The 136,498-nt window shown below is 39.6% G+C and overlaps 1 long non-coding RNA gene across 1 annotated transcript; it reads right to left on the minus strand.

The window, feature by feature from the left end:
- Positions 1-4,452: 4,452 nt before the first annotated feature.
- LOC134807829 (uncharacterized) lies at positions 4,453-57,441 on the minus strand. The gene is made up of 3 exons (XR_010149182.1): positions 56,275-57,441; positions 24,962-27,761; positions 4,453-6,683 (listed from the first exon to the last, which is right to left on the minus strand). It is a non-coding gene; the product is annotated as an uncharacterized LOC134807829 (long non-coding RNA).
- Between the last annotated feature and the right edge of the window lie 79,057 nt (positions 57,442-136,498).

The following is a 136,498-nucleotide window of genomic DNA, read 5'->3' on the forward strand; positions in this document are numbered from 1 at the left end:
TCATCAGCCCAGGCTCACACATTTTCACATGTCCCATAAACAACAGAAAAGGGCCTACAAATGAGTGCCTGGGGCCCCACCATCTAAGTAACTGTCAAAGGCATGGTTTCCAGGGAACCCTGAATCTGAATTTGGGGATGTGCCCAGAAGTGGATATTTAAATAAAGCACCCGGACTTTTTCTCCCAGGCCCATAATGGTGTCATCAAATTGAACACATGGTCAGGTGCGGTGGCTCATGCCTGTAATCCCAGCACTTTGGGAGGCCGAGGCAGGCAGATCACCTGAGCTTGGGAGTTCGAGATCTGCCTGACCAAAATGGAGAAACTCCGTCTCTACTAAAAATAAAAATAATAATAATAAAAAAATTAGCCAGGCATGGCAGCACATGCTTGTAATCCCAGTTACTTGGGAGGCTGAGGCAGGAGAATTGCTTGAACCTGGGAGGCGGAGGTTGTGGTAAGCCAAGATTGCGCCATTGCACTCCAGTCTGGGCAACAAGAGTGAAACTCCGTCCAAAAAAAAAAAAAAATTGAACGCATAAGACCAATGGAGCAACTATTTTCCATACATCAAATATTCTATGTAGCCTGCCCACAGGGGTCTATGAGTCAAGTCTCATCGAGTACACCCTGTTAGAGAAAGCCTGGCACAGTAGGAATTTGTGAGTGGCATTTTATTTCTTAGTGGTCAATAATAAACTCTTCTTTTTGAGAGCTTGAGAATAAAGAAGGTTCCTACTCAGACCTAGGGTTTAAGAGCATTTGAGAACTGAGCATAGTAAAATAGGATATTCCAACAAGAAGAATCTTATCTTCAGAATAGGCAAGGGAAAGAGAAGCCACTGGAAGCATTACACATTAATTGTCAGGGTCCATGTAGCTTCGAGATGTTACACTACCTGCAAGCTAACAAGTTAACTTGCCACCATTTCATGGCTGCTTTCTTGAGTCAGAGAAAAAAGCCGTTTTTTACTCAAAACAAAATCAGTAGCCAGAGCATCATCATGGTCACCGAGCCCCAATTACCTCAGGGCCAGCACAGGTGAATCTGGATGAATGCACACAAAGTGAGATGCATCAGAAGAGAAAAATACTAACCCTGGGAATGCGTCACTTTACAGCAGTGTGCAAGAAAGCCTGCTCTCTTTCTTGGAGGAGACATTACCTCATCCTTCAAGGATGCTTGCTGCAAATAAATTTTGAGAAATGGCCTAGATAAAGAGTGGTCAGGGCCTTGTAATCTTGGCATACTCTGCAAGATGTAGAGGAGTGCAAGAAACCCGTAAAAGAGTGTCTCCTAACACTAAGCCCTACCCCACCAGGGCTGGCCTCCAGCTGTGTAACTCAGCATCCCAATTCATTCTCTCTCCTTTCAGTTTTTCTCGGAAAACTAAGGGAGACCCTTAAGACTCATTAGTGTGATGCCATTCTGAAGGTGCCTATATGTAATCAATCCCCTTAATAAATACCTAATGACTGTTTTATTATTACCAAGGGTCAACACACACCCCTGCCCCTACCCCCACACAAACACAGAGGGAGAGAATTAAATGATTGAGAAAGAAATGATTGAGCTCCTTTTCAGAGCTGTCCCTGGCTTTATAATGCTGAAATCAAAATATTCCAGCCCTGGGAAATTCTCGAGGAGTTCACAATTTGCCACATAAATCAGAGTAATACGGTAAATTGTGATATGCACAGTGACACATGTGGAGTTCGATTAAGTCTTTTGTTCTCCCTGGGGAAAGGAAGAAAGGTTTCTTTACATGATATAGCCATATGAAATTATCTGGTTTTTTTTTTTTAATATTGCACATCTTAAAGTCATATCTGGGGTTGTTTTGCGAAAAGTGAACTGATGAATAATTTAGAATAGTATCTTAGCACCTCTCCCTGCATATAAAAAATGTAATCTGACTTAATTGTATGTTGCCATGATAACATTAAGAAAGTCCCCAAGGGGTAACTGGGACATGCCCAGCTTAATGAAAAGTCAAAGGACATTACTTGAATTTCTATGAACTCCGTTTTCATGCTTGCACTGCATGTTTTTCAGAATGTGGCAGTGGCCTCCCTCTCCTGAGAGCGTGGAGTGCACAGCAGTGTCTGTGGTGACTCGCCTTTGCTTAAAGAGCTAATTAACTGCTTATCATGATTTTCTCATTTGGAAATCAAGAGGCTTATGGAAATGCTTTGGAACCACAAGTTAGGATTCATGCAACTTCATTACTCATTGAAGTTGGAACTCTTTTAGTCGTTTTTTTGGGTTTTATTTCTTTTTTTTTGGTCTTTTTTTTTTCTTTCCTGATGCATCTGTAACACTCCAAGCCATCCCAGGGTTGAAACTGTGTGCCTACAGAACAATAAAGCGAGTGCCTGGAGGGAGAAAACATCCAGCAGAAGCCAGAACTACCAAGGCAAAAGATGTCTGTATTCACATGAAGACAAACTCCACTCAGGGCTGGCCAGAGCATCAAAGGATTAGGTCACCTTATATTTATAGGCAGAGAACTAGAAACTGTACAAGTCAGTCAGAGTCAACAAAAACTAGGCAAGAATTGGGGACTAGGAAGGGTCAGATGGTTCACAACATCAGGGTTCAACGAACGAAGACAGGAGCAAGAGAGATGGTCAGAGAGAACTTAAGCAATGGAAAACTCATGGTCACTGATGGTCCCAAAACAGCCCCAAGGTTCTCCCCAAGGAGAACAAAAGACTTAAGATATGCGGGCATTTTGTAACCCTCCCTCCTTTCTCAGTGGCTAAGCCTGTGTTTTACACAATAATTGTCATTTGTTGAATACCTGTAAAACTTAAAGGCTATTCAACACACCTTTGATGCCTCCCCCTCCCCTCCCCTCCCCTCCGACTCCACACACGTTCCAGCCTTGCCTCCTGGGTCCTGCCTACAGCCCTTTGTTCACTCTGTTCCCTCCTCCGGGAATCCTTCCCCTTTCCCTGCTCTCTCCTCCTCTCTGCCCATCTAGATATCTGTTCTTCAAGGCGCAGCTTAATTGCTAGCTCCCCTAAGAAGACTTTCTCAATTTCTGACTGCCTTTTTCTTCATCAGAATTCCTTATTTCCTCATCTCTGCTCTCATGACACTTAGTTTTTATTTGTATTGTAAGATTTATTGCACTTTCTGCTCTGTTTGGGGTATGTGTGTATGGTTTCTCTGTAGCCCACTAGGGTGAGATTATTCCTTGAGGACAAGATCCATGTCTTTTTTTTTTTTTTTTCCTGTTTCTATATGACTGAGAACAGTGTTTTAAACTTAGCACATGCCTCATAAATTTATGCTAAATATCAGGCTGAATTTAAGGTAAACACTGACCATCTTGGAATGGAAGCATCCCTCTGAATTTCCCAGAAACCTACAATGTTGGAATCCACAGGGAAAGTTGTGCTCCGCAGCCTGAAAGCTCACTGGGGTTGCCGAAAGAGTTAAGGACAGCAGCAGAACCCCTTTGTGTTGGTCACACTGCGAGGAATGTGTTACAGGCAAGAAAGGAGGAAGGTAAGAGAAACTCAGGTACCAGCCTCCAAGGCCCGCCCTGTCTCTGGCTGCAGCTCATCGTCTGGCATTTGGCAGTGGGTACAGACCAGACCATTATTGTGATATGCAGTAACACATCTGGCCCAAAGTAAATGCTCATTTTGCTTCTTAAATGTCATAATGTTTGTTTTCACTTGAGCTGCCTCTTCTTGAATCGTGGCACTTAAATCTCCAAACCTTTCCAGGTGGTGGTCACAATAAGTCCCTGCTTAGAGTCTCCACAAATGACAGATGTGTTCACAAGTAGGTAGTTAAGACAAAATAAACAAATGGTATCATGCTACCCAACTGCTCAAAAGACCCATAGCTTCCCCCAAATCCAGGTGGCCCTTGAGATATAAGTCTGCCTGGTTCACGGACCTTCTTTTTTTTTTTTTTTTTTTTTTTTTTTTTTTTTTTTTTTGAGGCGGAGTCTCGCTCTGTCACCCAGGGTGGAGTACAGTGGCGCGATCTCGGCTTACTGCAAGCTCCGCCTCCCGGGTTCATGCCATTCTCCTGCCTCAGCCTCCTGAGTAGCTGGGACTACAGGCGCCCGCCACCGCGCCGGGCTTTTTTTTTTTTTTTTTTTTTGTATTTTCAGTAGAGACGGGATTTCATCGTGTTAGCCAGGATGGTCTCGATCTCCTGACTTCGTGATCTGCCCGCATCGGCCTCCCAAAGTGCTGGGATTACAGGTGTGAGCCACCACGCCCAGCCAAGAGTACTATTTTTATAAAGTAAAGAAGGTCCAGCAGGGCGCGGTGGATCACGCCTGTAATCCCAGCACTTTGGGAGGCCGAGGCGGGTGGATCACGAAGTTAGGAGATCGAGACCATCCTGGCTAACACGGTGAAACCCCGTCTCTACTGAAAATACAAAAAAAAAAAAAAAATTTTTTTTTTTTGAGAGAGATGCTGAGGCCAGACCTTTCACCAGCAAATGTTAGGAAAGAAGACAGGGCTCAGGGGTTAGAGTGTATTTGAAGGTCATGGCCCTGGATGGACCAGACAGGCAGACAAGCATCTTCCTTGGGTCTGCATGTATTCTGTAGCACAGAGGAATGGAGAGTTGGTTCCCTGAAGCCAGCCTGTCACATTAGGAGCCAACGGCTGTCCATGACACCCGGTGATAGAAACAGTCTTAAGCGAAAGGCACAGCAGGTAAGTGTAAGGTGACTCATGTTGTTGTTAGCTCTCCACCAGAGTTAGAACATCCCCAGCAGCCAGGAACCAGCATTGTGTCCAGTGACAAGGTGCTTCTTCATTACAGGGTTAGTGACCTCAAGGAAAGATCCAAATGATGGCCCAGCCCTTGAACACCATTGTTTTTCCAATAACTCAGAAGCATTTGGACCATGACAAGCCTTTTGAGAAGCCCATGCCCATGATGGGTCCATCTTCCTTGGACAACTACAGCCAGCAGGAAGCCTCACAGTGCACTATCCACTGTGGCCATCTACACCACCTCCCTGGCTATTTTAGAGCTATCCAGCTCCAGATAAAGGAAAACTCTAATATCGCTCTGATTCATGATCTTCCATCTATCTCACAACTAATGGGCTAATGCTTTTCAATAATTCCCAACTATTTAGAAGATGCCCACTTCTAAATAGGTTTCCTCAAATACTAGTGGACCTCCTCCCAGTTGTGGTCTGCTTGCACAAGTGACCGGTCTAGGACAACATATCTCTCCACCCATCCCCTCTGTCATCTGTGGAACCAGCAGTGAAAAAACACTGGGGAGAGCCCTGACCCTGTGGGAATTCCAGGTCGAGGACCTGGTTTTATCCGCTCTCGCTGATGAGTTAAATTCTTTGGTTCCTTCTTTAATCCATTTCTACTCAACTCTGACTAATTTTATCACAAGATTTTCTCTGAGACTTTATAAAGCAAAATGTTTTCTTAAACCTACATGTTGAAAGGTATTCTCAATGGTGCCAATTCAAAGGTGTTTGGCAGAACATTTTTAAAAAATATATCCGTCTACCTTTTTTATCATTTCACAGGTTTTCTCTTGGCTTCTGAACTTTCTTTACTATTAATATAGGTCCCATTATTAAGTCAAAAACTACAATGTGCCTCCTTTCCTGGATAAGAGGAGTAGAAAAGAGAGAGGAGCAAATATCAAAACTGACAAATTGAAATTTCAAAAAAATTTGAGTTCATGGTAAGATCAAAGTAGGCCCCTTTATACTCACATAAGAAACTGAGGAATTAGATACCTTTGGATAGGCAAATACTATCTTTGTGAGTTTGCGACAGGCAATGACAAATAATAAATAGCCTTCTCTGGTGGCAGATACAAAGTCTTCATTTCTACCTAGCATCCAAATTTGAACATAAATGTGAGTACTGAATATTAGAGACACCAAAGCTAAATGCTTTGAGTGACAAGTCATAATAATAATAATAAAATCAAATAACATTACTATGTGTTTACTTATATAATCATTACAACAATGTTATAAAATGGATCTGATTTAACTCATTTTCCAGATGAGGAAACAGTCCATAAGGATTAAGTAGGTTTTGCAAATTTACACAGCAGTACAGTGGCCCAAAGTTCTGATGTCCAGAGCCTTCCTTCCATTCCAGGACACCATCTTATCTCTTCTTCAGTGCCTCCTTGACCAACAATCAAATCTTCCATCTAAATAGTCCTTGGCAATAGCTCAGCCTCTCAAAAGGCCAAGTGTAGACTGCTGTTTGGAAGAGGAGAGTGCTTTTGATCCCAAGTGTACATGTCCATTCATGGGTCTTTATGTTTGAAAAGTTCTGACAACATCACTAGTCTGACTCTAATTTGATTGGTTTTCTAAGTAATGGTAGAATCAAGGTCTGCTCCCCAGGAACTGTTTAGCCATGGAGTCAAAAATCCCTTGTTTCAGTTACTTTTAGGATAGCTCTGAACGCAGCAGCCAACACATAACCTCTAAGACAGATGTTAGAAGAGTTCAACGGTCTGCGCTCACCAAGCTAATGAAGGTGGAGTTCAGTTTGAAGCTTGTATGGAAAGTGATGGAGTGTTAAGTCAAGGGCACTGCTTTGTAGTGACACAGATCCACGTGTAAATCTGGGTGCCCTCCCTGATGAGTTGCATGAAGTCAATCGTGGCTCTTCCCCTCCTATGTACCTCAGTTTCCCTTATCTGTAAAATAATGAAAATAATATATTTCTTTTAGAGTGAACCTGAGGATTAAATAAGATAACATGTGTAATATAGTGGGCACATACAAGGCTTCAATAAATATTGATACATGTTACTTCTTTTTTTTTTTTTTTTTTTTTTTTTGAGACAGAGTCTTGCTCTGTCTCCAGGCTGGAGTGCAGTGGCACGATCTCAGCTCACCGCAACCTCCACCTCCTGGGTTCAAGCGATTCTCCTGCCTCAGCCTCCCAGGTAGCTGGGATTACAGGCACCTGCCACCACGCCCGACTAATTTTTGGTATTTTTAGTAGAGATGGGGTTTCACCATGTTGGCCAGGCTGGTCTCAAACTCCTGACCTCGTGATCCGCCTGCCTCAGCCTCCCAAAGCGCTGGGATTACAGGCGTGAGCTACTGTGCCTGGCCGATATCTGTTACTTCTATCCATCTTCCAAAATAAATTTAAAGACAACAACTGACTTCTAACCAAATTAATATAATAATTATAGTATTAAAGTTCAGTTCAAAATAACTTGTATTTTATTCATATTACACTAAAGCAAAATGACAATCCATAACAATTTTTAAATTCCCTGTTTTGTTTTATTGTTTAAAATATTTATCAGATGTCATTCAAATATGGTAGGGGCTGCTACAAGAGGCTCCATGAGTCCCTTTCAGGTCTGCAGGTAGAAGACAACCTGGAAGACTTGTCCAAAGGAGTCTCTTGTCTACCCCAACCCTGGTTCTAGATTTGTGTCAGAGTAGTGAAATTAATTACAGAGTGATAATTAATTATCTGTAATGGAATGAAATGGAATAGAATAAAAAATATCCTAGTACATCCTACATAGTGAGGTGATTGTTTTATGAAATGTTTCATTTTTATAGACATGCATGTACATCTATATATGTATATGTGTACTAGATGTCACTATCAAATATATTTCTTACTTAGAGTCTCAATCTAACACGTTTGAATGCCACCTCTTTGAATGGTACTCCCAAGGCCCCAGTTTCAGGTCTTTCTCAATGGCTAGAAGGTTCTAGAAATTTGAGGATGGCCTGGGTGACGTGTCATGGTAGCACCTTGTGAAGTTGAGTCTGGGGCATGAGAATTGGGCTCAGCTTGCTACTCGTGATGTTCTACTCTGTCATCTTAAACTTTGTCCACAGAGTTGGTCCATGCAGAGACAAAGATCAATGGCTACGGGATGGATACATGAAGTTGTCAGAGCAGAGGTGGCATAATTCTATTTGCAAACAGCTGCAGTGTAGGCACAGCCTCTGTTATGTGTTAAGCACTTGTGCTCATTCCATTTTCAGGAGACTCTGCCATTAACTCAATAAAACACATTGTCCCTCCACGGATCTCCAGCTGAGACAGGGCTGAGGGTTGGGGAAAAGAAGAGACAGGGAGAAAGTTTTCTTTGGTATAAATACTAACTTATCCAGTCTCTTGGGATTATTTACTTCCCTTAAATAATGGTCTATTATCTTTCTTTTATATCTTCTTCTTGTACCATAAAGGAGAACAGTTGAACTGTGATTTTATACTCAGAGACTTGATACCGCAGTATCTTCTAACAGTTCTTGTTTTTTTTAATTCCTACTTGTCCTCTTCCACCACTTCTCATTTCAGATATCTATGGCTAAACCATGATATATGTGATTTACCTTTAAATTTAGTTCCAGAAGTAATATATATGCCTACTTTTTAAATATAATTGGATTGATGTTGGTTACAGTTGTAAGGAGAAAATTTCAAAGAGACACCATCAGATCAGATAGAGAATGTGTTAATATAATCAGAGCTTCTAAGAAAAAGCAATTTTGACAGATTAGGAATTGTATCTTTGTGTGGCTACTGCCCAAGTTGTCAAACCCTCTTCCCATGGTGACAGCAGCCTCCCTCAAACTTCAGGAATGCCGTCTTCTCATCACATTGTGAAAAGCCAGCCTGGAGCTATATTTGGACCTTTCTGTCAAAGAAGACTAAGAAAGAGGAAGTAAAGCTCCTACTTGAAGTTTGCAGCAACTGTTCATGGTGATGTTACTGCAGAGGCTCCATTTTACAGATACAGAAGCTGAGGTATAAAGAGAAAAAAATTACTTAACTTATCCTTCTGAGAAAGGGGTCTCTGTTCATCATGCGAATACTGGCAATGTTGCTGTGTCTCAAATTTGTCTCTATTTCAAAAATCCACCAGTGACTAAAAAGGTCTTAATATTAGCTTGAAATGCGAAATTACTAGTAAGTAAAATCCATCAGAGAGGACTGGGAGCCCATCTCCATAGCTGTGGAAGATGTGGGAAGGCAGATATAGCCTTTCCCAATCTCTGCACAGCCATGGGGGATGCTGGTAAGAAACTAGCCACCAGCCTAGGGAAAAAGAGCAAAGCAGCAGCACTGAGTGAACAAAGCAGATATTTAGTGCTTATAGATAATATCCAACTCCAGCATCAGCGAGAGCTTGGCCGGGGAGGGCATCTCCTAGGAAACCATCAGATAACACTGGGAGAGACAGGCTTTAACATAAAAAGAGCTGCAGGGGAAACAATACACGTTAGCTAGAAATGAACTGTGTTTCATAATGCAGCAGTCATTTCCTGTACAACAAACAGGCCTGCACTGCTCAGTTGGTTGCATCTGTGCTCAGAGCAGGGAATCCTATGCTCCCAGCACTCTGGAGGTCAGCACCCCCATCTACCAGGCGAGGCGGGAGAAGCCAGCCTGGCCAGGCCAGACAGAGAGCAGACAACTCACCTTTCCAGTCAGCCCTGGGCACTGGAGGCAACAACAGTGATCATAACATGCAGAAAAAGCATGATACTGGGACGGAGGGACCAGGCTCTAGACCTGCAGGGTGACATGCATGGCAGCATATGTAGTCAACAGAGCCCCAAAGCCCTCCAACCTTCCCTTTCTCCACTGCCCATGACCTCATCTTTCCCCTGTCTCTCCTCCTCCAAACACACAGGAGCACACACACACACACACACATACATACACACATGCACACATGTACACACATGCATCATACATATGCACATATACATAACAAACACATACACACACATACAGTCATGCCTCACTTAACTACAAGGATATGTTCCAAGAAATGCATCATTATGTAATTTCATGGCTATGCAAGCATCACAGAGTATACTTACACAAAGTCACATGGTGTAGCCTACTATACACCGAGGCTGTATGGTGTAGTCTATTGGTCCTATGCAGCAAACCAGTACAGCATGTGACCACTGCATACCATAGGCAGTTGTAACACAATGGTAAGTATTGGTGCATCTAAACATACCTACATAGAAAATGCACAGTACAAATGTGGTATTATAATCTTATGGGACAACCATCATATAGATGATTTCTGATTGACCAAAACAGTATTATGCAGCATATGACAGTACATACACACACACACACTCACACTCACAAACACACACGCACACACTCACTCACACTCACATGCCTTTCAGAGGCCTGCTCCACTTTAAAAAACTACTTCCAGAATTCATTGGGAGGTTATCTCAAAAAAAAGTAAACTCCTTTAAAGATATTCCTTCCTTCATTCGTTCATCTGCCTGTTTGGTCAAGGGAAGCATGTGTGGATGTGCCTATCATCTCCTAGGCACATTTCTGGAATGAAGCCTAGGGCAGCTGAACATCTCTTGCCAAGCACCAAGTCCCAGGTCAATGCCAGCAGAGCCAGAGGTAGGACCTGGGAACGTTAACCTCTCACTGATAACTGCTTAAACTCTTGGTTGCCTAGCAACAGATGGTAATAGCACAATCACAAATAAATATACTGCAGAATAATCTCAATGTTGTCATTTAGCTGGGTTTTTAATGGGAAAAAAAAAGCTTCCTTGGAGAATTGGAGAATTCAAAGGTTGTTTCCATGTTGCTGTTGTTTCCTTGCTGGACGTGGTGCTCCTATCTGGTTAGGGACATGTTTCCATCCAAATGCTTCTCCCTCCCAAAGGTGCCCTTTTGAGAAAGCGCATGTAGGCCTGCCCTGGTAATCGAAGACATCAGCCATCATAGCTCTGACCAGCTCACAGGGGCTTCGATCCAACATTTCGGCTCTGTCCTGGTGACCAAAACTTTCTGAAACTCATCTGAGCTCCCTTCAAGATGGAATGGTTTCCGAAGTCAAGAAAGTATGGAACCAAAATTGCCAGGGAATTAAAAGACAAATCATTGTCATGTCCATTAAAAGGAATATAAGAAGTGTGACTTTTTTTGAAGGAAGAGGTTAGAACCATAGACTCGCATTCTGGTAGGAGGATTTCAGGGTATTCATATTCATTTATTACAGGAGTGGAAAGTGCACGGGTTTAAGATCAGACAGATCTAGCCGAATCCTAGACTCGTCACTTAAAGTCTACAAATCAAGCCTCAGCTTAATCCATAATTCAAAAAAAGAAAATCATCCTGAAAGCTATCCCACCAAACTGTTGTAAGGATTAAATGAGCTAAGTAAGAGAACATGCCAATTCCAGTCAGGACGCATAGTACGTGTTTAATAAGCACCCCGTCTACCGCCTTGCTTTCTACTGGACAGAAATGGCAATGCCCTTGGTCCTCTTCCAGTTACAGTAGCTTTAGTTGCTCAAACAGGCTCCTGCTGCATTAAAAGAGAGCTCTAATTCAACCTCCTCACAAATGCAAACTGACTGTTCCGTTAGGACACATTAGTAATGCTCCCTGGTACTAACAGTGAAAGAGTCACACTCTACATTTTACAAACTCTTTAAAATACTCTCCTCTCTCAATCTGTCACAGCTACTTCTAACTAGAAATCCCTCCCCTCTCTCACCTCTCTCTCCTGGCCCCCGCTTGTCCACTGTCTCTTTTATTCCACTTCCACCTTCAGCCCTCACCCTGGACACACTGACCTCCCCTTCCCCTCTTCCTGCTATATTTAGAGGCGAGCTGTCTCCCTGGTGTGAGAGGTCCGGGGGCTGTGGCAGCAGGGTACAGAGCTGATCTGGAGTTGGCTGTCGGCAGTGAGGGAAGGACAAATGTCAGGGAGACCTGCTCCCTGGCCGCCCTCCCTCCAGCCCCAGCATCACTCCTCAGCAGCTTCTCTTGACAGGCAGGGTAAAAGGAGGAGGGTATGGGGGCCTTTGAAGTCTGGCTGCCTGTCACCAGAGCTCAAAGAGACCAAGGGCTTGTCAGAGCACAAGTCACTGGGGCTCTTTCCCTTTCCTAATTAATTCAGTTGAGTCTGGAAGGAAAGGAATTGTGATATGCCCAGAACTGAGTGGAAAGCACAGCTTACCAGTGCAATGCTGCAGCGTCTTAAATCTTTTCCAAGTGCCAGACCCCCAGCCTTGGCAGGAGAAATTTATTCACCCCTCCCAGAGCAGCATCCCCTGGGCAGCTGACCCTGAGGTGGCCATCTAAAGATCCGTTCCTGTCCAGGCATGGTGGCTCACGCCTGTAATCCTAGCACTTTGAGAGGCCAAGGCAGGTGGATCACCTGAGCTCAGGAGTTTCAGACCAGCTTGGTCAACATGGTGAAACCCCACCTCTACTAAAAATACGAAAATTAGTTAGGCATGGTGGCACATGCGTATAATCCCAGCTACTTGGGAGGCTGAGGCAGGAGAATCGCTTGAACCCTAGAGGCCAAGGTTGCAGTGAGCCGAGATTGCACCACTGCACTCTGGCCTGGGTGATAAAGCGCGACTCCATCCCAAAAAATAAAAAAATAAAATATAATAAAAAAAATCCATTCTCCTCTCTTGATCCTTGGTCCATGTGCTGGCCAATGTCAGAAATCCTGTCCCCAGAGCTTTCTCCCTTCCTCTGGGCTGTACTTCTCCCCATCCTTCAAGTCTGCCTTAAAGCACCAGTCTTTAAAACGGAATGGGTGAATTTCATGCCTTTTCTGAGAACATGTTTGGAAAAGCACAAATCCTCTGAAGATGAAAAGAGGTGTTGGAAGAATTGCCAGAAGAAAGAGGAGACCCCAAAGGCAAATGTCCTTAACTCACCATTTAGCCCATTCTCCACCTTAGATCACTGTTCTGATTCTGAAGTTGTAATGTAACTAACCTTATTAAGTCCCTGCTGTGCAACTTGCATAGCTGCACTCACCTGTGCTCTGTCCTATAATCTCTCTCCAAGGAGGGGCCAGCAAGAACAACCCACACTCTCTCGTCACCCAGGCCCACATACTTCGAGTCTTCTTAAAGAATACATAGAAAGGCAGAAAGCAGAAGGAGGCATCAGGAATAGCTTCATTTGCAGTTCTGGAATGGCATCAGGTCAGCACTCAGAAATGGAGGGGAGAGGCTGGAAATGAGAGTGCTCAGGGTTAAAACCAGTGTTGGCTGAAGACACTCTGAAGATGATCACCGAAAGAACTTGTTAAAGTCAAGCACTTGTAGGGAGAACCTGACCTTCCTTTTCCAAAAGACACTTCTTGGATTAGGGTGGCAGCATGTACCCTAGGGTGGCAGTGTAGACAGCATAGGATTAGAATTCAGAAGTCCTGAGTTCTGGTGTCAGCCCACTCTCCAATCAATGAGATGGTTCTAAGTCACTTCATCTCGCTGAGTCTTCTTTCTTAGATCTGTAAAAATAGAGGGCAATAGGCACCTGATCTACCTCACAGGAGTGGTGTGAAGCTCAAGGTCACTGGTGGATGGGGAAGAGTTTTGTAACCTGTGATTTAGGAGCTGTGGTCATACAGTTGGTGTCAGTGGCAACACTGACAACACAAAGATGCATAGAAGTATGTGGAAGGAGAAGTGATCCCTTTAAGTCATAGGTTGCAAGGTAACGTGAGGTTGAGGAGCCAGGTGTGGGTTTGGCGGCTGTAGCTTCATGCTTCATGAGAAATACCAGTACATGGGGCCTGTTGGTCACATTCCTGCCACTACCCCATGTCATTAACATTCTTATAATCAAACCAGCAGCACAAGGGTGGGGACAATTTGTTCATTCAGTGTGGTGTGTCCAGGTCTTTTAAAGAAATACAATATATGCAGGAGATTGTAAATGTCTATGAAATTCTGGGGCAGACAGGTGTTCTATCATTATATAGTACAACAACACATTTCAACATTTTATGACTCTGAATCTGAGCCTCCTTTCTCATTCAATGGCTACCTTTCACTAGTTTGACCTTAGATGAAGTGTGCAAGGGTGTCATTCTAAGAAAATCAAACACACAGTCATAAAATGGTTGAGTTCAATGTTTGTCCAGGGTCCTCCCCACCAGGACCAGATTTCCTGATAACTCTATAACTGTCCAGGAACAGTGGCTGTGTATAGACCTAAAACAATACAGCCTGATCAGATATTTTATAATATGTCCAAGTTCGAAGAAATGGGAGCATTCTGCTTGTGCCCGTCTGTTATAAATTACAAGCAACTGCTGCAGCCAAGGCATTCTCTTCAGCCAAAGAGTTTCGGCTAGCAGAGGACCACACACTTGAACAGAATCCTTAACTGCAGCTGAAGCTCAGGAGCCTGTGACTGGTCTGGCCTCTGTTAACCTCTAAGCTGCAGGCCTCATGTCGAGGAAGAAAGCCAGGCTCTGGGAACTGGAAGTGAGTGAAGAAGTGAACAAATAACTTGGTAATTTCACCTGACAGTGTAGCTTCCTGTGTCTTCCCATTGCATATTTTATTCACAACCTGATATTGTGTATATGTGAAAGCTCCAGTCACTGAAGAACATATAAGTCATCAAAAAGGAAAATCATTCATTAGTTCAACAAATAGTAATTGAACATCCAGGATATTTCAGAAGCTGTGGCAAGAACTGGGTTTCTAAACATAGAGGGGTGTCTAATTCTTCCCTTATGAGTTACCCACAGACGTATACATAGAATGCATTAACCAGGTCTGATAGCAGAAGAATAAGGAGAAGAGTGTGTAGAGGTGACCCTTAGCAGAGGACACTGGCAGGCTGACTCGACTGTGTCACCCTCCGAGGGGCTGCCCGGCCAGCTCTTTCGGCTTGGAGTTGTCCCTCTTTCTGCAGAGTTGGGGGATGATAAGACTCTGCCCAGCTCTCCTAAGGAAGCCACTGTAAGGACTGCAGAGATGGGCACCTACCAGGACTTGTGAGAGCACAGTCTGACTTTATGTCCTCGTGTAGAGCAATGGAAATGAATATTTAAAGGTATGCAGCCATAAAACCGTGGGATATGAGAAAAACATCAGCCTTTGAGACCCGGCTGCTCCATGCTGCTTCGTAATATGCACGTTTATAGCTCCCCAACTGCCTCCTGCTCATTCACAGAAATGCCACACCTGAAAATTGGCATCATGCCCTTCACCCTCAAAGTTTAAAAGTCACGGAGAGCAGTTCTCCTAATTGTAGAGCTAAGTGGAGCGGAGCAAAGGCACAGCTGCTGCCCCCTGGGCCTGCGCGGGCCCCGAGGAGCCAGCCACGCCCCATCTGCCTGTGGCTCAGCACGTGTGAACGTGGGTGCCCAGGGCAGTGAGACAGGATGAGAAGCAGACTTTGGGGTGCGGCGATGGACCTGTCAAAAGGAAACTGGACTTCATGTTTTATTCTTTTGTCAAGTACTTTCCTCATTACAGTACAGTAGTTAAGAAAATATTTCAACTAAAGCTGTAGCTCAGTGTTTTCTTCCAGATTTATATATTAAAATACTAATCTTTGGGGGTGGTTTCATACAGACCCATACTTGCACAGATCTACACACAGACACAGGCACACACGCTCACACATGCGTGCACACTTCTTCTAAATACATGCCACATTTACTTTCATTGACACATCCAGTAAAACTCCAGTTGGTCCTAACTCTTCCCATGCTGTCTGGATCATCAGAACACTAGCATTTCAATGGACAAAGCTCTGAGATGGAGAGCCTCTGTCTCCCGCAGCCTTTCCAGGCCATAGTTGGATCAGGAAAATCAGTGATGCCCACTACTCTGGCTCACATTCTGTGCAGCAGTGGCCCCAGGACTCCCTCTGGGCACTGGCCCCAGGGAGCTCCATCAGGAAGATACCCAGCAGAGTGAAGGTTTGGAGCAGTCTGACCAAATAATAAATCTTTCAGAGGCACAGCCTACAGCTGAGAACTTGACTGCCAGGAAATATCATTTTTCCCCCTGGAGCAGTCAAGCTGAGAACACAGCTCCCGGCTGCTGAAGCAGGTGGACCATTCTCTAACACCAGAGTCCTTCTGGAACACAGGATTCAGAGAGGGAAATGTGGGCCCTGTTGTCTCCAGGTGGGAGAATCAAGGAGGCCCAAAGGCAGGGATTAAAGGGCACAGAGGAGAAGGCTGAGGCTGCCAACCAGAAACCCCTGCTCAAGGAGACCATGACCACCCATGGCTGCTAATTGCAAGCTGCCTGGCAGAAAACAGGAAATCCCTCTGAAGTAGGTGCTGTGCCCTGTGTTCAATTCAGCCGAGATAGGGCATGCCAGATACTCAGACCCATGCTCAGCTCCCTGGAGACAGTTTCTGTCCTCCAGAAAACTACAGTCCAGTGGACCAGGCACCCTGATGACAGGATAAAGAATATGAAGAGAGAGACATGAAATTTCAAGATGCATGACCTGGGCGGAAACTTGACTTCATCTTCAAAATTCCAACTCTAACTTAGATGCATATTGCTCTTGACTCTGGGGAGTTTTCAGAATAGGATTATTTCAGCAGAATAAGGGTGAGTGCTTCTCCTTGCTCCTGAGATTCCTATTGTTTCTCATAAGGACGCCACAGCCCACAGCTGACTCCAGGGACAGCAGTCCAAGACCAAAGTTCATGCAGGAGCTACGCCAGTTCTGGGCAGAGCCAGCATCCCCCTTAAAGGCTGCGAACTTCCTGTCATGAAAGACTCTGCTGTAATAGTCATCATTGCCATCATCGTCATCATCATCATCATCATCATCATCATCATCATCATCCAGCAATAGCCAGAGGAAGATTATTAAGGACAGACACTCGGTCTTTTTCTCCTCCACACCCTTGACAGAGCCTGACCCAAAGTAATGTTCAACAGGTGTCTATGAGTGAATACATAGAGTGCTTAATGAGAGATATGTAGGGAAATGCAAGTATTCCTAATTTTCCTGTCTTCCAGGATCACCATAGTCTTCTCTATGCAGATAAAAATAATTGAGGACCTCTTCTGTGGCTGTAGAAAGACCATGACTCCCAGAAGGTTCCCCTCTGTTAGGACTACAGATTCCCCTTTGTTAGGACTGCTGTGAGCCCAGGAAAGGCATGTGCTCAGGTCCCCCAGGGGCAGCTCTTCCCTGCTGGTTTCAGAGCAGTGCTTGGAGCCCTTCCCTGCCGACCTCTCGTTTGTAAGGTCCCTCCTGTGCCCCATGCTTCTGCTTAGCTTCTCCCAACATGTGGGCACCCTCTCACCTTTTAGTCCCTACATAAGCCTGGCACTTAGCTGTGAAATGTAGAACTTCATGCCCTCTGAGGATAAACCAAGAGGAGACAACGCTGAGAAGGAAGGCCTCCAAGGTGAATATGGGAACACACTGCTTCCAGTGCCAGTCAGCAATGCAATCCCACGGTGGGGAGCAGATCCCTTCAGGCAGCAGCGCCCCTGACTCCTACACTCAGGAATACACCCTCATGCCCCAACAAGCTGCTGGGCACTCCCAGAGGGCAGTTCTCCGGAGTTCTCTCCTCCCTTTCTCCACAGGTCCAGAGTCTCATATCCTGTCATCCACAACTCTAGGGAGCCCAAACAAAAATGGTTAAGCTCAAAGTAACCCTCCCAGAGCTTTTGCTCTGGCCACAGGGAGGGCAGACAGCCCCTCCATCGTCAGGAAGGGCAGTTTGAGGTCCTCTTTCATCACCCTGTTCTTCTCTCCTGCTTTTGTGTGACCAAAGGGCTTACTAATGCCCCTTCAAAGATAGGTTCTACAGCCACCCCAAGATCACTGAACACCTGCGTGTGTTTGTGACATTTTTTGGCTGCATATTTGTCTGGGATCTGCCACACGTGGAAGGGGAGAAAAACCTGGCAGGGTCTTTGCACCCCAAGCATCGCAGTGCCCAGGCTCAGTGACCTTTCTTTGCCACCCACCACCCTTTAGTGTCTGCCCTGCTCTGTGCAGAGGCTCAAGGAGGAGAACTGTCAGAGCAGACGCAGCCAGGAGCAGGGAGGCAGCGGCAAATATCTTCCTGTCACTGACATCTTAATAATCACCAAGTTTTCAAAGAAACTTCCAACCACAAGGAAACTTCCAGACAAAAATGACTTCCAGTGAAATGCATTTACCTCACAGTTCTTCTCCACATGTACTTTATGACAGCATCGTGAGTCTCCTACCTGGAGTTGAAATATTGTCAGCTTGTACGAGTAAAGCAGGATGGAAGTGAGTTTGTATTGAGAAAAAAAAAAAATGTCAGTCAGGCTCCTAATTGCCTCTGAGCCTGCTAAGGAGGTGCAGGGCCCCCAGCCTGCACCCATGCTACCCTTAGCAGCCGCCGACTCTCAGAATGGCCAAGTCAGAGGCCACTTCGTGGCCAGAGGGCACAGTCTGCACACTGCACACATGGCAGTGGGGTGCTCACCAGCAACCCTGACCTCATGACCTCGGTCCTCCTTACTGTGCAGCTCCCTTAGGGAGCAGGAGGACCTGCAGAGGATCCCTGTCTGCCCCCTTTAGGAAAAGGTCTGAAGTCATTTACATGTGAGTGAGAAGAGTGACGGTTCCTGTGTCCTCTCTCCTTGGGATACGCTTCCCCAGCCTGGACTCTGTTGGCAGCAGCAAGAAGATGGCAGATGGATTTGAGAGGGGAGACCTGTTCCTTTCCTCCTTTGAACCTCTTCTGTTTTTCTGTTTTTCTTTTTCTTTTTCTTTTTCTTTTTTTTTTTTGAGACGGAGTCTCACTCTGTTGTCCAGGCTGGGGTGCAATGATGCGACATCGGCTCATGGCAGCCTCCGCCTCCCGGACTCAAGCGATTCAAGTGATTCTTCTGCCTCAGCCTCCCAAGTAGCTGGGATTACAGGCATGTGCCACCATGCCCAGCTAATTTTCGTATTTTTAGTAGAAACAGGGTTTCACCAGGTTGGTCAGGCTGGTCTCAAACTCCTGAGCTCAAGTGATCCACCCGCCTGGGCCTCCCAAATGGCTGGGATTACAGGTGTGAGCCACCGTGCCCAGCCTGAACCTCTTCTTAACCATAGTCTTCCTCTCCCAGGTGTCCTGGTCAACTCTTCGTCCTTTCCATAACAAATGCTGCTCATCTTTCAAAGCTCTTCTCCCATCCTCTTTCAGCCACAAACTCATCCCTAACTCTCCCAAGCAATAGAAACGTCTCCCTTGCCTGGCCTGACTCCTGTTGCTCAGACAGAACTGGCCCAGCTGATGGGCCTGGGAAGGCCTCTGGCTAGAGAGGACCCATCACGTCCCTCCTCACCCACCTGGCCCTACAGCACTGGCACTGTACTTTCTCCCTCCACCTCATAGTGCAACCATGCACGGGGCTTCTCACACATGAGGCAGAGCACATAATTCAAACCTGTGCAGTACAGAAAGATGGAGGAATGGTGTTCCTTTGTTTGTCTTAGAGAAACGTCCCCATATGGAGAAAACGCCCCCCAACCAAGGCCCACACCCAGAGCCTTGCTCATTGCTGCTGGTGGAGGCTGGTGGCTCGTCAGTGCTGACTACAATAGCTCCATCTCCTGACCTGCTCTTGTTCTTAAAGTTCATGGCTTTTCTGGTAGCCACAGGGGACAGGACCATGGTATTTGTCAAGAAAATTACACTTGTACCGAGGGACTGAAAAACAAAGGTGAGCAAAATGTGCCATGATGGGGTACTAGAGGCCCCACAAGGGCAGTTGTCAACAGCTTCTATCTCCCACCCCCAGTGAAGCACTCCACAGGAACTTGGAGGATGGTGAGGGCATCACGGTGGGGAGAGGACTTGGATGGCGGAGGAGGAGCTGAGGATATAGAGGCTTTAGCTAGGTTGGGGACTTGGGGAGTAGTGAAAGATAGGAGGCTACTGGGAAAAAGCCCAGGGCATTGAAAATTGAGAAACTTGGGTTCTAGTCACAGTGTGGGTCTGACACATCATAAGGCCTCAGGCAAGTCAATTCGCCCCTCAGAGCCTCTGCTTCCTTTTCTCACTGTTGAATGAGATACTGGCCAAACACACAGGAGTTTTAATGCTTTACAAGAAAAGAAAACATTGTCCAGACCCAGGGATGGGTATAGGGAGTGCTTATCATGCGTGTGAAGACCATGAGCCAGACCCAGAAAGTGTCACAGAGGGAGAAGGGTCAGGGCTGACCATGCCTTAGGAGTTGAGAGTTGAAGTGGGTTCAGGCAGGGAAATTGCAGAATTGAAAGTGAAGGAAGCTGTCCTCTGAACTAGGTACATGGGGCTGGATTTGCAGAGACATCAGGCTCAGAAATGCACACTCAGGCTTCCTAGCATGGAAATCATAAGTTCATCTGGAGGACTAGAGTGGTCAATGAGCCAGGAAGTGACTATGGAAAAGCAAAGAGGACCCCCAAAGTTGCTGTGCAATCCCAAAGCTGGGGCCATTTGTGTGTATCTCTTCCCAACTCAGTGTTCAGTGACTTCATAGGAAAAAGTCACTGAAAATCAGCTGTGGGGGTACGGCAGTATTTACATAACGGAAAACTGCAAACTAATTGGGGATGGTTCTTCACGAGCTGGTTATTAGACATTTTTACCACTCCCAAAGGACATCTCATTTTAAAGGGGGAGAGAAAAAGCCAGCCAAAGAAAACAGAAAGCAGACTCAAAGCTGGAGGTGCAGAAGCTGGAGGGAAGAATGCCCTGAATGCAAGGCAGGAGACATGGCCCAGAGGAAAAGGTCTCGTTGGTGTGGACTGGGTCCAGATGAGCCATCTGCACTCTCTCACTAGTGCACTCTGTGACTTCAGACACACGCGTTGGGACAGCTGGCTAGCACCAAGCCAGAGGGGAAGATGACCTCGGTGGGTGTGTCTATGCTGCACCACCTGATCAGGCTCCGACCATGACCTTGGCCTCACTGTGATAGTGACAACACGGACTTTCTCCTGACTTTTTGTCTAATTTCTTGGTTCTTCTGGAAAATGAAAGCATGACCAAAAAGCTATTTTCACAACATCTAAATTCTACTCTGACAAAATTTAATGATACATGGTAGAAAAACTTCATGTTTCCTGGCACACAGACATGCTAGCAATGAGAAGGAGTTAACGTACTGGCCAGATTGTACTTAGACCCTCCTCAGACACTGGCCACCCCAGACTTATGACTGTCATAGTGCTGGGAGCAGTCTTGACTTCTCCCAGAGCTCAGGGCTCATTCTCTGCAGAACTCTGTCAGGCAGCAGTTACATTATGTATCTGCTCAACGCTCAGGCAAGAAACCATTATGTTCACGGATCATTATTGACATCCTGACATTTGTCACCTCCTTTCATAGCAGTTAAATCTTGCTTTATCTGTAAATGTCACTATGTCATTTATTCATGAAAGGGGTCACATTCCTGAAATAGCATGCTTCAGTTTAAAAGGGGAGCTTGGCTTTATTCGCAGTGGGTAATCCTCAAACAAACTTTACTGCTGATAAATGCTTTTTTATTGGACTTTCTTGGCCTTAAATGACATCCTCAAATGTAGAATGCAGTTCTGGGTTTGTGGAAATAAAATCTGAATGTTGAACAAGAGAGAAAATTGTTGAGATTAGAATAAGTGGAGCTTTTCTGTGGCCACATGTAGTAAGTTGGATGTAAACAGATTTGAATTTATTGAGAGTAAGCCACAATTTTAATATGATTGTTACACTTCTGGAAACATGCCGATGGCCTTTTTGAATCATTTATGCCACAGAAACCTCAATGAAATCAGGGGCCTTTTAACCTTCCTGAGTTTATCTCTTAGCTGGGGACGTTAGAGAGGAGAAATCAGCGAACTTGATGTGCTTAGTTCTCCAACCTTCAGATTCCAAGGACGCTGGGGAGATGATTAACTCATCTCAGAACATAAGTTTACAGGAAATAGTATTTCTTTTCTTCACAAAGTTTGTTCAAAGTTCACTTTAAGTAGGGTAATTACATAATTTATTATCCAAACGTACACCTTTCTAAAAAGAAAGGAGGTTAAAAAATAAATAATAAACAGCTATTGGTTGATCTATTAATACATCAACCATGAACCCAGACAAAACAGGCATATATCCACCCTAACTGTAAGGCTTTATCAACTGTGTTGTATCATTGTTTTGCTTTACAGGTTTATATTCACCAGCTGATAATTAAATATTATCCCAAAAAGGCTTTTCTCTCTGTGTACAGGGTCCCACAGCTATCTGACTTTGACTCATTTTTCTAACCCAGTGATTCTCAAAGTGTGGCTGGCCCATGGACTGAAATGGCCTGAAGAGGGTGTTAAAAAAATGTAATCACCTAGTCTCTAGTCAGATCTACCAAATCAGAATCTCCAAAGAGGTGGCTCAGGCACCTGCATTTTAACCTACCTCCCAAGTTCTTCTTCCACTCCCTGAAATTTGAAAGCCAACTGCTCTGATCCAAAGCTCTGGCTTGCTCTAGCTACCTCTGTGTTCTGGTCACACTGCAGTAATAAGAAGTGGGTGGGTAAATTCTGCTCTTTTTGCCTAGAAAAGTAACTTGCAGATGGGGCGTGAGCTGAAAATACATTCTCTGTTGTGCACAAATACGGAGGCCGTGACACTTCCCGCATGATGCCATCAAACCTCATCCTCCTCCCCCGCACAGAGTCGTGCATGTAACCATTTCACACCCACGAGGTGCAGGCTGCATGCATAAATACAGTCTCAGAGTAGCAGGAAGATAAGAAAACAGTAAGACGACGTTGGCTTCATTGCAAAACGTGATCGAATGCAATTAAAACTACTCACTCTTAGGATAGAAAAGGGCCTGGGAGGAAGATTTCTCCAGGCACTAATGAAATCTTTTTTGAGTGTCATATGGCTGCAGTGACAAAGATCACAGACCACAGCCAAACCTAAGCTCCTGCTTCCACTTGTAATCACAGGCCAGGGTCATGGTCATATGGCCAGCACTGACTCACATAACATCCTCATTAGTTCACCGGCATCATCACAGCCCTGGTAACTTCATACCACCGATGGCCACTGAAAGGGACCAGGAGGGTGGGAAGCTAAATCAAGGCAGCAGGGGCAACAGATAATCAGGGCACATTTTAGTTGTGGGGTGCTTTCATGTACATTTCTCATTATCACCTCCCTCAATTGAGTTGGGATTTCCTGTGCACCCCATGTGCTAGGCACTATGACAGGCCCTGATGTCATGCGTTGCATCAGGCACAGGCTGCACGGGCCAAATGGGTAACGGCCAGGAGAGTGTCACTCACACACTGTCGGCAGAGTCTGAGGAGCATAGAGGTGTGCCTCCTGGGAGACCAGGGACTGACTCCCTGATGGAGGGACCTCAGGACCAGTGCTCACCGAGCAGAACCGGAAGGAGGCACTCACGGAGGAAAGGTGAAGGAGCAGAGCAAGAACTGGTTACATGGGATGCGTGGCCTCCCCCCTCGAGAAAATTCCAGTCCAGCAGAAAAGACACACCAGGCACACGGAGACAAGCCACCTGCAGCCGTTGTTCAGCAAGGCCTTGTGTGGGGACTAGTTTTTGAGAGACAAGGGCAACGAGGCTCAGAGAAATGAAGTCACTGGTTCAAAGTCACAGAGCAAGTTAGTGTCACAGCCAGGATTAGAATGTGGGTCTCGTAGTTCCTTGTTCAGTGTTCTTTCCTCTACACCACAAAGTGGGAAGTGTTCACAGGCTAGTTAAACTCATCCCAGGTAATACTCTGCTCTGACTAAACATCATCACAGCCTTGGCAACTTCATACTGCTGATGGCCACTGAGAGGGACCAGAAGGGTGGCCAGCCAAATCAAGGCAGCAGGGGTGGCAGATAATCAGGGCTCTCCTATGCACGCTTACACAAGCCATTCTTCCCTCGTGGGACACTCTCCTCTCTTCCTTACACTTTGTTTATTGATCTTATCTTTTAAGAACATTCCAGCCCACAAATCCCATGGGGTACCCTAGAGATGGCTGGCTGTTCTGAGCTGTCTTGCACTGAAACAAGGGGAGGAGGTAGCCTTTATCCCTCCCACCCCCATTGAGTCCTTGAATGTAGGTTGTCCTCAGGGAGGGGGCCTGATCTTGGACAAGATAAGACCAAATATTGGAGAGAACTGAGGACGGTCAGCCAACAATGTGTCCAGCAGATGGGAAAATGAGTGCCTCAGTGCTGAAAGGGAGATCTGGGCAACACGTCACAGCATCCACTACTCCAGCTTTGCTGCTCCACACAAAGCTCCCCTAACAACCTCAGCCCCACCCTGCTCAGCCCCAATCCTTCCCTCCTCTGACCTCTAGGGTCCGGTCTGTGTCATTCACTCTGCTCTTATAGTCTTTCTTCATTTCTCTATTCTCCCTTCAACAAGGATTAACATACAGAACCTGCACATTAGGCCTTCAAAATGAAGAAATAAATATGGTATAGTTTCCAGTCTTTAGTGTATAATAGCCCTGCTTGACCAGGCCATTTGTACAAACCAGAATCTCTCCTCCTCCACTGAAGCAGGAGTCTCACCCTTCTTCTTCTGCTCTGTCGCTCCAAGTCTAGGTGGGGCTGAGCCAAGGACCACACATGACCCCAACCCCAGGGATAGTCTTCACCTCTGATGCTCACTGCCTCTGCAAGGAGCACCTGGCTCCTGGCCCTGCACAGATCACCTACCTGGGCAGCATTTGCTGAAGCACCTTGGACCCTCACATCAGCTGAGAATCCTTCACCACCACTAAGCATGGGGCTCAGCCTTCCTGCTGGGCTCCAGCCTAGGCTCATAGCCACTGTAGATCAATAGTGAGAGTCCAGGGAGGAAGTCATCATATGCCCAGGAGATGCTGATTGAGAGCCAACTGTGAGTCCACCTTAAGAATGGTAAAATCACCATCCTGGCTAAAACAGTGAAACCCTGTCTCTACTGAAAATACAAAAAATTAGCTGGGCATGGTGGCAGGCACCTGTAGTCCCAGCTACTCAGGAGGCCGAGGCAGGAGAATGGCATGAACCCGGGAGGCGGAGCTTGCAGTGAGCCGAGATCGCGCCACTGCACTCCAGCCTGGGCGACAGAGCGAGACTCCGTCTCGAAAAACAACAACAACAAAAAGAATGGTAAAATCTCAGGGCCTCTCCATTTGACCTTCAGTACCTCAACAACCAAGCAAGACCCCTGACCTCACCTTCAAATATCTTGATTCTTAAGCTTCCATTCCCATTTAAGTGGACGAATTCACCCTCAGTTCTTCCCATCTGCTCAGAGACTGACATTCACTGAGCTTTAAGGTAAGGAGAGAAAGTTTCAGTTAAAATTTCAAGCCCATTTTTAAAAAGCATAGGTCCAATTCTTCCCACTCACCAGATTCTGCCAACTCACCTGCTTTCAGCAGCCTTGATAGCCCTCCCTGAGCTGGGTGCTAGGAAGAGCCAGGACACAGTTCCTGGTCTGGGGGAGTCTAGTCTAGCTGGGAGGCAGAACGGATGTCACAGGGCCATGATGGGGCAAAACTAGCCCAGTCAGACTACCTGGCACCCATTCTTCTCAGATCCAGGCCTCTTCAGAGTTACGAGATTTATTTGAACAAATGTCCTTGTCTCACTGAATCTCAGTTTCCTAATAAATGGAGAAAATATTGACCTGTCAGGTTCACTGTAAAACTGAATGAGTGTGAATGTCAAGCACTTCATGCAGGGCCTAGCACACAGTAGGCCTGCACCTTCATAACTCTCCTTCTTCCATAAAAGTGGAATGTAACTGTGGTCGTCTGCTCCCACTCAGGAGGAGGATTTTCAAACTGGCACATCCTCTGCCTTGCTCTGTGCCTGTGAGAGAGTAGATTAACCTCCAAATGCCTCAGGTTCCTCATCTTTGGACAGTAATTGCTGTCCCTGTGGCTACCCAGCTCCAGTTATCATTGAAAGCAAAGCACAAGGTACGTTTCAGTGTGTCTGGGAGCTGGCTGGGAGACAGTTTCCAGAGAGGTGCAGGGTGGGGTTCTATTATGACCACTGGGATTGAAAAGACAGCTCTATTTTCCACTCTGTCTTTCTATTAAATTGAACTCCAGCCCTGGAAATTAATATCCCCACTGCATTTGAGTGAGGTGAGGTGGCTCTATTTTTACAAGCACAGCAGCATCAAGCCCTAGTCTGGGATGCACATGTGACCTTTTGCTGGGCTCTGCATCAGGGAATCATAATTCAGGGCCAGCCTCAGCTATGCAAACCTCCACAGGCCTTTTATGACATGAGTGCTATTGAATATTCTATAAAATCTCCTTGGAAAACTGGCCCACATTTCTTTATAATCTCCCCAGACTGTTTCTGAAGTCTTTCTATAGACATTTTTACTCTAAAAATCCATAGTGTTTCTTAATAAGAATCCAGGCCTCTCGTAAGGGATTGTGGAAAGGATAAGGCTGGATCGGTCTGCAGGAGAGGTTGAGGTGGAGCCACGGCAGTCACTCTGCTCCTGTTAAGCCCTTGGATGAGGCTTCAGAGCTGAGGAACCTGTCAGCAGGATGCAATCGCTTCCAGTGGATGGAGATGAAGGAAGGGATTTAGAAGTGGAGCCATATTCACCCCCACACTCCACTGGATTCCAAGCTCTCCTAACCTGGAGTAGGAGAAGGACAGGGAATAGGACCAAACACCTGTGTGCCTTCTGAGATGCTCCCGGCTGTCTCTTTCTCTCTTTCTGTGGGCTGGAGCCCACTTGTGCCAAGCTTTCCCCCACTTTTCCACTCGCATGAAGCACAGTATCATGAGCATGGGATCTGGCTTACTGAGCATCCACCAGGGGCTATGATTTCCTCTGGATATAACCTTGACCAGTGAGAAATGGAACTGGAAAGTAATTGGACAGATAAATATCCTCTTTTCTTCCCAATGTGGATTACTTCAAAGCGTGTTTTTTCCTCACCAACCTTCCCATGCAGCCCAGTGCGCCAAGCGGCTGTGCCTGTTGAGGAACTAATGTGTCACTGCAAGGTTCATATAAACCTCTGGCTAGCAGAGGGGCAGGTGGCATTGCATTGCTTCCATCTTTCCTTGATTCACTTGCCTCTTCCTGCCATCACCCTCACCACCTTGAGCTTGTACCTCCAAAGTAGGGTGTTATTGCTTTAATTCTTGCCACAAACACTACCTTTCAAAAGGACCTGGGCTACCATACATGTGGCTTTGCCAAGAGTGAAGATCAACTAAGTCGGCAGAGGGCTCTATCAGAGGCAGATGGGTCCTTTGGTGATCCTGGGGGACAGAACTTCTCTATGACTAATCTCCATGCCACACCACCCCCTTTTGCCTGGCACAGGCTTAGCATATGGTAGAGATTCCATAAGAAGCTGAAATATGTTGCATTAAACTGAGCATGTTAGAACCAGAAATAAACCTGAGCCCTTTCCCCAAAAAGGTTTTCTAATCAGGAGAATGAGCTATGAGCTTCTGCTAGCACTGCCCTTTGGAGTAACTGCATTTTCAAGAACCCTGTAAAGGATCATGCACCGTATACTCACCCTTCAATCTTTTACAACTTTTGAAACTCTTTCACAGGCTATAGTTTATCAGATTCTCATAGAAAGTCTCCAAAACAAACAACGTAGATAGCATTTTACTTAAATTGACATTTAACACCCAGGGAAACCAAGACTTGCAGAGGTGACATGATTTTCCCAAGCTCATACAAAGTCCAGGCCCTTTACTGCGGTGTTATCATACTAAAACAGGTAGAGGTCCCAGGCACCAGTTCACGTGCTCTTACATACTAATTGCACAGACAAGAGAGACCATTCATACTGCCTGGCATATGCCTTTTGTCCAAAGACCATAGTTGTATTCATGTCCTCAAATGAACAAAGGGAACACGGTGATCCCTCTGGAACACGGTGAGCACAAGCCTCTCTTTGTTCTTCTCTGCATTGCTAAGTCCATCTCAGTCCTCAAAGAGCAGCCAGGCTTCCCAGCATGGTCTCTGGTCCTGGTCTTCCAAGGAGCAGCATTGGCAAGGGAGATAGATCACAGGAAAAGAAACACATTAGAACTTCCATTCCCCAAAACGGGCACTTTGGACTCCAGCAAGCACTGGGTGATGCCACTGTTTCTGTCCCACTGACCTTCCGTTGCAAGTGTGGGGTACACATGCAGAAGGAGGCATTGGTCTCCCTCAAACCCCATGCTAACCCCTCCCCTTCTTCTCCAAGGTCCGACAGCACTCACAGTTTCAGCACACAGCTTGGTGTTGATCATATAACTCCTAAAATTGTTTTTCCTAGTTCTTATTCCACAAGCATTAACCTCTTACTAGTTGCCAGATATTAAGGATATAATAAATAAGGCATCATGCTTGCCTTCAAAGAGATCACAGTCTAGAGGGAAGACAGACACCTAAGTAGACAATTATAAGACCGTGGGAGGACAATAGAGGCAAGAACATCTACTCAGAAGAGAGTAAGTAACTCTCCCTGGAGTTGGGAGAGACTTCACAGAGGAGGTGGCGTCTGAGTTGGAACCAGTGGATGAACAGGAGTTTGCCGCAGTTGACAGAGTGTCAGAGGACAGAGCTTGTACCAGTGCACATTAGGAAGAACCAGAACCATGGAGGCAGCCAGAAACTCAGACACTAGAATAAGGTGTGAGGGGAACAGTAGGGGACAGGCTGAGGCCAACTCATGAAGGGTGTTAAATGCCAAATTGAGGAGAAAGTCTTTCCATGTCCTCAGAAACAGGGCTGGTGTCCTTTACAGTTCTATCCCTCCCAGACCTAGCCCAAGGCTGATAACCTAGGAGTGGTCCTCTCCCCACCACACACACTTGGAGCTGAACCACTTGAACCCCTCAAAGAAGAACTAAGTGCCTCGGAAGACTCTGGATGGAAAATCCAGCTTCATCTCCAAGGCTCCTTCCTGGTAGGAACTGTCCCTGTGAAAATGAGACCTGGAGGCAGGATGGAAAAGCTCCCTCTTGTCCTGCTGCTGCGGCTTCCCAGGATCATATAAGCCCAAGTTGCCTGTCATCAGCCACCAAAGCCATTTTTTATTCCAAATAAAGAAAAGGACCAGCTGTCTGTCTGCCTTAACTTCCTGCCTGACCCAGGAGAAAGGAAAGAAAAAGACAGACAGACAATTAAAGACAGAGCTTTATGAGCAAATATAGAGAGATACAAAATGGAATTGGGCCATGAGACATGGAAACAAACAGCAAGAAATAGAGTGAGACAAAAAGACACAGGGCCAGCCCAGAGAAAGAAGCAAAATACTTTTTAAAAAGAAAGCTGAAGAGTTCAAATAAAACTGGGGGAGTTATAACCATTTAAAGTGATGAATAAATTCGGGACTGAAAGAAACAAGATGAGAAGATTATCCTCTTCCAACAGTTTGGCCACCAAACAGAAAAAGAAAAGAAACAAGGAAATTCCCTGAGTAATGCCATGCTGGCCAATGCTGGAGACTCTCTCCATCCAGCATTTTCCTGAGGCCAGAAGCAATGTTGGGCTCTGGAGCCAACTGTTTGCCAAATGCTAAGTCCTGAAATATCACCTCCACCTCCTGCATTCAAAAGTTCCTCCCCCAGGAAGGCAACTAGGGCTGGATTCTCCTTTTACTGGGGATACAGAGGAAAAGCACTAGTGTTTTACAGTGGCTCTAATTACCTTGGAAGTACTCAGAAGAAGGTGCACACTTGCATTTTTTTTTTTTTTTTTTACTGTCTTTCATAAATCTCAGTCCGGCTCACTAGCATGACTGGTTCCAACTTCTTCAGCACAAGCTCTTCTCAATTTTCCTTCTTCGGAAGCCTGTGCTCTTTACTGGCCTCCTGTCAGGGGCTCCTGCCTGCACATTCTCTGCCTGAGCCTGCTTGCTGCACGGCTCAGTGCCAAGCTCTCTGTCACCTCCCTGTCTGCATCAGGGGCCCCCTCATTTCAGTGGCTCCTGGGATGCTCCAGTGGCAAAACCCCAGGAGATACTCAACTCCTGCTGTTCTTCCCGGAAGGAACTTTAACAGATACAATGATCAGAAAAAAGCAAAACAGACACAGGAAGGCAGAAAAGGCAGATGAAACTTCTATAACTTATATCACCAAACATGTTGCCTCCTCTATGTGGTAGACACATTTACATGCATTGTCTTTTGTTGATTCAGTGCAATTCTAAAATAATCTGCTCCACTTGGAGCACAGACGCAAACCCAGAGACGTTAAAAGGGCCTCTGAATCTAAAAACAGCTGTCAAAGAGCCCATAGGTTGTACTCTAAAGAAGAAGTATCCAGCACTTTGGGAGGCCGAGGCGGGTGGATCACGAGGTCAGGAGATCGAGACCATCCTGGCTAACACGGTGAAACCCCGTCTCTACTAAAAATACAAAAAATTAGCTAGGCGTGGTGGCGGGCGCCTGCAGTCCCAGCTACTCGGGAGGCTGAGGCAGGAGAATGGTGTGAACCCGGGAGGCGGAGCTTGCAGTGAGCCGAGATCGTGCCACTGCACTCCAGACTGGGCGACAGAGCGAGACTCCATCTCAAAAAAAAAAAGAAGAGGTAGTACCACCTTCATGTCCTTCCCTGTGACCTAAAATCAAGTTTAAAAATAAAGATGCCTAGGATGTTTTTCCTGATCCCAGGGCTAGTTAGTAATTTTAAGTCCACAGACAATGGGTATCACTAAAAGGAGCAGCATTGAGAAGGAGGAGCCAACAGGAATAGTTTAGGATAAGAGTTAACTGGCACCGTTTCATGCTGGAAGGTGTCACTATATTATAGCCCTACAAGAAAATAGGTTCTCCTAAAGATTGAGAGAATTTAGAGCTATGGAGGCACCACGTGGAGTAACAGCTTCATTTTACAGATGGGAAAACTGAGGCCCAGGGATGAGACACCCTAGGTAAATGGTGTCCTGGCTGCTGTTTTAGGAAGCAGGGAGGAAGCAATCCATCTTTTCAAAAGAGTTCCAGAAAGTATGTGCAAGTCTAACAAAGGAAATATACACTTTTGCAGGCCAGCTCCTTCCCCAAGGACACAAGATAGGCAGTGTGTCCAGGCACCAGGGAGAGGGGGACAGAAATCCAGTTGCACAGAAATTGTACAAAAGGCAGGCAGCTGCGCTTAGTGCAGGAAGCTAGCACAGCCAGTAACAGCAGGTCTGTCTGCCTGAGATCTGGACTCCTATCTCTGGAGACCTAAAGAACTAAAAATCACGTATGGCCAGAGGCAGGGAAATCACCCAGCAAGCCTTGGGCACGCTACTGGATTTGGGCAGCTCCTCTGTTGAATTTTAATGAAGTAATTAAGAGCTAGATGATGGAGATGGGGCTCTGAAGAGCAACACTCACAGACCTAACCTCTTTGATATGTTCCTTCATCAGGAAGCAACTCTATCACTAGATGGCTTCATTAATATTCAGGCCTGCTCTCTAGCTCTTAAAGTGATCTATGCCAAAGTTTGTTAGTCTTTTAAATTACCTGCCGAGGACCCCCCCCACCACCCCTGAAAAAAAGGAAGAACGAATGCATTCTAAAGAAAGGACAATGTCACCGAGGGTGCTAGAAGAGATAAACCCTGCTCGTATTTCCTTTTCAGAAAGTAGTCTGGATAACCAAGAAGAAATAATTATGGGACACCCTCAGTGCAGACTGACGAGGAGAGATGGACTGGGACAGAAAAGATCCAGAGAATGGCAGCCCAAGAGAGCGAGCAGCCTGTTTTCACCAGGGATACCTGTCTTTTAGAGTTGGCCTCATGGCAGATACCTTGACCACTGGACAGCCCAGAGGTTAACTCCTCAATCCAGAATAAAGATAAAGAAGCCTAATGCTTGGGCTCCAAATGGCCCAGAGAACTTTGTTCAGAGAACACTAAACTTCTGCCCAAGAGGTAGGTATACCTTTGTCCCCCATGGTCAGGGAACAGAGAAGGGCTGACTCTCCTTTTTGCTCACCTGGTATATTCTCCCTGTTCCCTTTGCTTCCTTGTTCGTCAAGGCCCATATGAAACCTCCTCTCCTGCAGGGAAACTTCCTGTATAATCATGGAGGCTTAGAGGTGGGACCTCAGATTTCAGCCTACCCTATCTTCTCTCCCGCTCCTGTATTATCACTTTAAATAATTCCCAATTAAGAAGATTCAGCTTCTCCATGACTATTACCAAGGACAGGAAGATTACTCTTTCACAAGTTCAGTGTCAGTCATTTCTTGCTGTAAACATGTACTAAAAAGAATTCTGTTTCCCAACTACTTGAATGCATTAAAAATAGCTTTGTGGTGTGCCTATAAGGGAGTAGCATGGGGGAACCTTATGGTGAGAGTCTAGTTCTGTATCTTGACTGTGGTGGTTACATGAAGTCATTCATGGACCCTCCCCCCTTCCCGACACACACACACACACACACACACACACACACACACACACACACAAGTTCATGCAAACCTGGTGAAACCTAAAAAAGCACTGGGGATTATATCAATGCTAATTATCTGGTATGGATACGGAATCACAGTTATGCCAAGTGTCAAGAATGGAGGAGGCTGGGTGAAGAATGCAGGGGACATTCCCATGCATGTCTTTGCAATTTCCTGCAAATCTATGGTTATTTTAAAATAAGAAGTTAAAACAAAATAGCAGACATCTTTTGAAAGCATGTGTGTGCCATGCACTGTTTAAATACTTTTTAGGTATTAACTCACTTAAACCTGAAAACCACCATAGAAAGTAGGTACTACTATTTTCCCCATTCTACAGATGGAGACACTTACGCACAGAGAGATGAAGTCACTTTCCCAAGATCACACAGCTAGTGGGTGGTGGAGCCAGGATTAGAACCCAAGCTGTCTGATGCCAGAGCATCCCTGCTTGGCTGGCACTTTGCCTCATGACACTACAGATCTGGCAGGAGGAAGATGAAGTAAACTTCATCACTTATTTAATACACCATATTCATCACTATAATCAATCTGTTAACAACTCATATCTCTACAGAATTCTGTCACTCAGAGGGGTTTCACACACTCCATCTCACTGGAGCCTCACAACAATCCTGTGAGACAAATTTTTATTTTCTGTAATTCCCAGATGAGAACACTGAGGTTCCAGCCCTCGGACACCAAGTCTTAGGCCCCTGCCACCTGACATTCCCAGTCTTCTGCTGCTTTCTTGCAGCTATCAGAAAGTAACCCAGCTATTCCAAAATGACAAGCCTTCATTAATTTTAGTCAGCCTTCCCCTGGAAACAGTAACCTGAAATGCCCACTCCCTTGAGGAGGTGGCTAAAGGAAGAGGATGGAGTGATGCGCATTTAGGCATCAGGACTGGCTGGCTTAATGAGGCAGCAGAAAGCAGGCTCTGGAGTCCCACCCCCTGGAGAAGTCCCAGGGTATCCTCTTACTTTCCAACAGTGCAGTGTCAGGGCAAACAGGCACTCTTACAAGCATGTGCCCCGAGGCCCCCAGTAATTCTAAATAGAATCAGCTTGTACAATTCATTGCCTACCTCTCTGCCTCATCCAAATCACAGAGGAAAAGAAGTGACAGAAGCAAATGAGCAAGCTTTGCACTAATACAGGAGGATTTAGGGAACCTCTACAGGGGGAGTGGGGTGGAAGGGTAGGGGAGCACACAGAACTTTCTACCAGAAAATAGTGACAGTCTAACATAGTGTTTGATACTCTATCATCAGTGAGTCATTTATTTGCCAAGAGAAGATTTTTTCAACTCTGGGAATCTCCTTTAAAAACACAACTGTCTCTGAGAAGGTTTATTTCTCACATTCTTATGGAATAAGGTAAATAAAGATCAGCTGACAGCCAGCCTTTGCTGGGATGAAACATCACAGTGGGGTCTGCTGTCTTCTGAGGGAAGTCGGGAAGGGAGTACAGAAAAAGGAAGGAGGCAGACATTTAATGGCATGATCAAGAGTTGTTTCTAGACAGGAAATTGCTATGATCTGAATATTTGTATTCTCCACCTCCAAAATTCCTATGAGGAAACCTAATCCCAAGTGTGATGGAATTAGAAGGTGGGGCCTTTGAGAGGCGATTAGGTCCTGAGGTTGGTGTCCTCATGTATGGGATAAGTAACCCTTAGAAGAGATAAAAGAGAGTTTATTTTCTCCCTGTTTCTCTCTGCTCTCCACCATGTAAGGGAAGAGCCAGAGAAAAGTCCTCTGCAAACCGGGAAGAGGGCCCTCACCAGAACCTGACCATACTAGTGCCCTGATCTCAAACTTTCCAATCTCCGAACTGTGAGAAATACATTTCTGTTGTTTAAGCCACCTAGTCCATGTTATTCTGTTTTTCTGTTAGAGCAGTCTGGACAAATTGAGCCAGAAAATGATATATTTCTAGGCATATTCTGTAGCAACCCTCAGAGAGCAAAAGCTACAACGATGTTCATGGGTTCGGGACATTTCTAAAAGTTCTCCTGGCATTGGCCTTCCCCTGGAAGGACTAGGCCTGCCCTTTTCACAGACTCTTCTCTGATTTGCATCTTGGATGCTCCTACAGAAAGCCCTAATTTGGGAAATCAAGCCTCTTCAGCCTGGCTATGTTTCACTTCATTTCAATAAGATTTAACATACATTTATCATTTACATACTCAGAGTAGGGCACCAGGTTGGGTGTTGGGAGCACAAAAGGGGATAAGCCATGCCCAGCCGGGGCTCTCTATAGTCTCCTCTTGGGGAAAAGGTAATCTCAGCCATCCTGGTCCAGAAAAGTCTGGGTCCCTCTCCAAGGGACTTACATCGGCCAGCCTGGAGCCATCAGATTCTCCTGCTGATCCCTTCTCTAGTAGAGAGTCCGTGTGTCAGTGCATTCATCAGCTATTGCTTCAAAATAATGAGGCATGGCAAACAATCCCCAGATCTCATTGGGCTTACAACAATAAACATTCATTTTTCTCCCTCACGGATCTGCAGATAGGCTAGGATTTAGCTGATCTCAACTGGGCTCAGCAAGGCTTGGATCTGAACTAAGAATTGAGTTCAGGTGTGCTCCATATGTCTCCTCATTCCATGGACCAGAAATCAGCCAAGGCATGTTTTTCTTATGGCAGATGCAGAAATGCAAGAGGCCAAGCCAAATAACCAAAGCATATTGAAAGCCTCTGCTTATATCATGTATCCTAACATCCATGGTTAAAGCCATGACCGCCATCAACAGGATATATATTCCTGTTCCAGTGGGAGGTATTCCAAAGTCACATGAAAAGCCCATGAATATATCATTCTACTACAGGAAAGGAGAAATGAGTTAAGATCAATAATCCATCTACCAGTCGGTAATAACTAACTTACTGTTTGAGACAAGTTCCTAAAACCTCAGATGCCCTTGACAGAGCAGAGCCTCTGAGGCCCAAGACATGAGACAGAATCATTAGCCAATCAGTTCCACTTCCCTTCCATTGTGGCCTAGCACAACAATGGCCCATTGTAACCAGGAAGCAGCTGTGGACACAAAGGGAAACATCCTTCATTGTGTCTTCCTGGCTTTGTTCCAGGCCCCAGTAGAATACAAACCAGAAGCTCAGGCAGCCTTTGCGCTGGACTAAGGTGAATCATCTTTGTAGCAACTCTGGCCACCAGAGACGGTAGGATAATAACGTCAAATATCACGGGGCCAGACCTTCCTATGGGCTCTCCTCCACTATCCTTAGAGGCTGTGGTTTCTCAGCCCCAAGGAGCAGCCAGAGTCATCTAATCCTCATGATCAAAGCCTTACATTAATATCTGCCATTTTCTGAAGGGCTTGCCGTGTGCCAGGCACCATGCAAAATATTGTATTTTGATCTACTCCTCTGAAGACCCTGTGAAGGGTCACCCCACTTTGCAGATGAAGTTCAAAGAAGTAAGATCATTTTCTTATGGCTACAGAGCATGAGGCCTTCCAGAGGCAAAGGTATAAAGATGAATGGGACAGAGGTCACGTGGCTGAACACCAGCTCTTCTTTTAAACAACATCCAAGTTGTTAATCCCAATTCTGGGGTCTCAGTTTCACCATTTGTAAGTTGTTGCCATATAAGCTGACAGAGGGTTCAGTGAAAATTGAGGAAGAGAGCTTTGTGCAGAGCTAAGATTTTGGTGCCCCTGGTGAAGCACACACAGGAGCTCTTGACCTATGACTTCAGCTGTTACCTTTATCTCCGATGGCCCATCTTTAGAATATCTCTGAGCTACAGCAAAGCTCAGTGGCAAAAAGTCAAAGGAGGAAAGTCTGTGTCATAAAAAGAGAAATTCTCTCTTGGGTCTGACCGTGAGCTCCTTTCTCCTTAGTGGTGTAGTATGGCTTCCCTGGACCCCTTGCCAACAGGCTGCTCCATAGTAGTCCAGGAGAGAGGGGACGGTCACCCTCTGCTGACAGCACACAGTTACTTGGGTCCACACAACTATGCAGTAGGAGTTGCTCAGTTGTACTGCCATCAAGCAGGGGGAGGGGGCACACACTGCCACTTTCCTCGGCTACACCAGGGTTTCCTGGCCAGCTTGTCCTTACTCCTCAAAGCTTGGGGAGCCGACTCCTCTAGGAATAGGGGGCTTAGAAGACAGGTGATTTTGAGTGATGAGGTCAGATGGAGCCTGAACTCTCTCTCTTCTCCAGTCCTATCAGATTACTCAGAAGGGACTCCACATCCATCATACACAGAGTCTCAGTGTTCCTCAGATAGGGAACCCCCAGGGCTAGCTGGAGCAATAAAGTGGTCCTGAGGCCACTTTCTCTGCCCTCTGGTGCTGAGCCTGCTGGCACCGCTTTTTAAGCCAATGTTGAGGAATGGGGCTGGTTGCTGATGGAAGGAGAAATGACAGGTTTCCTGAAAAGAACCCAAGAGCTCCTCAGTGGGCAAAGGAGAACAAAAGGTGAGCCAGAGCCCAGGTCAGGTCAAGCCTGTGTCCAGAGGAGGGCTCCCTCTTCCCAGCTCTTTCCACACCCTGCGTGCCATTTAGAATGAAAGGCATGGACAAGGGGAAAGAAGGGAGCTATGGTCCCCGCATGAAGGCCTCCTTGGCAAAAGGCTTCAATCACAGTTGTCCAGCACCCATGGAACTGGGGAAGCAATGGGGGGCAGCCGAGGCTGCTATTTAGCTCCTCCGTCCATGTACTTTCTACGATAAAGTGTGATTAAGGCCAGGGAGAGCCCCAGAAGTTCCCTTCTTTAGAAAATCATCATCAGAGGCCTATTTGACTTTGGAAAACAAAACAAAAGAGAAAAAAACGCTTGACCCAAACTTTCTCAAACAGTGAGCCATTCTTTCTGTGAGCACACTGGCTAGAATTCTTAATAAGTTTGAATAGGAAAAGTGCCTTGTCATTCTTTTCCATGCTTTCTGTCTCTTCAGCCCCAGGAAGCCCCCCAGCTGATGAAGAGCCTGCCTGGAGCTCACACAGCATCTCCTGCCCTCCACAGTGTAGTTCATGCCACACTGTATTGGTATCATCCTTCCCTCCACCTTCTCAAAGAAAGAAAATTTTCAGCTTTTGTACATTCTGGCTAATAGGAAGGACATTTTCAAAGTCCATTAAAAAATAAAGTTCCATTTTACCTAGAAGCCTTCTCTGATCCTCCTGTGTCCTCATTCTACACACTGGAATGCCACAGAGATTTCCTCTTCTTTGAGTGTTGGGGCTCAAAGCTCATGTGTCTTAGGAGATATGAAGGCCAGCACTGGGCTTAAGTTCAGTCCTCCTAGGTAGAAGGTTCAGCAACTCAAATGCAGGGGCCATAGGGGACAAGTCTCCATGCCCTAAGCTCTCATGCCTCCAACAGAGCAGGCTGAAGGTATATGTTGAGTCAGCCTTTACTCACTGATGCATGGCTGGGGGCAGAACTGTGCCTAGGTGGCACGCCACCTCCCTAAGTCACCATAAGTTTGAGCACCAAGGTCAGGATCACTAGCACTGCCTCCTGTCCTGTCTCCTTCTCTGAATCAGAGCAACCCACATTCTCTAGAAAATGCTCCAGTCCTGTCTTTCCCATCTCTTTGCAGATGGCTCCAGAGGAAAGCTGTAAGTGGCCACTATGCAGGGAGGGCAGAAAGGAGGAAGAGTGTTCAAGGCAGAGTCAAACCCTGGTCTACAGGGAAGGAAACTGCAGGCCTGGGAAAACAGTGAGCTCAGTACAGACTATAAGACACAGCAGCTCCCACTCTATCATCGCCCACCTCCACACCTTCTCAGCCATCCGCACCTCCCAGACCACATTGTACTTCATATCTGGAGTGGCTGAGCCCATTGCAATCTCTCTGGAAGGCATTAAGGCCTAGAGGGAACTGGAGGGACTGAGGAGCAAGAAGTTCCTCGTAGGAGTCTCTAACTAACATGTTCAAGAACTTAATGCCAGAAACTCAGAAAAGTCCAGACTCTTGCACACACAAGGCTTCCTCCTGTTGGACTGTATCCATCAGCAGGTGTTCTCCATCATCTAGGTGAAACAGATGGAGCAGCTTGAGCCATAGTGAGCCTCCACAAAGTGCCCACTTAGTATGGGAGGCAAGACTCACACAGAAGTAAGCTAAGGATCCATCATGCTGTGGATGGATAGATTGCACAGGTGACACAGACATTCAGAGCAGCAGGAATTCACATGAAGAAGAGAGATCACTTGTGATTGTAGACCCCTAAAGGTGGTAAGGTTTTAACAGGCTCCCAAATGAGAAACACATCAATTTAAATGGGGAAAAAGGTCAGATAAATTTTCAATGTTAAAGGTCATGTAAATGTGGGCCTGATGATAAGATATGCAAACTGTACATTTTAAGCAATGGCGGAATGGGCCATTCAATGCCACTGTATGAAATGATTCTTTCTTCTTAGGCTCCATATTAGTTTAAAATAAAATAAAACCATTTCCCGCTTGATTACAGTTAGAATCAGAGAAGGATTTTCAGTCTGACCCTCAGTAGTGTTTAAAACAGTGGAAAAGAACAGATAAGGCATTGAATAAAATAAATGTTTCCAGTCTCAATCCAGTTACTGCTGAATGCAGCAGCGGATTGGAAAGGTAGGTCGCCTCTGGCATTCTCAGCCATAAGAAATTTAACGATGGATGAAAATGGATAAAATCAAGATGCTGTGATAGAATGGGAGGCTTCAATATCTCAGAAAATTAGGATCCTTGTAACCAATTTTACAATGGCTGGATTATAGCTAAATAGGATTTTAAGTCTATTGTAAATGAAAGGAAATCTAACTTAACTGGGCCACATCATTTTCACTGAAATGTGATAAATGCTAATTTCCTTTCCGGGCAACAGTGACTTGGCTTGTGATAGCTGTTTGCGAGGTGCTCAAGTCTGACCAATCCCAAATTGGCCTTTTCCAGGCCTAAGGCTGAGCCTTGAAATCCACGTTTTTAGGATGGGGAGGGCATTAAGGGAATCAGTCAAAATTTCCCCTATTTTGCTCCAGGGCCTCACCACTGGGTGCCCAAGGACATTCAACTACTTTTTAGAACCACCTCTCTCTACCCACTTTAGCGTGACCAGAGCAGCAAGATAGTCTCCCAAGCACCCGATTTTAAGATCTCTCCCTCTATACTTCTTTATTGTGACTGTTTCTGTTCCAAGCAAAGTATAAACAACCAAAGGCAAAGTTTTCATATACACAAAAGCCAAGAGACACAAAAGGATAGGCCAGCATGACAGACAGTGAGCAGTGAGCATGGTTGGTGCACAAGACACCAGATGGAAAACAATGTATTTCTATATCTTACTGAAAAGCCCCCAAGCTTTCCAATTCTGGGGTAATTCTTTTCTTTAATATGCAAATAAAATAATTGGCATCCCTCTTTCATTTCCCTATGATACCACTTCCTTGGGAAAGCAAACATGTTGTGATTGCTGCTAGTCTCCAAGGCAACTGTTGACACAAGATTGTAGTAATTAACCAGCCTTCCTGAACACTTGAGGATACAGATGTCCCAGTGCCTGCTGCGAGGACCTGCCTTTTGATTCTCTCTTTTGTATGCCAAGCTCTCCCCATGCTTGGTGGCACTCACCATATCTAGCCCAATGGAAAATCCCTCTGGATGTGACAGAGATTGCCTCGTATGTGGACCAGAGTGTTGCCCCGTATTCTCTCTCTGCATTTCCATGGGGAACTATGAGTCATCTTCCCCTTGGTGAATTTTTCAGTGGGAAAGAAGGTAGAAGGACAGTTTCAAATCCTCTTCACTGCTTTTATTCCTGCCTCTATCCTATCTGGGAAGGGTATCTTTCAGCATAGTGAAAGATGAAAATTATGCTTAGTGTGGCATTTAGTATAATAAGCGAAATTTTACAGACTTGAAAGAGCTCTAAGCCTGGATGGCGTGGCTCTATTCCTGCCCTTCCAAGAAGCAGGTAGTATATTGTTTCCTTGTCCCAGAGCCCGCTAAAAGCCAGGATGCTTGCACCATAGACAATGGGTGTAAAAAGAATGAAAGGAAGAACTCCTGGAAGTCCATTCAGGGATAGCCCTCTGTGAACCAAAAGGCAATTTTGATGAGAAAAATAAATGCATTTTTATGCAATCCTATGGAATCTCTGATATATATATCAGTCCAAGGCATGCATGGGAATTACCACCTGTCAACTGGAATCTAACAGCCTTCCTGAAGGGGAGTTAGATGTGTCACTCCCATACCCTCACATTTAGAGAAACCTTATGTCTCCACTCCTGGATTTTCTTAATCCCTCACCTTCCTCCAGCTCACTCTCCAGCTCCCAGTCTCAACCATGCAGCCCTCACCCCCTGCTCTCCTGATGCACTCCCACTTGCTCATTCATTTGGCTTCACCCCACTGGCCTCTGTGCTGTTCCTCAAAGAGCCAAGCAAGCTCCTCCCTGTCAAAGGGCCTGTCCAGTCACTTGCTTTTTCCACCCAGAATGCCCTTTTCCCAGGTTGCTTCACATCCTGCTTCTTTTTGTTAACGTTTCCGCCTAATTGTCACCTTCTCAGATAGGCCTTCCTTATTTAAAAAATCATCTCACCCTATTCTTTTATCTTGATTTTGTTTTCTTTATAGCACCTTGACCTGGGAAAACCGAAGTACTATGTGTGTGCACATAAATATATTGTGTAAGCGTATGTTAACTGTCCACAGAACCCAATCAGCATGAAAGCTGCAGGACAGCAGGGTCTTTGTCTGCTTTGCTCACTCCTATTTCCTCCAAATCTAGGGAAGTGTTTGGCATATTATAGGGTATTCAATAAGTAAATGACACAAACATTTTATATGATTTTAATGTAGGAGTTCATCTTTTTTTCCACCAAATAGGTAAGCCAGTGTCCCCATTATTGACTACAAAATACTTCATCACTTACCTATTAATTGTGTGGTGCTGTCTTTATCATAGACCAAGTTCCCATATTTACAAGCATTGGTTTATGAGTCTTCTATTCTGTTTCTCTTTCTCTTTGCTCCACTTTTTGAAGCTGACTTATTTATAAACCTAACATAAGTTTTTGGAAGTCTGTCAAAATCGTCAAAGAATCTAAATTGAATACTGATTGAGGACTCATGGATTAATTTGGGGAGATTTGACTTATATCTAATGTCAAGTCATTCCCATCCCTGAACATGACTCTCTCCATTTATCCAGATTTTTTACGTCCCTTAATATTGTTTTAAATATATTCTCTAAAGGACTTCTGCAATTCTTCATTAGGTTAATTTCTGGGTGTTTTGTATATTTATGCCCATTATCAGTATCTTATTTTCTAGTGTTATTTTCCAGTTGACTATTGCAGAGGAAGGTTATTGATTTCTGTAAATTGTTCTCATATCTAGGAACACCGTGGATCTGTCTTATTAGTTCTAATTGTTCATCTGATAATTTCAAAGGGTTTTCTACATAACATATTATACCATGTACATACGTTGGCAGTTTACTTTCTTCCCTTTTGATTTTTAGTCATATTTATATTTCCAGTGTTAATTGTAAGCTGCCTTTTCAAAATCCAGTATCTTAAGAATTACTGTGGGCCTTTCTGTGGGTTACAACTGGTGTGTGCAGTTTTCAAAAGCTCCCAGTGTGATTCTGATGCATTGTCTCACCCCTACCCCACATGAAGAGCTATGGCTCTATCTAGCAGTAGTGTGGGCTCCACACTGGAAGACAAAGAAATGGTGTAAGGCACAGACTTTGCCCTTGAATCACTTACCGTCTCAGTGGGGAAACAAAACTTGTACTGGACACCACCAGAATATTAAGTACTAAATTTTCTGGAAAATTTTACACATGAAAGAACATTAAAACAAACACTGTAGGAGACAATAAGAAACGAAGAATAGCTTGGTCGTGTGTAAAGGATTCACTGTGACTATTAGACTTGATTTTTAAAAGGAAAATAAATAACATGGAATTCTGTCTTGCTTCTTTGGGAAGAAGGTTTGAGCTGGCGATCCCCTCCACTGCCCATCAGTTTGTTTTGTAGTTAAGTATCCACTAGGGAAAAAATGAACCACATTAACAGAGGAAGTTAAAATGGTGGAGGGGCTTCTAATTAAAGTCATTTACTTAAAATTAAATGGCTCTGACACAATTGTCCAACCTGAAGTACACGACTCAATCTGTTGCACATGAGTTTGCACATGTATGTGCATATGTGTGTGTATTTAACTTTTAAAATGATGTTATAATGAACCACCATATTTGCGCTCCACAGGCTGGCCATGGGAACACTGTCCCATGCAGAAGTTTTTAATAAGCTAGTGGTTCTTTTCCAGTGCTTTAGGAAATTTTTATAGAAACATGCACTAAGTCTGGAAGTAGAGACTTAAAAAAAAAACTGGCCGGGTGCGGTGACTCACGCCTATAATCCCAGCACTTTGGGAGGCCGAGTCGGGCTGATCACAAGGTCATGAGATCAAGACCATCCTGGCTAACACGGTGAAACCTCGTTTCTACTAAAAATACAAAAAATTAACTGGGCATGGTGGCATGCGCCTGTAGGCCCAGCTAGTTGGGAGGCTGAGGCAGGGGAACTGCCTGAACCCCGGGAGGCAGAGGTTGCAGTGAGCCGAGATCGCGCCACTGCACTCCAGCCTGGGTGACAGAGCGTGACTCCATCTCAAAACAAACAAACAAATAAAAAACAGCTCACCCAAATCCCCACAGCAAATATATGAGATTCTAGGATTCACATATTTGTTTTAGACTCATTGCTGGTTCCATGTTTCTCTCTTTTTTTTTTTTTCTCCTTTCAACAGTATATCCCCTGGCTTAAAACCATATTGGAGCAAGGCAGGGGAAAATATTCATTTCTAGCATCTACTACGTGGTTTTCAAATGTGTGCGCCCCTGACTGCCAGCATCAGCATCACCAGAGAACTTGTTAAAATTAAAAAGCTTAAGCTCAACCTCAGACATACTGAATCAGAAACTCTGGGGACACAGCCCAATAATCTATATTTTAATTAGCCTCCCATTGATTCTGATACTGGCTGAAGTGTGAGAACCACTCTCCTAATAGGTGACAAGCATGCCAGTCCTGCAAGAATCATAAGGCCAGTCCCGAAAATGAGAGTGGGGAGGGCTTAAAGGATGGACTGAGGTTGGGTTAAATGTTTTGGTCATCTTTTAACATTTTGGAAAATTTTCAATTCATCATGTGACTTTCAACAATTATACTGCAAACAACTCCTCAGAGAGCCATCCAGCCATGTTGAAATGTCAACTTTTATTTGAGGCTGTTGGTGTGAATTGGGTTTATTTTCATTGAGAATACTTTAACCCACATTTCTCGAATTGCAGAAGGGCACCCAAGTGCCCCATGGTTAATAGATAGAAACCTGATAATCTGGATCAGCAGTTTTCAAACTTATCAGACCTAACTGTCGTTTACAATCGTAAAACGAAATTCAGTATAACTTTCCTATGCACAATTTTAAAATAGTAAAATATCCTAATGATAATATAAAAGAAAACAGAAATAATGTAATTTATAATAAAATAACATGTATTTTAGTAAGTTAATGCCTACTCAAGAACACATAAAGCAGTTAGATGGCTTCCCCTGAAAGAAACCTCTACAAATACAGGCATACTGCATTTATTATCAGTAGCACTGCTCTCGGTGATGGAATGTTCCAAAATGGTGAACAACATTTGCTAAAATTTCAAACAAAACAGAACAGAATTTTCTCTCAATTTACATAATGCTCACATTCCTGGAAAATTCAGTGTCTAGTAAAATAGTGCAAAATAAACTTTGTGTTTATATGTAGACTGGAGTTTGTTTCTAGGCTCAAATAATTATGGATATGTTTTACATCTACCTGAATATGTGAAGGATTATTTGAAAATCAGGTGAGCCATGGGATTATTCAATGTGCAGGACCGTATCACATACTGCAGGGTATCTAGCATATCTGATTCATGTCCAGCAAATGTCAGTGACCCCCTTCCAATCATTGTGATAACCAAAGTGGCCCCCCTAAATTTCCAAAACACCCTTAAGAAGTAGAAATGTAACCACTGATCTTGACAAAAATCTATCTAAATATTCATTCATTACTTACTCAACAAATTGCACAATTAATTTATTTTCAGCATGGTGCTTCCTAAGTGATGGGACCACAGAGCTTACATTCTATTAGGAGATGATACAGTTTGGATGTCCCCACCAAATCTCATGTTGAAATGTGTTCCCCAATGTTGGAGATGGGGCCCGGTGGAAGGTGTTTGGGTTGTGGGGGCAGATCCCTCATGAATGTCTTGGTGCTGTCCTCACCAGAGTGAGTGAGTTCTCATGAGATCTGGTTGTTGCAAAGTGCAGCACCTGCCCCTCTCCACTCTCTCTTGCACCTGCCCTGGCCATATGACGTGCCTGCTCTCACTTTGCCTACAGCCATCAGTAAAAGCTTCCTGAGGCCTCCCTAGAAGCAGATGCTACTGCTATGCTTCCTGTACAGCCTGCAGAATCACGACCCAATTAAACCTCTTTTCTTATAAATTACTCAGTCTTGGGTGTCTCTTTATAGCAAAGCAAGAATGGCCTAATACGGGGGACATGGAACATATGAAATAATCAAGTGACCACAAGGTAGTACATAAATAATGCTAGACATAAAAGAAGTATGAAAAGCTATAGGAGCTCATAGGATGAGAACATCACTCCTGTAGGGACTCAGTGAAGGTGCACTTTGATAGGGCATTGAAGGATAAGCAGGATATAAACAGAGACAATGAAGGGCATTCCAGGAAGAGGCTATGGTTGAGAGAAAATATGCTTGAGCCATGGTTGGGAAAGATACAATAAGAATCTCAGCTTTATTGAGCAACAACCCTGTTGTTTCTGATTTTCTATTAAAAGTCCCTGAAGACCCTACAGGCTTCTCTTTTCTTATTACCATTGACAAGGAGCCATCGTAAACCTACCTATCTTCCAGACCCCAGTGATGTACACATCTCAGGTTCTATATACCTCCATCTTCGTGTTCTTCTGCCCCAAAATGGCTTTACAGAACAATCATATGTTTTCAGGTATATTTTGGTGACACATGAGTCTCAAGTACCCCAACGATGTAGGCCTCCCATCCCATCCCAGAGGCCACCTGATCCCTATAGGAAAGGGATACCTAGGGCATTTCTCCACATTTTTTCTATCACTCCCGTTCATTAGAATCCTACATGTCTTATGTGTTACCTGCTCCTTTAAGCCTCTTATGTCTCTAATAGGACATATATCTCCTTCCTCTGAATCTCTATAGCTGCTGCTTCCTCTTCACATTCTGTACTGTGCACTCAGTGATGTGAATTATGTGAATGGCTTACCCCCTCCTCCCCACAGGATATAGGGAGACCAAAAGGAAAGAGCCCATGTGTAATCATGTCTCTCAGGGCTGACTGACACGTTTGTGCTCTCACCCTTGTGAGTTTTAACAAGCAATGTCAGAGCTCTATCATAGACCATGGCAAACCAGCATGAAAGGCTCTGCTTATCATAGGAAGCCAGATGAACTTTTTTTTCTATAAGAGGATGGAGGCAGGAGAGTTTCTGAGCCCAGGGGAATCACAACAAGCAAGATCAGTAGCATGAGTTTGAGAAGCAGAACTCTGTCAATCTATCCACAAGCAAAGTTAGCTTGTCCCTATAAGAAACTGATGCTCAGATACATTGTGCACTTTCCTACCAGCCAAAAGAATTGGCCTGCCGCTGTCTGGTGTTTTCAAGGCAAGCTCTCACTTTCTAAAGAACGAAGGAGCCAAAGAATGAAGAGATACCAGAAGTAGGGATTTAAGGGCTGCTCTGGAAATAGAGATCCAAGAGAACCACTAGGCAGTCAGTGCATTCAGGGAAGTAGCACCTAACTCTGGTTCCTTCTGTAAAAGAAGGGCATTTTTCTGGTCCAATATGGCCACAGATAGGCAGTGAACTAACTTCAAGACTCATTGGTGCAAATATTCTTATTATGAATCTCTGGGATTCCTTCAAATACATTTCTTCAGGACCCCATAGGTTCTATTCCAGTTGAATTGACTGGCCTCTTCCCGCTAAAAGATCTTCCTTACTAGATCAAATTGACCACATTATAAGGTGTCAAGATCGCTAGAGTTAGGCATCTTGTCCCAGTCCTCTCTGTGACCCTCAGTGTCTGACCCTAAGGAAGTGCTCACCAAAATAACTGGGAACTGACAAAGCAAATTTCTCAGTGAAAAAAGAAAAAAAAAATTTGGGCTAGAGATCCTATAAATCCTTATTGAAAATATATGCAGAAGAGAGTTGTGCTCTTAAATAATCATGACGCATTATTTTTATGGTGTTATGATTTCAATTTCTTCAAATGAGAACATTCCTTTTTATTATAAAAGCATGCTCTTTATTTATGTAAATCCAAAAGATACTGACATATTTAAGGAAGTGAATACAAGTGCCCTGGAATTCCATCCTTCAAAGACAATCAGCACTAACACTTTTTTGCTGTTTCTATGTAGTACTATATTCATACATATTTTTGAATGCCTATACATACATATTCTTAAAATGAGGTCATTCTCTTTATACTATAAAGCTGACTTTCTTAATATAATATATTGTGGGCATGTTTCCATGTAGGTACACAAATAATTACCTTATTTTAGACAGTTTCAAAGAATTTTATCATATAGATGTAACAATTTGTTTACTCTCTATAAACAGGTGTTTAGGTGATTTTCATTTTTTGTTAGCAAAAACATTGCTACAAATAAACACCTTTTGCATAAATCCTTGCATGCTTGAACAGTAATTTCTTTAGGATTTGTTTCTAGAAATAGAATTGCTGAGTAAAAAGTGATGTAAATTTTAAATGTCAGGTCTTGCAAAAATTGTTCTCTAAAAACTGTGCAATGTGTATTTTCAAACCAGAAGTTGAAATGCCTGTTTGCTTACACCCTTATCAACAGTGGATATTATCAATCCTTTAAATCTTTAGCAAGACAATAAGTGAAAAGTTATAATTGTTATAAATTACATCTTTGACTATGGAACATTTTTTCAGTTGTTTATTGGCCTTTTTTACTTTGATAAATTATCTTTGCATGTATTTTGGTCATTTTCTCTTGGGTTGTTCATCTTTTCACTATTGACTTGTAGGAAATTTTTATGCTTTTAAAATGTTAACTCATTGTATGGCATATTAACTATATATGGTTCCAGTTTATGCCTTGTGGGTAGTAGATACATGATAAATATTGGTTGACTGAATGAATGAATGTTATAATTTGTCATACAGAAATTCTAGATTTTATGAAGTCAAATTTGTGTTCATTTCCTTTGTGGTTTCTGGCCTTGGTGCCAAGCAAGGAAAAGCTTTTCTACTGAAAAGATTAAGAGGAAATGTTCTTCTCATAATAGGATTTCTGAAAAATTTAATATTTAATCCAGCTGAGCTTTATTAATGTGTAAAATGGATTTCTTGCTAACTCAGGCCAATTCTTCCAAGATCATTGACTAAGAAATCAACATTTTTCCATTGATTAGAAGTGCTAGCTCCATCATATATAAAACTCTAATATAAACTAGGCTCTGTTTGTGAATTTTCTCTTGTCTTTCATTTATCTACCTATTCCTATGTCAGTACCATATTATTGCCACCATATTTACTTCGCAGTATACTGTGATATCTGGTAGGGCATATCCCCCCAAGCTTTTTTCCAAAAATTTTCTGCCCATTATATTTCAATTTTCCTTCAAGAAGAAAGTAAAGTCAATTTGTCAATATTTTAAACACTTGAAAATGGTATTGAATTAGCACTAAATGTATAGAATATTTTGGCTAAAATCAACATCATCAGAGTAGTTTTCAACTAAGGAAGATACACAGATTTTAAAAAATCAACTCTCCACAAATTTGCATGGCTCTGAATGTATCAATCACTTTTAAGCTAATTACAATAAAGTCTAATTATTACCATTAAATTATTATATCCATTTGACATCAAAGATTGAATGCTAATTATAAAACAAATTAATTCTACATTGACATTTGTTTCCAGTTACTGGATGACAGCTTTGTTCAAATATGACACCTAGTTGAAGACAGGTCCTCTAATAATTAAAATATTTGTGACCTCCCTAACAGATAAAACTTCCCCCAAGAGTGGGCCCATGATGGGAGGTATACTTTCAGGTACAGGTGATTATAATAGCAGTGATGATAGGATTACAGAGTTGTGCATATTTATAGTGGGCACACATGAGTAACATCTGATCAGTTTATTCAGTCTTTCTAGAAAAATGAGGCTTATGGGGAACACTGCCAATATCTAGGGGAACAATGTTGGGGTTTTTGTAGGCTATTATGGTCCAAAGTTAGACCCATCCTGAAGTTCTTTTATTCCTTCCCTGTCTAATGTGCATTAAGATATTAAGCAAATGGGAAAAAAAATCTCCAAAATACAAATTGAATGAAAGTTATTTCTGCTCTAGAAAAACCTACCACATAAAGAGGTGTGCCTTGCATAGTTAAAAATCCTACGGGAGAGACTAGATTTGAGTACCAGAATTAAGAGACCTGTGGCATTCCTCACTTTAAGATTATCCTAAAGTATTCAACCCTCTCCCCCTTGCCTATCTTATATCTGTAATGAAAGGAAATTCAACAGGGAAGGAGGTCCCAGAGAGATTTTGCAAGTAGGGGCACAGACATGCAAAGTTTTAGCAGTAAAAATAAACAAGGCAAATATGTAATCAGTGGCTTCCAGTTGGGAAGTAATGAAAGATAAAAATTGATATACAGGATAATGTATAATCACAGATAGACGTGAATCTCAGTCAAATAACAAAGGAGAAAACGGTCCCTCAAGCAAAGAAATGAAGAGTCTCCATACGGAGCTCCTTGACATGAGACAAGATTCAAATAGAATTAAAATATAAATATTAGGAAACACTATCAAATCTAGATTCAATCATTCTTTCATTTTTTTCAAAAACTGTTTATTGCATAAGAATTCAGCAGTGACCAAATTCCTGCACAGAACTTTCATGAAGAGAGGAGAGAGTCGGAGTAAACAGTATACAAGCAAATATGCAAATATAGTGTTCTGTCATGTCAAGAGCTAGGAAAAAAGGTCAAACAGGATAAGGAAATAGGGAATTGTAAGAAGGTGTTATTTTAGCCTGGTGGCCAAGGATAAGCTCTCAGATGAGACGGACAGACCTAAACAAAATCAGTACATGAGCCACATGAATATCTGAAGGAAGAGCCTTTAAGATAGAGGATATAGGAGAGGCAAGGACTCCCCAAATCAGGAGGGCATAGGGCTTGGTGTGGCTCATGGAAGCAGTAATTGAGTTGAATGGTGGTAAATGAGGCCAGAAACACAGCTATGGGCCAGAGTACAGAAGTCCATATAAGACTTGGTAGGTATCTGGAAGGTAAAAGATCTCTACAATGAGAATTACAAAACACTGCCCAAATAAATCAGAGATGACACAAACAAATGTAAAAACATTCCATGATCATGGATAGGATGAATCGATATTGTTAAAATGGCCATGTTTTCCAAAGGAATTTACAGATGCTATGTGGTTCCTATTAAACGACCAATGACATTATTGATAGAACTAAAACAAACTATTTAAAAATTCATATGGAAGCAAAAAAAGAGCCTGAATAGCCAAAGCAATCCTATGCAAAAAGAACAAAGTGACAGGCATCATGCTACCCAATTTCAAACTATACTACAAGGCTACAGTAACCAAAACAGCATGGTACTGTTACAAAAACACACACATAGACCAGCAGAAAAGAATAGAGAGCCCAGAAACAAAGCTGCACATTTAAAACCATCTGATCTATTCACAATAGCAAAGACTTGGAACCAACTCAAATGTCCAACAATGATAGACTGGATTAAGAAAATGTGGCATATATACACCATGGAATACTATGCAGCCATAAAAATGATGAGTTCATGTCCTTTGTAGGGACATGGATGAAGCTGGAAACCATCACTCTCAGCAAACTATCGCAAGGACAAAAAACCAAACACTGCATGTTCTCACTCATAGGTGGGAATTGAAAAATGAGAACACATGGACACAGGAAGGGGAACCTCACACACTGGGGACTGTTGTGGGGTTGGGGGAGGGGGGAGGGATAGCATTAGGAGATATACCCAATGCTAAATGACGAGTTACTGGGTGCAGCACACCAACATGGCACATGTATACATATGTAACAAACCTGCACGTTGTGCACATGTACCCTAAAACTTAAAGTATAATAATAATAATAATAATAAACCATCTGATATTTGACAAAGCTGACAAAAACAAGTGGTGGAGAAAGGACACCCTACTCAAGAAATGGTGGTATGATAACTGGCTAGCCATATGCAGAAGATTAATACTGGTCCCCTTCCTTACACTATACACAAAAATCAGCTCAAGATGGATTAAAGACTTAAATGTGAAACCCAAAACTAGAAAAACCCTGCAAGACAACCTAGGCAATACCATTCTGGACATAAAAGCTGGCAAAGATTTCATGACAAAAGTGCCAAAAGCAATCGCAACAAAAAGTACAAATTGACAAATGGAATCTAATTAAACTGAAGAGATTCTGCACAGCAAAAGAAACTATCAACAGAGTAAACAGACAAGCTACAGAATGAAAGAAAAACTTTGTAAACTATGCATCTGACAAACGTCTGATACCCAGCATCTATAAGGAAGTTCAACAAATTTACAAGAAAAAAAAATAAACAACCCCATTAAAAAGTGGGCAAAAGACATAAAGATACACTTTTCAAAAGAAGACATACATGCAGCCAACAAGCATAGGAATAAAAACTCACTATCACTGATCACTAGCGAAATCCAAATCAAACCCACAACAAGATACCATCTCACACCAGTTAGAATGACAATTATTAAAAAGTCAAAAAATAACAGATGCTGACAAGGTTGCAGAGAAAAGGGAACACTTATACATTATTGGTGGGAGTGTAAATTAGTTCAACCATTGTGGAAAGCAGGGTGGGGATTCCTCAAAGAGGTAAAACAGAACTACTATTCAACCCAGCAATCTCATGACTAGGTATACACCCAAAGGAATATAAATCATTCTATTATAAAGACACTTGCATGCATATGTTCATTACAGCACTATTCACAATAGCAAAGAGATGGAATCAACCTAAATGTCGATCAGTGGTAGACTGGATAAAGAAAATGTAGTATGTATACACTATGGAATACTATGCAGCCATGAAAAAGAATGAGATCATGTCCTTTGCAGGAACATAGGTGGAGATGGAGGCCATTATTCTTAGCAAACTAGCACAGGAGCAGAAAACCAAATACTGCATGTTTTCACTTATAAGTGGGAGCTAACTGATGACAACACATGGACACAAAGAAGTAAACAACAGACACTGGGGCCTACTTGAGGGTGGAGAGTGGGAGGGAGAAGAGGATAAGAAAAAATAACTATAACTATTGGGTACTAGGCTTAGTACCCAGGTGATGAAATAATCTGCACAAGAAGTCCCCGTGACACTAGTTTACCTACATAACAAACCTGCACATGTACCTCTGAACCTAAAATAAAAGTTTTTAACAAAGAATTTGAATTTGTTCTAAGCATGATGAGAATCCCATGGAGGCTTCTGAGAAAGAGAAAAACATAATCTGATTATGTTTCTTTAAAAAACAAGACTCTGGCTGCTATATGGAGAAGAAGAAGAAGGAAGGCAAGAGTGGAGGAAGGAAGACAAGTTAGAAGTCCAGGCAAGGGGAAAATGCAGCTTGGAGTAAGGAGGTCACAGTACAGGAGGTAAGAAGTAGGATTTGGGATCTATGTTAAGATTACAATTAACAATATTTGCTGATTAACAGGATATTTCCAAGGTTTGGGATGAGCAACTGGGTTAATGGCCTAAATCTCCCATGTCATCCCTCATCTCTCTATGGCTCTTCAAATCCTATTGTCTGACCCCATCTTCTACCCCTTCTCAATTCCCTTACACAGGCCATCTGGAACTTGCAGTCCAGCACCGTCCCTGATATCCTCGGCCCTTTTGCTGAGTATTCCCTATGACTTCTCCCTCTACCTGAAATCTGCCTTACCCCTGAAGGCACTGTTCCTTACAATTGGCTGATGTGATGGCTATTTACTTTCCCACACTCTTCACACTTCTGGACCAGGAAATAATAGGTATTCTCCATGCTCCTCATTGCCACTTCTCACTAATTAAAAAATGAGAAATTCAGAAACTGAGCCACAAAAGCACCAGTGAAAGTCTACTTCTTATTTGCAAAATCCTTATTGAGGATGCTTATCATCTTTACATCATGGCTGACAGCCAAGTTCGAAATTGAGTCACAGATTTTAGGAACACAACACCAGGCTTGAGTTTTCATTTTCTCTTATAAATGCACCATTGTAAACTAAGCAAAAAGTGAATAATGGGGCATGCACAAGCACAGCCCTCAGAGCATCAACTGCATCCCCAAAACACAGGGATACCATCTCCAAGGCCCATTCATTAATCCATGGGGAATGGCTGCCAGGGGAAGATGTAGTTGGTGAGATCCTAACCACAAGTTTTGTCTCATTAGAATTTCCTAGCTGTGCTAAATCAGTTCTGCTATGCAAAGTATCTACATATGTATGTAGGCAGGCACGGACTTTTTTTTGCAGGTCCACACATAAGCAAGGAATATTTCTCCAAGGGAAATAAATCTCTTGGGGCCATCTCACTGTGACACTATCCACAGCCAAGAAGATCCTACATTTTGCAAGTGAGAAAGTGGAGGGTTCCTGTGACATATAGCCCATCCTCCAGAGAGCTACTCCAGCTTTACAAGGCCTGGTCCTGTCCACTATACGCAGGGGCAAAGCTGAAGCTTTCTGCCATCTTCTCAGCTCCCTGCTTTCTGGAATATCTCTTACTTCTAATAACTCATTTCATGTATTTGACTAATTAAAGGATGGCCCACGACTCTTAAGTATTCCCACGGTAACCTTCACTTAGCCCTCTCATAGCACTCATGGCATGCTATCTGCTTATATGACTGTCTCATTAAACCATGAGTTCCTGGAGGGTATCTGTATTCCGAGCACTGGGCCTCTCATAGAATTGGTATCAATGCATAAAGAGGCAACATCATTAGTTATGTGAAATGCTTAGTAAAATGCACATTGCCAAGAGGATGTATTTTCAATCACTCTTAACCGTAGCTCCATACACCGAGAAACTACCCTTTCTGGGGAGTTTCCATGAAGTTTTCTTACTTTTCTCCTTTATATACGCTTATCTTTCAAGTTTCCCTCAGATGTACGCCACACTTAATATGAGGTTGGTGCAAAAGTAATCACGGTTTTTGCCATCAATTAATGGCTCATTGCACCATCGTAACAGTAAGTCAATGGAAAAACTTACTATGAAATGTGAATGACTAAAAAGTAAGAGTTTTCTTTCCCTTCTACATCAGTCAATTTCTGAAGTCCAAAATCTGCAGGGCAAACAGGCAGGCTGGAAACTCAGATGGGATTAAAGTTGTATGTTTGAGTTCAAAATCTACAGAGCAGTACAGCAGGCTGGAGTAAAAGTGTGAAGGCAGAATTTCTTCTTCTCCAGGAAACTTCAGTTTTTGCTCTTAAGGCCTTCAACTGATTCAGAGAAACCCACCCCCATTATCAAGGGTCATCTCCTTTAAGTCAACTGGTTGTAGCTGCTCATCACATCTACAAAATAGTCACAGAGCAATATCTAAACTAGTGTTTGACCAAACAATTGGGCACTGTAGCCTAGCCAAGTTGACACATAAAACTTAATCATCACACCTTCATTCTGGGGATGGCACAGAACTTGCACACTCACTATAACCAACTAGAACACAGACAAAATGTATTAAGCAGCTAGTTTAATATTTGGGGTAGGAATAGAAATTGAGAAGCTGCTTCTTAGATTTACATCAAAACACAAAGTACCTAGGCTAGCCGAAACAACTTCTAAAAGGAAGAGAATTGGAAAACTAATGCTACCTTTTATCAAGTCTTAACACAGAATTAAAGGAATCAGGATGGTTTGGTAGTGGCATAAGGATGGCCACACAGATATACTGAATAGAATGCAGAGTCCAAAAATATATACATACATGCTCAATTGATTTTTAACAAGTGCCAAGGAAATTCAATTTGAAAGGATGCTTTTTTCAATAAATGATGCTGAAAGAACTGGATATTCATTTAAAACAAATACGAACTTTAATTCTTACCACACCTCATACACACAATAAATAGTGAGAAGCAAATCAGAGACCTAAACATAAAAGCTAGAATGTTAAAACTTTCTGAAGAAAATATAGGAAAAAAGATGTATAATGTTGGAACAGGCAAAAATTCCTTAGATAGCATGGCAAAGTCTTAAACTCTAAAAGAAAAGGATTCCGTCAACTGATTAAGATCTGCTCTTTGAAAAACAACATCAAGAAAACAAAGTGGCAGAATATTTCAATAAATGTATCTGATAAAGACTGGTATCCAGAACATAGTTTTTTTAAGCCTACAATTCAAGAATAAAACAACAAATAACCCAAATTTTAAAATGGGCAAACTTTGGAAAAGACACTTAAGCACAGAAAAAGATGTTCAATGTGACCAGTAATAAGAACAAAATGCAATTTAAACTATTAATTTGATGCTACCGCATGCTCACTAAAATGCTGAAAATCTGAAAAGTTAACAGCACAAATGTTGGTGGAGCAACTTAAACTTTTATGCATTGCTGGTGGGAATTTAAATAGTAAAATCAACTCAGAAAACAATTCGGCAATTTCTTCAAAGTTAAATAAGTACCTATCCTATGTCCCAGCAATTTCATTCCAGGTGTTTACTCAAGAAAAAATGAAAATATATGCCCACATAGAGACTTGTAGAGGAATATCTTTAGTAAAATTATTTATAAGAGTCACAAATTGAAAACAACCCACAGGCCCATAAACAGGAGTATAAAGAAATTGTGGCATATTTATACCATGTAATACTATTCAGTAGTTAAATAGAAAAATCTATTGTTATCGACAACATGGATGAATCTCACAAAAGCTGTAATGAAGGAAAGAAACTGCACTGAACAAAATACACCCTGAATTATTTATTTTACATGAGGATCAAGAGGAGAAAAATCTACTCTACACAGATAAAGCCCAGAACAGTAGCTGCCTTTGGCTGGGAAAGAATTTTTTAGAAAGAGGGATGAGAGCATTCTGGGATGAGAGTGAGGTCTTGATAAAGATGTTTGTTACAGGAATTTATACATTTCTCAAAACTCAACAAACCACACACTTAAAATGGGTCTATTTTATTCATGTAAATCATACCTAAATGAAAAAATAAAGTATTCCTTGATAATAGCAACAATTCAAATGTAATATTTATATATGCCATTTATAATAGAAAAATTCTAAGTGAATGCAGCCATACACAAGTCTTCCCAAATTAATCTATCAATAACGTCAACAGAGTATTTTGCAGAACTCAACAAGCTAATATTAAAATTTATATTGAAGAAGAAAAGGCCAAAAGTTATCACAATAATTGTGAATTAAAAGACTGAATAACGCAGCATGTCCTGACAAATGTGGAGACTGACTCTAAAGCTACAGCAAATAAGGCAATGTGATATTAGCACAGGAATAAGCAAACAAACAAAAAACAAGTATACAGAAGTGTATACAGAACACAGGTAGCATTAAAATCCATAGTTAGACTAGCCAATTGTGTTGGGAAAACTATTTATCTACATGGAAAAAATTATGTCCCCACTTCACACTATACATTCATGTCGGTATTAAATAAACTAAAAAGATAAGAGTGGGACTTTAAAACTTTTAGATAAAAAGATAAATCCATACCTTTATGGCTGTGAGGTATTATAGAAAAGAATTTAAGAACATACATGCATGCGTGTGTATGCATGCACATAGACACAGTAACAGATAACACATAGACACAGTAACAGATAAGACTGATATATCTGGCTCTATCAATTATTTATTACTTATTAACAAACCACCCAAAACTTAATGGCTTATTATGCTCACAAATCTGCAGTGTAAGTAGGCCTTGTAAGCAGGGATGACTTGTCTCTTCTCCACATCTAGTGCTACTTGACTGAGGGTAACCCTCTGTCAGGATGGCTCTCTCACAGGCTGGAGAGCTCATGCAGGCTGGCAGCTGCAAGCTCAGCTGGAGCTGCAGACCAGGGGCCTTGGTTCCTTGCCTCATCAGCCTCCCCGTAGTCCGCTTGCACTTCTTCACAGCATGAGGGCTGAATTCCAAGACAAAGTATTCCAAGATAACCTGGCAGAAATAGCATTTTTGTGTGTGACTTGGCATTAGAAGTCACCTAACACTTCTGCCAAACTGTACTGGTCAAGGCAGTCACAGGGTCTCTCCCAATTTTCTGTGTAAGAGACATAGGTTCCATCTTTTGAGGGAGTGGCAAAGTTCTAGAAGAGTCTGTTGGACAGCAGACACCCTTGCGGCTATCTTTGGAAAATACAATCTGTCACACCGATTAAATTAAAAACAAAAATGTCACAAAGATTAAAAAAAGCTGCAGACTAGCAGAAGCATTCAACACATGCTACTGTGAAATATATATCCACAATGTATAAAGAACCCATACAAAGCAATATTAAAAATGCAAACAATCCAGTAAAGAAAATAGTAGAGGATACCAATAGATTTCTTATAGAACAGGAAAGCCAAAAGACTGATAAAAATATGGAAAAATGCTCAACCACAGTTTCAACTTCATTTCTAAGTCTTCTGGGAAACATAAATTACAAAAATTAGAAATAATTTTAAGTACAACAGATTGGCAAAAGCAGCGAGTCAATGTCAAGTGTTTGCAATGACGAAAAGAAACCAGAAATCTTACATACTATTTGTCAGAGTTTTAAGTGATTACTTTCAAGTATTATGTAACTCTGGTAAAGCTGATGATATACACAACCAATTACTCAATTTCCACCTCCAGCTTTATATGTAGAGAACACTCACATACATGCAGTAAGAGAGACTGCTACAGAAGAATGTTTATTGCAGTATTGTTTGGAATCGTGAAAAATTAAAAACAATGCAAATGTATATCAGTAAAAGAATGGCTGTATAAATTGTGGTATGTTTGTGCAATGAAGTATCATATACAGTAGTAGTCATTATAAAAGAAATGAAGTAGCTCTACAATAATAAAAATCATAATACATGCAAGAATATTGAGCAAAAAAGCAAGTTGCAGAATCGTATGTCAATATAATGTCATTTACGTAAAGTTGGAAAACATGAAAAACAACCCTATGTATTGTTTAGGAATATATACATATTTTGAAAACTGTGAAACCCATGTACAGTCATACTAAACACAAAATTTAAAATACTAATTACCTTCAGAAAGGGAAGAAAGAAGGATGTACAATGAGATCAGATATGGGTGCCCAGCATCCTCCAGCTTCAAGCAAAAGTTTTTGTTACATTAAAATCAGATGCAAAGATGGCAACATTTTAATATTGGTAATGGTTGTTTATTATCCTCAAGGACACAATTCTGTACATTTGAAATATATCTTAATAAAGTCCCATGTTTCTATACCAAAGCTCCACGGAATGAACCTAATAGTTAATCTAATCCAACAGTCCTTTCCAACATGGTATAAAACTCATTTTACAGATGTAGAAACTGATGTCCAGAAAGAAGACTAGACTTCCTTAAAGCTATGTGGTGAGTTACTAATGTTAATGAGACAAGGGAAGTCTCCTGACTCCCAGATTAGCCCTCTTCCTCTATACTGTACTCTTCAGGAGGATTTTAAAATGTGATCTTGGCTGCAACTCTCTGACCCAGACAAGAGTGACAGGTGTGAAAATTATTTCTGAAGCAAATCATACAGAAGAGGAATGGCAACTCGATGATCCTTCATACCTAGGTTGAATTATAGATCTAATGACAGCCTAAAACTCTGTCATTAAATAATCATTCTTTTGACTTCTTTGCCTACAGGAAGTATGAGCCCTTCAATCCTCAGAGTAATGGTACAGAGCTGATGACTTCTAAGAGAAAAGGGGAAAGTGTGGTAGGGGACAAGGCTGGACCCTCCACACAAGTACGTGGGATTTTATTGAAGCCCATTCATTTTACCTAAGCTAAAATCATTTAGGGACCCCCTTTAGACCTGAGTGTGGGGGTCCCAGAGAAAATACCCAATCATTCTACAGTCTAGGAAACTGACCAGAATGTGGCAGAGAACCAACTTCTATTTCCAGACAACATATTAAAATTTTTGAAGTCTTGTAAATAATTTAAGTAGCCTAATACTCATTATCTTTAATGTATTCTTCAGAACTGCTTCCATGCAATACTGATATGTGAGCTACTTTGTTTCCTTTTCCTCTTTTTTTTAGCTTAATGAAGCTTTTAGTCTTATTGTAAGCAGCATCATTTATAATGGAAAATAGCCTCCTTGGGAAGCACAACAAAATCTCTCCCAAAAACAATCGAAGAGAAAGGCAAACAAATGGTTTAGATCTTCCTCCCAGTTTTCCACCTGACCAAACGCTGTCAAAAACTCTGGCTGGGATCCTGGGGTTATGAAGGGCAGTATCAATCCTACTAACACATAGTACATAATGGTCACATATTCCACCAGCATGTGGCTTCACAAAGCAGCAGGGGCAGGAGACAGAGGTGGCAGTCCCTGTTCTGACACAAATCACTAAGTGACCTTGTGCAAGTCACATTAGCCTCCCTGAGCCCTTCTCTTCATCTGTCAAATTGGCATCATGATACTGACATATACTACACAGAGCTTTTCAAAGTTTAGGTAAGTGCAGGAAGCAGGTTGGAAATACAACTGTTTCTGTTTGCAAGTGTCTGGGAGATGGCAAAGGTTCTTTGCTAGTGTGTGTGACTCCAAAAGTCACTGGGCCACTCAAAAAAAAAAAGAAAAGAAAACAGGAAGAGAAAGAGGAACCTGAAGGCTATTTGAATCTTCTGTGACCAAAAGTCCTTCTCCTACTCCACTTTATTTGCTGTTCTATTCTTCATCCTTCAACTTACCCTACCCTATCCTTTATATCTGTCTCAAGACAGGGTCCCAAGACAGGGTCCTAGTCACCCTACAAGTAGCTGCTCAGGGGGCTTCCATTGCCAGTGGCCCAATTCCCCCACTCCTTTATTCATTTGTCACACCATTGAACAGCTCTAGGATTCAACTGTTGCATAACACATCACATTTCTACCTCTTTTTACTCAATCACTTTAACCCAAAAGGAGGTTCTTCACAATTAGGTGGAAATAATTCAAATCTGCTGATTTCTACTTTAAAAGCACCATAATAATACTGAAGCAAATCTTACAACTACCCCCCAATTCCAGCTATGCTCAAAACTGGACTATATTTTCCTGAGTTTTCTTAATCTGCATTCTAGATTAATTAATGCTCTGTGCCTTTCTTCCCAATTGTCCTTTCATTGATGCTTGCAATAAACCTGAGATAAAGAGAAATCAAGGCACCATCCAGTTATGAGGTTTCTTCCTGGGCCCAAAGAACATCATTAACCTTTGCACTACATCCTCCCTCTCTCCATAAACAGATGCTCACAACACTTGTACCTGGCTGATGACTCTCATCTCCTGTGCTACAGTGGCAGCGTGCATTTTTTTTATTTGAAAAAGGTGATTTTAATTTCTAGTCATATTTCTCATGAACACTGAAAACTCTCCCTATGATATTTGACCTGTATATTAAGAAGTCATGCCCTGAGCATATTTTAATCAGTTAAGGTAAATTGACAAGTCATTTGATGCTTTACTTCTTGCTAAATTTATAATATCGTTTCTTTGAAATCAATTTCTGCAGTTTAAATAAGTCACTTGTTCTTGATCTTCTGAATTTTCTTTAATATAAAATTCAGACTGATCTGCAAGAAATTTCAAGATTGAAGTACGGTAAAGGTGGGCTAGATGCTGCACTTTATGTGATATAATAATTATTTTTATCGCATCACCTATATTTCACTAAGGAAATGTAATAAACAGGAGAAAAATACTGTTAAATAGAGAGGTTTTCGTTTTCTACATGACTGAATCTTCTGATATTTTCATTACAGATTCCAAATAGAAACAAATGACTGTGTGCCTGATTTTACACAGTACTGGGCTAAGGGCTATAAAAAGGAACTTCAATACATGTTTATTGAGTACATGCAATGTGCCAGTCACTGTGCTTGGTTGGGGATAGGTGTGAACAAGATAGAGTCTCTGACCTTTAGCAGCTTACAGTCTGGTGGGGGAATGCAGTCACGTAAAAAGTTATAATTCCATATGATAAATGCTATTAAAAAGGAAAGCAAGACCCAGAGAAGGCACCCTATCCCAGACTACCAAGAGGTCAGAAAACATTAGTAGCTGGTTTAGAGGAAGAGGCAAAGGATGAAAATAACAAAGTGAGACAGGAGGCCAGACACTGAGGGCCTTGTAGGTTATATTAAGAAGTTGACTTCACTTTGAGAGAGATGTAAAGTTATTGCAAAATCTTTAAACAGAGAATAAGCATAATTAGGTTTTTGAAAACAAAAAAACATTCTGTCAGTAGTATAGAGATGAATTCAAAGAGGAGATAGTCTGGAGGCATGAAAAATTAGGACAGAGATGGTAGCAGCCTGCTCTGGGGTTGGCAGTAAAGTTAGAATAAAAATGGTTTTGCTAAATATTTAGTAGAATCACTAGGACATGGTGATTGGTTGAATGTAAGAAGAAGGATTCAAGAATGATGCAATCATAGAAGTAGGGAGAGGATATGGGCTATTTGAATCGTCTATGGCACATCCCAATGAGATTCTGAATAATACATAGATCTGGAGCCCAAAAGAAACATAGGGTCTAGATGAATAGTTGTGAACACTGTCACTTACAGGTGTAATTGAAATGAAGAAGATTGCCAGGGGAGTGTGGTGGTGAAAGGGAGTGTGTAGAGTGGAAGAGAAGGTCCAAAACAAAACCCTGAGAAGCCTCAACACTGAAAGGACCCCAATGAGGTTAAAAAACTTGCAATAAGACTGAAAATTACCAGCTAGAGATGTAGGAGGAAACAAGGGGAGTGCAGTGAGCATGGATGGCCTAGGAACCGTGGCAATAACAAGCAGATATTTTAAAAGGAAGAAAAATTGCTCAGACACCAATGGACAACATACCATGTAGCTGAAAAGATGATCTTCATCAGTGGCCGTGCATTTTAGGTAATCAGGATTCAGCAAAGGAAAACTCCCAGATTAAAATAATTAAAGCACCTACAATTAGTAAGTATCCCTGCACATCCAAGGATTCACCCCCCAGTTCTGTGAAGGGAGCTGCACTTGGGATCAGATAGATCTGAGTCAAAATCCTATCCCTGTCAGTGACAAGAGATGCGATCTTAGGACAGTCAAATGCACTCAGACTTTCCTCATCTGCAAAATGAAAATAATACCTCCACTGCAGGACTGTTGCAAAGATTACAGATATAAAGAGCTTAGCACTGGGTTTACCACATTGCAATGCTTATTAGTAAATGTCTGTTGAATCTGAGTGCATTATTTTACAAGAGACCCCTATCCTCCAGAGCCTTACAATTCTTGCACAGGAGAGGTCACTAAACTATTGCACCTAATTGCAGGCTTGGCACTTCTTCAGTCTACTCTCTCAGATTCCATTAAAATACAGTCATCATCTATAAAAACAAGAAGGATAGGAGGCTGAAATTCAGAAAACAAGTCCTTGTAAAATGCATGTAGCACTGTCACAGCTCTAAGCATGTACGGCCAAAGGCAATCAACAGCAGCAAGCACAGTGTGTAGAGCCTGCTGCCTGGCTGGAGTGAGGGCAAGAGAAAAGGTGGTAGCAATAGGACCACTGTGTCTTTCTGGGGAGAAAGTGATAACTCCTAAGAAAAGTTTCTTCGGATCTCATTTGTCACATGCAAGTTAATAAAATAATGTAGTCAAGTTTCCTGGAAAGGAAGCAAAAGGATCTATAAACCTATCTAATCCTATTTTACTCATTCCTTTCTCTCTGAACCTAAGAGAATCAGGAAGGCCAGAGTTCTGATCTGAGTTCAGCCACCTTCTAGCCATGTTCTTTGAGTATATTGCTTACTATTTCTAAGCTTTGGTTTCCTCAACTACAAGATGGAGATTAAAAACCGTTTATCAAGCACGCATAAAATAATACATATTAAATGCTAAGCATAAATCTTGGACAAAGTAGGTATTCAAATGATTGACTGCAGTTCAGTCATGTTAACAAGGGTCACAGCAACTCTGCCTCTTGGCCATGTCCTTCTCTGTCTCTGCAATCCTTCCCCCACACTTTTCATCCTACGGCAATCCTCTCAGCAGGGCCTATGCAGCTCCTATCAGGTCAACCAGTTGTGTACTGCAGAGAGCAGAGTCGTTTCCTGCCCTAAAATAAAGAGTCACCAAAGGCCAAAGGCCACTGTGGTATCATATGAGAAGCAGCCCCACCTCGGGGAGGGCCTCAACTCTGTTGCTTGAAAATACCTGGAACCACACACAAGTCACTCAGCTTCCGTGAGTTCGTTTCCACATACATACAGCACAAATACTAACACTGACCTCCACAAGGCTGTTAAGAGAATTACATGACAATATTTATGTAAAGAGGCTGGGAAGTTGTGAAATGGTATATGAATAAGAAAATTAGTAGTAGTGCTACCCAGATGCACAGTGGCTGCTATTTTCTGTTGTTATCACACTACTGCAGAGCACGCTATTGGAAAACCCAGCAGATCCCACTGGCACTTAAAGCAAAAGACTTGTCTTCTTTGAGCACTTATAGAAGGCAAGGGTTGCTGAATATTCCTTTGGCACGTCTAAACTAGAATGCTTTTCACCTTTCACTTTACCTTATTACCTTTTAATGTATTATTTTGAAATAATTATAGACTCACGAGAAATTACAAAAATTATACAGAGATGTCCTCTATACCCACCACTCAATTTCCCCCAATAGTGACACGTTACATAACTATAGCGCATTATGAAAACCAGTAAATAAAGATTTAAAGATTTAGGAAATGATATTGTAAAATGATAAAAACAAAACATTTTGGAGTAGATTAACCAAAACCCTGAAAATCATAAAAGAAAATAAATCAATAAATGTAACTATATACAAATATTTTAAAATTCTAAATGAAAAAATATAAACAGAATTACAGGACAAATTGAAAAATGAAAAACTGCAATATATGTAACAAAGTTCTAATTTCTATAAAATGAAAGTAAATAAAGGCAATTTGGCAACACATGTTGTAATGTAAAACTCCCAGGCACTTTAATTCAGCATTTCTGGGTATTTATTGTATTTCTATATTGGTAGATACAAGCTAAGGTATATGGTACTCATTGCAGCAGTGCTAATAATATAAAAAATGTTTAATAATATATCAAGTAGGCTGTTTTCATAAACTATATTTATATCCACATAAAAGAATGTCATGAAACTATTAAAAGAAAAATATTGCATGATTTCACTCATATGTGGAATATATCTTTAAAAAGTTAAATATACAGAAATAGAGAATTAAACAGTGGTTACCAGGGGTGAAGGGTTGGAGAGGAAATGCAAAGACATAGGTCAGAAGATACAAAGCAGCAGATATGTAAGATGAGCAAATCTAGAGATCTAATAAACAAAATGAGAACTACAATTAATAAAATTGTATTTGGGATTTTTGCAAATTGATTAGATTTTAGCTGCCCTTACCACAAAAATGGGTAACTATGTGAGATGATGGATATGTTAATTTGCTTCTCTATAGTTATCATTTTACTGCCTGTATGTAACTTATAACATCATGTTGTATACCTTAAATATACACAATTGAATGTATTTAAATAATAATTTTAAAAAGGAATGAAGCAGATTCCTATGAATGGAAAGTGATTTCAAATAGATATTGTCCAGTGCATGAAGTGCAGTAGAGCATATGGTGTGCTTGCATTTGTGTCTGACTCTTTCAAAAGCGATTCACACATAGTTCACAGTGAATGGAATAGTTCTGGAAAGATATACAAAGAACTGTAAGTAAGTGTGGCTTGAGAAGCCAATTTCTTAATAAAAGATCTTCTCCATTTATTTCTCTGCCACTGCCTCCTCTCACTTTTTCACCACAAGGTTCAAAGGTTTCTCTCTCTCATGTATATTCAAGTTTTCCATAGTTCTCAGAAAAATTCTGACTTGAGTTTAAATAAATAAATAAACAAACAGACATTAAGTAGCTGAAACTATCTCCCCACTCTCCATCCCAAAATATGGTAGGAAAGAGTGCTAATGTATTTTCCATTAGTGACAATAATAATTAACATCTATATATAGCAATTTACCATTTGTAAAGCACGTTCTTATATGACTTTAACATTGATCTTCACAACCCACTATGAAATGAATATTTTCATCCCTATTTCCCAGATTGTTAAAAAAGTTAAGTAATTTGCTCAGATTTATGCAGCTAGTAAATGGTGGATGTGGGCATCAAGCAGACAGATCTTCTTGTTCTAATTTAATTACTTATTAGCGCATGTATTAATTTTTTTCAATTTTGAAAAATTATTTTAAAGATGAGTTTTAAAGAGAACCAGTAAGTAGTGAGAACTAGGAAAAATCATTCAACCTGGGTATTAGCAAATGTTAGATCTTGAAAAAAATATCATTTTAATCAAGAATGAGTGTACAAAGCAAAACAGAACCACATAGTATTTACAAAAAGATGCCATAACTTAAAAGAAGAATACTATACTATTCAAGAAGCAGTAAAATAGTATACTTTATTTAAAAAGAAATATTAATGACGGGAAAAATACATACATAAATGTGAGGAACGCCAGAGATAGAAACCTAAGTGGAGTGCAGTCCCAGACCCGGAGGTCTTGGCAGATGGGCAGCAATCTGAACAGAGTGAGAGAAGTTTGTCAAGGCTCATGTTCATCAGAGGCCACATCAAGTCATGCAGGAAGCAGCCATGATGGATTGTTGATTGCCATGTGGCAGCCCTCAAGGGCCCTGCAGATACTGTGAGGATGAGATCCATTGTTCACAGGTAGCACAGTGCATGTCAGGCACTTAGCTATGTGCTGGGAACATCTTCAGTCAGTACTACTCTACAACACTCCCCAGTAATTCAAGAGTGTCTCTGAATTCTCTGGGCCCTACCAAATTTGTGGAGGGTTGCTAATTCAATGAAAACATTTTATAACTAACAAATGAGAACATTTTTCCATATGCTTTCCACCTGTAGTTATTTAATGATACAGCTTGTCAAAGTAGAGAGAGCTTTATAAATTGGAATGAGTTCTACAAATATTTGAGATCTTTGGGGTGTTTTTCCCCAAAATAATTCTGGTAGAAATTTTTCCGACCCCATCGTTTCTTATGCAAACTTCTTAATTTTTACTATAAAGCAATGTATTTTTTTATTATCTTAGTTAACACAAAATAGATCCCAGTATCAGCCTTTAGTCTTGTTTTAATTATGCCAGAAATACCAAAACAAAACAAAATGAAAATCCCTCATATTGGTGATCTGCTCAACTTATTCACATATCTGGTTTCATCTCAAGTTATGAAAAGGATTACCTTTTCCAAATAGTAACTTTTTTTTTTTTTTTGGAGATGGAGTCTTGCTCTGTCGCCCAGGCTGTAGTGCTGTGGCGCAGTCTCGACTCACTGCAAGCTCCGCCTCCCAGGTTCACGCCATTCTCCTGCCTCACTACAGGCGCCTGCCACCACGCCCGGCTAATTTCTTTTTGTATTTTTAGCAGAGACGGGGTTTCACCATGTTAGCCAGGATGGTCTCGATCTCCTGACCTCATGATCCGCCTGCCTTGGCTTCCCAAAGTGCTGAGATTACAGGCGTGAGCCACCGTGCCCGGCCTCCAAATAGTAACTTTTAATGTGTGTAGGAAGAATGTTTCCTGCTTTGGGGCAGATTCAGTCTAAATTAAGAAGCCTAAAATCATATCTTTCTTCTTCTGTCTATAAATAAACAAAAGGAATGTAAAGACTATTAGACATATGTTCTAATTTTCTTTTCAAATCACATATACTGGTAAAATCATTTTAGTCTATCAGTATGTGTATCTCTTTTGTTAAATTAGGTAACTCATGTTTTGAGTTGAATAAAGTATAGTAGCAATAGCATTTTCTTCAGTTAAATATGACAATATAATATGTCTGTTTTCTCATGGTATTCATTATCCTGGATATAGGCTAGCAAAGATATTCTTCAGCTGAGCCTGAACAATAATGAAGTGAGATGGTTCATATCCAATAACTTTACAGGTATATAAATTATGATTTTAATTGATGTATTAAATAAAATATAATTCAATATAATTTTATAATTAAAACCTAATACACTTACTTCTAGAAATACATCTCAAATACATTAATCTAAAATAGAAAAAAAATCCATTTGTGCAAAGCTATTTAAAAGTACTGCCATTGGCAACTTACAAAAAATAGAAATCATACATACAAAGATCAGCTAAGTGCTTTCTTCCCATAGAAGAGGAAGTGACTGCTCAGGTAGTAACTATCTATTCTCTACTCTCTTTTTCTGTCCGCTGACTGAACACAGAAGACTCCAAGACCTGAGGGGGCAGTAGAGCCTCAAGTGGAAACATCCTAGGTTCCTGAATCACCACATGGAAGAAAGTTACCTGGAAACCACGAACATTTGCACCAGACCTTTAAATGAGCAAGAAATAGACTTTCATTGCATTCTTTAAGCCACTGAAATTTTGTGCTTAACAAAACCACCAGTTCTATGCTAAGTTATATACCAACCAATATTCAATAATGTGGAATGATTAAGAAAGAAGCTATAGCATTTTAAGACAGCTAGATGGTACCCTGATATTTATTAACTACTTGATTGAGAAGTAGAAAACAAAACTATATGTGCAGAATATTATAAGACAAAATGCTCTGAAGGGGTCATCTGATATTAGACATAAAGGAATGGCTAGTATTGAATTTTGAATTGCTGTGTTTACTGTTTCTTTATATCTGGTCTCCACTGTAAAGATATATGGCTAATTGTTAGGGGAAAGACTCATTAAGAATCCCCCCACCCATACCACCCATAGGTTGGACAGAAAATTGTTCATATGGTGTCATGTGTCAATGTAATCATCTCTCCTAAGAGATATTAGCATCTCTCCTAAGAGATATTAGCATCTCTCCTAAGAGATATTAGCATCTCTGGGGCAGACACCCTGTTGAATTCCCATGTATCTAGCACAGGGTGGAACACGTGGGAATTACTCACCATCTACTGAACACATGTAGAAATCAATTTATCCAAAGACATTCGCTCCCTTTGGATTTAACTATACGTTTTTCTAACGGTAGTCTATTCTCCTTTCCCAGCTAACCTGCACTTTCTTAGACCAATCTCTTTAAGCTCTTCAGCCTTTTTCTCTAAACCAATACACTGAGCACACCATATAAAAAGCAATAGAGAATTAACTTGAGATTATCAGACTAATGATACAGCTATCATAGTGTGGAATGCTTTGTGAAAAGAATATTACTGCCAGAGAATAAATGTGAATACATTTTCTAAGATTTCACCAGGCATCTACATCTGTGTGCATGTGACAGGTTTTTGTTTGGTGTTTGCCTGAGCTGCTTAAGGCTTTTGTCCAGTGGAGGGACAATACTGCCTAATTGCTGCACTCCATTTGTCCTACAACAAAGAATCCACAGCTTCCTTCTTTATTAGCTTCTCCCAGCAAAACAGAACCATGACACAGAACTTGAACTCAATCCAATTAAGGAACTTTTAAGTTGAAATAATAGAAAGAGGCTCCTTGCATACCTCCTAATACCTGTTTTCCAGAAATAGATCTGAAACATTCAGGTGGGCCGGAGCCTGCAACTTCACTTTCCTGTCACCAAGTCATCACTAATAAGAGAAAGGACGCCTCTATATCACCCAGGAGTATTTCCTTATCTGCCAAAAGAAACTCACGTTCCCCTCGAGGAAGCCAACCCTTCCAATCTCACAGAGGTTTAATGGGTATTTGCCACTAATCTTCTCTCTGGCACAACATTTATAAGGAAGCAAGTGAGCAACCCACTAACTTAGCTCTGTTTAATGGATTATTAGTCTTTGTGTTTCCTCTCTAGCCCCCTTATATTTTACTCTCAGTACAGAAGCTACACTGAACCTTTAAAAATAGGTCAAATCATATCAGTCTTCTCTCAAAGCCCTGTGTTGGCTTCCCATTTTGCTCCAAGTAACGAACTTAGAAGAAGCTTAGAAGGTCTTTATGATCTGACTCCCTGTGATCTCTGACATCTCTTCCTCTCCCCTCACTCACTCTGCTCCAGGAACACTAGCCTCCTTGCTATTATTCAAACACGAGAGACCACTCAAAAGCCCATGCAAAGCCTGTACACTTGCTGGTCTCTCTATATCGAAGCCTCCACCTTTTCCAGACACTCACTATAACTAACTCACAGACCTCCTTCAGATGTTTGCTCTAATATGACCTCCTCAATGAATGAGCCATCCCCCCAAACACACACACACATTATCCCTTTGTCCTGCTTTATTTTCCTCCATGCCATTTATTATCTTCCAGCATACTAAATCTTTTCTTAATTTGTTTATTGTCTGCTTTCTTCTACTATAATCTAAGCCTCATGAGGGCAGGGATTTTTGTCTGCCTCTTTGCCATTGTACTGTCAGCCCCTAACTCATAATAGGTATCCAATAAATATTTATTGAAAGAACAAATTAAAAGCCTATTATGCACAAAAACACAGTGCACATAGTAGTACTACCACTGTATACACTACATGATTGTAATAACAAAGTAATAATGGGCAGTCTTTGGGAACAACAATGTACCCATGAACAAACATGAGATGAGAGGGCTTCTCTGAAAATAGAGATTAACATTCCTTACTTATCATCACCTTCACATAAAACTCAAACTACTGTGTTTTGCTCATTCATCCTGTTTGCTCTCCCTACCACAGGCTACAGCCATCTCAATTTTTTTTGGTAGTTGTCAGATTTTGCTGTTGTTGTTCACTAAAAAAGACCATTTGAAACTGACTCTTCTATATCTTGGTTTCAGAGTACCTCCATGATCTTCAATTAATTCCTGAGCAAAATTACTTCACCTGGATACAGTGGCTTTCCAACTGTTGAAGAACATATGTAGCCATTGGACCCAAAAAGAAAATTAAGTCTGTTTCTCATTCTGATACCATTTGACAAAACCCTGAGTTTCCTAGTTTAAGATACATTTAACAGCAAAACCAGTTGTTCTCAATTGTCATACTATATTTGTACAAAGCTATTGATTTTTCTTTCTAGGTTTTCTCTTTGGATTTTTTCATCATTGAAACAAACAATAGAAAAATTTTAAACTGACTACAATATAATATAAAGCTGCCTCATCTTTCCCTGTAAAATCCTGGAACAAAGACAGTACTCACCATTTTTTTCCGGTCTCTCCCTAAAGAGTACTATTTTTTTTTTTTTTGAGGAAAAAAAATGCCATCTTAGGTACAACAGAAAGTAATAAACATAGTCCAGGGCAGCCCCTAGCAACAATACAGGTAGACATTATCTACATATACATATATATACACACACATATATAGATACACATATATATACACACACATATATATACATATATGTTACTATTTATTTATATATGTTACTGTTATATATATGTTACTATTTATTTATAATAATAATTCTACAACAGAAGTTGGGATATTTTACAGAAGGAAAGCTGACCTTTCAGGATGTGAATTTGCTCCAAGTCACAAAGTAGTAAGTAACAGAGCTAGGATCCAAATCTAGACCTGCAGACCAGCCTGTGTTCTTCCCACATAGCTGTGCTGCCTCTGTGCCAGTGCTGAGTCCAGTCCTGACCAAACCTCCTTAATGGAAACTTATAGCCTGGTACTTCCTGTGTTATTAAGGAAATGAATCATTCATGCTTGGCAACATTTACTAATTCCTAGTGAACAGATTATATAACACTCTTGGCATTCAATCATTTACTAAGCAGCTAAATTACTATTTTAATCTAATGTGAAAACAGCTCTGATACTGTCAGTGTTAATCAGAAATTGCCATGTACATATTAGTGACTCCCACTCCTAAATAACTGATATCTTATTCATATTGCAGCATATAGAATGATGTTTACTAGAGTTTACTTTAATTTTATCACATAACTCGGAAGGCATAGATATTTATGAGATTAAAATCGGGCATTTTAAATTTGAGGAAAGAAAACTGTATTTTATCGTATTAGAATCCAATGGATAGCAAATCTACTCCAACTTTCCCTACTCCAGCCTTCTAAATTTAGCTCCACATCACACAGGTCATTAAGATTCAAAAGTAACAACTGCGTCATTCCAGGTTTAAATGAAACAACATCAGAGCACAGGAAAAATTATAAAAATGTTCTTCTAAGTTAAGACCAAAGAGTTAAAATGTAAGGCAGATGGTAGCACTGAATTCCGTACCCTTGATTTGCTTACCAAAATGCACAAGAAATCTCAGAATGAGAAAGGCAGCTGCAAGAGCACTGGAAATTGGTAATATTGACAAATGATTTCTCAGTGGAAAAAAAGAAACACTTTAATTTACAAAAGTATGGGTGGGGTTCTAGGTCAGAACTAATGGGCCAGACAAAGTAATGGTAGATTTCCACCCAAATCATTGCTTACCTTAACCTCAAAGTCAGTGAGTGGGTGATAGGAACAGAAAAAATGTATGTGAAGAAATAATGGAAAGTTTCTAAATTTAGTGAAAACTATAAACTCACAGATCCAATAATTCCAACTAACCACAAACACATACAAAATATGAAGAAAACTACACCATGATACACTATTATCAATGGCCCAAAAGCAGTGATAAAAAGGAAATCATAAAAACAGCTGGAGGGAGGGAAGTGGGAGGGAGAGCAGAGGGGAGCATGCTAAGCAGAGGGGAGCAACAGTCATGGTGACAGCAGATTTCTTGTCGGAAACATTGCAGTGAATAGAGAGTGGAGCAAAATGTTTAGATACTGGAAAAAAAATCTGTCAATCTATTTTTTTATATCTAGCCAAAGTGTACTTTAAATATGAAGGTGAAATAAGGAATTTTTCAAGCATATAAAAGCAGAAAAATCATCATCAGTAAACCCACACCACAAGAAATGTTAAAGGAAGAAGGCAGGAAAATCAGGCATTTTCTTCAGGCAGAAGAAAAAGGATAAAAGGTGGAAACATGGGTTTAAACAAAGGAAGAAAGAACACTGGAAATGGTAACTACACGGATAAATATACGAGATGGAGTTTATAACATATTTATCAGTAAAACATCTGAAAACAAATGTGTCAAAGAAACAGAAGCATACAACTCCAAACACACTATATGTGAGGTGGTATAATATCACTTGAAAGTAAAAGTTAAACATGTAACTATAAGCCTTAAAGTAACCACTAAATTAACAAAGCTAAGAGTTATAGCTAATAAGCCACCAAAGGAGATAGAATAGGATGAATTAATCCAAAAAGAAGGCAGGAAAAAAAAAGAAAATGAGGAATGAAGAATAAACAGATAGAAAATAACAAAATGATAGGTGTGAACCTATCTACATCAACAACCACATTAAATGTAAATATAAATGGTCTGATAATACAATTTAAAATCCAGAGACTGTCAGATTAGATACAATAGCAATACCCAACTACATGCCGCCTACAAAACTTCATTTTAAATATAAAGACACAGATAGTTTAAGAGAAAAAGACTAAAAAACTACACACCATGATAACACTAACCAAAAGAAAACTAGAATGGCTATATTCAGACAAAGTATTATTCAAAGAAAAGACAATTAACAGCCATTAGAAAATAAATCCATAATTATAAATGGATCAACTTATCAAAAGGACATAATCATCTGACATATTTCTGCACCTAATAATACAGCTTCAAAATACATGATACAAAAACTGATAGCACTGCAAAGAGAAATAGACACATTCACAATTACAACTGGAGATTTCTATATGCTCTTTGAAAAACTGACAGACCAAGTGGATACAAAACCACGAAGGATATAGAAGACTTGAACAACACAATGAAGCAACTTGACCTGATTAACATTTATGGAACACTCCAACTCACAACAGCAGAATACATGTATTTTTCAAATGCACCCAGAACATCTACCATATTTTGGTCCACAATATAAGTCTTAAGAAATATAAAACATTCAAATCATAAGTATGCTCTTCCATCAGGGATTTTTAAAGTTTTCAGATTTTTTTCATTTTATACTACTGCTGGATAAGATTTATAAACTCATGGGTGAGGAAAAGCATTTTCACACTCAGTCACGCCCTTAAAAGGTTATATCAGAGCCTACTGTGTAAGGATATGAAAAATGAACCTGTTCTAAGCTGGGATGCATTTTCAGGAGAAGGGACCTCCACCAACTATTGATCCAAAGAACCTGAGTCTCTCACACACACAACTATTGATCCAAAGAACCTGAGTCTCTCACACACACGAAAGACCATAAACACCTTTAGCAATATTAAGGCAATGTTGAGGAAGTTGTTCCTTTTTTCTCAAAATCCCTTCCTCAACTCTATTAGCCATTGAGGTTGTCCTAGATTTTATCTATACCCCACATTGTAGTGAAAAGCCAATGATTTTACTTGAAATAATTGCTAGTCCTCATTGTAGATTTTTACATAAAATATGATGTGTAACTGACAGCACTTCAGACCCAGACAGCAGCAGCATTTTAGGTTCCATGTGGCAATTAGCCACAAAATTAGGTCAACACAAGGCAGGATAAGTGATCCTAAAGAAAGGGAGCATTTATAAGATGGAAAACGAGATCAGAGGAGGACATGACAGAAACATATTATAAAATGATTAGAAAAATTATCTAGATTATGCTTCTTAAAAGAAATGTGATATTTTATATCATACAAAATAATATCCTTTCTAGTATGGTCATATAACTGTCCTCCCATTTATCTTATAATACTTGGCTATCTTGACCAAGAAAATATTTTCTTGGCATCTGCTTTTCTATATCTCTATCCATGTTGACAATATGCAATAAGAGACTCTCTTCTTCTCACTTTAAACCTACAGAAAGTTTTCAGTCAGGCTGACACACATGCCAAAGCTTTATAGCAGTGTTCTGGTGCATGTTTCCAATGAACAAAAACCTCCAGGAAGCCTCCTGAATGCCAGCCCCTCCAATTCAGAGTTAATGATTCTATTTAGTCTACAGATACAGCATACACTCTGTGGTGACAGCCTCAGTGATTTCATATCCTTTACTACACTGGGATGATTCTTAAAGATAGAGCTGAGCCTAAGCCACTGTCACACCCAATGAAATCTAGGAGAGACAGGGAGGGAGAGAAGGAGGGAGAAAGAGACAGAGGGACACCATAAAGCCACCACAAAGGGTAACCCTGTAATAAGACCCATAAAAAGTTGTTTGTTTGTTTTTGAGAGGGGGGGTTATAACACAGAGTAGATTTTTTAGTTAATGATTAATAGTTATACATATTTTGTGGTACATGTGATATTTTTGATACATATATAATGTTTAATTATCAAATCAGGATTACTGGTCTTTCCATTGCCTCAAGCATTTATCTTTCCTTTATGTTGGGGGCATTTTAATTCTTCTCTTCTAGCTATTTTGAAATATGCAATACATTATTGTTAACTACAGTCACTCTACTATACTATCAAACACTAGGTCTTATGACTTCTAACTGCATTTGTATGCTACTTAATCACCCTCTCTTTACCCCTCTTTCCTCTTACACTTCTCAGACTCTGGTAAATACCAACCTACTCTGTCTCCATGAAATCCATTTTTTTCTAGCTTCCAAATATAAGTAAGAATATGTAATATTTGTCTTTCTGTGCCTGGCTTATTTCATTTAACATAATGATTTTCAGTTCAATCCATGTTGCTGCAAATGACAGGATTTTGTTCTTTTTTGTGGTTGCATAATATTTCACCATTTATGTATACCACGTTTTCTTTATTCATTCATCTCTTGACAGACACTTGGGTTGATTTTGTATCTTGGCAAAAGGGCTGCAATAAACATGAGACAGCAGATATCTGCTTGATATACTGATTTCCTTTCTTTTGGATATATACCCGCAGTGGAATTTCTGGATCACGTGGTAGTTCTATTTTCAGTTTTTTGAGGATTGTCCATAATGTTTTCCATGGTGGCTGTACTAATTTACACTCCTGCCAACAGTGTATGAGCATTCTCCTTTCTTAGGGAGGTTTTTGTGGAGACTCTCTCTTTCTTCAATCTTTCCTCTTCTCTCTTCTTCATTTACCATGTTTTAGCTAGATTGACTATTTAACAATTCTTAGAACAGAATAAGTTCCTTCTTAATCACGATCATTGTACCTGCAGTTCCCCTTGTCTGGAATGCCCTTCCCTCGGCTTTTTATGTTAGATACACTATCTCTTCAGAGAGAACTACCCTGGCCGTCTCTCCAAAGTGAGTTCCTCCTATCCAATTATTTTCTAGCATAGCACCTTTGAAATTTCCTTCACAGAATTGACAACATGCTTTTGTTTATTTATTTCTCTATTACTTAACTGCCTCACCCACTAGAATGCATGTCTATCTAGATGACCATTATATCCCCAGACCTTAGCACAGTGCCTGGCAAAATTTTTTAAAACTGAATAAAAATGTATTCAATAAACAACTCATAAATACATATCTGCCCCTTCAGAACCCAGAATTCAGTGTATAAATAAAGCTGTGAAATAAGATGAGTACTAGTTGCCAATATTCATTCACATTGTCCGTAAGGGGACACACATATGTGCCGGAATCTTTCCTTTCACCAAGGCAAGATACCTTATCCTCCAGACCTCCTAAAGTTTCCATCCAAACAGCAGACAAATGGGACAGACAAGTCAATATGTATGCATAAAATTTAGTTATTGTTTATACCAACCACACACAAGATGAGCTGGAGACACAAAAGGTCTACAGTAACCACAGAATTTCCAAGCAGAAAAATTTCAATTCAACGCTTTTGACACACAGAAAAATATTTGCCCTCATGATTTTTGTTGAGAAAGGCAATCTGAAGTGGGACTTGGGATCTCTGCAAATTCTTACTGGTTATGCCAACCATGCAATATACTGACAGCTCTCTACCCAGGCCATTTTTCAGGGTTACATTTGCAGCAAACAATCTTTAAGAATGAGGTAATGTCTCCTTTTAAAATAAAGAGCTTGCTTATTGTTTGTTATACAAGTGGTGAATTCTCCAAGATTAGTGTTCCTCAGCCCTAATCAAGGCCAGCCTCAAGGGCATGCAATCTGTGTGGTCTCACAGGGACTCACATTGAAGAGAGCCCTGCACTTGGCTTAATACTCTTCTTGTGTCATCTTAACATTCTTAATGATTTTATCTCTGAACTTGTATTTTGTAAATGAAGTACAAAGAGACAATGGACCACACAAATGAGCAGAGGAGAGGTGTACAACATGCACGTCCACCATTCCTTGGGGCCCCATTCAAATGTTAGGTATATTTGCAATACCTAACCAGCACAGAATTCTGGGATTTCAGTGAGATTCAAAGCAAGTACAAGGTAAGTGTGTCACATCTATGACTGAATAAGCAAGGGCTCTGAAGCCGATGATCCCACCCTTTCCATTGGACCAGAACTTGCTTAGAATATACAAAAAGGCAATGGCATTCTAAAAAACAGAAGCAACCAAGGAACCTAATCATATCCTTTTGTACTCATGTTACTTCCTTTGTATTTCCTTCCTTCCTTCCTGCCATTTAACATTCAAAATGATGGCATAGAAGGAGAGGGGAAGATACAGCAAACCACAGTTTCTTTTCTTTTTCTCTTCTTTTTTATTTTTGAAATGGAGTTTCACTCTTTGTTGTCAAGGCTAGAGTGCAGTGGTGCGATCTTGGCTCACCGAAACCTCCACCTCCCAGGTTCAAGCAATTCTCCTGTCTCAGCCTCCCGAGTAGCTGGGATTACAGGCACCTGCCACCATGCCCGGCTAACTTTTGTATTTTTAGTAGAGAGGAGGTTTCACCATGTTGGACAGGCTGGTCTTTGAACTCCTGACCTCAGGTGATCTACCCGCCTCAGCCTCCCAAAGTGCTGGGATTACAGGCATGAGCCACCACACCTGGCCTCACAGTTTCTTTTCATTTTAGTCCTTCATTACTCATCAATAAGACAACACTAGAGAACTTAATAGAATATATGGATATCAAGACATAAAATAAAATTGTTGGGAGGAGGGCAGCCAAGATGGCCGAATAGGAACAGCTCCAGTCTACAGCTCCCAGCGTGAGCGACGCAGAAGACGGGTGATTTCTGCATTTCCATCTGACGTACCGGGTTCATCTCACTAGGGAGCGCCAGACAGTGGGCGCAGGACAGTGGGTGCAGCGCACCGTGCATGAGCCGAAGCAGGGCGAGGCATTGCCTCACTCGGGAAGTGCACGGGGTCAGGGAGTTCCCTTTCCTAGTCAAAGAAAAGGGCGACAGACGGCACCTGGAAAATCCGGTCACTCCCACCCTAATACTGCGCTTTTCTGATGGGCTTAAAAAACGGCACACCAGGAGATTATATCCCACACATGGCTCGGATGGTCCTATGTCCACGGAGTCTCACTGATTGCTAGCACAGCAGTCTGAGATCAAACTGCAAGGTGGCAGTGAGGCTGGGGGAGGGACGCCCGCAATTGCCCAGGCTCGCTTAGGTAAACAAAGCAGCCGGGAAGCTCCAACTGGGTGGAGCCCACCACAGCTCAAGGAGGCCTGCCTGCCTCTGTGGGCTCCACCTCTGGGGGCAGGGCACAGACAAACAAAAAGACAGCAGTAACCTCTGCAGACTTAAATGTCTCTGTCTGACAGCTTTGAAGAGAGCAGTGGTTCTCCCAGCATGTAGCTGGAGATCTGAGAACGGGCAGACTGCCTCCTCAAGTGGGACCCTGACCCCTGACACCCGAGCAGCCTAACTGGGAGGCACCCCCCAGTAGGGGCAGACTGACACCTCAAACGGCCAGGTACTCCTCTGAGACAAAACTTCCAGAGGAACGATCAGACGGCAGCATTCGTGGTTCACGAAAATCCACTGTTCTGCAGCCACCACTGCTGATACCCCGGCAAACAGTGTCTGGAGTGGACCTCCAGCAAACTCCAACAGACCTGCAGCTGAGGGTCCTGTCTGTTAGAAGGAAAACTAACAAACAGAAAGGTCATCCACACCAAAAACCCATCTGTACATCACCATCAACAAAGACCAAAAGTAGATAAAACCACAAAGATGGGGAAAAAAACAGAGCAGAAAAACTGGAAATTCTAAAAAGCAGAGCGCCTCTCCTCCTCCAAAGGAACGCAGTTCCTCACCAGCAACGGAACAAAGCTGGATGGAGAATGACTTTGATGAGTTGAGAGAAGAAGGCTTCAGACGATCAAACTACGCTGAGCTAAAGGAGGAAATTCAAACCAAAGGCAAAGAAGATAAAAACTTTGAAAAAAATTTAGACGAATGTATAACTAGAATAACCAATACAGAGAAGTGCTTAAAGGAGCTGATGGAGCTGAAAGCCAAGGCTCGAGAACTACGTGAAGAATGCAGAAGCCTCAGGAGCCAATGCAATCAACTGGAAGAAAGGGTATCAGGGATGGAAGATGAAATGAATGAAATGAAGTGAGAAGAGAAGTTTAGAGAAAAAAGAATAAAAAGAAACGATCAAAGCCTCCAAGAAATATGGGACTATGTGAAAAGACCAAATCTACGTCTGATTGGTGTACCTGAAAGTGATGGGGAGAACGGAACCAAGTTGGAAAACACTCTGCAGGATATTATCCAGGAGAACTTCCCCAATCTAGCAAGGCAGGCCAACATTCAGATTCAGGAAATACAGAGAACACCACAAAGATACTCCTCGAGAAGAGCAACTCCAAGACACATAATTGTCAGATTCACCAAAGTTGAAATGAAGGAAAAAGTGTTAAGGGCAGCCAGAGAGAAAGGTCGGGTTACCCACAAAGGGAAGCCCATCAGACTAACAGCGGATCCCTCGGCAGAAAATCTACAAGCCAGAAGAGAGTGGGGGCCAATATTCAACATTCTTAAAGAAAAGAATTTTCAAACCAGAATTTCATATCCAGCCAAACTAAGCTTCATAAATGAAGGAGAAATAAAATACTTTACAGACAAACAAATGCTGAGAGATTTTGTCACCACCAGGCCTGCCCTAAAACAGCTCCTGAAGGAAGCACTAAACATGGAAAGGAACAACTGGTACCAGCCACTGCAAAATCATGCCAAAATGTAAAGACCATTGAGACCAGGAAGAAACTGCATCAACTAACGAGCAAAATAACCAGCTAACATCATAATGACAGGATCAAATTCACATATAACAATATTAACTTTAAATGTAAATGGACTAAATGCTCCAATTAAAAGACACAGACTGGCAAATTGGATAAAGAGTCAAGACACATCAGTGTGCTGCATTCAGGAAACCCATCTCACATGCAGAGACACACATAGGCTCAAAATAAAAGGATGGAGGAAGATCTACCAAGCAAATGGAAAACAAAAAAAGGCAGGGGTTGCAATCTTAGTCTCTGATAAAACAGACTTTAAACCAACAAAGATAAAAAGAGACAAAGAAAGCCATTACATGATGGTAAAGGGATCAATTCAACAAGAAGAGCTAACTATTCTAAATATATATGCACCAAATACAGGAGCACCCAGATTCATAAAGCAAGTCCTTAGAGACCTACAAAGAGACTTAGACTCCCACACAATAATAACGGCAGACTTTTACACCCCACTGTCAACATTAGACAGATCAACGAGACAGAAAGTTAACAAGGATACCCAGGAATTGAACTCAGCTCTGCACCAAGCGGACCTAATAGACATCTACAGAACTCTCCACCCCAAATCAACAGAATATACATTTTTTTCAGCACCACAACACATCTATTCCAAAATTGACCACATAGTTGGAAGTAAAGCTCTCCTCAGCAAATGTAAAAGAACAGATATTATAACAAACTGTCTCTCAGACCACAGTGCAATCAAACTAGAACTCAGGATTAAGAAACTCACTCAAAACCACTCAACTACATGGAAACGGAACAACCTGCTCCTGAATGTCTACTGGATACATAACGAAATGAAGGCAGAAATAAAGATGTTCTTTGAAACCAATGAGAACAAAGACACAACATACCAGAATCTCTGGGACACATTCAAAGCAGTGTACAGAGGGAAATTTATAGCACTAAATGTCCACAAGAGAAAACAGGAAAGATCCAAAATTGACACCCTAACATCACAATTAAAAGAACTAGAAAAGCAAGAGCAAACACATTCAAAAGCTAGCAGAAGGCAAGAAATAACTCAAATCAGAGCAGAACTGAAGGAAATAGAGACACAAAAAATCCTTCAAAAAATTAATGAATCCAGGAGATGGTTTTTCGAAAGGATCAACAAAATTGATAGACTGCTAGCAAGATTAATAAAGAAAAAAAGAGAGAAGAATCAAATACATGCAATAAAAAATGATAAAGGGGATATCACCACCGATCCCACAGAAATACAAACTACCATCAGAGAATACTAAAAACACCTCTATGCAAATAAACTAGAAAATCTAGAAGAAATGGATAAATTCCTCGACACACATACCCTCCCAAGACTAAACCAGGAAGAAGTTGAATCTCTGAATAGATCAATAACAGGATCTGAAATTGTGGCAATAATCAATAGCTTACCAACCAAAAAGAGTCCAGGACCAGATGGATTCACAGCCAAATTCTACCAGAGGTACAAGGAGGAACTGGTACCATTCCTTCTGAAACTATTCCAATCAATAGAAAAAGAGGGAATCCTCCCTAACTCATTTTATGAGGCCAGCATCATCCTGATACCAAAGCCGGGCAGAGACACAATCAAAAAAGAGAATTTTAGACCAATATCCTTGATGAACACTGATGCAAAAATCCTCAATAAAATACTGGCAAATCGAATCCAGCAGCACATCAAAAAGCTTATCCACCATGATCAAGTGGGCTTCATCCCTGGGATGCAAGGCTGGTTCAATATACACAAATCAATAAATGTAATCCAGCATATAAACAGAACCAAAGACAAAAACCACATGATTATCTCAATAGATGCAGAAAAGGCCTTTGGAAAAATTCAACAACCCTTCATGCTAAAAACTCTCAATAAATTAGGTATTGATGGGACGTATCTCAAAATAATAAGAGCTATCTATGACAAACCCACAGCCAATATCATACTGAATGGGCAAAAACTGGAAGCATTCCCTTTGAAAACTGGCACAACACAGGAATGCCCTCTCTCACCACTCCTATTCAACATAGTGTTGGAATTTCTGGCCAGGGCAATTAGGTAGGAAAAGGAAATAAAGGGTATTCAATTAGGAAAAGAGGAAGTCAAATTGTCCCTGTTTGCAGACAACATGATTGTATATCTAGAAAACCCCATTGTCTCAGCCCAAAATCTCCTTAAGCTGATAAGCAACTTCAGCAAAGTCTCAGGATACAAAATCAATGTACAAAAATCACAAGCATTCTTATATACCAATAACAGACAAACAGAGAGCCAAATCATGAGTGAACTCCCATTCACAATTGCTTCAAAGAGAATAAAATACTTAGGAATCCAACTTACAAGGGATGTGAAGGACCTCTTCAAGGAGAACTACAAACCACTGCTCAAGGAAATAAAAGAGGATACAAACAAATGGAAGAACATTCCATGCTCATGGGTAGGAACAATCAATATCGTGAAAATGGCCATACTGCCCAAGGTAATTTATAGATTCAATGACATCCCCATCAAGCTACCAATGACATTCTTCACAGAACTGGAAAAAACTACTTTAAAGTTCATATGGAACCAAAAAAGAGCCCACATTGCCAAGTCAATCCTAAGCCAAAACAACAAAGCTGGAGGCATCACGCTACCTGACTTCAAACTATACTACAAGGCTACAGTAACCAAAACACCATGGTACTGGTACCAAAACAGAGATATAGATCAATGGAACAGAACAGAGCCCTCAGAAAGAATGCCGCATATCTACAACTATCTGATCTTTGACAAACCTAAGAAAAACAAGAAATGGGGAAAGGATTCCCTATTTAATAAATGGTGCTGGGAAAACTGGCTAGCCATATGTAGAAAGCTGAAACTGGATCCCGTCCTAACACCTTATACAAAAATTAATTCAAGATGGATTAAAGACCTAAACATTAGACCTAAAACCATAAAAACCCTAGAAGAAAACCTAGGCATTACCATTCAGGACATAGGCATGGGCAAGGACTTCATGTCTAAAACACCAAAAGCAATGGCAACAAAAGACAAAATTGACAAATGGGATCTAATTAAACTAAAGAGCTTCTGCACAGCAAAAGAAACTACCATCAGAGTGAACAGGCAACCTACAAAATGGGAGAAAATTTTCGCAACCTACTCATCTGACAAAGGAATAATATCCAGAATCCTCAATGAACTCAAACAAATTTACAAGAAAAAAACAAACAACCCCATCAAAAAGTGGGCGAAGGACATGAACAGACACTTCTCAAAAGAAGACATTTATGCAGCCAAAAAACACATGAAAAAATGCTCATCATCACTGGCCATCAGAGAAAGGCAAATCAAAACCACAATGAGATACCATCTCACACCAGTTAGAATGGCAATCATTAAAAAGTCAGGAAACAACAGGTGCTGGAGAGGATGTGGAGAAATAGGAACACTTTTACACTGTTGGTGGGACTGTAAACTAGTTCAACCGTTGTGGAAGTCAGTGTGGCAATTCCTCAGGGATCTAGAACTAGAAATACCATTTGACTCAGCCATCCCATTACTGGGTATATACCCAAAGGACTATAAATCATGCTGCTATAAAGACACATGCACACGTATGTTTATTGCGGCACTATTCACAATAGCAAAGACTTGGAACCAACCCAAATGTCCAACAATCATAGACTGGATTAAGAAAATGTGGCACATATACACCATGGAATACTATGCAGCCATAAAAAAGGATGAGTTCATGTCCTTTGTAGGGACATGGATGAAATTGGAAATCATCATTCTCAGTAAACTATCGCAAGGACAAAAAACCAAACACCGCATGTTCTCACTCATAGGTGGGAAATGAACAATGAGAACACATGGACACAGGAAGGGGAACATCACACTCTGGGGACTGTTGTGGGGTGGGGGGAGGGGGCAGGGATGGCATTAGGAGATATACCTAATGCTAAATGACGAGTTAATGGGTGCAGCACACCAGCATGGCACATGTATACATATGTAACTAACCTGCACATTGTGCACATATACCCTAAAACTTAAAGTATAATAATACTAAAATAAAAATAAATAAATAAAGAAAATAAAATAAAAATGTTAAACCAAAAAAAAAATTAAACTGTTGCATTGGCTTTGTGCACTATTTCCACTGTTCTGGAAAGTGTTATATTCTAATGCCTTTAATCACACTGGTTTTTGAATAATGAGCACCGCATTTTATTTTGCACTGACTCTCACTAATTATGTGGCCATTCCTGGCTGAAATAAAAATCCACCGTATGCATAACATCCATCTTGGACTCTCCATGTTGCCTCTGAATAACCTGGGGACAAGGAGAAACATGACAAACACGCTTATGCTCATGCTGACTGGTGTACCATGAGAAATAAAGTTGTTTGTCTCTGACCCAGGAATCATGTATCTTTTGCTAACATCTATGAAACAGTAACAGGCTAACTTATTAGCTTGCAACTAGGATGAAATTTTAGATTCTGAGAGTTTTTACACCAACCACAAAGGGAAACAGAAAACATAAAAGAGCTACTGTAGCCACAGCATTTCTAAGCAGATAAGCCCAGTTTAACTCCTTTTCACTTAATGCAAATTCTTCCCCTAGTGATCTCATTCTTTGTTGCACAATTTGATTTTGATTATTTTTTCTTCTATCTCATTTGGCCACGCCACACTAGTATCGTTACTTCTTTATACTCTTCAGGTGATGAAAATGTTAACAGTCTCTTTAATTTGTTGTTTTTCCATGAGGTCTGATTAATTTAAATATTTTGCCTTAATTTACTTAATTCATTTCATTTCTACCATACAGTCCTGATAACTTTTCCTTTCCTCCATAATAAATATGACTGCTTAATAGTGCAGCCAGTGAAATGTTTCCCTGTCACATGTCTTTATTACCTATTCAAACATCTTAAAGAGATGCTATTCACAAGAACCATTCTTTCCAAAGGTACTACAATGTAACTTCTCTTTCACTGCTGATACTAGTAACAGAGTTTCTAGCAAAAGATGAAATTGAAATATTACCTTAAATTCTCTCAAAAATATTATGATCCCAATCTTGCTTAAACTCTGTATGCAGATGATATGGTTCGGCTGTGTTCCCACCTAAATCTTATCTTGAGTTGTAGTTCCCATAATCCCCATGTGTCATGGGAGGGACCAGATGGAGATAATCGAATCATGGCAGTGGTTTCCCCCATCCTGCTCTCATGATACTGAATTAGTTCTCACAAGATCTGATGGTTGTATAAGGGGCTTTCCCCTTAGCTGGGCACTCATTCTTTTTCTTCCTGCCGCCATATGAAGAAGGACATGTTTGCTTTCCCTTCTGCCATGATTGTAAGTTTTTTGAGATCTCCCCAGACCTGTGGAACTGTGAGCCAATTAAACGTCTTTACTTTGTAAATTAGGCAGGCTCCAGTATGTCCTTACAGCAGCAGGAGAATGGACTAATACAGCATATATGTTATGAACCTATATGTTTATATAGAAGCATAGAAAAATTGGGGAAAATATACAAATTATTGCATCTCACTCAGGTATGTGAGTAGAAAAGCAGAAAAGAAGACTTACATGTTTCTACTGCCTGAATTTCATAACTAAAATATTTTACTTTTGTAATAAAACAAACCAAACATATTAAATTGTAAAAAAATTATTTGCAAAATACTCACCAATTAACAACAAAGTATTATTTTACATTTGATGCTGCCTTACTCAAAAATTCTATAGCTACTCCTTGTTATCTATTACATGGAATACAAAATTCTGCCCTTGATGTTCCGGGCGTTTCATAAGTAGTGCTTATCTCACCACCCTGCCCCACCATTGCCAATGAACATTCTTATATCCCCACTTCTTCCCATCTGCTGTTGTTCATGGAAATAATTCAGTAAGTCCGCCTTCCAACAACACAGATCGTATTTGCTTTTGCTTCCAGAATTATTTGCATGCTGAACATTTCTTTTCCTTACCTCCACATCACCTAAATCTATCCATCCATCCCAAACCCATATTTATTTGAAAATATTCACTGAGATTCTATTAATGTTAAATGACACTTAAAAATAAGATTATACTGTTTGCTACTTAATTGGATCTTACTCTTCTGTGAATGTTATTCTTGAAGCCATGCACAGAGATGTTTAAGTTTATTGAAGGTAGAGATCATGCTTTATAATTTTACTACTGTCTCTAAAGTACCTTAGAAGCAGTGGATACTACCAATAAAGAGGGTCTGGTTTGCCCTCATTAGACCACAGAAGGAAAGGAAGGCAATATCAACATAGGAACCTGTCAAAGAAAAATCTGTCAAAGGAGAAATGTGCATATTCTACTTCAATTTATCCTAGCAACAGAACTTTTTGCCTTATGAAAAAAAATGGCATTATAAGGTAACTATAGTTAATTATATTGTATGATCTATTTTAGAATAACTAGAAGAGAAGAGTTTAAATGTTCACACCACAAAGAAATGATAATGTTTGACGTGATGGATAAGCTAAATACTCTGATTTCATCATTACACAATGCATATATGTATCAAAACATCATACTGTACCCCATAAATGTGTACAATTATTATGTGTCAGTTGAAAATGAAATAAATTTTTAAATGGCATTATAATGAGAAAAACCATATGCATATAACATAAATGATTAGGGGGTGGAGTTACATTTGGTTTAGTTAAATCCAACTTAGAAAGTTCAGGTATGATTGGAAGGGGTGGTATAGCAAAAAAGCAGGACTATAAAACAGAACATTTTAAATTACACATAAAAGGGTTAACTTGGCCCTTGAGAAGATTTGAGGTATTAATGGTCTCTTGATTCTCCTGTTGAGTCTGGTCAGGTTAATGGAGATAATAAGCAATTATGTTTTATATCCATGTTTTCTTACTTAAAATAAAACTTGTTATATTCCTATATATAGGAAAGGAGCCATGAGCTAAAGAAAGATATTATAGAAGCTCACTCTCATGGTGCCTGTAGGAGTAGGCCAGCTCTTGAGCTGTTAAGACTGTTTGCCTTATTCATCCCATAACACTCAGGAAGTTTGGGCTCGCCTAGAAATGGAAGCAGGGCAGCAGTCAACAGCTATCTTCCTTAAGTCTCAGTTCAACCTTTGGATTGAATCACTATTTTCCTTTTAGTCTCAAGTCTTCGGTGTTTACTCATGCTTTCTCATTCCATCTCTCCCCCTTCAGCCACGTTCCTATTGCTCCACCTATAACTGGATTAAAGGACTAGAAGAAACAAAAACCCTAAGAAGAATACCAAAAAGACATATTCTATAGAAGGCAAAGCAAAAGAAACATCTTATACATCTTTAGTAAGATTCTGGGCCAGAGCCATTTTTTATAGGTAATTTAGTCCCTATATATCATCCAGTGCTCCAGCACAGGGTGAAATGAAGTTATTATTGATATATTAAATGAATAAAGACCCCTATATTTATTTTTTGATTGCTAGAAATTCTGTTGGTATCATTTTCTGCCAGAAATGAAAAATAAGGGCTAGCAATATTTCAATAATGAATATCTTCATGTATCTCCTACCCAGAAACTATGAAACATGGTATATTTAGACCAGGGCAACTACATGATTATAGTGGTGTCTACAAACACGTGCAAGTGGCCCCTGGAGATTTTTTAGCAATTAAAAGGCATACCACCAGCAATATGAAAATAATCTCTACTGCATTTGAACAATCTTGAGGGTAGAGCTATGTGCTCAATGATTCAAATAAGAATTGTCTTTTTTAATCAATCACATAGAAGAGAATGTGTTAATCATTACCAGGAACATGAAAAAAAGATTAAAAAAAAGAAAAACTTAGAATGACATGGGTGACCAAGTTATCATAGTTTACCCAGGTCTTTCCCAGATTAAGCATTGAAAGTATCACATCCTGAGAGCTCCCTAAGTCCTGGACAACTGAAGTAGTTGGTCACAGGCACTTTATTGGTTAGAGGGATAACTAAGATCATTCTAACTATGGTCAAAACTGAAAAGTCATTGACACTTCAGACTTTAGTGTCAGGTCTAAAACCAGAATATGTTTGCATGATCCAGCATAACTCTTACTATAAACTAAGAGTGTTTAGACATTTAATTATACCGAAGCCCCAACAAAAGGAGTTGACACCTTACATTTTCTCAGACAAATATCTCAGAATTCCAACTTCTCTACATGCAACACAAAGTTTAACCCTTACTCTTTTTGTTAAAGAAAAAAAATATTTAAAGCAAGTTTAATTTTCCTTGATAGTTAATACTTTAATCTGATTTAAAGTATAAAAATTGATGAGTTATAATATTATGACTATAAATAAGTATTCATTGAATTCTTTCCTCAGAGGATCTCTTGGCACTATTTAAAGGAAAGTTATCTACTGCAAAAGGTTAATCAACTCAAACTCAACAAAAGGTCAGACTTTAATTGAAAGTCCAAATGTCAAAATCTGAGACAGGCTTTAAATAGAGCAAAACAAATTTAACATGTTGGATGCTAAAAATTCTCTTGTTTAAATTTGCATCCCCAAGTCCTTGCTGGGATGACAGTACATAGTTTGTTAGAATGACAGCAGACACTTGCTAAAATGACAGTACACATTCTGATAATTTCAGAGCATATACATGAGGAATATTGGTCTATAGTTTAATTATCTTATAAGTCCTTTTTCTGGTTTTACTATCAGGGTAATGCTGGCCTCTAAAAAATAACTTGGGAAGTGTTCTCTCCTCTTCTTTTTTTCTGTGGAGGAGTTTGTGTAGAACTGGTCTTTCTTTCTTTCTTTTTCTTTTTTTTTTGTTTTTCTTTAAGATAGGGTCATGCTCTTTGCCCAGGCTGGAGTGCAGTGGTGTGATCTTGGCTCACTGCAACCTCTGCCTGTGGGTTCAAGCAACCCTCCCACCTAAGATTCCAGAGTAGCTTGGACTATAGGCATATGCCACCATGCCTGGCTAATTTTTGCATTTTTAGTAGAGACGGGTTTTCAACACGTTGTCCAGGCTGGTCTCAAACTCCTGAACACAAGTGATGCACCCTCTTCAGCCTCCCAAAGTGCTGGGATAACAGGCATGAGCCACCATGCCCAGCCTAGAACTGATATTTCTGCCTCAAGTGTTTAGTATAATTTGCCAATAAAATTGTCTGGGCATAGAGTTTCCACACCATTAGAATGTTTTCAATTATAAGTTTATTTAATTTAACAAATAATATATTCATATGATCTATTTCTTCTCAAAGGTGGTTTTGTAGTTTGCATCTCTCAAGGAAATTTTCAATTTCATCAAAGTTGTAAAACTTATAGGCATGAAATTTGTAATAATATTCCCTTACTGTCCTTTTAATATCTGAAAGCTCTATACTGGTATTCCTATTTATTTTACTCCTGATATAAGTAAAAAACTTCTACCTTTTTTTCTTGATAAGTCGACCTCGATCAGTCATTTATATTGCTCTTTCCAACGATCAGCTTCTTTTTTGTTGATTTTATTCATTGTTTTCCTGATTCCATCTTCATTTATTTCTGTTTCTGTATTATTTCCTTGCTCCTACTTGCCCTAGGTTATGTTTGCTCTTTTTGTTTTTTTACAGTAGAAGCTTAAATCATTGGTTTGAGACCAATACTCTTTCTGATATAAATATTTAATGGTATAGACTTCTCTTTAAGAACTACATTAGCTGTATCTCATAAATTTTGATTTGTTGCACTTTTGTTTTTATTTAAGTAAAAATATTTTTGTATTTTCCATGTAACTTTATTTTTGATCCATGGATAGCTTAGCAGTGTATTGTTTCCTTTTTAAGTATTAGTTACATTATTGACTGCTAGTTTTAATTTCATTATAGTAAGAAAACAAACAGTATGATTTGAATTCTAGTAAATATGAGGAGGCTTGATCTATGGCCCAAAATATAGTCTGTTTTGGTTAATGTCCCATGTGCACTTGAGAAGAATATATATCCTGCAGCTGTTGGATGGAGTTTTCTGTAAATGTCAACTAGCTTAAGTTGGCTGATTGTATTCTTTGAGTCTTCTATATCCTTACTAGTTTTCTATCTACATGTTCTATCAATTATTAATATTGAGATCCTGAAATCTCCTATTATAATTGTGGATTTTTTCTTTCTCCTTTAGAGGTTACTGAGGTTATTTGCTTCATTCATTATGAAGTTATCTTATTAAGGTGCATAAATGTTTAGGATTGTAGAAAGGTTATCAATAGGATATAGAAGACTTGAACAACACAATTAACCAACATGATATAGTTGGCATTTATAGAATGAAGCTGCCCACTATTTGCACTTCTAATCAACAACGTATTAGGAGAGAAATACAGAAAATATTTATTGCAGCACTGACTATAATAGCCAAAAGAAGTGAGAACTACCAGAAGTAGAGAAATAAATACATAAACTATGGTTTATTCGTATGATGAATACTATAACGTGACTAAAATGAATAAATCTTTGTGTGTCAATGTGATTAAACCTCAAAAACAAAATGTTGAATGTAAGAAGCAACTTACAAAAGGATGCATACAGTATCATAGAGCTCAGCTTTATGACATCTATGCAATTAATATATTTTCTCTATAAAAAGCACAGAATGTAATCATCTTAATTTATACCTAAAAGATATTTGATATAATCCAAGCAGTTCTTTCTAATAAAAATACTTGGTGAAGTAGGATTATGAAAAAACAAATGCGGTGTGACAAATATATATTGAGAATTCTAGCACAACTATGAGAAAAGTAAACACAGAGATACAATTAATAAGCCAATAATGGAGATAAATTAGATTTATAATGAATACTGGATTAATCCAAAAGAAAGTAGAAAAAGAGGAAAAAAGAAAGAAGAGATGGCATAAATGAAAAATAATTCACAAATGGCAAATTTTAAATCCTACCATATTAAAAAGAAACATTAAATATAGATGGTTTAAGCAACTCAATTTAAAAAACAGAGATTGTAAGACTGAATTGAAAAAACACACTATATTTTATCTACCAGAAATCAACTTTATAAAAACATGGAATGTTTAAAAATATGATTAAAAAAATATACCAGTAAATGTTAATCAAAAGAAAGCAGGAATCACATCTGAAAGACAAAGTAAAGCTCATACCAAGGAATATTAACAGGTTTAAGGGAGATATTACATTACATTAAAGGAGATGATGCACTAAGAGGATAAAACAACCCTTAATGTGTTTGTACCTAAGAGTAGAGCTTTGAAACACATAAAGCAAAAAAAAAGGCCGGGCGCGGTGGCTCACGCCTGTAATCCCAGCACTTTGGGAGGCCGAGGCGGGCGGATCACGAGGTCAGGAGATCGAGACCATCCTGGCTAACACGGTGAAACCCCGTCTCTACTAAAAATACAAAAAATTAGCCGGGCGTGGTAGCGGGCGCCTGTAGTCCCAGCTACTGGGGAGGCTGAGGCAGGAGAATGGCGTGAACCCGGGAGGCGGAGCTTGCAGTGAGCCGAGATCGCGCCACTGCACTCCAGCCTGGGCGACAGAGCGAGACTCCGTCTCAAAAAAAAAAAAAAATGACAGAATGAAAAAAATACAGAAAATCACAACTATAATTGAGCACTTCAATAGTTCTCTCTAATAATCAATAAAGACAGGAATAAAACATCAGTAAGGACAGAGGAGACCTGAAAGACTCTAAAACGTACTTAACCTAGTTGACATTTATACAGCACTCCCCCCCATAATAGCAGAATACATGTTCTCTTTAGGTGCACAGGGAACCCTGACCAAAACAGAACATTTTCTCCGGTATAAAACAAATCTTAACAAATGTAAAAGACTGGAATTGTCAAATTTGTGTTTTATGGTCACAAAAGAATCAAGCTATAAATAACAGAAAGATATCTGAAAAAATCAAAATATGTGGAAATTAAAAATATATTTCTACATAATCAAGGGATAAAATAGGAAATCACAAGGAAAAGTAGAAAATGCTTAAGCATAATAAAAACTCAGGGTATCAAACTATGCTTATACAGATAGGCAGGATTTAAAAGAAGATATATAGCTTTATATGTTCATACGAAAAAAAGATGTTCCAAGTTAAAACAATGGAGAAAATGAAAGAAACTGAAAGCTAATTGTTTGAAAAGATCAATGAAGTTGATAACCCTTTAGGCAAGCTGATAAAGAAAAACAGAGAAGACACAAATGATCAATATTAGGAAATGCATTAAGTACAGCTACATCCATCACAATGGCTGAACTGCTATAATATAGTACTCAATGAAAAAAGTCATTTATATAAAAACTGAAAAACGCAAAATTTAAACATCATTTTGTTAGCATTGAACACAAATGTGGTAAAACTATATAGAAAAGCATTGAAATGACGATCACTGAAATCAGGACTTTGGCTTCCTTAGATAAAGACAGCAGATGTAATTAGGGTGGGGCACACAAAGGCTTTCAAAGGTATTGGTAATGCTTTGTTTCTCAAGTTGTGTAACAGGGGCCTCTAATATTTTTATTGTTATTAGTTAAGCCATAGGAAAAAAATCAATCTATTTTCCAATTATTTAAACAATAAACCTGAATTATTTTTAACTCTAAAATTCCTTAACAGAAGCTAGCAGCTTTCAGGAACACTGTCAAAAATATCCACAATTAGCACTGATAAGCCTAGCAGAACTTTTTTTCCATCTCTAGCCATACCATAAACTTTTGCTCTCCGTAGTCTGACAAAATAACACAGATTTTACAAGATGCTTTCTTTGCTCCGGGAGAGAGCTACCACATAGTAACTAAATGTACAGCTGAAATAAGCTGCATTGTTGAAACCTCTGAGTATCAGTGCCAGCAATATTCTTTATTAGGATCTCTTCTTACAAGTGGACATTTTTATTTTCCCCCAACCCAGCCCACTCTTCCAATAAGGAAAAATAAACCAAGATAAATAAAATCAAACACTCGAATGGTAAAGATTAAACCTCAATTTTCATATTAGTCATAAAACTCCATGAATCCAAAAGGAAATGTTGAAATGTTCAATATCGTTTACTTTTTATAACTATTTGCTTTTCAAGAGAATCTGAGGATACTCAGCTTGTTCATTTCCCCACAAAGATAAAAGTGCATCCTACTAAAGAGGCTGATCACTACATTGAACAAAGGAAAGATTATAGATAAACCTGTTTATCAAAAGACATTCCTTCAGCAAAAAATACAGAGATGTTGCTCAGACCTGCCCTTAGCCTTCTGAGAATAGAGACATATCAGCAACGAGAAAAGGGCTGTGCAAAAGGAAAAAATGATATCAAAATTTCTATTTTGTGAACAAATATGTTGATATTTGAAAGCATCAACATGATAATACAGAAATAACAATAGTAAATGTGGTCAAAATCAATGACATTTTGTTGGAGCCCAATTTTGTTTGTAAATGGGGAAAAGTACAGGTAATAACATCATTGGCACAGGATTCCCTAAATCACATTGTTACTAATTCTGTCCCATCAAGGACAAGAAATCTTCCAAACCACAAACAGAGGCAATGTAGCAACTCAGGATATTCCAATTTTTCCGCTGCCATTAGCAGTTTATAAACTTTCCTGAACAATGCATGTCTTGGGGAATTTCACAGGCAGGGAAGAAATGGAAGGGGTTGTATCAATGATTTATGTATAAGTCAACTAGAAACCTCTACCAAAATACTTCCACTTTTGTTATAAATCTTCATTACCACATTTAATTTAGTAGGCCATAGTCTCATCAAAATTCAAACCCATTTACTCTATTTTGACACTTAAAAATGTCTGATTAATAGAGCCAGTAGGTTTCACATCTATTACATCTTTTATTTTTACATAATTTATGTCAAGGAAAATATCTACAGAGTTTGTGCCCGATTGTCTCCCTTCACCAACCTATGATCATTTATGGAGATATTCTCCAAAATTCACCACCAGATCCAGGAGATCATTAATAGGCTGTCCCTGCTGGGCGGGGAAGAGCAGGACAGAGGGCAACACTGATGTCTCGCCCATTGGTCAAGCTGCTTCTGCTGAAAGTCCAGAAAGAAAAGTAACAGATGTTGCGGTAATTGCCAGTGTGATACAGTCACGAGCAATTATTTAAAGAAACAAGCTCAAAAACAAACTTTACAAAAAGGACCTCAAAGACTACATATTTATCAATCAAAGGCAAGAATAACAGAAACCAAAGAGAAAAAAAAAATCCCTTTTACGATGCTACTGTAAAAAATAAATCAAACATATTTTCACTAATTTTAAAAACTGTCAGTTCTTTCTTGGTGAAAATATGAGTCCATATGGCATACTGGGTCTGCTAGACTACCATGAGGATATGATCCCATATACGAATTTATTTAAAGGTGATTTTAATAGGGACAATGTTAATCAATTTAACCATTTACTTTTATTGTATCACTTGTCATTGTAACTGGCTGCTGCTTTTTTACATCCACACAAAACCAGAACTTCAAGGAATTGGACTGATGCTATCTTGAGCTCTCATTTATTTATACCTTAATTTATTTTGGTGTGGATGCATTGTTTAAAAAATAATTAGGTTGTCTTAAAATAAAGCACATTTAAAATAAAATAAATACAGTCATATTTAGAACCTAGCAAAAGTATTGTGGCCCAGCACTCTACCCAAGCACCTGAATACTACCGGGAGCCTCCAGCAACCAGGCAGAATTGCAAATAAGGATGAAGTCACCACAGAATCTTCTGAAAGGTTATGTTTCTCTTTTACTGCACATTAAATTGACTAGTTGGCTCCATATCTCCACATGAAACAAGGAGATTCGTAGTGGCAAAGCTGATAACATTTTGAAATCCTTTATGAGGAAAACCTAAATGCCAGTTCCAGCACACACAATCTAAAGTACTCCAGAACAAATGACTATTCATCTTGACCCCCTCCCCGTGTCCCCTACATTGCTCTGTGTAGCTCAGCAATGTCCTGATTGCAAAGATGAAGTTTCCATATTTCCCAATACAATCTCAAAGGACTCCATTGCATACGATTCCCTAGTTAAAATCTGCAGATTAATTACTGGGAAAACAGCTAGACCTCTTCCCCTCCCCTGAAAAAGTAGGCCACCTCAGGGAGGGCAACTCTTCACATATCTTTGTGGCTGCCAAATATTAAGAGATGAGATGTGATAGTATATCCATTATGCTTTGGAGGATAATTTTAATTATATGTGTGTATTACCCCTCATTGTGCATACTCTTAAAATAAACATTAAAGTGGAAAAATACACTAAACTCAGTCATGACTATTCCATGAAAAAAATAAAAAGAATGAGAGTGTGCTCTGCAGATCCATGGCCCATGTTTCTCCAGATTCTGGGCACACATGGTGTACAGCTGTTGCCTAAATCTGGCCTTTGGGGGCCAGGATGAAAGAAAACACAATTAGAGGTGAAATAAGCAGGTGTTTTCCTTTATTTGTTTGCTCTCATTATTTGAGTGGGAAGAGCAAGATAACTTCCTATATGGCAAAGTACACAGAAGAATTCAAACTTTTCATCTAATTTCTTTGTTTCTTAATGGCAAATTGACAGTGTTCTTTCTGGAAATAAATTTACCGTCATGGCTATAGAGTACAAGAATGAAAACAAAAAAGTCTTTGTTGGTCTGAGCTAAAACTAAAATACACTTATGACACTAAATCCTACTCTGCCCACTCCTTAAATATTAAACAAACATTAATACAGAACTTACTCCAGCCCACCTTTTATCATAGATAACTGTAATTTCCTCATCTCCCCTATCAGAAATAAACTCCTTGAGGTCAGGAATGATATTATTCATTTGTGTTCCAAACGCAGATCTTGCATAAATATTTATGAAATGATTTGCATCCAGCCAACACACCAAAATATCTGTAGAATGAATCAGTTCTGAGTCCCTCAGGGAAATGCTATGAGAACAAGATCTTTTTTGGAATTACGATATTTGAGATGAGGGTAGTCTATTCACACGGGTAACAAGTTTTGCTTACTAGTAGTAATTTAGTGCAAGGAAACAAGGTGGACAATTCAAGGAAAATCCTCAAGTTTCCAAAGCAGAGACATAACAGAATGAAGTTTTTTTCTCTCTCTCTTTCTCTCCAACGTCATCCCATGTGTATATTCCTACTGGATTGCTCTTATACTAGTTATATAATTTTAAAACACTGGTTATCCTCATGAACACATGATATTGAACTGATATTTACATATATATGTGTGTGTGTATATATATATATATATACATTATACATGTTAATCTGTGAGCTGATTCTAGCCTGAAAGCTGTCAGTATGATGTTGGCTGTAATGTCTCTGAGAAAGTTTTAGGCAGAAGGAGTTGTGTGAAAAAAAAAAAAATCCTGTGCCTAAATTCTAAAGAGGAGCCAGTCTTGGATTAAGCACATGCAAGTAAGGGCATTAAAATATGCTTAAATGAATTTTATGTGTTACATATATAAATACATATGTATGCAATGCATTGAACTAGTCATCATTAGAAGAATAAAAATAGTCACCTTTACTCTCTCACTCTTTCATATTTTTAATAATGACATAAAACCCTCCATGCATAATCACTCCTGCAAAAAATTTTTTTTAGTGTTTAGGGCCTGTGAATTCTTTTTTGTTTTGTTTTGTTTTGTTTTGTTTTCTTTTTTAATCAGTGATCTTCTGTCATTAAGACCCTCTAAAGTCTTGATGTGGCCCTGGGGACAGATCATTTAACCAGCATGGTGACAGTACCAAAGTGAGAAAATTCCAAGGAGAAAACAAATTTTTTAGGAGCAAAATTGGGAGCAATAAAAATAATCCCCACCCCATCTCCATACTCAAGATTTTTATTTCAATTATTTTTTAAGTTCTAGGGCTTACTTTATAAAGAATGATAATAGGTAAAAACTGTGAAAAAAATTGGGTTTTAAATATTTGTAAAAGAAGTTTATAAAATATTTCCCCGAATTGGGAATAAAAACATGGTTTTTTCTTATAGGATTTAATATCTCCATACACAGTAAAAATGATTTTGTAAGCCATGTTTTAACATAGCATATAGTTGCATTTACAAATTCAAAAAAGTCTTTAAATCGAAATAAGTCCTTAGAATAAAAGTTTTATATAGTGTGTATTCAAATTTAAAAAATATATGTTTCTCCCTATATTTCTCAAGTTGGCTCCTGTTCCACACCTCTGATCCTAAATCCTGTCACAATATCCTCTGAACTTACAAAGCTCAAAATCAGAAGACACCTCTCATTTGTATTACCAGCACCTTAATTTCAGAGTGTGATTTTCAACAGCTTCATATCTTTTTGAGCGTAGGGAATGTATTCTTAGTCATTCTGCCTACCAGGAAGTGACTGGATTCATCTAAGAGCCAATACACTCACATGTAACCCTAGAGGGAATCTCTCTTCTTAAATCTGAAGAAAGGGAAGAAGGAAGGGGGAGATTACATTGAACTACTTTTATATTTAAATCACATCACAGTTATCCCAGAAATGCTAATTTACTAATTTTCAAATTAAAAGATGACTGCCATGATGTTTTATCTTGAGTAAAGTTCAGAATTATTTTACTAAGTAGCTTCAATAGGTTGGTGGCTTGGATAAATTAAGTTGATGCAGATCTCCCTTTTGTTACACTTAATCTACTATGTCTTCCCCCATTGGGTAATTGTAGGTTTGCTATTAGAGGTGCAAAGCTCTTAATCTTCCTCAGTATGATAACTACAGCCACACTGTCCTGAGGACAATCATGAAAAGAGGCAGAAAGCAGTAGCACATGATGTTCATTCCTCGGGCGCTGATAGTGCTTGTGACATGGGGCATTGTTCTGATTTACTTGAACAAATCTTCAGAGCTTTAAGTGATTTCAACAGAGACTTTAATCTCTTGCTGCAATTAGTGCTCTCCACAGACTTGACATATTATCTAATCATTACATCTCTGGCCTTAACAAATCTCACTGCCCTTTTACTAATTTGATAAAAAAAAAAAAAAAAAAAAAAAAGGCCTTCTCGTTTCCAGAGCTGGTGGTTTTTACCCCTAAAATATATTCCGATAACATTAAAATACATATAAAATGCCCACTTATAGCTCACAATATATATGATAGAAATCCTTTGTTCTCAAAATTCTACACTCTCAGCAGTTCTTGAATTTTCTCGATGTTAAGAGAAATGTGTACAAGCAAGGGTAGAAAGACAAAAAGTGGTTTTCTATTTTATATTTCAGTTTTCACACTGGCTTTGAATACCACAATTATTTTGTGAAAAAACTATCCACTCATCTCCACACAAAACCATGCAGACATTTTCTCTGGTTCCCATCTTTCTATGTCTACTGCCCTTTCCCAAAACATTTTCTTATAAAACTAATTAAACTCAGAACACAAAAGAAGAACAAAAGACACATATCAAACTCATTGCCTCTCATTTTATTTTTCACAGCTGCCAACAAAGAAAGCAGAGAAGAGGAAATACATGGACATAAAACATAATTGACTCGATTTTTTTATCAGCAGCTATAAAGGTCCATAAAAGGATACGGTTAAAGTATTTGCTAGGAGATAGTCTGGACTTAACAGTGGATTGTCATAAGCACAGATAAACAATTCAATGTTGAATTCCATGCTTTTTCTATGCCATGCCTTTATTCATGCTGTTTTTTCCTACTTTGAATGCCCTTTTCTTCCTCACTCTGAAAATTCTACTAAGCCTTCAGGGCCATTTCAAATGCATTCATCAGTGAAGCCATACCCCAAAATACCAAGGCCAAACTATTTCTTCCTCAGTGTTCCAAAAACATATTTTATATTTCACATTACAATTTATAATCCAAACTCCTTACCTATCTCCCCTCCGCAACCACCAGGGTTAAGAAATACCCAGTATTACATAGAGTAGATACACATTTATAGCAAACTGAATTGCCAATAAGCTTATAAGATCTCTTACACAGAAACAATCAGACGTCAAATGGCAAAGCAAAACTTTTTTTCTCATCCCTGTGATTACCTGGAGATATATATCTTTTCAATGAAATACTGAATGGCCATTAAAAATGTGTTTATCAAAAGCTAGGGAATTTTTCTGATATGACTTTAGGTGAAAAAGGCAGAAAATTAAATTGTATAGAATTTTGATTTCAACTATGTATGAAATATATAGATTGAGAAAAGATTGGAAGAAAATACCAAAGTAAATAGCCTTGAAGATCTTAAAATGATCAAATATATTTAACTCCCCTTTCAAATTCCTAACTTGGAAGTAAGTGAGTGGTACTGACACCCCAAGTAGAACCCCCAATAACAATTCGCGAAACTTAGGGTGGCAGAGACTACAGACAAGAGTGCACCATGAAACAACTGTCACTGCAGATTCTGCACGCAGCTCCAGGTAGAGACACCTGTTCCACATACAGAAGAATGGGCCATGATACTCATTCCTGGCCCACCCTTAGAAAAGCCCAAAGTGAGCAAGAGAAGCTCCTAGGGTGCAAAATTTAAGGAGGCACCCATTCTCAGGTTCCTGCAGGCCCGCTAGGCTTGCCTCACACTAGTCTGAGAGTATCTACCTATTTGGTTACATTAAAAAATAAAATAAAAACAAACCTCTAAAAAGATGTCCATTATTATTATATGGGTGAGATTATTACCAAGAGGCTGCTGCCTACTCTTGCTCTATATCTTTAAAAGCAGTTAGTCCCCTAATCTAGCTAAGTAAAATTTAAAGTAATTGTACTTTTCTTTCTCTCTTAAGAGAAATTATATAAATTCCAATATTGGATCAATATACAGTTCTTCCACCCCAAACACAACTATCAGTAACAAAATAACAATAGGGAATTAAAAGAAAAAAAGCAGCCATATGAGAGAATTTTTTAGTTTGAAAGAAACTGACCAATCTAAAAGAATTAAAGCAAACACACTTTTATGAAGCACATTTGCAGCAAAAACAAGACATTATTAAATCTCAATTTAGTATTCTTATGCAAATTTGAAAACACTGCATCTATAAAGAAAAAAATAATAGAAACAGATGTCAAAACATACTAAAAATTTATAATAATTAAAAAGTATGATACTAGTACCAAAATAAACATATATTGGAAATGAACACAATAAAAATCTCAGAAACAACTCCATGTATATTAAGAAATGATTGATTTGACTGCACTGATATTTAAAAATTTCTAACTTTAAAACCTCATTGTAAACAAAGTTAAAAGGTAATCAAATGTAAACAAAGCTAAATAGAAAAAGCGAAACTAGGAAAACGACTTTCAACATGAGACAGACAAAGTAAATATTCTTACTACCTAAAGAGCTACTTTAGAAACAGCAACAGAGCAATATCCCAAAAGACAATTCAACTCAAATATATATATATAGAGAGAGAGAGAGAGCACTGCATTAGTTTGCAAGCGCTGCCATAACAAAATACCACAGGCAAGGTGGCTTAAACAACAGAATTTTATTTTCTCACAATTCTGGAAGCTAAAAACCCAAGATCAAAGTATTGGCAGAGTTGGTTTCTTCTGAGGCCTCTTTCTTTGATCTGAGGATGGCTCCCTGCATCTTCCCATGGTTCTTCCTCTGTGTCCAAATCTCCTCTTCTAAAATCAGCTCTTCCTCTACACAGTGTCTCACACCTGTAATCCCAGCACTTTGAGAGGCCGAGGCAGGCAGATCACAAGGTCAAGAGACCGAGACCATTCTGGCCAACATGGTGAAACCCCATCTCTATTAAAAATACAAAAATTAGCTGGGTGTCGTGGCATGTGCCTGTAATCCCAGCTACTCAGGGGGCTGAGGCAGGAGAATCGCTTGAACCCGGGAGGCGGAGGTTGCAGTGAGCCGAGATCATGCCACTGCACGCCAGCCTGGTGACAGAATAAGATTCCACTGAAAGAAGACAGAAAGAGAAAGAAAGAGAAAGGAAAGGAAAGGAAAGGAAAGGAAAGGAAAGGAAAGGAAAGGAAAGGAAAGGAAAGGAAAGGAAAGGAAAAAGGAAAGGAAAGGAAATACATATGTATTTGAGGACATATGTCAAACATGATATCAGGATGAATGTCTATCAAGAGGAGGCAATGGAAGTGGCAGCACTAGGAACAAAGGAAGGAAAAGAAAACATGAAATAAAACAGAGGGAAAAAAACAAAGAAGGTAGAGCGTGAATTGATAACAATAACATGCTATGAACTGAGAAGTATTATAAATTCAGGTCTCTCTATCTGAGGGCCACAAAAGAGAGGGAAGATGAAAACTATCCCATATAAATTTTTTAAATTAATGCAATGCCAATTAGGAGTCCAATTTTTGAAACTGAATCAGATTTAAAATTTAATTTAGAAGCATAAATAGTTAAGAATGAGCATTAAAATCTTCTACAAAAAGGGGAGATAAGATTTACACTTCCAGTCATTAACAAAAACAAAAGTTTACAATAATTAACATAAGATAGCATGTGTGGCAGAAGAAAATACAGTCAGGGAAACAAAGTTCAGAAGTGTACCAAAGATTGTGTTAGATTCAGGGTTTGGAGGAGTTGGCCTTTCTTCAGTCTCAGAGCAAGCCATTTATCTATGCTCTTAAAGCATACTCTCCCATTTCATCTATTGATTGGAAAGATGTCCAGAATACACTAAATCAACAGTGAATTGCCTATCAACTCAAGTAAATAATTTTACTTATTTTTATGATCATTCTAATAATAAAAAATAACCTAGAAGAACCCTCAGATTTTATCTAATCCAATAATTCTTAAATGGTTGTCATCAAAGCACTCCCACCTGGCTTGTTTAAAGATGTTCTTTGACACAACGAGAACAAAGACACAACATACCAGAATCTCTGGGACACATTCAAAGCAGTGTGTAGAGGGAAATTTATAGCACTAAATGCCCACAAGAGAAAGCAGGAAAGATCCAAAATTGACACCCTAACATCACAATTAAAAGAACTAGAAAAGCAAGAGCAAACACATTCAAAAGCTAGCAGAAGGCAAGAAATAACTCAAATCAGAGCAGAACTGAAGGAAATAGAGACACAAAAAATCCTTCAAAAAACTAACGAATCCAGGAGCTGCTTTTTGAAAGGATCGACAAAATTGATAGACTGCTAGCAAGACTAATAAAGAAAAAGAGAGAGAAGAATCAAATAGACGCAATAAAAAATGATAAAGGGGATATCACCACCGATCCCACAGAAATACAAACTACCATCAGAGAATACTACAAACACCTCTATGCAAATAAACTAGAAAATCTAGAAGTGGATAAATTCCTCAACACGTATACCCTCCCAAGACTAAACCAGGAAGAAGTTGAATCTCTGAATAGACCAATAACAGGATCTGAAATTGTGGCAATAATCAATAGCTTACCAACCAAAAGAGTCCAGGACCAGATGGATTCACAGCCAAATTCTACCAGAGGTACAAGGAGGAACTGGTACCATTCCTTCTGAAACTATTCCAATCAATAGAAAAAGAGGGAATCCTCCCTAACTCATTTTATGAGGCCAGCATCATCCTGATACCAAAGCCGGGCAGAGATACAACAAAAAAAGAGAATTTTAGACCAATATCCTTGATGAACATTGATGCAAAAATCCTCAATAAAATACTGGCAAACCAAATCCAGCAGCACATCAAAAAGCTTATCCACCATGATCAAGTGGGCTTCATCCCTGGGATGCAAGGCTGGTTCAATATACACAAATCAATAAATGTAATCCAGCATATAAACAGAACCAAAGACAAAAACCACATGATTATCTCAATAGATGCAGAAAAGGCCTTTGGAAAAATTCAACAACCCTTCATGCTAAAAACTCTCAATAAATTAGGTATTGATGGGATGTATCTCAAAATAATGAGAGCTATCTATGACAGACCCACAGCCAATATCATACTGAATGGGCAAAAACTGGAAGCATTCCCTTTGAAAACTGGCACAAGACAGGGATGTCCTCTCTCACCACTCCTATTCAACATAGTGTTGGAAGTTCTGGCCAGGGCAATTAGGCAGAAGGAAATAAAGGGTATTCAATTAGGAAAAGAGGAAGTCAAATTGTCCCTGTTTGCAGATAACATGATTGTATATCTAGAAAACCCCATTGTCTCAGCCCAAAATCTCCTTAAGCTGATAAGCAACTTCAGCAAAGTCTCAGGATACAAAATCAATGTGCAAAAATCACAAGCATTCTTATATACCAATAACAGACAAACAGAGAGCTAAATCATGAGTGAACTCCCATTCACAATTGCTTCAAAGAGAATAAAATACTTAGGAATCCAACTTACAAGGGACATGAAGGACCTCTTCAAGGAGAACTACAAACCACTAATCAATGAAATAAAAGAGGATACAAAGAAATGGAAGAACATTCCATGCTCATGGGTAGGAAGAATCAATATCATGAAAAAGGCCATACTGCCCAAGGTAATTTATAGATTCAATGCCATCCCCATCAAGCTACCAATGACTTTCTTCACAGAATTGGAAAAAACTACCTTAAAGTTCATATGGAACCAAAAAAGAGCCCGCATGGCCAAGTCAATCCTAAACCAAAAGAACAAAGCTGGGGGCATCATGCTACCTGACTTCAAACTATACTACAAGGCTACAGTAACCAAAACACCATGGTACTGGTACCAAAACAGAGATATAGATCAATGGAACAGAACAGAGCCCTCAGAAATAATACCACACATCTACAACTATCTGATCTTTGACAAACCTGACAAAAACAAGAAATGGGGAAAGGATTCCCTATTTAATAAATGGTGCTGGGAAAACTGGCTAGCCATATGTAGAAAGCTGAAACTGGATCCCTTCCTTACACCTTATACAAAAATTAATTCAAGATGGATTAAAGACTTAAGCGTTAGACCTAAAACCATAAAAACCCTAGAAGAAAACCTAGGCATTACCATTCAGGACATAGGCATGGGCAAGGACTTCATGTCTAAAACACCAAAAGCAATGGCAACCAAAGCCAAAATTGACAAATGGGATCTAATTAAACTAAAGAGCTTCTGCACAGCAAAAGAAACTACCATCAGAGTGAACAGGCAACCTACAAAATGGGAGAAAATTTTCGCAACCTACTCATCTGACAAAGGGCTAATATCCAGAATCTACAATGAATTCAAACAAATTTACAAGAAAAAAACAAACAACCCCATCAAAAAGTGGGCGAAGGACATGAACAGACACTTCTCAAAAGAAGACATTTATGCATCAAAAAAACACATGAAAAAATGCTCATCATCACTGGCCATCAGAGAAAGGCAAATCAAAACCACAATGAGATACCATCTCACACCAGTTAGAATGGCAATCATTAAAAAGTCAGGAAACAACAGGTGCTGGAGAGGATGTGGAGAAATAGGAACACTTTTACACTGTTGGTGGGACTGTAAACTAGTTCAACCATTGTGGAAGTCAGTGTGGCAATTCCTCAGGGATCTAGAACTAGAAATACCATTTGACCCAGCCATCCCATTACTGGGTATATACCCAAAGGACTATAAATCATGCTGCTATAAAGACACATGCACACATATGTTTATTGCGGCACTATTCACAATAGCAAAGACTTGGAACCAACCCAAATGTCCAGCAATGATAGACTGGATTAAGAAAATGTGGCACATATACACCATGGAATACTATGCAGCCATAAAAAATGATGAGTTCATGTCCTTTGTAGGGACATGGATGAAATTGGAAATCATCATTCTCAGTAAACTATCGCAAGGACAAAAAACCAAACACTGCATGTTCTCACTCATAGATGGGAATTGAACAATGAGAACACATGGACACAGGAAGGGGAACATCACACTCTGGGGACTGTTGTGGGGTGGGGGGAGGGGGATGGGATAGCATTAGGAGATATACCTAATGCTAAATGACGAGTTAATGGGTGCAGCACACCAGCATGGCACATGTATACATATGTTACTAACCTGCACATTGTGCACATGTACCCTAAAACTTAAAGTATAATAATAATAAAAATAAAAAATAAAAGTAAATAAATAAAATGTTTATTCCTTTACAATCTCACAAAGTCTAAAGAAGGAGTGGCACTCAGAAAGCGAGGCTGTCCATTTTGGCTATCCAGTGTGGAATCCTCCACACCCTCTGATGTGGTTTGGATTTGTGTCCCCACCCAAATCTCATGTCAAATTGTAATCCCCAGTGTTGGAGGAGGTACCTGGTGAGAAGTAACTGGATCATGGGAGTTGACATCCCACTTGCTGTTCTCATGATAGTGAGTGAGTTCTCACAAGATCTGGTTAAAAGTGTGTAGTACCTTCCCCTTCACTCTTTTCCTACTTCCCGTGCCATGTAAGACAGGCCTGCTTCCCCTTCACCATCCACCATGATTGTAAATTTCCTGAGGCCTCCACAGCCAGGTGTCCTGTACAACCTGCAGAACTGTGAGTCAATTAAATCTCTTTTCTTTATAAATTGCCCAGTCTCAAGTAGTTCTTTATAGCAATGCGAGAACAAACTAATACACCCTTCCCACCCATTTTCCCAGCACTCTGGGTACCCTCTATTTACAAGTGTTTTTCATCTATTCATACTCTGGGTATCCTCTACTTAAAAGTGTTTTTCATCTATTTGTACCCTCTACCCTACCCCCACTCCCCCCAACCAAAAGTCTCTGGCTCATCTTTAACGTTTGCAGGTGTTGGGGGAGGTTTCCAGAAAGAAGTAACTTCCAAGGTGAGACTTGAAGGAGAATGAATAGGACTTAGCGATATGAAGGAGGTGGCATGGGGGAAAAGCCAAAAGTTACAGATGACTTGACAGCAATTTGAACAAGTAGACCCAAGACGACTCAATGACTGGCTAGGAGGCACACTGCAAGGCAGCAGGAAAGCATGATACTCTTTTCTGAACCTGGGTACCAGAGAGGACAGGAATAGGATTAATTAAATTAGAAAACATGGCACAAAGCAGAATAACATCTGCAGTTTGAAAGACATCAAGGAAAATACTATGTCCATTGGAAATATGGTGCTTTGATGCTGGTAAGATTTAAGCAAGATGTTCAGATCAGGATCCACAGCAGCCAAGCTCGGAGAAGTGAGAATGGATGATGTTACCAATGGCCTGAGTGTAGAGAGAGAAGAGCAGAGCTGGAGTGACAGAACACTGGGAAAACTCATTTCAGCCAACTGGGAGATTAAGTGAAGAAAAAAAAGATGAAGAAAAAACGGAGTAAAGAAAAAAACAGAAGTGTAACGTAAGAGGAACATCTGTATATTTCAATATGAAAGAATCCAATAGGAAACAAGAAAAAAAAAACAGTTGTAAAAACTAAAACTATATAAATGTGGGAGAAACAAATAATTTTAAATAATTTAAGTTGCAGTTTAATCATCAAACTAAAAAGTAAAAAATATTCTCTTAAAATACACATTTTAATTTTGGATAAGTAAATATTTTTAGAATAAACTAATTCAATTTATTAATAATTAGACAATAATCATCTTATCTCCATGTTAATGTTCAGTTACATATTAAAAATATACATTATCCTTTAAGATAGTCAACATTAATAAAATTACATTGTAATAGTTTAGGATAATTTTCCTTTCACTAAAAACAAAATATAGTTACATAAAACATTCATTTAATATTTATTGCATATGAACCAAAAGTAAAATAAGTAAAAAAGAAAAAAAAATCATCCAATGTCCTCTGTAAATATCCTGACGGCCATGACTACCCCTCATCTTTTGAATGAACAGCCTTTCTATATTTGGAAAATTCTCATCTCAAGAATTCACTTTCCCAGCATAAAAGTCAGAACACAAAATGCAGTCTCCTTAGCATTCAGGCAGGTGGCTTAGTCTAAAATGTGCCTGTACAAAACTTGGAATCAGATATCAGCAACATGAGGTAATGGGCTCTGTGTGGAAGTTCCTCCTTACCTGCAATCCATGTGCGGGCGGTGGCAGAGGCATCTGGGCTTCAATTGCAATAGCAGTGGGGGGATGACTTCACCCTATTTGGTCATTGAAGTTCTCAGTACAAATGACTTTGCAGATGCAGCATGGGTGGCATTAGCTTCTTATGAAGCACCACAGGACAACAGTAGCAAATGATGGTTTCCTCATCAGGTTACAGGTGGAACATGGTTCAGATTTTTTTTTTTTCTGATTCTCTATGCATCCTAATATTTCTGTGCTAACGTCATTTTTTCAGAACTCCATAGAATTCACTACTGACTGGAGCTGATGCATCTGCCAAAAAAAGAAATCTAGTACCTACTACCTGAAGGCGCTCAGCAATGAAACTGCTAATTAAATGACCCCTGTGGGCCAGGCGCAGTGGCTCATGCCTGTAAGCCCAGCACTTTGGGAGGCTGAGGCAGGCGGATCACGGGGTCAGGAGATCAAGACCATCCTGGCTAACATGGTGAAACCCCATCTCTACTAAAAATACAAAATATTACCCCAGTGTCATGGCATGTGGCTGTAGTCCCAGCTACTCAGGAGGCCGAGGCAGGAGAATCGCCTGAACCCGGGAGGCAGAGGTTGCAGTGAGCCGAGATTGCGCCACTGCACTCCAGCCTGGGTGACAGAGCGAGACTCTATATAATATAAATATATATATAAATATATAAATATATTATATATAAATATATAAATATATAAATATATTATATATAAATATATAAATATATTATATATAAATATATAAATATATTATATATAAATATATTATATATAAATATATAAATATATTATATATAAATATATAAATATATTATATATAAATATATAAATATATTATATATAAATATATAAATATATTATATATAAATATATTATATATAAATATATAAATATATTATATATAAATATATAAATATATTATATATAAATATATATAATATATAAATATATTATATATAAATATATATAATATATAAATATATTATATATAAATATATATAATATATAAATATATAATATATAAATATATTATATATAAATATATATAATATATAAATATATATAAATATATAAATATAAATATATATATAAATATATATTTATATATAAATATATATAAATATATATAAGTGTATATATATACATATATATAAACATATATGTGTGTGTGTGTGTATATATATATATATATATATATATAAAACCCCTGTGGTCACTGGGATGAAGGAACCATTGGAGGCAATGCCTTGAGGGATCTAGTCACCACGGCCATAGAAAGGCATGAAGAACGTGAAGAGCACGAGGAATTGGAGTTTTGTAAGAAACTGCCTGCTACTTACTCTACTGGAGAGCTTAAATGAAGACAAGTTCAAAGTCCTAAACTCTCACCTCAAGGCAAAGATTTATAAGCACAGAATTTCTTTAACAGTGGGATAAAAAGTTATTCACAGCTATAACAAGGCCAAAGTAGCTAAAAATAATTTTTTTCTTGCTGCTTCCTTATCTTAATCAGGAAGTATCGACTTTATAGCTTCATCAAGTTTTTTATGTGAAAGGCAGAACAATAATTGGGAAATATTATGCCCCCAAACATTAGAATGGAAACGTATAGGAGGTTTGAAATAACCTAAATTACTCCAGTATCTATGTCTTCTGAGGAGCCCTTGCCAAAAGCAGCCCATTCCCTCCTGATTTATAGGGCTGTTTTTAATTTGCTTGAAGAGCAAGGTCTTTCAAGACTTTTTCTAAAGCAGCTATTTTTTAAGGAAGAGACAATTCCTCTCAAACCCCTTCGGATTGTCACTGGACCTATAACCAGAAGCAAAGTGTGGCATTCCATAGAGAGCCAGTTACAAAATTCAACCCGACAAAAAAAACCTAATCATGAAAAGAACCGCAAGGGTGATTATTTTAACATTAAAAAAATTGGAGAGGATGTCTGGGAACTGACTCTAAGGGCACAAGGCCAAGAGCGGACTAACAATTTTGAGAATCATTTATCAATATGAGTTTACTTACCAAGGATTCCGAATTTGATGTATTGGCTTGAGCAGCTGCAAATGGTTTTAATTTTTTGTTTACTTGGTGACGACCTTCTTCTCAATGTCACTACATTAAATGAAGTCGAAGGGTCTGTCAGGAAATCCTTGGTATAATGCATTGAAAGGTATCCAGAAATTTGGGGAGATAGTAAGGCTGAAGTTCATTTATCATGAATGGCTCACTCACTCATCCTCCTTTGTCTCCCAAGAAAACCTAGAAGACATCTCTAATTAAGTAATTTAGAAATACCTTGGTTGAGGGGAGTACCAGCATCTGTGAAAAGTGTCATAGTGTCTGTTCTCTGTAGAGCAGGATGCTGGTGGTGGTGGCCACAAGAGACATAAGGATGATGATTCTATTGGAATGATTAGATCTCAGGACGGTATCAGCCTAGTGGCTGAACTTCACCACCAAAAAGAAAAGAGGGCATAATTATTGTTGAGTGATAGCCAGGATGTTCTGAGTAGTAGTGACTTTTGGTATTAAATAATTGATGACAGGCCTGAGGGAAATAGGCAGCCTTCTAAAGTTCTATATGATTTGTATAACTCAAAAACCTCTGGATCTGTTGAACAGGCCTGACATGAGTCACCAAAATAGCGACACAGCCTTTCACATAATACTTAGGTCTGAGTTAGTTCACAGACCCAGAGCTTCTTAAATGAAAGGGAGGTTAGCTACCTGTAGTACATTCCATAACTCCTCTTCCTAATTTTCCCCAAGGGCACCTGAGGCCATTAGGGGTAGGGAAATGCCTAGATCTTTAGGGAACTGTTGCACATTAAGTAAATGTTAAACCCTAGGAATCCAGAAAGTTACTATTGTAAACTAGTCACAGATAAATGGAGTTCAGATACAAATCAGTCTTGCAGACAGCTCAGTATGATAATGGACGCATCCTACGGTCCTTTTCCCAGGTCCTTAGCATATAGTTGGACTAGACAAACTAAGAAACAGAAAATGCTGAATGCTGATGTTAACTCTTTTTTTTTTTTTCTTGAGGTGGAGTTTCACTCTTGTTGCCCAGGCTGGAGTGCAATGGCGCAATCTCGGATCACTGCAACTTCCGCCTCCCAGGATCAAGCAATTCTCCTGCCTCAGCCTCCCGAGTAGCTGGGATTACAGGCATGCGCCACCACGCCCAGCTGACATTAACTCTTTAATGTAATGTCTGTTATGGTAGGAATGGCCAAGTGGAACCTTCTGGAATGCCATCTTTTCATCTAAATAGTACATTTAAAGGAACACCAGATATCTTTGGAGAATTATAAAAATTAGTGCCACCACCAAATTCTTGGAAGTCACTGAGGTACAAATTCCTAACACTTTCCTACTTAACTCCAAGACAGGTCTTAGAGAAGGAAAACTTTATCAAGTGACTATGTCAATTGAAGCCTCCAGTCCAGTTGTGGTGGCCTCTTCACTAAAGTAAAGCAAACCAACTCCTAGCACCTGACATGCAGCTTGTGATCTGGAAATTCTTTTTCTACTGACCACTAAAGAAACAATACTCAACGCAGCTTGTTCTCACTCAGCAGTAGCAGAAGTTAACTTTCATCATTTTGCCTCAGGGTAAACCACCTCTCAGGGCTGGTAAAACAATCTAGTCTACTTGGACTTTTACTGTTTCCCATTTTGCAGAACACGATGCTAGTGTATTATATTAACAGAGTCATACTGATGGAATCTGGGAACTAGGAAGTATAAAGTAAACTTGATACTTTGCTAAGTCACGTGTGTGGTCAAGCACTCGAAATAATCCATGAAAATACAGGGACCTGAAACCTTATTAAAGATTCTGGGGCTCCAGTGACCTAAGGTATGTTAGAATATTCCCTACAAAGCAAAAGGAAAATTGCCATGCCCGTCATCTCCACTGCCAAGAAACAAGTCTAACGTCCAGGGGACTTCTTTGGATTCTGGACGCAACGTTCCTTGTATGCTGCACTGCCACCTCCCTCTCAACCCACGCTTCTGGTCATAGGGAGAGCTCCTTGTGGCCAGCTGACTGAGGAAGGACAGATTGCTGGAGCATTATTATGTAATTCAAGTGGCCTTGCACAGAACAATGGGGATGTAAAATCCAACCAGTGAGAAGTTTAAAATGCCCACATGGATTAACAGAATCTTTGAAGTAAGATGACTAGAGGATTAGACATGAAGGGTATGGAGAAAGAGGCACAGGGATAGACCTCTCAGAAAGGGCCAAAAACGTGAAAATATTTATGTCTCATATGTAGAGCATGCCACCTCTACACAAGAGGCTCCCTACAAAAATGAAAGAAAAGATAATGCGGCCTGTGAATGTCAGTCAATTTCCTTTCCCAGATTACCCAGTACTTGCTTAATAAATTTATTAACAAAATGGCCACGGTGGCAAGGGTGGAGGTGTGCAATGTTTCGTCATTACATATTTCAGCTCACCTGGGATTATCTCATTGCAGAGAAACAAACTTTCAAGCAATAGAAACTGACAGTGAACTTCCAAGAGGATACCAATCCCAAAGGGCCAATCAGCTACCCAGTAGCAGTTAATTTCATTGAATTTTCCCATCATGGAAGGCCAGTAATTTGTCCTTACAAAACAGACATTTTCTCTGGATTTGGATTTGCTTTCCCTTTTTGCCACTCTTCTGCCATAAACTATCATCTGAGTACTTACTGAATGTGTCATTGAGTGTCACAATATCACACATGTTGCTTTTAACAAACAACTAATTTGAAAGTAAAATAAGGAAGAATAATTTTTACTGTTTATGGAATTCATTGGTCTTAACAGGTACCTCATTACCCAAATGCCACTCTCCATTAAAAATGGTGAATTAGTTGAAGATGCACTTCTCATACTCTCCAAAAGACAATAACTTAAATACCTTGTGATGCAGTCCTAATAGATGAAGAATATGCTCTGAACCAGCGATCCATGTGTTTCCCATATTTTCCATAGCCAGCATAAACAGTTCCAGGAACCAAATGGTGGAAATCACATCTAACTTTTACAACTAATGACTTAATTGCAAAATGTTTGTGTCTCATTACTATTCTGGGCTCTTCTATTTTAGATGTTCTCATTACCCAAGAGAATGCTTTCATTCAGGGGTGCAAGAGTCAGTCCAAATAAAAACTTAAAACAAAACAGCCTGCTACCTGGCTATTTATGACTCCTAATACCACTGGATGAATAAATTCTTTAGAAAATGCAGGGAAGGGTTGTAATGTTGTTGGCTGGAGTGATTGCTCCTAATTTTCAATGAAAAATAGGGATGCTTTTTCACAACTGGGACAGGGAAGAGAATGAATAGAACTCAAGATCCCCTGGAGGGCCTCCTGGCACTACCCTACCTGGGGCTAGAGAAGAGTAGGATGATGCCATCCAGGCAAGAGTACAAAGGCTCAGATCCCCCAGAAACAAAGGTTTGCATCCCCTATCATGTAAAGAGATAAGACCAGCTGAGGTGCTGGATGAAAGGAAAGAAGCCATGAAACAAATGCATGATAAGAAAGAGAATGAAAACATAGTAACTATGGACTTGTAACTAGTTGAAGAAGCAAGAGCTGTAGCATGTCCCAATATTTTCTTCCTTGCTTTTTGTAAATGTATTTATAAATTCTACCTAATTTCTTTGCCCACTCCAGTTCCACTACTATTTTTGTCTGGGATGTTTTGATAGTGGCTAATTTCACATTTTAGTCCACAAGTTATAGAATGTCAAAACAGGATTACAATAAAACCAGAAAAGAAATGGATATCACTCAGAGAGGCCAGACTTACAGTCAAATGAATTAATTTAGGAGACTTTGGGTTGTCTCTTTTGAGGATATTGTGATCATGTATTCATTTTCATTTTAAATGATAGTTGTATTGCATCAACAAATAGCACTTTACACATTTTAAAGGTTTGAGTATGGAATATGAGTGTTTATTGATATGGGGTAGCCAAAGAACCAGAAGGGACATACCGTATTTTTGGCCAACCAGAAAAGAGCAATGTGAGAAAACCAGAAAAGAGCAATGTGAGAAAACCAGTTCTGCCTGAAGCTTCCTTTTTTTTTTTTTTTTTTTTTTTTTTGGCACTAGTGGCAGGAACAGCCATTTTTTATTGATTTTAAGGTTCCGTTTCTGAATCAGAAATGGTATTGGTAGGGAACAATGACTAGCAACAATTGCATCTAGGGTTACACAGGGATAGTAGCAACAGTGACAGTTTTCTCATTGGGCAAGTTATGCAACATGATTTCAGATAATTCTATCAGATACCTAATAAACTTTGCAGTTAATTTCTTCATTGCTTAATTCAGCCAAAGTCAGCTTCTGTGGCTGTCAAATGAAAAAATAAAGTCCTAGAAGGAAACAAATGGTATAGTTAGGGGTCTTTGAAGAGACTTTAATAAAGGTCTATAGAAGGGGTTAAAGGGAATCAACAAGGGATGGTGCAGTACCCTGGGGACTAGCAACAAGAAATCCCCTAAGCCTTAAGGAGGAAGGGGACAAAGTGGATACTAAAACCCAGTGAGAGTAGCGGTAGGAGAGGATCACCAGGTCAGAGCTGTGGTCCTCAGAAAAGGAACACAGCAAGCCCATGGTAAGTTGGTAGTGAGGAAGGAAGGCAAATAAACATGCCAATCTCATTATTTTCCCACCCATAGATCTCCTGTCTGTGTATCCCATTGGCCAAACCTAAACAAAATCCAGAGGATAAGATATCCCATTGATGTAATCCATAAAGTCAGCCTCTGGGAAACAGAAAAGGCTGAAAAAGAGTGGATAGTAAATTTGGAGGGAAAAACAGAAAATATCTAGCACACTCTGACAAATACACCCTCTCACTAGACATTTTAGTTTATTTCCAGGTTTACATGGCAATGGTTATTGGGGTGATGATATTAAGATTTATCGAATTATTTGATAATGCCACAAAGTATAGAATTTCTTAGATAAGAGGGAGAAAGTGATCTGAAAGAGTAAGCAAGAGTATTTAGGACTGATGAATACTTTGGGTCTCCCACTCCTTTTTACCCTGTATGTCTATTGAACATCCTCCCAGTCCAGTAAACCATCCCCATATCCTTTTAGTTTTAAGCATAAAAGTGCAAGAATTTCAAAATCAAATTTGTTTTACTAAAATCTGAAAGACTTTTTTCAAGCAAAAGAAAAAAAAACTTTAAATCATCCCTTTAAAAATCTCTCTTTATCTTTATCTTTCACATCCAATCTATCAGAGAGTCTTGATACCTCCATCTCCAAAATTTTTCCCACATACATATACTTTTTACCATATTTACCACTACTACTGTAATCTAAACTATCATCATTGCTCACATAATCTTTTAGATAAGAAAAAAAAGTAAAACTGCTTCTTCACATTTCATCAATTCTATACATTATTCCTCTGCTTGATTTTCCTAATAGCAATTACCATTATCCAAAATCATATTGCTCATTTATTGTTTACTTCTCACTGTCTGTCTCCAAAATAAGATGTTAAATTCCATGAGAGTTGAGAGCTGACTCTTTTATTTACAGATATTCTCCAGGTCAGGGACAGTGCCTGACAAATAGTAGATGCTGAATAAATGTTTGCCAAATAAATAAATAAATGAATCCTAAAGTATTCCTCAATATTGGGATTACTAGTACTCACTGTCTTGTACTTCAGTCAATTTCTATACTGTTGTTTCAGTGCGTTTGATGTAAGCAGTTTTGAGAGGGAGCATGTAGATTGAAACTGATTCTTCATGTTGATTAATACTACATGGTTACTGATTAACCTTATTGGTGTTCAATTTGTATGTAACTATTAAAAGAGAAAATGATTCTATTAAATTGTATTCATGATGTACTATAAAGGCAATGAATGAGTTACATTGTAAGAGGTTAAAATAACAATACCCTCTTTGTTTTTCTATTTGCCCAAGAGGCTATTTTGGTTTTGAACATTAAAATGCAAACAATTTTTAAATCAAATTGGTTATCTAAAGTCTGTAGAAAAGAATGACAGAAAATAAATGATACTATAGTTTTTTACCAAACCAAAACTGGAAGGTTACAGAAACAAAATTGAAAGGTTCATCAAAAAAATTTGCTAATTGCTCTCTCGGTAACAATAATTCTCAGTAAATAATTCTTTCACTGAAGACCTTGGGAAATAGGATCCCTGATCTCAAGGAACTCAAAACCTATGTAAGATCAAAATCAATAAAATTAAATACAACATAAGGTGAAAAGTGATTTAATACCGTAGTCCCCCTTATCTTCAGGGGGTAGTTCCAAGACCTTCAGTGGATTCCATAAAACCATGGGTCATACCAAAACAGAAATATACAGTCATCCCTCAGTACATCTGGGGGATTGGCTCTAGCACCCCCATGAATACCAAAATCTGCAAATGCTCAAGTCCTGGATATAAAATGGTGTAGTATTTGCATATAGCCTATGCATATCCTCCCGTATACTTGAAATTGTCTCTAAATTACTTATAAGACCCGATACAATGTAAATGCTATGTAAATTTATATTTACATTGCCCAAGAGGCCATATTGTTTTATGTGTATCATTTTTTATTGTTGTCTCGTTATTTTTTATTGAAATAAAAAATATTTCAATAAAATATTTTTGTTATTTTTGTTGTCACATTTTCTATCTGCAGTTGACTGAACCCATCGATTTGGGTTGTGGATGTGGGACCCTGTACTATGTTTTTTTTTCCTACACATACATACCGATGATAAAGTTTAACTTGTAAATTAGGCATGGTTAGAGATTAACAACAATAATTATAACAATATACTGTAATAAAAGTTATGTAAATGTGGTCTCTCTCACTCTCTCAGAATACCTTATTGTACTAGACTCCCTTGTTTTTGGACTGCAGCTGACTGCAGGTAACCGAAACAGTGGAAAGCAAAACTACACATAAGAAGGGATTACTGTAACAGTGCAAACAAAACCATGACAACACGAAAGAGGTGGCTCTATCACTTTTGCTAGAAGAGTTAAGGAAGGCTTCAAAAGTTACACCTGAGCTGAACATCAAGTCTAGAATCTAGGTAGGGTCAGGGTCAGGAGAATTCGCTATGCTAACGAGTTTGGATTTTACCCTGCACTCAATGCAGTCTCTGACAGATTTTAGTTGGAAAAAAAAAATACGGCTGGGTCATTTTTGTTTTAGGTAAATTAGCTTCATAGGATTGCAGAGGGCCAAAATTGGACAGAAAAGAGAGCAGAGGCAGAGAGAGCAATTAAAAGGTTATTGCTGTTTGTGGGGTGAAAGAAAAACAGAGCAGAGATCATCAACCTCTTCGTAAGGTGACGATGAAACAAAAGGCAAATTTCTCTTCTAATGTTTAGGTCAAATAGCATGTAAGCTATGAACTATTTTTCTCCTCCTGGCATTGACATAAAGAGATTTTTTTGTGTGGCCACTGCTGAAAGTAAGGTAAATAAAACTCAGTGAGTAAAAATTGAAAAATTATTTAATTTTCCCTTCTGGGGTGTTTCTTCTTTCAAGTATGAAGAAATCCTATTTGCTAAGAACTCCAGAGGAAATGTATTTATTGTTATATTTAGGTACCTCATGTGGTACATGTAGTCTCCACATTACATGGCACTGTGGAAAAATGATTCCAAAAATAAAAGAGATAGAGTGATAAAGTCAGCCAATGTCCCCATTCATTTAGGAATGAACAAGCAGATCCAACCTGCCTGGCCAGTTAGAAGATCCTTGCCACTAAAGACGTTCTGAAATCTACTTTATGACTCTTATTGTCTCTCTACTCTGCTGTGTCAGGAAGGCACGCTGTAGTTACACCTATTTTATCACAAGTTATTTTTCCCTTCTGAACTCTTTCCTGTCTGGCCCTTTTCCCCTCTAACACATTTCCCTTGGCTCTAAAATTCCATCACTCAGCATTACCCGCACATTTTCACTTTCTTCAACAGCCTGTTCTCTTCTGACCTTACTTTACCAGAGAATCAGCTAAGAACCCTGATCTTCAAATACATTCGCCTCTGGTTGCTTTATATTCTATGATTCTTCTCTAGTACAACTTGCTAACCACTCCACACCTTCCTTGATATGGGTAATAATATCTCTAATGAGTAAAGTTGCTAGAAATATACAAATTAGGAGTAAAAAAAAATGCATTTCGGTTTAAGCATGTATTCTTAAGGTTACTTCTCTCAGATAGTCAACCTATCACAAAAAGTCAGTACTGGGTCTCCATCTGGTGGCCAGAATTTCTACTTTTAAATTCTAAAAGATACCTTTATTTTTCACTCCATCTTCCTAAGAATGACTTATCAAAGATGAAATATATGATGAATTATCCTAAAAGGAATGCACAAATTAATAATTCAGAAGGTTATAAGTTTAATAATGCACAAATTGAAGACATCCTTAGAAAATAAAGTCCAGCAATCTTAAAAATGGAGAACAATCTCATGCAGAACAACAAATAAGAAAGCAGATGTATTCTAAATTGAGCACAGAGAGAAATTCGGTCACACTCAAAAATTGCATTTTAAAAGGACATATTATATGTCAGCAATTTCCCTAAGTACAGGGATTACAGTGAAAAAGACAAGCAAATTTCTTCCTTTAAAAAGCTTACATTCTTGTGGAGGAAGATAAAAATATATCTGCATTATAATGTGAGTTTGGCATTAAGGTTATGAAGTAAAATAGAGTAAGGAAACAGTTACGGAGATGAGAATATGTTACTTTGTGGAGAATGGTCAGGATTCACCTCTATAATAAGACAATGTTTAAACAATAGACTTAAGTGAGAGATGTATATATTCCTGAGAAAAAGTATGTTGGGGCAGCAATGGTGTGTACAAAGGACCTGAGGCAGAAACGTGGTTAAAGATCTGTACAGGAACAGTGTGGCTAGAGAATGTGAGTAATGGGAATAGTGGGAGATGAGGTCAGAAAGACAGTGAAGGGCCAGATGTGCAGGGATTTGCAGGCTGTATAGATTCTGTCAATTTTATTTAAATGTGGAGGAGAGCCCTTGGAAGTTTCGGACATGATCACATTTGGGTTTTCATTGGCTCCCACTATGTGAAGAACAGACTTGGTGTGTGCTGGGGGGTGGGCAAAGGGAGTAGCAGAGAGGCCGAAGAGCAGTCTGTTGCAGTAATCCAGGTGAGAAACTGATGGTGGAGTGGAGGGGGTAAAGGTTAAGAGGGCTGTGTTTTAAAGGGAATGCCAATAGGAATGCCTGTGGGATATGACAGAAAAACAGCAATGAACAATAATGCTAAAGTTTTTGTCATGACAACCAGGTGAACCAGAAGCCAATCACTAAGGTGGAGAACACTGGGGAAAGGGCAGGTTTGGGGGAGGAAGACAAGAATTAAATTTAAAACATACATTTAAACTGCCTTTTAGGCATCCTCGTGAAAATGTCAAGGACACAATAGAATATACGGGTCTACACTTCAGGGGCGATGTAAGAAATGAAGCTCTACACCTCAAACAATTGGTTTGCACATCGTATCGGTAAATGGAAAAATATGGATGTGTTCTTCAATATAATCCACCAGAAAGAGTAAAACACATCTTAAATTGAAGGCAGAATAATTCAGAACATGTGGGTAAACTTTTTAATTGAGTAATCAGAGCTCCTCCTACATGCTGACCATATATCCTAAGCACCATAATATACGAAGAAAATATACTGGCCAACATAGGGAGACCTTGTCTCTCCAAAAAGTAATTAGTTGGGTGTAGTGGTACATGCCTGTAGTCCTAGCTACTGAGGAGACTAAGGTGGGAGGATCGCTTGAGCCAAGAAGTTTGAGATTACAGTGAGCTTTGCCCGTGCCACTGCACTCCAGCCTGGATGACAGAGGAAGACCCTGTCAAGAAAAAAAAAAAAAAGAAGAGAAAGAAAAGGTCCAGTCACTGCCCAGAAGCTTGTAGTCCTAGTAGAGTGATAAGATAAACGAACTTTTAAAAATTTAGCAGGAAACAAACACTTGCTCAGTATGTGAGAATAAGCAGGATGGTAGAAGAGAATAGGTGAAGATATCCAGGAGGTATGTAAAGAGATGAAGGCCGGAAGGATAATGGTGGTGACATGATCAGACAGATGTGTTACAGAACAAAGCTTAATGTCATTTTTTCAAAAATAAAATAGATTTAATAATTTAATTTCATATTTAGGAAAACTATTCTAAATATTAAATCACATGATTAACATTTGAATTATGTAAAACAGTCAAGCAAAGAGATACTCCAGAAATGGAATTTTATACATCTTCAGACCAACATTTCTAGACTTGAACACATGTTGCCCTAGCTGGCTGCCATCGCTCTCATAATGTAAACTTTTAGGTACTGATAAAATAAGATTACCAGTTAATACATGATAAAGGTTGGGCTCCATATGATAAGAATATAAGCATACTGTATAATAATTTCTTTCTAGGCCATAAGATCAAGTCAAATTGATCTTATCTTGGGTCAAGTTTGCTGACAGAAGAATTATATAGATATTGTGGCTAATATGGCTCCTGCTGCATGATATATGTTTAAACCAACAAATATTTGCTGAGCCCTTGTTACGTGCTGATCCCTTGTTAACTATTAATGATTAAGGTGAATGAGATAATCTCTATCCTCAAGAAATAAATATATAATCAGATATATCAACAAATAAATAATATTGCATTCTAAGAACTATCTAGGGTGGGGTGGGGATAGTCCCTAAATCATTGAATGTTTGCTAAATAAACCTAAACCACAGCTGGGGTGACCAAGGAGTGTTACATCAAGTACAGGAAGCAGCAACTGGTAGAGACCCTGAAGGGGGCCATGATCCCATTCCGTAAAACCATTCTGTGTTCTGGAGCTCTGGGCCTAATATGGGAGGAGAAGCCTAGATCTTTGATATGCCTTCCCGACCTTTCTCCCATTGTCTTGATGATTCCTTCTATCAGTGCTAAGTTCCTTAGCAAACGGTAGCTGGACCATGTCCTTGGTTTCTTCTCCCAAACATGATTTTTCACTCTTTACAAGGCTAGGCTGAGAGTTTTCCAAATCTTTCCACTCTGCTTCTCTTTTCATTACAAATTCAGTTTTTAAGTCATTGAGCTGTGGCTCAAGTGGCCCCAGGTGCAACTTGACCTGCCACTCCAGAAAGAACAAGCCATAAACCTTGGCATTGTCCACATGGTGGTAATTCTGCAGATGCACAGAATGCAAGAGCTGTGGGGGCATGGCTTTCTCCACCTAGATTTCAAAGGATGTCACAGACAGCCTGGAGGCCCAGATAGAGACTTGTTGCAGGGGCAAAGCGCTACAAGGCCAATGCCAAATGGAAATATGGAGTAGGGGTTGCTTCAAAGAATGTGAGATACAAATAGTCCCTTTATCAATGAAGATGGACCCTAAGGTTAAGGACAAAGCTACCTATGGATGGAGGGTTCAGGACCCAGCTGGCATGGCAAATTTCTAAATTTCTACAGCTCGAAACTCCATAACTGTAGGCATTATCAGATTACTGCTAACTCTGATTTAGAGCCCAGACTGTTACAACTCTGATTGGACAGAGGACCAGCCCTACAAACATTCTTTTCTGATAACTGCAGACCTTAAGCCAGTTTCAATCAAACTTCCTTTGTGTCCTATGGTTCACCTTTAACATGAACAGCCAAATTCCATCTCATTTTAATGCTAAAATCCCATCCCAAAGTGAACATGGGAGGTATGTTACATATATGTTTACTCATTGCACATGTGCTCAGCTCCATTCATAAATATGTATAGCTTTTCCCCACAACTTGATTAACATTATGATACTATTGTGTGATACAGGCCCTATGAGGCATAAAACCCATCCCATCCTTCCTCTCTTCAGAAAGCACCTTCGGCACATGCCAGGGACCATCTCTTCCCAGTCTGCAAAATGGTATCACCAAGAGAGCTCTCATTTCTACTCTTTAGCCATCCTTGTGGATGACAAGAGTCATGCTGGACACCATAACTCATACCATATAGTTCAACAATGTATAGCTAATCACTAACCAATATCATTATGCAAACTAATGATAATTCCTAACAACCTTGTATTAAGCCATTATTTGTACCCCTCTTTTCCTTTAAAAATCTGTTTGTAACAAAGGCTGAATGAAGTACATCCCAAGGCAAATTGGAAGTGTTTCCCAGGCAGCTGTCCTCACCTTGGCTCAAATAAGCTCTTTAAAATTATGTTTGGTGTCTTAGTTTCTTCCTTTAGATCAACAAGACTTACTTGGGACCTATTTACCCTTTCTTCTTTCCTGTTGCTCCCTTTTAGAATGTGAATGTCTATCCTATGCCTGTCTGACCATTGTATTTTGGATGTAGACAATTTATTTTGATTTCACAGACTCACAACTGGAGGAAAATTTGATTCAGAATGAATTGTGTCTGAAGTCTCGAATGAGACTATGGACTTTTGAGTGACCCCAAATTTCATGCATTTGAAACTTAATACCCAAATTCATATACTGATTGATGGTGGGGCCTTTGGGAGGTAATCAGAATTTGATAAGATTATCAGGCTGGGGTCCTGATGACGAAACGGTGGCTTTATCAGAAGATAAAGGGAGACCTGAGCTGACGCACATTCTCTTGCCCTCTCTCCAGGCAATGCCCTCTGGCATGTTATGACACAGCAAGGAGAGCCTCACAAGATGCCTGTGTCATGCTCGTGGACTTCCCAGTCTCCAAAATCACGAGCTAAATAAACTTCTTTATAAATTAGTCAATTTATAATATTGTTATAATAACAGAAGATGAAATAAGACATACATAAAAGAGAGATCATGCAATATTTTTCTGCCTGTGTCTGGCTTATTTTACATAGCATAATGTCCTCCAGGTTCACCATGGTAAGATTTTCTTCTTTATAAAAGCTTGGCTAGAATTCCATTGCATATGTGTATATATGTACATGTGTATGTGTGTGTATATATATATCACATTTTCTTTATTCATTTATCAATGGACATTTAGGTTGTTTGCATATCTTGGCAACTGTGCAAATAAACATGGGAGTGCAAATCTCCTTTCAATATACTATTTTCATTTCTTCTGTTTATATACCAAGAAGTGAATGATGAATGTAGCTAATTCTATTTTTAATTTTTTGAGGAATCTCTACATAGTTTTCTATAATGGCTGTACCAATTTATACAATAGTGTACAAGGGTCTCCCTTTCTCCACATCCTTGTCAATACTTGTTACCTTTTTTCTTTTTGATCATAGACATTCTAGCAGGTATGAGATGATATTTTATTGTGGTTTGATTTGATTTCCCTCATGATTAGTGATGCTAATCACCTTTTTATATGCCTGTCAACTATTTGCATGTCTTCTTTCAAGAAATGTCTATTCAGGTCCTTTCCCCATTTCTGTACCATGTTGAACACCACTGATAAAAAGAAGGTATTTGCAGTGCCCCAGAATTATAGAGGAATAATATCTAGAGCTGACTCTATAACTTATGAGTCAATATCTACATGTGGCTACTTAAATTTAAATTAAGTAAAATTAAAAAGTAATTTATTCATAGATAACACAAACAAATGGAAACACATCCCACGCTCATGCACTGGTAGAATAAATATTGTGAAAATGACCATACTGCCAAAAGCAATCTACAAATTCAATGCAATTCCCATTAAAATACCACCATCATTCTTCACAGAACTAGAAAAAAAAATCCTAAAATTCATATAGAAACAAAGAAGAACCTGCATAGCCAAAGCAAGACTAAGCAAGAAGAACAAATCAGAGGATCACATTACCCAACTTCAAACTATACTACAATGCCATAGTCACCAAAACAGCATGGTACTGGTATAAAAATAGGCGCATAGACCAATGGAACAAAATGGAGAACCTAGAAATAAAGCCAAATACTTAACAGCCAACTGATCTTCAACAAAGCAAACAAAAACATAAAATAAGGAGATGACACGCTATTCAACAAATGGTGCTGGGATACTTGGCAAGCTACATTTGGAAGAATGAAACTGGATCCTCATCTCTCACCTTATACAAAGATCAACTCAAGATGGATCAAAGACTTAAATCTAAGAACTGAAACCATAAAAATTCTAGAAGATTTAACCTCAGAAAATCCCTTCTTGACACTGGCTTAGGTAAAGACTTCATGATCAAGAATCCAAAAGCAAATGCAACAAAAACAAAGATAAATAGATGGGACTTAAACTAAAAAGCTTTTGCACAACAAAAGAAATAATCAGCAGAGCTAACAGACAATCCACAGAGTAGGAGAAAATCTTCACAATCTATACATCTGACAAAGGACTAATATCCAGATCTACAAAGAACTCAAACAAATCAGCAAGAAAAGAACAAATATTCCCATCAAAAAGTGGGCTAAAGACATGAATAGACAATTCTCAAAAGAAGATATACAGATGGTCAACAAGCATATGGAAAGATGCCAAACATCACTATTTATCAGATAAATGCAAATCAAAACCACAAAAAGATACTTGCACACGCATGTTTATAGCAGCACAATTTGCAATTGCAAAAATATGGAACCAGCCCAAATGCCCATCAACCAACTAGTGGATAAAGAAAATACAGTACATATGTACCCATGGAATACTACTCAGCCATAAAAAGGAATGAAATAATGGCATTTGCAGCAACCTAGATGGAATTGGAGACTATTATTCTAAGTGAAGTAATTCAGGAATGAAAAACCACACATTCTATGTTCTTACTTATAAGTGGGAGCTAAGCTATGAGGACACAAAGTCATAAGAATGATACATGGGACTTTAGGGACTCGGGGGAAAGGGTGGGAGGGGGATAAAGAACAAAAGACTACACATTGGGTACAGTGTACACTGCTTTGGTGATGGGTGCATCAAAATCTCAGAAATAAAAATAAATTCTAAAAATGCTGAAAAATAATAGAAAGTAATTTCTCCATTTCAGTAGCTATTATGCTCAATAGCTACGTGAGGCTAGTGGTTCTGTACTAGACATATCAGAATAAAATGTTTTCATCATCACAGAAATGTCTATTAGAGAGTTCCAATCTAGAATACATAAGGAATTCCTGCACCACAAGGATTTAAAAAACAGGAAAATAGGAAAAGGATAAGTATAGGCTAACAAGCATAAAAAGTATGCTCAAATATGCTAATAAGAGAAATACATATTAAAATATTATATCACTGTTATACCTTTAATACTAATAAAATGAATGCTGAGCAATGCCAAATGTTGGTGGAAATGTGAACATATACAGGAATGATCACTGCTGGGAGGAGTATAGATTGGTAAAGTCATTCTGGAAAGCAATATAACACTTCTGAGTCAAATTAAATATATGCATTCTCTTTCTGAGTAATTTCATTATTGCTATATATTTTTAAATTATCATAAAGATCCATCCCTGGAACATGTTCTTACATGTATATTGAAGTGTTATTTCAAGATCTATTATAAAGGTAGAGTGTTAATTCAATTTGGTATTTGCAAAAAAAAAAAAAAAGATAAACTTATCAATGGAAAAGAATCTGGTAACACACCAACACATATGCAGTCAGTTGATTGCATTTTACTATCATGCAATAGGGAAAAACTTTTCAATAAGTTGTACTGAACAACTGACTATCCATATACATAAATATGAATCTTTACCCCTACCTCACAGCATACTAAAAAATCTATTTTAAATCTAAATGTAAAAGGTAATACCATAAAGCTTTTTTGAAAGAAAAAAAAAACCTCTAGATTATCTTTGTGGTCATAAAATAGTCAAATATTTTTTAGATTGTAGGCAAAAACTAAATGGCTTGGTTTTAAAGTCTGAAGAAATAATTGCTGAGCAGGAAGACAGACTGATAGAAATTATTCAGAACAGAACACAGGAAACAAAGAATTTAAAAAATATACAGAATACAGTTTTAAAGAAGTGAGAATGAGAACATATAATTTACATCTAAATGAAGTTTTCAAAAGTGAATGGGGCAGAGGAATATTGAAAGATATTGTGGTAAGAATGTTCCAGACTTATGAATGATACCAATACACAGATTCAAGAAAACCAATGAATCTAGAGGATATTTGCAAATATCCAGAATCAATAGAAAAAAAAAAAGACAAGAATCCAAATAGGAAGGGAGAGGACAAAAGAAAGGAATAGAAAATTTTCAAAAGCAGCATCTAAATTCCCAATAAGTCAAAGTTTCTTCTAATCTGTGATCTAAGAAATGCTTATAAAAACTACAATGGAAACATAGTCACCACAGTGAGTAGAGGAAACCTGATCCTATAGCCACCATGTCAAATGCAAATGTGAATGATCTCTAGGTATTGGATGGTAGGAGTGTTATCAATGTTGATTTCTTTATTTCAATTGATGTAGCATCATTATGCAGAAAGCACTATTTACAGGACATACATGCTGAAGTGTTGTGAGATAGTGTAGGTACTTACTCTCAAATGGATAAGGAAAAAAATGTGTGTACATATATATATATGTGCATGTATAAATGTGTGTGTGTGTATATATATGTATTTTACATATATACATACAGTAATACACACACATGCATACATTCACGTACAAATTCAAAAAATAAGGCAAATATGGTGAACCAATGAATCTGGGTAAATAAGAGGGATCATTTTATTCTTGCGATACTTCTATAATTTTAAAATTATTTCAAAATAAAGTTTTTAAACTATGTGATTCATTTCGCATCCAAATTAGTAAAGATTTAAATTTCAAAAATTATTAAATGATAGTGAGAATATGGAGAAATGGTAATTTTCATAAACTGCTGGTGTGATTATAATTTCAAAAATGTGTAAAGTAGTCTTGCAGTAACTCACAAAATTGAACATGGACAAACCCTATCCATTTGAACTCAAGACAAACCTTAGCTCAAGTTCTAGAATATATCTTAGACACATTCTTGTACATTTGTACTAAAGGCATATTTTAAAAATATTTTATGATGCCATTATTTGTAGAACACCAAAATCAGAAACAACACAAATGCCCATGAAGCTCAATGGCTAAATTGTGGTATATTCATATAGTAAGGTATTATACAGCAATGAAAATTAATGAGCCATAACTACATGCATCAAAGTGGATGAACCTCAAAAACATACTAATGACCGAATAAGCCAGAAGAATTAAGTAGGATTCTATTTTATAAGTTTAACAAGATAAAATTTAAAAATTTATTGTTCAGACATACAAACGTGAGCAGTAAAATCAAATATATACTAGTTATGTAAAGGATATAAATGTTGAAAAACACTCTCTTTTATGTATGCTTTATTTAACAATTTACTAAAAGACTGGACCATATGAGATCACAGCTGAGTTTTATCTAAACTGAGCAGAATTTACTCCAGAAATGTAAGAATAATTCAGATTTAGGAAATCTATCAACATAATTGATTATATCAACAAATGAAAGGTAGAAATAGCATGATCATATTAGTAAGTACTTAAAAGGTATTTAATACTATTCGGCAGCTCTTCATAACAAAAACTCTAAGTAGAATAAAATTAGAAGGAAACTAGTTAAATATAAACTTTAAAACCATGTATTAAAAACCAAGAGCAAATATCCTATATTCTAAAACTAAATCCACTTCTATTTAAATCAGTAACTAGAGTAGTATTCACAATCAATACTATTAATCATTTTCTTGGAAATTTGAACACATGCTATAAGAAAAAATGAAATAAATCTAAAGAATATATTAAAATATTTCTTTTATTTGTGACACTATTTTATAATTAAGATACCAAAAATTCTATTTTAGTAATGGTGATGTGGGGAAGGTATTCTCATACATTGCTCAAAGATATTTCAGCTGTTTTTGAAAGCAATATGATAACATCTATTAAAATTAAACACATTCTTTCACCCAGCAATCTCACTGATAAAAAGCTATCTCAAAGAGTCAAAGTTACCCTATGTAAGGATATATAGGCATGGATGTGTAATGTAAGTATCCTCAATGTGGCAAAAAAAAAAAATTTAATGATGAGTAGCCACCAATAGAAAAGTTACTGAAAACAAAATTAAAATACATCCACAATTTTAAATAGTATGCATACATTTAAAAGAACAAATAGAACTACATTACCTATCTTAAAAAGATTTTCAAGAAGTAAGCTAAGAAAAGCAAAATGCAAAAAATTATGTATGATCTTATTTTTCTAGAACAAATAACACAAATGTGTACCTTGTATATATGTATTTATAGATGTATAATCACTCAGTCATTGATTTACATGCACATGGAGAAAATCTCTAGTGTTACAATGACCTACCTCAGGGCAAGGGAGGGATTATATCAATGAGGAAAGGAGGAGGAAAGGAAATCCAAGCAAATAAAGGAAATGAAAAAGTACAGGAAAAAACTACACTTAGGAATGAATGACATAGTCATATTTATCCATTTATGTCAATAATATACAAGGTATATGCATAATATCATGAATCCTCAAAAAAAATGCTATCCTCACGTTAGACACCTGAACTGGCTTTTTCCTTAAGTTTTAAAACATAAGATAGTCATGGAAAGACAAGTAGAAATAAAGCAAGCTTAAATATATAGGACTGAATGCCACTAGATGTCAGTAAAACCACCCCAAAAAAATATAGAAACATTTTTCTTAACTGCTGGGAAAATTTGCTCTTTTATCTGCAATCTTTACCTCTTAGTATATTTGACTTGTACAATATTCAAATTCAAATTAGAAGTACAGATTACCAAAAGAGAAATAAAGTTCCTTAAAAGTCAGACTATAAGCCTTATTAATAAAGGGAATATTGGTTAATTAATCCCTTAGTAAATAGGGAACCTATAGTCCCTATTTACTAAGATATCCGTAGTGTTTTCACATTATTTCTAAAAGCTCATGAAATACGCCCTTTGAAGAGATGATAAAATTTTAAATTCAATTAATCAATATATATTTATCTCATGTATTATGTATAAAATATGGAGGCAAACTGAAAGAATCATTACATTTATTGGTTTTTAACCAAGTAGGAGAGAACAAAATGCAAATTAAACAGAATGTTATAAATAAACCAGTGCAAAGTAATATACAGTGACACATCAACTATCTAGAAACTCAGATACAGTCACATGACTTAGTATCCCAAAACCAAGTAAATAAACAAGCAAGCAAGCTTCTAGGCAGAAAAAAAAAAGCATCACAAACTTTTTCACTGAAACTCTTACTTTACTCACTACCAAGTCTCTTCATTCTTACTGTACCAAAAGTATCTACTAATGGCTTGCATACATATGTTTCTAGCAGCAATAATCATAATCATAATCACAAACCAAAACTTAGAAATGACTGAAATATGATATGTTTACTGAATGGAATATTATTCAGCAATAAAAAGGAATGAACTATTGACAGATGCTATGAGATGGATGAATCTCAAAAAAATTTTGTTTAGTGAAAGGAGTCAGACAGAAGAGACCATATATTGTGTGATTCCACTTACATAAAATATTCAGAAAAGAGCAAGCTTTAAAGACAGATATTAGCATTTTCCTGTAGCAGAGGGTACAGGCAAGACAGTACATAGGGATTAACAGTAATGTGACACAGGAATGATAATGCAGTGATAAAAATGTATTGAAACTTATTTATAGTGATAGTTACATAACTTGATAAAATTTAAATTAGTAATTAACAATTTTCCCACAAAGAAAAGTCCATGCTCAGATTACTTTACTGGTAAATACGATTAAATTTTGAAGAAAGAAATAATACCAACCCTACAAAAATGTTTTCAGTCATTTCCCAACCCATTGGCATCCTGATACGAAATCCAGACAAAGACATGATTTAAAAACCATAAATCTACATACCAGCATTACTTATAAATACAGATGCAAAATTCCTTAACAAAATATTAGCACCAAATTCAGCAAGATATTAACAAGATTATATAGCACATCTAAGTGGGATTTAACCCAGGAATCTAAAATTGATATGACATTCAGACACTCAAAAATCACACACTTCTCTTTTATCTTCCTGGAAGGATTTCCTAGGATCACCTGACAGACAATTTAAGGGCGGGGAGGGGAGGGAGAAGCCTGTTCCATAAATTGGTCAAATCAACATCATCTCCAGCCAATATGAACTACTGCTAAACTATAGCTCAATTCAGAAGCATTCATGAAAAACAATGAGAAGAAACTTTTCCTACGGGCAGAACCCACATCCTTTTTGAATGGAAATAAAAGAAACCTGAGGTAGGTTTCAGACTGCCAGACAGTGGCAACTGGCTAAAGTGGTTGGTCAGGGCTCAGAAGGAACAAGTCTGGAAGATTAGAGACAAGAAAATCTGGAGAAGAGGCATTTGAATGGACCAGTGGTAATGGCCACAGAGTATGTAAATCTTTTTTTGATTCATACTAATGCTCATCATAAGGTATCCACCACAGAAAAGATACTCAAAAACCAGGTGACAACCAGGTGACGAGACCACCCATTGGGTGGGTGTTATAGAGCCTCTGTTCTCAGCCATGTCAGTGATGGCAGTGGTGGGCTGTCTGCAGCAGGGAGGTGCGGGAGGTGGTGGTGGCGGCAGAAGTGCCTGTGGGAACAGCAATGGCGGTGGTGGGTCCACTGTGCCCCACGTCCCCGAGGCAGCCAAATGCACCGCCCCCACCCTAGTGCAGCCAGGTAGGACCCACCCCCAGGTCCAGAGGCCCCATGCTCTGGACACTGGCCGCCACTGCTATGGGGAGGGTTCAGGCAGGAGGTGGGGCTGGGGCCTTGTTTCGTGGGCCCAGGACGGGAAGTGGGAGCAGTGCCTACCTCAGGGACCCAGTCAGCGGTGCAGTCACCGCAGCCACCCTGTGAGGCTCCTGTGCCTCAGGGGAGGCTCTGCCCAGGACCACCCAGGGCCATGTCCCAGGGGTCCACCCCACATCTGGGTGATTGCTGGGCCTGACACTCCAAACAGCAAGGCAGGCCACAATCCACTACAGGAGGCTAATATGGTTTGGTTGCAACCCCACTCAAATCTCATCCTGAATTTCAGTTCCCATAATTCCCACAGTTTCACTGGGGGAACCTGGTGGGAGGTAATTGAATCATGGGGTCAGGTATTTCCCATGCTGTTCTCATGACAGTGAATTCAGTCTCATGAGATCTGATGGTTTTATAAAGGGGAGTTCCCCCGCACACACTCTTGCCTGCTGCCATGTAAGATGTGACTTTGCTCCTCATTCGCCTTCCGCCATGATTGTGAGGCCTCCCTAGCCATGTGAAACTCTGAGTCAATTAAACCTCTTTCCTTTATAAATTACCCATTCTTGGGTATGTATGCCTTATTGGCAGCATGAGAACAGACTAATACAGAGGTGCCCCCCTGGGCAGGGCAGTGAGCCTTTACAGGAGGAGCTCTGGGAACCCTTGAGCACTGAGGCCATGGGGGGACCTCGTGGAGATGCTGCCCCTGCCCTGGACACCGGCCTGGCCCAGCGAGGACCTGGAACCTCTACCCCAGGCTGTGGGGGGGTGAAGCTGGGGCTGCGTACTCCACAGAGCCAGTGGGAGCAAGAAGCAAGTAGCAGCCCCACCCTTCCAGGTGCAGCTGCAGCTGCCCACTGCAATGTCAGAGCAAAGTTGGAGCTGAGCCCCCATGCTATCACACCCTGGCCAGGTGTGGGCATGCTCAGGGAAGCACTGACATGCCAGCCTCCTACCACCTCGCCCCCTCTGGACCTTGGGCGCCAACAAACACAGGGGGAAAGCTGAGGGAGGGGCTGAGGGTGGCTCAACGCTGGCCTGCAGGTGCCCCTTGGCACAAGCAGCCTCAGTGCCATGGATAGTGGCAGTAGGCAGATGGGCTCCTGGGCAGAAGGAAGCAGGTCCCTGATGAGGCCCCACCTTCCGGCCAGGGAGGGCCTGAAGGCTGGGGGCCAAGCTGCCAGTCCCATGGACTGGAGTGGGGATTTGTGGTGCCTTTTCTGGGCCCACCCATGGCTGCCCATGAAACAATAAGCACGCACTTCCTCCCCTCTGAGTCCTATAAAAGCCCTGGGCTCAGCCAGAGCAGAGCAGAGGATGGAGAGCCAATGGGACAACCAGCTGCAGAGTAGCCATCCTCCTTGCTGAGAGCTGCAAACGACGGAACAACCTGCCTGCAGAGAGGAGCCACCCACTCTGGGGCCTACTCTCTGCCAACAGCTGCAGATGATAGGACAACCAGCTACAGAGAGGAGCTACCCTCTCTGCTGATAGCTAAACACTTGGGACAACCAGCTGCAGAAAGCAGCTATCCTCTCTCTTCTGAGAACTGAACACTTGTTGGGATGACCTGCCTACAGAGAGGAGCTACCCTCTCTGCTAGGAGCTGAACACTCATTGGGACACCCTGGCTACAGAGAGGAGCTGCCCACTGCAGGGCTTTCCTGAGATGTTCTATTGATCAATAAAGCTCCTCTTCATCTTGCTTACACTCCGCTGCTCTGAGTACCTCATTCTTCCTGGTCACAGGACAAGAACTCAGGACCTGCTGAGTCGCAAGACTGAAAGAGCTGCTGTAATACAAACAGGGCTGAAACATGCCCCTTGTTTGCCATGTTGCAGGCAAAAAAAAAAAAAAAAAAAAAGAAGAGAAGAGCTGCGGCCCTTTGGGGAGCCCAGATCTGGGAGCTTCCCAAGCCAGAGCTATGACTCCCTGTTTGTGGCCCTGTGGTACCTCGTGTCTTCATGTTTCTGGGTACCACTGCATTCCCCAGTGCCAGCCGGGGAAGCTGCTTGCAGTATGCCTGGTCCAGCTGCAGCCTTGCGGAGAGCTGGCACCCATGCCGGCACCTGGAGTTGCCTGCCCTGCAGCAGTGGCTGGTGTGTCTGACTGTGCAGTGGCCAGACCCCATGTTTGCTCACACATCCATCACCACTCCACATCTGACTCCAGTCTCCCTTGGAGCCATGGGATCCAGGCCGGCAGCATGAGCTGAGCAAAGCCTGATGGAAACAAGCCCAGTGGGCCTGAGCAAACCTCAGGCAAAGGTGCCACTGGCCACAGGTTTCCAGCCAGAAAAGCGACACCCCAAAGATCCCATAATATTAGTCTATGTACAAATGGTCCATGAATGGCAACATGGTGGAAGAGATGAACATTATCAATGAGTGCAGTATGTGGCTGCTTCTCACCAAGTCATAGGTAACAACCCCTACTGCAGATACTTTTGTCAGCAGAAGAGAGCCATGATGAACCCTCACTGTGTTAGCATCTCTCAACAAGAATAACCAGAAACTTGGTGACAAATATGTCACCCTGAACTCATTCTATGCTGGAGACAGTAATAACTATCCTTAACAGAACTGGTACCTACTTTTGAATGTGGGTTAACTTCCTTGGCTATAGTAAGTCTGTCAGCCCCACAATGTAAGAACTTACAACTTAGTTACTAACAAAAGATCTCATATAGCATCATCACCTCAGATACAAAGACCCATTTTATGTTAAAGAGATACAACAGGCCGGCGCAGTGGCTCACGCCTATAATCCCAGCACTTTGTGAGGCTGAGGCAGGTGTATCACCTGAGGTCAGGAGTTTGAGACCAGCCTGACCAACATGGAGAAACCCCATCTCCACTAAAAATACAAAAATTAGCTAGGCATGGTGGTGCATGCCTATAATCTCAGCTACTCAGGAGGCTGAGACAGGAGAATCACCTGAATCCAGGAGGCGGAGGTTGTGGTGAGTCAAGATGGCACCATTGCACTCCAGCCTGGGCAACAAGAGCAAAACTCTGTCTAAAAAAATAATAAAATAAAAGAGATACAACAACAAGTGCACAACTATGGCAACTACTCATCTCACCACATATTGCATTAACTGCCACAGTCTAACACAATGGTAGAATGACCTATTAAAGGTTCAGTGTGTCCTCCAGATAAGCAAAAACACTCTAGGGTCAAAGTACTAAAACAATGGCCAACGTATGGGGTGTTGTACCCAATGGCTGGAACACACAGGGCCTAAACCAAGTGGTATTAAGTAGGAATAGTCCCTCTAACCCTCTCTTTAGTGACTCATCCTCAAAATATTATTTCCATCCCTACAACCTCAGGGTCTACAAGAATATAGGAACTTGTTTCTTGGGTGGAAAGGGTATGATAATTCCACCAAGGGACATAATACAATTTTTCCAAGCCTGAAACTATGATTGCTGCCTAATCTCTTTCATACCTCATGCTGATAAATCAGAAGACAACTAAACTAGTCATAATATTGGCACAGGAGAATTATTTCAAGTATCATGGGGAGCTACACTTGCTACTAAATATGAAGCCAGAGACAACTATGCCTGGAACTCAGAGGATTCACTGATGTCTTTTGGTACTTCCATGCCTGATGACAATAGTGAATAGGCAAGTGTAGCAACCTAATGGGTCCAGAGCAGCCAAAATGCTGGCCAAAGGTACAGGAAACCGAAAATAGTAGAGAAAACAGGAGATGATGAATATAAATTAAAAACTTGAAAACAATTTCAACCATGGGGAGTCTATTATGTTCCACTAACCCTTCCGGAGACTGTAATTAGTCATCTACTTGAAGAGTTAAAGGACAGATTGGACTTAATGTACTGGCAAGGCAGATGTGAGCAGCTTAAAGAATGGGCTGAAGCAATTGCCACTAGTTCCCTGACAAATGACTTCGGTGTAACTCTAATTTCTGTCATAACAGTGGTATCCCACAAGCCCAGACACTTTCTAGTGCTGTAATGGCAATTCACCTCAAGCATGAGCAGTGTGTCTTTCCATCTTCTGTCTGAGGACCTTCTCTAACACTACAGAACCTGCTCCAACTCCCATCCTTCAGATGGGCAATTCTGGTATTCATTCTGACACCTTAGAAATTGAGCTCCCATTGCACCTAACAACGACCTCAATAATGCACCCCATGTTAGTTTTTCCTCCTCCCCTGTGTTGTGCTCCCCTGCTGCCTTCTTCCTGCTCCCAAATAAAGTAACTGCATCCAAGATCTTGCCTCAATTTTTTTTTTCTGGGAAATCCACTCTACAAGGTACAAAATTTGTGCAGTCAATGACCCAGCAGTTCTAGCAATGGGACCCAGCAACACCCAACAGAAATCATATATATAGTCATAAAATGGTAAACAGTAGTTTCTATATGCATTTGCAATAGATGAAAATTGGAAATAAATGTCATCAAAAGTAGAATTATAATACTTTATAATGAAGTGTTATTCAGAAATGAAAATTAATGAATCACAGCTACACACAAAAACATAGATGTATTTCACATATATAAAAATTTGTGAAAAAAAGACCACATATATATGCCTATCAGAAATTCCATATATAGGCATTACCCCAAAAAAAGGCAACATTTTTTTTTGCCGTTGGTAAGATTAAGTGATAAAAAAAAATGTTAAAGAAAGGAGTTACTACAAAAGTCAAAATAGCAGTTCATTTGGAGAGGAGGGCATAAATATTTGAGGCAAAGAAAAAGAGCTCCTGTAGTCTTAGCACTGTTCTATTCTGAACTATGTTGGTGGTTACACAGGTGTACAATCTAAAATAAACCCTCAAAATGTGTATTTTTGTGTTTTCCACTTTGTTACATTTTTAAAGTTAATGTAAAAAATATGTTACACATCAACATTCTTACACATCTAATAATAATATTATGAATAGAAGGCTGAGGATACTGTCAAAGGAATGGCTGTTTTCCCCTTCCCAGGCCTGTTCTTTTTGTTTGTTTGTTTGTTTTCTTTGAGGTTTTAGATCTTATTCCATTTAGTTAATTTCAAAATCCCTCTATTAGATAATTTTTCATTACATTCTTCTTTTCATCTTTAGTCTTAGGTGAATTCATAGTATAATGCATGTAATTTTTAATAACCCCTTTACTGTCATTCACTTGCCATAAAATTCACCCTTTAAGAGTATACAATTCATTGATTTTCAGTATATTCACAAAGTTGATAAACTACCAAAATTATTTAACTTGAGAATATTTTCACTGCCCCAAAGAGAAATCTCACACTCATTAATAGTCACTTCCCATCCTCATCTCCCCGCAGGCATTGGCAACCACTAATCAATCTGCTTTCTAAGAATTTGCCTAATTTGAACATTTCATCTGAATCTAATCATTCAATATGTGACCTTTTGTAACTAGCTTCTTTTACTTAGCATCAGGTTTTAGAGATTCATTCATGGCATAGCATGTACAAAGGGACTTCAAAAGGTTTATGGGAAAATTGGATTAAAATGACAAATAAAAATACGTAACTTCACTTCTCGATGTAAGCTCCATCCAGTTCAAGGTACTTTTGCAAGCAATGATACCAGACATTTCGTCCATCCCTAAAGAACTGGGGGTGCTGGGAATTTAACCACATCGATGCAGTCATTTTTACTGCATCAAATGCAGTTATCCATTTATTAACTGAAGAAAAATGGGTGCCCATTAAAGATTTTTTTTAGATTACAAAACAGGAAGTCAGAAGGAGACAAACCACGACAGTAAGGTGGATGAATGACTGCACACTGAAAGTCTTTCAGAATTGCTTTTGCTTGACAAGAGGAATGAGCAGAAGCATTGTTAGGGTGGAGAAGGACTCTCTGGTAAAGCTCTCCTGGGCATTTTTCTGCTAAAGCTTCGGCTAACATTCTCAAAACACTCTCATAGTAAGTAAGCAGATGTCATTATCCTTTGGCCTGCCAGAAAATAAAATAAAATAAAATTCCCTTAGATCCCAAAAATCTGTTATCATGACCTTTGTCCTTGATTAGTCCGATTTGCCTTGACCGGACCACTTCCACTCTTGGTAGCCATTGCTTTAATTGTGTTTTGTCACAGGGTCATACTTGTAAACCCATGTTTCAGTTCTTCGAATAACTGTTTCAGGATCTTGAGCCCAGTTGTTTAAAATTTCCATTGAAAGCTCAGCTTTTGTCTTCAGCTGATTTGTGTGCAATGGGTTTGGGACCCATCAAGTGGAAAGTTACCCCAACTTTAATTTTTCAGTCAGAATTGTGTACGTTGAACCAGTCGAAATGTCTATAGCTGTGGCTACTATCTGTGCCATTAATCATGGGTCCTCTTCAATAAAGTCATGAACAAGAGTAACTTTTTCCTTGCAGATTGATGTGGAGATCTGCTGCTGCAGTTTTCATGTTCAACATCATCTCATTCCTTCTTAAAAAGAGTTATCCATTTATAAACTGCTGATTTCTATAAAGCATTGTCCCCATAAACTTTTCATAAAGGATCAACGATTTTGCCATTCTTCCACCCAAGCGTCATCACAAATTTGATGTTTACTCTTGCTTCAATTTTAGCAGAATGCATCTTGTTCTGCTTTTCAAACTGATGTCTTATCCTTTTTAGTGCCTCAAACTAGATCCTGTTCAGATATATAATATCAAGTTAATACTAGTTTATCTTGGTGTAAAAAAATTTTTTGAAATCCATGCATAGATTTTTCATAATATGCATTTTCTATGAATTTTTGAAGACTCCCTGAACCGATTTTTGTTTCTTTTGCTGAATAATATCCCATTGCATGAATATATCAACTTTGTTTATAAACTCTTCCATTAAGGGACATTTGATTTGATTCTATTTTTGGCTATTCTGAATATGCTACCATAAAATTTTGTGCACAATTTTTTGTGTAGATATATTTTTTAAATTAAGTGTATACCCAGGAAATGCAATTGCTGGGTCATGTATCAACTCAATCTTAATTAACATTTTGAGGAACTATCAAACTGTGTTCCAAAGTAGATGCATGATTTTACAATCCCACTAGCAATGTATGAAAGTTCCAATTTCTCTACATCCACATCAGTACTTGTTATCTATAACATTTTTTTGCCAATCCACTGGATATCAAGTGCTATTTAGTTGTGTTTTTGCATTTCTGTAGTTGCTAGTGATGGTGAGCACCTTTTCATGGGTTTACTGTGTATTTTCTTGAGAGAAGCTGCTATACAAAACCTTTCCCCATTTTTAAAATGGGTTGTCTTTTTAACTGGTGAGTTCTAAAGGTTCACTATATATTGTAGATACTAATTATTATATAGTTTGCAAATATTTTCCCCATTCTGTAGGTAGTCTTTTCACTTTCTTGATGGTGTCCTTTGAAACAAAACTTTTGAACTTTGAGAAGTCCAGTTTTGTCACTTGTGATTTTAGTCATATCTAAGAAATCAATGCCTAATCCACAGAGGTAAACAAGTGCTAGAATGCAGCTCCTGATACCCAAAGCACTTAAACCTGTGTTTCAAAAGTACAAATGTAAATACAAGCAAAGTAGTAAACTGAATGATAATCAAGCAGGGTAAAAAGTTTGATCAGACACTCTTGCATAACTCCTGATTCCAAAAGTGATATCCCAGTGACTGAAATAAAAAGCAACCAACTGCAAGACAAAATGGCTTATTTACATGTTTCAGCATTTTGACTTTAAGTAAAACTAAAAAAAAAAAAAAAAAAAAAAACAACTTTCTGAAGCTTTCCTAACCTTAAGCATTGGCAGCTGGAATTTATACTACCTGAACACAAGAAAAACCTCTAAGCCAGGGGTTGGGTCTGAAAGTGCCCTCAGGCACTTGGCAAAAGAACCTGCAAATTCCAATTGCA

This window comes from Pan troglodytes, chromosome 12, assembly GCF_028858775.2.
Source record: "Pan troglodytes isolate AG18354 chromosome 12, NHGRI_mPanTro3-v2.0_pri, whole genome shotgun sequence".
Lineage (NCBI taxonomy): Eukaryota > Metazoa > Chordata > Mammalia > Primates > Hominidae > Pan > Pan troglodytes.